Source organism: Microcaecilia unicolor, chromosome 11, assembly GCF_901765095.1.
Source record: "Microcaecilia unicolor chromosome 11, aMicUni1.1, whole genome shotgun sequence".
Lineage (NCBI taxonomy): Eukaryota > Metazoa > Chordata > Amphibia > Gymnophiona > Siphonopidae > Microcaecilia > Microcaecilia unicolor.
Genome location: NC_044041.1, coordinates 70,888,274 through 71,013,739, shown reverse-complemented (window position 1 = coordinate 71,013,739; position 125,466 = coordinate 70,888,274). Strand labels below are relative to the sequence as shown.

The following is a 125,466-nucleotide window of genomic DNA, read 5'->3' as shown; positions in this document are numbered from 1 at the left end:
GCTATTAAATGGACTTGGAAAAATTCCGCATTTTTAGGTATAACTTGTCTGGAATGTTTTTACGTTTGGGGAGCGTGCCAGGTGCCCTTGACCTGGATTGGCCACTGTCGGTGACAGGATGCTGGGCTAGATGGACCTTTGGTCTTTCCCAGTATGGCACTACTTATGTACTTCTTTGAAGGTTCCCGGGTATTTACAAAATGATGATTTCATAGCGCTCGATGTAGTTTAGCTCTGTCCATGAACAGATAATGCTGTCTGTATTGTAAGATCTTCTTCACCTTCCCTTCTGGTTTGCATAGCTCCCTGCTCTGTCTCCTTTGCTCATGTCACTATGGCAAAGAACACCATGACATTTCTGAGTACTGCCTGCTTGAGAAATATTTCCTTCTTGGCCAGAGGACGAGCCTGGGGCCCACCCGACGATGTAGTTGAAAACAGGGAGCCTCTGCCTTATCTCTGTCTTTTTGATGCAGTATCTTTATTTGATGTACCCGAGAGGTCCAGTGACCCTAATTCATGCAGAGTAATGAGTCTTCTTGAGGAACATTTTTAAAAATTCTGTTAAAGAGCAGTGAGGGAAAGAATAAATTCGGTCCAAACCGAGGCAGAAGGACTTTAAGTTAGGTCTCACTTTTTGCAAGCAGAGAAACCAGTGGACCAAACCCTAGCAGACCCGGTTCTGCCTTGGCAGCGCTATTGCACAGCAGCGGTTCTGAGGGGCGTCCTCATTGGTAGAGGTGAAAGAGCAGAGTCAGAGGGTGAAGCTGGTCTTCATGGCACAATAAAGGGAGGTGAGATTTGTGGGTACAGTCACTCCCTCTGAGCCTTGCCTTCCAAAGTTTTTCTTGGCATGAGGACATTGTGCTGCTGAGAACTTTCTCTACACTACAGTCTAAAAATCTCGCTCTTTTCAACGATCCCAAAATGAGCCCTAACTCAGCCATATGAACCGTTCCTCTGGTCCTAAAGGAAGGAATCAGCTATAGCCCGTAACTCGTTCTTTCTGCAGCTCTCAGGAGATGACCGCATACTCTGTACGCTTAAGAAAGATGTACAGAAACTCCCTGAAGCTACAGTGTAATTTTGTGCCCCTATAAAGAGGGTCGAATAATGTGCCAATGTAAGACTTATGCCAGCGGAAGCAAAAGGAAACACTTCAGTTTTTCACCTTTCAGTCTTGCTTGGACTGCTGAATGTTATTGTAAAGGAATATTTTTAACAATACATGATATGTTGTGGAACCACAGATTAGCCATGCTGGACTAGAGGCATGGGTGCCAGCTCCGTGTGTGATGAGGAGGCTTGAGCACCCCCCAGTATTGAGCAAATGTCATCATTTTGTCCAAGGAGTGGTAATTTATGATGGATTCAGCACCTCAATTATCCTACACCTATGAAGTAGCATAATGGTTAGACCAGTGGGCTGAGAACCAGGGAAGCCAGGGTTTAAATCCCATTCTGGCTTCTTGTGACCTTAGGCAAGACACTTAACCCTCTATTGCCTCAGGCAGAAGCTTAGATTGTAAACCCTCTGGGGACATGAAATTATCCAATGTAAGAGCCTTGAAACATAGGCAAGAACATTTCGAACTGATTGGAGTACCAAACCAAATAAATTACCCCTCCAGGGACACAGTGAAGGAGCTTGGCCAATATTGGGAGTGCTTAGCACTCAATGGCATCCACAGAGCTGGCTCCTGTGATTTGAACAACTGAGAAGTGCCTGATCTAAATCCAAATTCCTCCTTTACTAAGCTCCAGTGTCATATTATAAGCTGCCACAGGTGAGAATGGCACCTTAGCATGCCCCCCCCTATCTAATGGCACCTAAACACCCATCCCCCTTAAATGTCTAATGTCCCCTATCTAATGACACCTGAACATCCTCCACTTGTCTAACATCCCCTATCTAATGACACCTGAACACCCCCACTTAATTGTTTAATGTCCCCTATCTAATGGCACCTGAACACCCCTCCCCCTTAACTAATGCCCCTACCTGAGCACCCCTCAATTAACTGACTAATTTATTTTATTTATTTCTGTATACTTGCTATACCACCTTCACTAACTAGGAGACCAAGGCAATTTACAATTTGAAATTACAAACAATGATGTAAAAAAAGAACTAAAATAACTCGATAGAAAAGGAAAGAGGAAAGAGTATCATCCATACACAGGTGGAAAGGTAGGAGAGATACAAAAAGGGGAAGGAGAGGAAGTGGTTGGAAAAATGCTAAAAAGGGGGAGGGGGAGGGGCCACAGGAAAAGAAAGAGGGATGGCAGCGGGGGTTGCAACCCAGCAATTTAGGACCACATTCCCTTCTAAGCAGGGTTGAATATGATTGTGAGACAATTTTTAGATTGTTTAACATATAGTTCTGCAGGGAGAGCTAATGGTAAAGAATGCCAAAGAAATGGAGCAGGCAAAGAAAAAGTCTCAATGCCTAGTTGTTTACAAAATTGCCGGTTTTGGTCCTCACAAGACAAGTGACAGGAGAATATGGAATTGTAAGAGAAGATAAATATGCTGGAAGACTGGTCCGTAGAGCCTTAAATGCAAGCAACAATGCTTTGTAGATGATTCACTGTTCAACAGGGAGCCAGTGATGAGCTTGGAGCAGGGAGAAACATGATCAGAACGGTGGACATGACACAAGAGTTTTATGGCTGTGTTCTGAAGCGTTTGAAGCTTTCTTAATCACGAATGAGGACATCCAAGGAAAACAATATTACAGTAATTCAACCTAGAAACGAGTAGCGAGAGAATAAGGGAATGAAGGGTATTGTGGTCAAAGTACCATCTCACTGAACAGAGTTGTCTGAGAAGATAGAAGCCAGATTTACACACTGCAGAGAAAGTGAGTTGGGAGTCTAGTATAATAAATAATGAAAAGCATCAGCAGGATGGACAGTAGTCTCGAAGAGGGTCAGAGTAAGATTTGGACTCGGGAGTCATGTCCCGCCCTCCCGGGAACCAGCAGGCAACCGTTTTTTGTTTAATTAGAACTAATTTATGAGATAAGTCAGACTTGGAGAGGGGCAATATTGGAGAATAAGGATTTGTGGGAAAAATCAACAGTATGATAAAAATAGCAGGAAATACCAGAAGATTGAATGAGTGCAATGAGGGGACTCAAGAATATATTGAAAAGAAGAGGGGAGAGAATAGATCCTTGGGGGTCACCACAAACTAAGGGACGTGAAGAGGATGTTGCCGAGGAGGTATGCACTTTATATGAGTGACTGGTGAGAAATGAAGAGAACCATGCTAATACTGTACCCGATATCCCAAGAGGAGAACCATGCTAATATCGTACTCGATATCCCAAGAGTAGAACATGCTAATACTGTACCCAATATCCCAAGAGAAGAAAGCTGAGAGAGTAAGAGTGAGTGGTTAATGGTCTAATGAAACCACTAGCAAAATATTATGTCTATCCAAGTGGGAATAAATTTTACTTAACAGAACTGTCAAAACTGTTTCTGTACTGAAGTGGGTTCTAAATCCAGATTGCCTAGGGTGGAGAGCAAAAGATTTCTCCATAATATCAGACAGTTGGAAGAAAATAATTTTTTCAAGGAGCATCGATAGAAAGCACAGGTTTGATACCCAACAACAGTTGGCTGGAATAAATGGATCAGGGGAAGGGTTCTTTAGGATTGGGCGAACAACAATGGTTTTCGAGAGAAGAGGTACTTGGTCAGAAGAAAGGCTTGCATTAACAAGGAACAAAATTCTTGGGAGGAGGCCAAGTTCAGTGGTTTTTAGCCAAGTTGTAAGGAAAGAATCTAGGAGACAAAAGTAACCCTCATGGATGCAAGTGTTTTTGATAGTGAAGTCTGATTCTGGGGTTGGAAAGAGGACCAACTGGAGGAACTCAGAGTAGCAGAAGGATAAGATGCAGGGGAGAGAGTGGAAAGACAAGATTAGGGGCAGCAGGGAACTCCAGAGGAGACAATATCTGAGGAAATGGTTACTGGAAAATAGTCTAGCAATGATGAAATTTTGGTGGAGAAATAAAGCGAGAGGGTCTTTGCTGTGGGCCATGACAGTGGTGAACTAGAGTGATTGGGAGAGGGGGAAGTCAAGCTTCAGAAAATGGAATAGAGTGGCCTGGTAGGATCTGGAACCTTTTTGATTTGGTTTGCAAAGAAAAGTCCCTTGGCTTTCCTGAGATGATAGTTGTAGTCTCTTAGACGGGATTTGTAAGAAGCCAGAATAATGCTAGATTTAGATTTCAACCAAATTCTTTCAGCCTTTCATAGTTATTTGAGCAGCCGAAGACCACTGTGGTACCAGGGCTTTGACTGACAAGCAGACAATACAGTCAAGGTCCTTAAAGGTGCAATCGAGTCCAAGGCACTAGAAAGTGTAGAATGTAGTTGAGAGCTTTGCTCATCAAGTGCAAATCTGAGAAGTTGGCCGGGAACATGAAGAGAGATAGCAATAAGGTATTTGGGTCAATCTTAGCTAACTATAATCTAGACACTTGCAGAAAAGACTGACGGGAATAGGGGCTCTAACTGGGATGGTAAAATGGATCATAAAGTGATCAGACCACGGAACCTGGTCTGTTGTTAGGACTGTTGGGTCAAAGGAAGAGTCTGCAGAGGAAAGACCTAAGTCCAAGGTGTGCCCACCTTGATAAGTAGGGGAGCTAACCCATTGTGTAAGGCCGAGGTCAGCTAGAAAAGTAAAAAAGCTTCTCACGTGTGGTTGGTCAGGGGAGCTGACATGGAGATTGAAGTCTCCAAACATAAGAACATTAGGGAACCGCACAGGCTCATCCGCAATGGCCTGGAATCAAGAGTCCCACTGTGCCTGGGACAGGGAAGATGGACAATAGCAGACGAAGTAAATGGAGAGGGGGTAGAAACTCTAACAGTAATTCCGCATAGGGCTGATTGAAGCTCTAAGCTGGAAGAATAAAAGATCGCCAGGCCCCCGCCCCTCTTAGAGGGTTTAGTGAGAGAAAAGACCTCATAACCACTAGGAAGAGACTCATATAAGTAACTTTCTTCTCCACTTCTTACCCAAGTTTCAGTACAGCAAAGGATATCTAATTTAGAAGATACAATAAGGTCCCGAATCAAGCTGTTTTTTTTGAGCATAGTGATCTAAAATTTATTAGGCCAACAGAGATGGGAACGAAGGTTAGATGTAAAGACCGTACATTCAAGAGGAGATGGAGAGATGTACCTTAAGTATGATGTTGGTCACGGTCGGGGATATCCTTCAGGGTAGAGGAATCAAAAGCTCCAGGGAAAGGTCTGAGGGGTTACCGGACATCCTGTGACAACCCATCAGCAGACAAGAGAATATTAAAGGGAGACAAGAAAGTACCCGTAATTGAGGGGCCATAGTGTGATGCAGAGTCAGAGTTAGTAAAAGCTAATTCAATGGAAAAATGACTGGGGAACAAAACCACTACCAAAAGCCACGGGAGCCTTAAGTTTATATAAGTGGAGATAATTACAGTTCTGGGGAGTGGGTGCTTACCTCACATGATGATATGTGAGACTTGGAACACACAGCGGGTAATCGGAAAGAGTTTTGGGGGGGGGAGATAGAGAGTAAGAGTGCCATATAGGTAGTGTGCGGGGGGGGGGGGGCTAATTCCCCCTATCTAGTGGTACCTGAGCACCTCCCAATTAATTGTCTAATGTTCCCTATCGAAAAGCACCTGAGCACACCCACACACACACACACTTAACTGTCTAAAGTTCCCTATCTAATGGTACCTGATTCTCCCCACTTAACTGTCTAATACCTCCAATCTAATGGCACCAGCACCCTCCCCCCACTTAGCATGTCCCCTCTCAGACAGTCCATTTCCCTAAGCTACGGGCTATTCACAACCACAGAATTCTGCAGAGAAAAAAAAAAGAGGAAACCTCAAATAGAAAAATAGTTATTATACAACCCTTTTCACTGAAACAGGACCTGAGAGTATTTTACAAGTACAGTCACCTCTGCCGTGAAAGGTCTAGAAGGCGATTCATGATGATTTTCAACATTTTTAGATTTTTCTTGTCCATAGAGGCACAGGCAGCAGGAAACTCCGTGTTCAAATCTCACTGCTGCTCCTTGTGATCTTGAGCAAGTCACTTAACTCTTCATTAGCTTAGTACAAACTTGTATGGTAAGTTCTTCAGGAAGGGCACTGAAACTCCTTTTTGTTTGATGGGCCAAATAAACCATTCTCTGGCCATGTCCCCAATTTGGCCCCAGTGGCCCACCCGGTTCTGCTGTCTGTGCCTCTAGGGACAAGAAAATTTCAAAAATGTTGAAAATCATCATGAATCGCCTTCTAGACCTCTCACGGCAGAGGTGACTGTACTTGTAAAATACTCTCAGGTCCTGTTTCAGTGAAAAGGGTTGTATAATAACTATTTTTCTATTTGAGGTTTCCTCTTTTTTTTTTTCTGCAGAATTCTGTGGTTGTGAATCGCCTTAAGTTAGGGAAATGGGACTGTCTGAGAGGGGGCATGTTTTTCACTTAAATGAAGGGAACAGATGTCTTCTGCCTATGGCTTTACACTTTTTTGGTTTGAAATGTTCTGTACAGCACTGAAGCTTTTCTGCCTCTTGCATGCAGGAGAGATTTATTGCTGTCCTAATGATTTCCTTATGGAATGATCAGGTTACCAGCTCTGTTATGGAAGGATGTAAATGCCCTTTGTGACAGGCTCTGAAAGGGAGAACTGGTGTGGGAGGCAGAATTTCAAACATGTTTTCAGTCTCCCTGGCTCATTACAGAAGTGACTTAGCTGCCTTTAATTGAAACCAGTTATAGGGGGTTGGGGATAGAGCGGGTGGCATGGGGAAATATACAGCCTCTGTTCCATTATGCCTTTGGGGAAATGCAGGTCCTAGAATTCTCTTACAAGCTACCATAGTCAGGACAAAACTGGATAAACCTACAATTTTGTAGTCTGGTCTCATGGGTATTTAGCAGGGGGAATAAAGGGAAGACAGCCATACGTACCTGCCCCTAGTATCCTCAACCCACACTGGGGTAAATTCTATAAATGGTGCTGAAGAGCAGTGGACCAGCATAATGTTTTCCAAGCCGGCCCTGGAGTAGCCCCCTGCCAGTCAGGTTTTCAGGATATCCACAATGAATATGCATGAGGTTGATTTCCATACACTGCCTCCCATTGTATGTGAAACTCTTTCTTGCGTATTCATTGTGGATATCCTGAAAACCTGTCTGGTAAGGGGGTACTTCAAGACTGATTTGGGAAACAATGGACTAGCATACTTCACAGTTTTGCGTCTAACTTTAGGCGCGAGCCCTTCTGCCATGTGAAAGGCTGGGGTAAGTGCTCCTGCCTGGTGATAGCCCTTAGCATTCTGTAATATATGTGTGTAACTCTTAGGTAGGTCCCTGTCCCACAGCCAGAAAATGAGTGCACTGCTTCTAGAATAGCAATGAAGGTCATTATCACCAATTTATTTACACACATGACCTTGTGCTATAAATCGGGTGCCTAGGTGCGCTAAGTGTAAAGTTGGGTGCCCAAGTTTATAGAATTAGGAGGACTGTGTGCACCCCTCATCCTAATATTGCAGGGAGAAGTGGGAGAAACTGGCAGTTGGGTACATGATGACAGGGTAACACTGAGGATCCAGACAGCAGGGAAAGCCTCAAATGCTCCTGCTGGGAAAGATTCCCGGCTCTGTCAGTAGGTGGCGCTAGGAATGTGCTACATTCATCTTAACCCCCAGTCTGTGTCCAGTACAGCTACATCCAGGTTGTGTACACAGAAGTTACTTTAAACTGCTTTCATTTTGGGACAGCACCAAAGCTATTCTTTAAAACCACTGTTTAGTAGCTATTTAAGAATACTTTACAGGATGTATACACTTGGATTAGGAAGGGGTTCAGGATATGCTTTTAAATATCTGAGTACTGAGCATACTGGGATGTGAAACGCACACACCAAAGGCTTCATTTCATGTATAAGCCTCTTTTCTTCCTCCACGTCAATTCCTATTTTCAATAAATACAATCACCCTATCCCTGCCCTCTCCCTCCATAATTCATGAGATTACACTCTCTCTATTCCATTATTCCTGTCCCCTACCCAGAAAAAATAAGGCCACATTACCTCCAAGCCTAGGATCACTGGCATGGATTCCTCCCAAACACTCTTGAGTGCATGTGAGGGCAGGGAAGGAAGGGGGTTCCCTTATAGCTGTTCCCATATCTTCTGAGGTGGATTCTCCCTGCTCTAGGAGCGGCCTTCTCATTTGAACTTCTGCCACTGCCTAGAAAATGCTAGATCATCCCGTTTGCTGCACAGGAGCAGTGAAACACCTTTTGGTTGAGACTCTCTAATTGCTGAGGCTGTTGGGTCAAATTTTGGTTCCACTGCCTAGGTTGCTATCCCATTCTGTATGAGAACCTGAGGTATTTAATATTAGCAGGGACAGTTTCTCACGGAATGATGCTTAGAAAAAGAATGCCCCTGCTCCCTACCTTTCACTCGATCTGCCCACTTACAGCCCCCAGACAACCCGTTCTGCTTCTGGGTGAAAAGAAGTTTTAAAGATTGAGATTATGCTGAACATTGTCTGACAGGTGGCTTAAGAAAGAGTGAGATTCGTTTCTGATATGGCACGTGCAAAACTGGGAATTTGGAGCCATTACCCTCTGAAAGGAGAAGTTGTTATAGATTCAAATGGGAGGAAACCACCAACACCTCCAGCTGTACCATGAAAAGACCAACTTTGTCCTCTTTTCATGTCGTTGCCCTCAAAAAGACCAATCAATCTTTCTGGCAGCCAAAAATATACTAATTAGAAGTGATAGCCAATCTTACTCAGTCTCTGAGTCTGTCAGCTGTTAGTCAATCATACACAAACAGGCACTAAGACAGTCAGCTGTCAGTCAATCACATCCAATCACTGAGCCTGTCAACTCTGAACTAATCACCCCAATCACTGAGCCTGTTAACTTTCAGTGAAACACACCCAAGCAGTCATTGAACCAGTGAGGTGTCAATCACATACAAGCAGTCACTGAGGCTGTCAGTCAATTACACCCAGTCACCTTCAGCTTTCAGTTAATCACACCCAATCACTACTACTACTTAACATTTCTAAAGCGCTACTAGGGTTACGCAGCGCTGTACAATTTTAACATGGAAGGACAGTCCTTGCTCAAGGAGCTTACAATCTAAAAGACAGGTGTAAATCTAGAGACAAGTGTACAATCTAAAAGACAATCACTGAGTCTGTCAGCTGTCAATCAATCACACTGAGTCAGTTACTGAGACAGTCAGCTGTCAGTCGCATTCAAGCAGTCACTGAGCCAGTCAGCTGTCAGTCAATCAGACCAAGCAGTCATTGGCACAGTCAGCTGTCAGTCACACCCACTCAATTACTAAGACAATCATCTGTTAATCAATCACACTCAAACAAGCACTGAGTCACACAGATGCCTTTTTGACCACTCCTGGTTTTGATTTACAATCCAAAGCAGTATGGGATTTGTAGTGCATGGTCCTTCCCATTGAAATCAGTGCTACAAGTCCCATAATACACCAGGATGGGGTGATAAGAAATCCAGAACTATCCCCAAAGTCTCCAGCCTGGAACTTGCCATCTCGGGAGACAGCTAATTGTTAGTTACCCAAGCACTCTCTGAGTTTGTTGGCTCTCAGTCAGTCATGCCAGAGCTGTCATTGACACTTCCTGCCTGTTAACCAATCACAGGCCTGAGAGTCACTGATCTTTGGAGGGAGCCTAGATCTGCCTTTCCAGTACAGGGAATTGTCACTTTGGTATTTAAAGACACTTCAGGTTGCTTGTCTTTGAGTTGTGTTTCTTCGCCTTTTTGTTGCTTTTTTTTTTCTAAACTTTGTGATTTCCTTTTACATGTTCAGGCTTCCCCCTTCATGGGAACCAGCTCCAGTGCACAGATCCCTCATGTTTAGCTATTCCTCTCTATTACTTATCAATTGTGTAGCACTGGGCAAACACTTAGAAAGTCCCTTCTCCAGAGACCTTACAGGCTAGCTGGGAATTTCATGTAATCAGGGCTTTTTTTGAGGGGATACTGAGTACCAGCACCTTTTCCATTGTCTGCTAAAATTGACCCATGGACCCCAAGTTTTAATGAAAGAGCTTAGGCTCTACACACAAATTCTGCCTTGTCATAGATTCTGTGACTGGTTGCAGGGGGCCTGGCTATTGTGGGGTGGGTCCCTCAGTGATCACTCCAACCCTGAAAGGTGGCCTGGCATTTGAGTACCGGCATCTTTTTTCCTAGAAAAAATGCACTGCATGTAATAGAAATTCAAAACAGGAGAATTTGAGGAAAAGATGTAAAAGCAGCATCATAAAGGTGGGCTTTTAAATCGGATTTGAATGAGGCCAGAAAGAAGGGAGCATGACACACCACCAGTTAACTACTACTACTACTACTTATCATTTCTATAGCGCTACTGGACATACGCAGTGCTTTACACTTGAACATGGAGATACAGTCCCTGCTCGACAGAGCTTACAATCTAATTAGTTAAGGAGGCTCATCACTGACCTCTGATTTACAGCTGAGATTTGTTCAGGTTATTGGTTTACTACTTTTAGTGGCTGCAGACTGTGATGTCTGCTGGTCTCAGTACAACTCTTCCTTCACTACTCTTTCCTTATCATCAGAAGGCTTCAGTTTTCCAACCTCCTCCCTTTATTGAACCCCTCTGGGTTTTGGCTCCGCTCCATCCTTTAGGGAATTGGAAGCTGAGAAGGGCCTCAGGAGCCCAAAATAAGAAAAATAAACCAACATCGCCCCCTTATGGTTCACTGCAAAATGTGGCTCTTCTCCAGAATCATTTAAGGTAGAAGTTCTTAACCTTTTTGGTTGCTACACCCCTTTAACTATTCAATGAAACCCTTGTACCCCCTTCCTAAAACCATACGTCTACTAGTGACTACTGACAGCTACAAATGTCGCTGTTAGCTGCTAACATGTCACTAAAATTACAGTAGTACACAGCTGTTGCATAGCCAGACTTTCAAATTTTTTTTGGGGGGGGGGGGCTGAGCCCAAAGTGGGGAGGGGGCACAAAAAGTTGCCTTATCCCCTGCTCGCTGCGTGGGGGAAGGGGGTACGGAGTATAGTGTGTGGGTATAAATATCACCAGTTTCCAGGTAACCCCCAGAGCACCCTGGCAGTATCCAGATAACACCAGGGGTGGCCTACAGAGATTTTCTGTAGCATTAGCCAAATAATACTGCTAAAAATCTGGGCTTGGCCTCTGTCAGTGACACTTTTCTGGGTAGCTGCTGAATATTGGGCAAGTATTTTTAAACCACTTCAGCCAGGATTTTCAAAATACCCTCGCTGTTGCGGCAGAATATCGAGCTGAAACAGAACTTCAAAGGATACTGCAGCAACAGCTTCCAACCTATGATTAAACCATGATACCCAAACAACACAAGGAAAAGCTAGAAAGTCTCCGTGAATTCAAAACACAGGAACATTTATTAAATCACGAACCTATCACCCATAGTGGGGTTTCAGTCTGACGCCTTAGTCTAGCTTCTTAATGACTGTCCTTTGCATTACCCATATTTAACATTATTCATACCACCCTTTATGGAAGCTGCAAGAATATCCCCAGAACAGCTAGCGGTAGACAGACAAGAAAAAGAGTTTAGAATAGATGTGTCTAGCACCTAATGTCTTATGAAATGAAGAGATGCAGCCACCCATGCAAAATGATTAATTCTCAAAGTGAAAAGATAAGGAAGAAAACAGACCCCCAGGTTTTGCCTCAGTAGGATGTAGAGAGGTCCCAGTGCTTCCAAAATAATAAATGAGGGTATTTCCTCAGAAGCTCCTCATGACATCTTCCATCCAGCTGATGAATTCTGAGACTCGCGTGTAAACATCTGGAAAACGAGGATTAGCACATCTGAATGATGAGAAAGACACAACACCCACCGCACGATTCATGCAGACCAGGGGTGCCCCTGAGTCCCCCTACAAAGCAAAGGCAAGGGCCGTTAGCACAGAGGTAAGGAAAGAGAAGAGGATACCTGGAATGCTGATTTAAAAATTAAGACAGGGGCTGAGGAAAAGCTTCCCTTTCACTCACCGAGCAGAAGCCCCTTTTGACATTGTCCGGGCTGGTGGCACACACCATGTGCTGGCTGATGCTCCCTGTCCAAGAGCTGTTGCAGGATGCCCTGCTGACCACCTCTGTGTTGGTTTCCATAAGGGCCTTGGGATGTGTCTCAAAATCCGTGGTATCCCCCCAGCCAGCAATTATGCATTTCCTTCTAGGGGTGACATCCTCACCCTGCTTAGGGAGTGAGATTTTTCTGACAAAATCATTCACCAAGGCTGCCTTATTTAGCTTTGAAAATAAACCACAAACACAAAATGAAAAGTAAATTGAGATAATGGGCAGCCCTGTAAGCAAAAGTGTCCCAATCCCAGATGCCAGCAGGATGATCTTCCAGTCAGACTGCAGTTTTCCATCTTTCCACCAGAGGGGGCTCAATACAAAATACTTAGTGGTGTAGAACGGGTAAACATAAATTGATTTTTTACTCTTTCAAAAAGCACAAAGACTAGGAAACACTCAAGGAACTTACATGGTAATACTTTTAAAATGAACAGGAGGAAATATTTTTTTTTCACTCAATGAATAGTTTAAACTCTGGAACCTGTTGCCAGAGGATGTGGTATTAGCAGTTAGTGTATCTGGGTTTAAAAAAAGGTTTGGGCAAGTTCCTGGAGGAAAAGTCCATAGTCTGCTATTGAGATAGACACAGGGAAAGCCACTGCCTGTCCCTGAGACCAGTAGCATGGAATCTTGCTACTAGTTGGGATTCTGTCAGGTGCTTCTGACCTGAATTGGCCACTGCTAGAAGCAGGATACTGGGCTAGATGGACTATTGGTATGACTCAATATGGCTAGTCTTATGTTCTTATTACAGGTTCAGTCATTCATACAGCTACCTGTAGTGCTGTGCCATGCTATGCTAAATCTAATTACAATTTAAAAGGCAAATTAAACAGGCCGGTCAAAGTTTAACTTACAGAGGAGTGCTGTGTCCACTTAGAAAAGATAAGGGGCTTCCTGAAAGTTTGTACCTGATGTGGATCTCCAGCCCTACAGTATGTAATGAGGACTTACTTTGAGCAGATGTATGTCATTCTCCAGAGTCTCCATGTTGTAGTTTGGGTGGCTGATGGAAGCTTGAACAGTGAAATTCTGCTGAGAGGGTTCCTGGGCTGTTACTGAATGAGCACCGAGAACAACTTGCATAGACTCAGGTCTGCTGTGGTAAAGAAAAAGAAACTTCCTACAGTGAAAAAGATCCCAGCTCTAGGAAGGTGAGAACCAAGATGGCAGGAGGCTAAGAACAAGGGAAAATGGAGGACAAGGAAAAGGGGTGTCATTCCTCAGTCCACAGAAATGTCTTACAGAAATAAATTCTAGTTATGGAGTTTTTCCATAGGTAACTTACAGGTTGTCAAAGCAGTGGGCAGCTGACATAACCCATATTCTGTTCACCAGAGCACCACCACAGATGTTCTTGCCCTTAAACTGGATGGAAGCCATGTAGGGCCGCGAATGTGGTTTGGCTTCTCTTCCACCAATGATCCTGTCCCGCATTGTAGCTGCGACAGATACAAGCAGTTTCTTAAAGCTCAAAGTCAAGAACAGAGTCACAATTGGAATTATCTCACTCTTTACTTTTTACTTTACATGGAGGCGTATTTTCAAAGCACTTAGACTTACAAAGTTACATAGAGGGGCATTTTCAATATAATGTCGAAGTCAGACTTTGGACGTTTTGCATAAAATGTCCAAAATCCAAATAGGAAAGATGGTCATTTTGAACAAGATTCTTTGCTTTGTATGTTTTTGGGGGTTTTTTTTCTGGACCATTAAAAAAAAAAAGTTCAAATTAAAAATGTAGAACATCAAGCCATTGGGATGTGGGGGGGGGGGGGGGGGGCAAAATTTTTACTAGACTGGTCCCCCAGACATCCAAGGAGAGCAATGAGGCACCCTAGGGGACACTGCAGTGGATGTCAAATAAATGCTCCCAGGTACACATCTCACCATTGCTCCCTTATCTGCTGAGCCCCCCCCCCCCCAAAAAAAAAAACCCACTACCTCTAACTGTACACCACTACAATAGCCCTTATGGGTGAAGGGGGCACCTATATGTGGGTACAGTGGGTTTCTGGTGAGTTATGGAGGCCTCACAGTTTCTACCACAAGTGTAACAGGTAGGAGGAGGTATGGGCCTGGGTCCATCTATCTGCAGTGCACTGCACCCACCACTAGACTACTCCAGGGACCTGCATGCTGCTATAATAGACCTGAGTATAACATCTGAGGCTGGCATAGAGGCTGGTAAGTAATGTTTTTAATCACATTTTTGGGGGGGTGGGAGGGGGTCAGTGACCACTGGGGGAGTAAGGGGAGGTCATCCCTGATTCTCTCCAGTGGTCATTTAGGGCACCTTTTTTTTTTTACCTTATTCGTTATAAAAACAGGTCTAGCTCAAAATGTCTTGGTTTTAGTCCTGGACAGTTTTGTTTTGTTCCATTATGGCTGAAAAATATCCAAGTCTTAGGAATGCCCAAATCCCACCCATAACACACTCTGACACACCAGGGGCATAGCCAGACCTCACGGCGGGAGGGGGCCAGAGCCAGAAGTTGGGGGGGGCACATTTTGTTCTGCCGCTGCCGCCCCGCCACCTCACCACCTCCCTCTGCCTCACTGCCCCCCCCCCCCCGCCGCCTGCTCGCCGCTCTCACCCACCTCGCCGCTGCAATTTAATACCTTGGCTGGTGGGGGTCCCCAACCCCCGCCAGCTGAAGCCTTCATCCAGCGCTGGTCAAGGGTGAAGGCTTCAGCTGGCAGGGGTTGGGGACCCCCACCAGCAAAACCAAGGGCCCAGAAGAAATTGGGGGGGGCTCAGGCCCCCATGGCCCCAGGTAGCTAAGCCACTGCGACACACACCCCTTGAGATGTGGATGCACTGCAGACAAACAGCAAAGAAAAACATCTGAAAAATAGGTTTTGAAAATACCGAGTTGGATGTTTTTGTGAGAAAAACGTCCAAATGCTGCTTTATGCCCCTTTTAAGATGTTTTTCTCTTTCAAAAATGAGCCCCATAGTAACCTATGGAACTTTGTTAGTCTAAGGGCTTTGAAAATGAACCCCTTTATTTCTTATTAATCACACCCAAAGAGAGTTCAGAGTGATTTACAATAGAAATTAAGTGCATCCAAAGATTACACCATAACGAAGTAATACTAGAAGGAAAGCAGCTCATATCCTATGTTTTACCCAATACATACTTTTCAAACAAGTAAGCTTTCAAAAATTTGCAAAACATTTGATAGCAGGATATAGTCCTTATTTGAACTGGTAAATCATTCCACCATTTTGCTGATAAGTATGGCAGAGTAATTTCATGTAGTGTCTTATATCTAATTCCTCTTGTTGAAGGAACGATTAAATCCAGATAATTACCCGCTAGCCTCCTATTCCTATATTTGGGAAATAAAATCCAACAACTCAAATACTCAGACATTATTCCATGATAACTTAAAAATCCCTCTTGCCTCCACTGGAAGCCAGTGTAGTTCAACATACAAAGGGGTCACTCTTTCATATTCGGGGCCCTGTTTACTAAGGTGCGTTAGCATTTTTAACATGCCTACAATTAGCACACGTGTTAACCATGTAGGCACCTATAGGTATATTGTAGGCGTGTAAACGGTTAACGCATGTACATTTTTAACTCACGTTAAAGACACTAACGTGCCTATAACACAGCTTAGTAATCACGGCCTTTAGTTTTAGATAAACTTAATCTAGCCACTACATTTTGCACCATTTGTAGCTTTTTCCTTGCTAAAATGCTACAACCCATATATAAAACATTACAGTAATCTAACTGCGATTGAATCAGTATAAAACTCAGAACCAGCCCCAGCTCCAGCACCTGACGAACTGCTACACTGCTAATAATCTTATGTATAAGATTACTCACAGTGAGTGACATATAATTAAGAGTATTCAGTTATAATAGATATCTCATTGAGTAACAGATGTATAAGATTAGAGAAACAGAGCAGAGGACAACAAGATGCTTTCTATGTCCTTACTTTGTTGATTTTAATATTTGTTCAGTTTGCACAGTGACCGGTGAGTAGAGTCCATAAGCCACTGACAAGGGAAAGGGGATGGGATTTGATATACCACCTTTCTGTGGTTACAATCAATGCAGTTTACATACTATATACAGGTACTTATGTAGTTGTACCTGGGGCAATGGAGATTTAAATGAGTTGCTCAGAGTCACAAGGAGCTGCAGTGGGAATCAAACCTGGTTCCTCTAGTTCTTGGGGCATTGCACTAACCAATAGGCTACTCCTCAAAGCAGTATTGGGACCAACAATCAAAGATCTGCAGTTTCACACATTGCTTTATGGGGCAGGAGATTTTGTACAGCCCTGTGTCCCATGTAGTGGAAGTATACATACAGTGGTCCTCCAGGGCTCCAACACATGATGTCACAATCCCACCAGTATTTCTCACAAGAATCACATTAGAAATTACAAATCCTCCTTAGAACAAATCGAACGATTTCCAGCTGCTGAGCAAAATGGTGCACCTGGCAAGGACTGCTTTTGGTGCCTCCTGCCTCCTTATCTTTTGGGCTTGCATGTTCACTGATTCACAGACTAACTGAACAGAGCAGTGCTGTGACCCCTGCCCCTCTCTTCCCTGGGCAGTAGCCCTGTTTGCCCACCTTTCGCCATGGTCCTGAGACAGGTAATAATAATGTCTGAATAATAAGTCCCCTGGCTTCCCCAGCGGAGAAGAGAACAGAGCCATCATTTCTTTGCTTGCTTTTTCTTACCTGCCTGCAAGATGAAGAAGAGAATAAAGACTCCTATTTGAAGCAGGAATGGGCTTTGTCTGCCCATGCTAGACCACGAATCCTGCAGTGTCTGCCTCTGGATCTTTGTAGGGTCTGTGAGGTGCTCTCATGTGGCTGCTGTCTTTAAGTGACCAAGAGTGAACTTGTGGTATATAAGTTGCTCAGCTCTGGTTTTCCGTTGCAATCACTACGTGTGAGAGGTCTAAAGCCCTACTCTTTCTGCTTGTCTTCCTTTTGGTTTTGTGGGTTGTGAAATGCACTGTTATCCTTTCTTCCTTCCACTGCCCCCTGTGCACTGCTCAAAATAGCTTAGCAGGTGGTAGAATGCAGAAATGTGGAACCTACAATCCCATTGCAGTTGACAAGTTCCTGGGTTCAGCATTTCATTGGAAGTTGTTTGGGATGGGGTTGAATGCTGGGGAATTGGCCTGAATTTAACAATCATCTGGGATAAATCTCTGCATCACATTTCATGTGTGTATGAATGGGACACAATAATTCATCAAGGTGCAGAGGACTTTCTCTGCCTTTATTCTTAATAAGAACATTGTAAGCCCTCTGGGGACAGGGAAATACCCACTATACCTGTTACTCACCTTGAACTACCACAAGAAAGGTAGGAGCTAAATACATACTGGTCAATTTTCAGTGGTTTAACCAGGCAGAAAAACCTTCTGCCCAGTTAATTCGACTGTGTCTGCCTAATCGCTGACATCTACACTTAAGACAATAGCAGCACCAGCCACCCTTGCATGTCCTGTTAGTGCTGGGGTGGTCCATAGGCAGAACTTAGGCAGAGCCAATACTTAACCAGACTGCTAACCAGTTAAGTAAGTAGCTAAGGTCAGGACAGCTGAACTAACTAGACACAGGTCTGAATACTGGCCAGTGCCTGGTTAACGTCCAGGTAGCAGCCGAGGAGTTTCTGGTGATCCCTCCTTCCTACCCTCAACGACTGAAGGCCACAACTGAGACCTCCCCCATGAGACTACCGCTAGAGGTTGTGGTGGCCATTTTGTGACCAGAGTTGTGACAGAAAGGAACAAGTGGGTATTGCTCCTGCCTGTAGGACCTCCTAGACCACCAAGCATATGCAAGGTAGGCCTTGGTGGGGGCCTATGGGGGTCAGTGGGGCCTTGGTCAGGTCCTTCAAGTCATCGGGGTAGGAAGAATTGGAGGTGGTAAGGACATCTTCAACCTATGTGGGCCTTGGTCAATATGCAGCCAGGGCCGCATAAATGTCTTATGCAGGTCCTGGCTGAATATTGGCTGGGACCTGCATAAGCTCTGGCAGCCAGCACATTCTGAATTAGCCCTGAATATTCAATGTAAGCACCTTGACATGGCCTGGCATTGAGTATCTGGAGCTAATTCTGCCTGAGCTGATCGGCATTTGAAAAAAAAAATGCTGACCAGCGCAGGCCAGTAAATATTGACCAGTAAAACACTAAAAATCAGTAAATAACTAAATAAACCAGAAATATATATGGATGTTCTCAAGATTCTCTTCCTCTTATGAGCTAGACAGAGATGCCAGTCTAATGCAACCATGCAAAGCTCATTATCAACCTGAATATTTCTTTGTGGATTTTGTACAGCGCTGTGTAACCCTAGTAGCGCTCTAGAAATGTTAAGTACATAAGTAATGCCATACTGGGAAAAGACCAAGGGTCCATCGAGCCCAGCATCCTGTCCACGACAGTGGCCAATCCAGGCCAAGGGCACCTGGCAAGCTTCCCAAACGTACAAACATTCTATACATGTTATTCCTGGAATTTTGGAGTTTTCCAAGTCCGTTTAGTAGCGGTTTATGGACTTGTCCTTTAGGAAACCATCCAAACCCTTTTTAAACTCTGCTAAGCTAACTGCCTTCACCACTTTCTCCGGCAATGAATTCCAGAGTTTAATTACACGTTGGGTGAAGAAAAATTTTCTCTGATTTGTTTTAAATTTACTACACTGTAGTTTCATCGCATGCCCCCTAGTCCTAGTGTTTTTGGAAAGTGTGAACAGACGCTTCACATCCACCTGTTCCACTCCACTCATTATTTTATATACCTCTATCATGTCTCCCCTCAGCCGTCTCTTCTCCAAGCTGTATAGCCCTAGCCTCCTTAGCCTTTCTTCATAGGGAAGTCGTCCCATCCCCACTATCATTTTAGTCGCCCTTCGCTGCACCTTTTCCAATTCTACTATATCTTTCTTGAGATGCGGCGACCAGAATTGAACACAATACTCAAGGTGCGGTCGCACCATGGAGCGATACAACGGCATTATAACATCCTCACACCTGTTTTCCATACCTTTCCTGATAATACCCAACATTCTATTCGCTTTCTTAGCCGCAGCAGCACACTGAGCAGAAGGTTTCAGTGTGTTATCGACGACGACACCCAGATCCCTTTCTTGGTCCGTAACTCCTAACGTGGAACCTTGCATGACTTAGCTATAATTCGGGTTCTTTTTTCCCACATGCATCACCTTGCACTTGTAGTAGTAGTAGTAGTAGTAACCAGGGAAGCAGGTTTGAATTCCACATCACATACTGCCATGCTTCCAGACCTTGGGCAAGACACGTCACACTCAGACACTGGCTTAGATTGTAAGTTCTCTAGGGAAGGCATGTGCCAGTAATACCTGAATTCTAACTTGTCTTGTACCTGGATTTGGAAAGGCAACTAATTAAGTCTAAAATCCTTTCCTCATTCTCCAAAGAACAGAGGACAGGGAGAAGTGATAAAAGAAGTACAGACTATGACCTGAAACCATTTCTTACCCCTCTGGAACAAAGCAAGGTACAATCCCAAATGGAAAACATCAGACCAAAAGAAGCTTTCAAATTGATGCACATAACACATGACAGCTCGTTTTTCAAGTAAGAAACTCAGAAACTTAAAAACACAAAGAAAACAATTAATAAATCATTCCTGCTGCAGTCTGGCATTCTGAGGCTATGACTGTCTGGGAAATTTGTTCCGAAGTACAGGGCTGATGCAACAGAATAATCAACGCTGAGTTTATTATAGAATGCTGGCACTTACATTTACACCTGCCATAGACATCAGGTCCAAGTGGTTCTGCCTAAATGTTGGTGTAACATAGTACATAGTAAATGACGGCAGAAAAAGACCTGCACAGTCCATCCAGTCTGCCCCACAAGACAAACTCATATGTGCTACTTTTTGTGTATACCTTACCTTGATTTGTACCTGTCCTTTTCAGGGCACAGACCGTATAAGTCTGCCCAGCACTATCCCTGGCTCCTGCCACCGGCTCTGCCACCCAATCTCGGCTAAGCTCCTGAGGATCCATTCCTTCTGAACAGGATTCCTTTATGTTTATCCCACGCGTGTTTGAATTCTGTTACCATTTTCATTTCCACCACCTCCCGCGGGAGGGCATTCCAAGCATCCACTACTCTCTCCGTGAAAAAATACTTCCTGATATTTTTCTTGAGTCTGCCCCCCTTCAATCTCATTTCATGTCCTCTCGTTCTACCACTATCTAAGTGGAAATGCCCACTTAGATAGTATAGTATCATCTCGATTTTACGATAATCCGGCACATCCACCAGACCCCCCTCCCCCCTGGTGACATCAATGCATTACCATTAAGAAGTGCACAGGTTCTTTTCCTGTTTTCACACACTGCTGATTAGTGTTAATAAACAATACTGTATTTTAAATACAAAATACCCTATGCCTGTTCTTTATGCATGAAGTATGTTTTCCATGCATTTTTTAAAGGGTTTACCATTGTTTTCTGTATGATCCAACTTTTCACTTATCTGACAACAGCTTGGTCCCACTTATGTTGAATAATTCAGACTGTACTGTATTCTGTAATGGTAGGTATGCTTTCATTTATTTATTTGGATTTTGCTCACACCTTTTTCAGTAGTAGCTCAAGGTGAGTTACGTTCAGGTACTCTGGATATTTCTCTGTCCCAGGAGGGCTCACAATCTAGGTTTGTACCTGAGGCAATGGAGGGTTAAGTGATTTGCCCAAGATCACAAGGAGCAGCACTGGGATTTGAACTGGCCACCTCTGAATTGCAAGACCAGTGCTCTAACCACTAGGCCACTCCTCTTAGTTGTTATATAATTTGTACTTAGTGCATGAAACTTTGGCACCTAACTTTAGTGACCTTTCTTGAAATGATCCCATAATGACATTAGCATACTTTATCTGTTCCTAAGTTTGCATATGAGGCAACAAAATGAAGTGACTTGCCCTAAGTCACAAGGATATCAGTAGGATTTGAAGAGAGTTTCTCTGGCTCTCAGCCCACTGCTCTAACTGTTCTTCCCCTATTTTCATGGAGGGAGGCTGTTTGTTGTTTATGTATATATTAGGCATTGTGGAGGAGTGGCCTAGTGGTTGGAGCACTGGTCTTGCAGAGGTGGCCAGTTCAAATCCCACTGCTGCTCCTTGTGATCTTGGGCAAATCACTTAACCCTCCATTGCCTCAGGTACAAACCTAGATTGTGAGCCCTCCTGGGACAGAGAAATATCCAGAGTACCTGAATGTAACTCACCTTGAGCTACTACTGAAAAAGATGTGAGCAAAATCTAAATAAATAATAAAAATAATAATAATAAAATACCAGCTTGCATTATCTGTAATTAGATGGTGCCCTTGAACTACAAATCTCTGTAGTTCCCTGTAATAGGCTCTTTCAGAGCAGGTGTCCAGTTCCATGTGTAATCTGGACATCTTTCTATAGGCTTGCCTTGCTCTCTGTGCACACTGGGCAAGTTCCCTCTCCCCTTTCTCTCTCCATCAGGTCTTCAATAGAAATCAAACAAAATAAAACATGGAAAAGAAAATAAGATGATTCCATCAGGTCTGTAACAGCTAGTCTCAGCATATCGCCTCTGTGAATTGAAACTGCCTATGCATGTGATCCTTTCAAGTTACCGTGACTATCAAGATTTCATCAGGGTATAAGTATAAACAGCATTACTACTCAGCATGTGGCTGAAAATCTTCCAGCCTATTTTGCTTGAGAGAGAGAGCTGGTTAAGAACAGACTGTAAGTTACTTTCCATGATTTAATTACTGCAGTAAAGACAAATCCCTCCTTTCAGTACCCTTTTCCACCACCGTCAACTCTAGGCTCCGCCCTTTCTGCCTCGCCTCACCCCATGCTTGGAACAAACTCCCTGAGCCCATACGCCAGGCCCCCTCCCTACCCATCTTCAAATCATTGCTCAAAGCCCACCTCTTCAATGTCGCTTTCGGCACCTAATCACAACACCTCTACTCAGGAAATCTAGACTACCCCAACTTGACATTTCGTCCTTTAGATTGTAAGCTCTTCTGAGCAGGGACCGTCCTTAGTTATTAATTTGTACAGCACTGCGTAACCCTAGTAGCGCTCTAGAAATGTTAAGTAGTAGTAGTAGTAGTAAAGAAGATTATGGTTCAAGAGTTCTGAGTCATCTCATAGTGATGTTTTATACTCTGGTTTAAACTAAATTTCAAGCTTAATATAAGTAATACTTTACAAGGACAGAACAGTGAAATATTTTGGGTCTCAGTGAAATGTATCCTGAAGGAAACAGTAAAAACACTTGGAATTCTGCAGTGGGTTCAGTTTGATGGGGTCTCAGTGCATTTACTCAAAGCATCAAATGTGTGGTGACAGAGGAATGCTATTATCAGTTTAAGTGCAAGCAACACTTCAGGCAGAATACAAGCATTCTTATTTGTCTCAAGAAGTTACTCACTTGTGAAAGCCAATTAGGGTAAGAAATTGCAAATTGCTTTAAAATAGCAAGTGTGGTAGATCAGCGTGGTAAAGGAACTCCCTAATGCTCATAGCGTTGAGCATTAGGGACTTCTGAGGGAGGATTGAGCCTGGCACATGTGCTCAAGAGTTGTGCGTTAAGCTCAGCTCTTGAATGCAAGCTCAGAACGCCAGAGGGGAAGGAGGGAAGGAGGAGGCATCACAGACAAAAGTAAGTAGTTCCCCAGCGCTACATTTGTGCCAGATTTCAGCTGCTCTGGAGTCAGTTTACTGACATTTATTTATTTGTTACATTTGTATCCCACATTTTCCCACCTATTTGTAGGCTCAATGTGACATCAAAAATCTAGATAACAGTGAGCAACTATTGCAGGATGGACAATAAAAAGAGCCCTCCTGGCCTTGTCATCTCTCTTGCCTCCTCATCTCTCTTGCCTCCTCATCTCTCTTGCCTCCTCATCTCTCTTGCCTCTTCATCTCTCTTGCCTCCTCATCTCTCTTGCCTCTTCATCTCTCTTGCCTCCTCATCTCTCTTGCCTCCTCATCTCTCTTGCCTCTTCATCTCTCTTGCCTCCTCATCTCTCTTGCCTCCTCATCTCTCTTGCCTCCTCATCTCTCTTGCCTCTTCATCTCTCTTGCCTCCTCATCTCTCTTGCCTCTTCATCTTTCTTGCCTCTTCATGCAATGCAATAGAAGTTGGAAGGCAGCTTTCCCTGAGTGCCTCTCATGCTTTCCCTTGCAGTTTTTCTGCCAGAGTCTGCTGTGGGGATCTTTAGAAGGTCTATGCTTGATAAACTTGACTGCTCAACACCACCGCTTCTCTGCTTGAAATCCTAATGCCAGCTCCGAGCTGGCGTAAGCATGGGCGTAGTTTGACTGTTTCATTTGGGGGGGGGGGCAAAGGATGGGGTGAAGCATATTAGCATATTCATTTGCATATATATATATATATACCGTATTTTTCGGACTATAAGACGCACCGGACCATAAGACGCACCTAGGTTTTAGAGAAGGGAAATAGGAAAATTTTTTTTTTCCTTTTTCCCTCCTCTAAAACCTAGGTGCTCCGGTGCGTCTTGTACGAGTTTTGGATCGCCCTCCCCTACTTACGTGACGCGATGTTCCCTGGTGGTCTAGTGATGTCGGGGCAGGAAAGAGCCCCCTCTTTCCTGCCCAGCGCGCTGCTCTCCGTGCTCCTGACTGCTTCCTGACGGTCTCGGCGAGATTCAAAATGGCCGCCGAGATTCTTGGCGGCCATTTTGAATCTCGCCGAGACCGTCAGGAAGCAGTCAGGAGCACGGAGAGCAGCGCGCTGGGCAGGAAAGAGGGGGCTCTTTCCTGCCCCACTAGACCACCAGGGAACATCGCGTCACATAAGTAGGGGAGGGCGATCCAAAACTCGCTACCTTCGGACTATAAGACGCACCCCCCATTTTCCTCCCAAATTTTGGGGGAAAAAAGTGCGTCTTATAGTCCGAAAAATACGGTATATATATATGCAAATGAATATGCTAATATGGAGGAAGGAAGGAAGGAAGGAAGGAAGGGAAAAAGAGCTGGCTTTTGGGAATAACCATAATGAATATGTATGAGATATTATCAAGCCTCCCTTCCTTCTTTCCTCCTTAACCAGCACTCCCTCTAGTTTTGTCTATCCAGTCCTCCCATTTCCATCTATCTAACCTTCCGAGAGTCTTTCATGCTGCTCCACCTGAAATTCTGCCTCTTGGACCAAACAACCCGATTCATTTTATTTTCTAGTCCCTGCATTCAATCGCGTCTTGCTTATTTCATTTTAGACTGTTTAATAATCATGATACAATATCATCTATGATATGATTTACTGAGAATTACGGAGCCAGACTTCTGTGATAGGATGCCTGTGGGCTCACGTGCTACAACTTTCATAGTTTACTAGATCATGGATATGAAATATATGTAAACTAATCATGACTTGTTTTGACATGTTATCCACAAACTAGGCAAGTCTAAATAATAGAATTATCTTATTATGGCTTATATACAGCTCAGACCAAATTAAAGGCAGAAACCCAGAGCAAGTTGTAGGGTTATCAGTCTGATTTGGACCTCCTAAATCCTAATTGAATAAGGATATCAGTAGGTGTGAAGCTATGGCTCAGGCCCTTATGATAGATTTAACACGATGGTTTCTACTGGATCTCTCCGATGCTTATATAGTGGCAAGTTATTGTATTCCTTCGCTATCTAAAGGAAAAAACCTGGAGATCTGCACTCAGATATTTCTTATTTGGTGTTCTTCCCTTAACAAGCTGAACTCTTGTCACTTAAGTTTCCTACAACAGGACCAACCATCAGGGTCACGCCGCCTCACCTGCCTTGCAGGTTCCTGGGCATCTAATCTTGGTGGTTTTAGGGTAAAAGACAAAATCTCCCCTGCTCCATGTTTGCAAGAAATCCAATCTAAGTTCCTCCACACTCTTCCCGAGCTTTGAAGTTAGGGATGGAGAACACGCCGGCTTGTCCCGCGTATAAACTTGAGCTAATTTTCCCCTGTTTCCCTCTCGATAGCTAAGAAGTTGGACTTTAGGCAGATCTGTTTTGAGTGAACAGCAACGGCTGCACGGGGGAGTGGAAACAGAGATTTCACTTACCAAATGGCTTCGCCTTCTTCCACTAGTACCGGCGAGAAGAAGAACGGCGAACTTCGAACTGGCGGTAGTAAAAGCACCAAACAGGAAGCACCTCGACTCCATCCTTCGCTTCCCTGCCCTCAGCATTCTGCCTGCCCGAAAGGAAATGACATCAGAGGAAGGCGGGATGCTGAGAGGGCAGGGAAGCGAAGGACAGAGTCAAGCTGCCTGTTTGGTGCTTTTACTACTGGCGCCCCGCGACTTCCGGTAAGAAGATAATTTGGGGGGTGCGAGCCATGGGCATAAGGTTTCCCGCGATAAGGGACCCCTAGTTAGCTGTGCTGTTTTTTGAACATTGGGGGAGGGAATAGGGAACAACCTAATTTTAATGCTATTTACGTTATCCCTTGGTGTGCTCGATATTCCCCCAGGTAGGGGCCTCTGAGCATGGTGCACCGGCAAACGGGCACTAGCCTGGTGCTAATGGCCTCTAGTGCCTGCGTTTTCTTCTGAGCATGGGGGCCTGTGTGAATAACTGACATGTTGCTCCAGACATTTAGGAGCCAGTTTCTTGTGCATAGAGAGCTCAAAGCTGCATGCATAATTAGTTAAGCAGGTGTTGTGTACTAGCAAAAGAAGGAGCTACTGCACATCCACCATCTTTGCTCTAGCTACAAACAAAAGGACCCTTTTACAGAGCGGTGGTAAGCCCAACAGGGGCTTACCGCTTGCTCTTTTGGGACTACCGCTGGCCCAACGTGGCTGCTAGCGGTAGTCCCGCCTCGAGCATGCACCGTTTCCGGGGGAAAAAGAACCCCCCCCAGAAATGGCTTGAGCAGTGATAACCCAGCAGTAATCGGGCAGCGGTTAGCACGGGAGCCCTTCTCGCCACCTCAGTGGGTGGTTCTCGCCACCTCAGTGGGTGGTGGTTAGGGCTCCCCATCGCATGGCTGTGTGGTAAGAGTTCTCTTAGCACATGGTCATATGTGCCTGGGGTCTTTTTACCCGCTATGGTAAAAAGGGCCTTGGCGCATGGGAAAAACGGCCCCCGCTGCCAGCACAGGGCCCTTTTTCCCACAGTTTGGTAAAAGGACCCCTAAATAACATTTGAGCACAACCCCAAGGCACACTTACTGCCTGCAAAAGATATTTAAAAAAGAAAAAAGGAAGGAACATTTTTATTTTATTCCTGTCAGTGTAATTGTAAAAGTTATGGCCCAATCAAAAAGTCAGTTATGGCCCAATTAAAAAGTCAGTTAGGAAAGTGAGGTCATTGAACTGACTGAACAAAATATCCACGCTGAATCAGGGGGCACTGGACATGCAGCACAAGAGACAGATGCAGAATCCTGATATCTTTACAGAGCTGTTTTAAGATTGTCCTCTAGATCTTCCAGTCATAAGTACATAAGTACATAAGTAGTGCCATACTGGGAAAGACCAAAGGTCCATCTAGCCCAGCATCCTGTCACCGACAGTGGCCAATCCAGGTCAAGGGCACCTGGCACGCTCCCCAAACGTAAAAACATTCCAGACAAGTTATACCTAAAAATGCGGAATTTTTCCAAGTCCATTTAATAGCGGTCTATGGACTTGTCCTTTAGGAATCTATCTAACCCCTTTTTAAACTCCGTCAAGCTAACCGCCCGTACCACGTTCTCCGGCAACGAATTCCAGAGTCTAATTACACGTTGGGTGAAGAAAAAGTTTCTCCGATTTGTTTTAAATTTACCACACTGTAGCTTCAACTCATGCCCTCTAGTCCTAGTATTTTTGGATAGCGTGAACAGTCGCTTCACATCCACCCGATCCATTCCACTCATTATTTTATACACTTCTATCATATCTCCCCTCAGCCGTCTCTTCTCCAAGCTGAAAAGCCCTAGCCTTCTCAGCCTCTCTTCATAGGAAAGTCGTCCCATCCCCACTATCATTTTCGTCGCCCTTCGCTGTACCTTTTCCAATTCTACTATATCTTTTTTGAGATACGGAGACCAGTACTGAACACAATACTCCAGGTGCGGTCGCACCATGGAGCGATACAACGGCATTATAACATCCGCACACCTGGACTCCATACCCTTCCTAATAACACCCAACATTCTATTCGCTTTCCTAGCCGCAGCAGCACACTGAGCAGAAGGTTTCAGCGTATCATCGACGACGACACCCAGATCCCTTTCTTGATCCGTAACTCCTAACGCGGAACCTTGCAAGACGTAGCTATAATTCGGGTTCCTCTTACCCACATGCATCACTTTGCACTTGTCAACATTGAACTTCATCTGCCACTTGCACGCCCATTCTCCCAGTCTCGCAAGGTCCTCCTGTAATCGTTCACATTCCTCCTGCGACTTGACGACCCTGAATAATTTTGTGTCATCGGCGAATTTAATTACCTCACTAGTTATTCCCATCTCTAGGTCATTTATAAATACATTAAAAAGCAACGGACCCAGCACAGACCCCTGCGGGACCCCACTAACTACCCTCCTCCACTGAGAATACTGGCCACGCAATCCTACTCTCTGCTTCCTATCTTTCAACCAGTTCTTAATCCATAATAATACCCTACCTCCGATTCCATGACTCTGCAATTTCTTCAGGAGTCTTTCGTGCGGCACTTTGTCAAACGCCTTCTGAAAATCCAGATATACAATATCAACCGGCTCCCCATTGTCCACATGTTTGCTTACCCCCTCAAAAAAATGCATATACTGCTGTTTAAATAAGGACATCACAACAGTCAACAACAAAACAATAAATACATCAAGTAACAAATAAATTAAAGCCTAGCAATATTCTCAAACACTAAACAAAATAAAACCATTTCTAAAACATGTAAAATCATCTAAAAATAATATCAAAACCAATCAGTAGCCTTGGAAGCAATCAGCCTCATCCAAAAGTACAAAAAATAACCACAACTGTAGTCCTTTCATAACTCAAATAGGATGATTCTGGTTGAAGATGAATAGGTAAAGCGGTGCAGAGGAAATGTGTCTGAAATGCGAAAGAAGACCGCTGCATAGTTCCAGATGAATTGTAACCATGGAAGGTAAGGTCAGCAGATTATGCTGCAAGGAGCAAAGACTTCATATGGGATGTACCTGATCCGAGAAATTACAGTTTATGGTTCAATGGGACAAAGTCAACATGGATTTAGCCAAGGTAAGTCTTGCCTCACCAATCTGTTACACTTTTTTAAAGGTATGAATAAACATGTAAACAAAGGTGAGTCGGTTGATAGAGTATTTCTAGATTCTTAGAAAGCTTTTGACAAAGTCTTGAGAGATTTCTGAGGAGATTAGGCCATGGAATAGAAGGTAATGTTCTGTTGTGGATTGGGAACTGGTTGAAAGATAGAAAACACAGAGTAGGGTTTAACAGCTAGTTCTCTAAATTGAAGAAGGTGAATAGTGGAGTACCATAGGAATCTGTTCTGGGAGTGGTGTATTTTTAAACATATTTCTAAATGATCTGAAAATGGGAACAACAATTGAGGTGACCAGATGTGCAGATGGCACAAAATTATTCAAAGTTGTTGCATGCAGACTGTGAGAAATTACAGGAGGACCTTCCGAGACTAAAAGACTGGGCATCCAAATGATAGATAACATTTATTGTGGGCAAGTGCAAACCAATACATGTAGATAAGATCATCTAAATTATAGCTACATGATGCTAGACTTCACCGCCCAGGAAAAGGATCTAGACATAATTGTGCACCATTAGTTAAAATCTTTTTCTCAATGTGCTGTGGTGGCCAAACATGCAAACAAAATGTTAGGAATGCATTTAGCAGTTGCAAAGGGGAAGAGGAGACCAGAACAAATGATAATAAGAACTTTACACAATAAAAGTGAACAATCTAAAAATTGTTGGAAGGCTATGAACAAAAATGCTCACGGTCTTGGCAATAAAATACTGGAGCTGTTTACTAAAGCTTAGTAGGGTCCATAGGAATAAAATGGGCCTTGCTGCAGATAACTCGTGCTAAGCTTTAGTAAATAGGGGGGGGGGGGCTGATTTGGAAGCCCTAATGGTGGATATGGAGACATGGTTCAATGAATCTCATGAATGGAATATTAGCCTCAATGGAGGAGTAGCCTAGTGATTAGAGCACCAGATTAACAATAAGGGAAGCCTGATTCAAATCCCACTGCTGCTCTTTGTGATATTGGTTAAATCACTTAACCTTCCAGTGCCTCAGGTACAAATTTAGATTTGAAGCCTTTTAGGGGCTGGGAAAATACCTAGTGTACGTAAATGTAACTCACCGTGAGTTGTTACTGCTGTGAGCTAATAATAAATGAACAATACCCAGCTATAATCTATTCAGGAGGAATGGAGAGGGAGAGGGAGAGGGAGAGGGGTAGTTTGCAACATCACAAACAAAACTAAAGTGCCTGAAATACAGAGGGTGCGGGGAAAAGAGGAAGCCCAGTGGATTGTATTGGAAAGATGAGACGTCCCTTTTATTTACATTGACGTAGTCTATGTAAATGGAAGAACTGAACATAAATCTGATCAATGATATTGCAAAGGTGGGAATGAAAGGAGATGTGAAGACACTGGGTGACTTTAATCTACAAAATATGGATTGGAGTATCAAATCTGGAAAGAGGTAAAAAAAAATAGTGGGTATCCTAAAAGGGTCTTTGCTTGGACAAAAGGTGGTGGAGCAAATCAGGGATTTAGTACTCAGGAATGGAGAAAGTTTGTCTAATGTCCAGGTGGGTGCTCACCTGGGTGGTAGTGGTCACTGGTTTGATACAAAAGCTAAGGTGGAGTCCAGTCACACAAGACTTAAAGTTCTGGATTTCAAAAATGCTGACCAGTAAAATGGGGAAGTACCTGAATGAGTTGCTGGCAGGGTGGGAGGAAATAAGGGAAGTGAAAAACCAGTGTGGTAAACTGACAGGGGCTATAGAAGGGTTACTGAGCTCTGTGTAAGGAGAGAAAAAGGAAACCGTTATGGCTCAGAAGTACATAAGTGTTGCCATACTGGGACAGACCGAAGGTCCATCAAGCCCAGTATCCTGTTTCCAGCAGTGGCCAATCCAGGTCACAAGTACCTGGCAAGATCCCAAATAGTACAATCAGTGGCGTTCCTAGAGGGGCTGACACCCGGGGCGGATCGCCGATGCGCAGCACCCCCCACGGTGTAGTGTGACCCCCCCCAGCAAAAGGACACCCCCCACCCCAGCAAAAGAACCCCCCCTGGGTGCACACCGCTGGGGGGGGGGGTGCTGCACGCCGGTCAGCGTCGTTCATTTCCATGCTCCCTCTGCCCCGGAACAGGTTACTTCCTGTTCCGGGGCAGAGGGAGCATGGAAACGAACGACGCTGACTGGTGCGGGCACCCCCCAGCGGCGTGCACCCGGGGCAGACCGCCCCCATTGCCCCCCCTTGATACGCCACTGAGTACAATACATTTTATGCTGCTTATTCTAGAAATAAGCAGTGAATTTTTCCAAGTCCATTTTAATAATGGCTTATGTACTTTTCTTTTTAGGAAGCTATCCAAACCTTTTTGAAACCCCGCTAAGCTCACTGCTTATACCACATTCTTTGGCAACGAATTCCAGAGGTTAATTACACATTGAGTGAAGAAATATTTTCTCTGATTCTTTTTAAATTTACTGCTTTGTAGCTTCATTGCATGCCCCCTAGACCTAGTATTTTTGGAAAGAGTAAACAAACGATTTATGTCTACCCATTCCACTCCACTCATCATTTTATAGACCTTTGTCATATCTCCCCTCAGCCATCTTTTCTCCAAGCTGAACAGCCCTAGCAGTTTCAGCCTTACTTAATAGGGAAGTCGTCCCATCCTCTTTTTCATTTTTCTCACCCTTCTCTGTACCTTTTCTAATTCCACTATATCTTTTTTGACATATGGTGACCAGAATTTCACACAGTATTCAAGGTGTGGTCACCAATGAAGTGGCTGAAAAAAAAATCAAGGCAAAAAAGACAGAGTTCACACAAATATAGATCACAAATTAAGGAATACAATTGAGATCACCACATAAAAGTTGAAGGAGTCAAAGAAAGAAATCAGGATGGCAAAAGCATGGACAGAAGCAAAAATGGCTACATATATGAAGAGAGATGACATGATATTTTTTCAGGTATGTTGGGGAAAGCAGAAAGGCCAAAGGTGGCACTGCAAGATTTAAAGGTGCTGAAGGCCAATATGTGGAAAGTGATGAGAGAAAAGCAGAAATATTTAATGAATATGTCTGCTTGATGTTTATGGAAGAAAACCCCAGAGAAGATCCACGAGACTTGATGAATTACATCCTAGGATACTGAGGGAGCTCAGAGAGGTATTGGTGGGTCCAATAAAGGATGTGTCTAATAGACTTTGGAATGGGGGATGTTCTGCAGGACTGGAGAAAGACTGATGTGGTCTTTATTCACAAAAGCAGTAACAGAGATGAGGTGGTGGGAAAGGTAATTGAGATGATGCTGAAGAAAAGGATAGTCAACTTTCTCTGAGTTACAAGATTCAAGGCAACTTGGTTTTACCAAAGGCAAATCATGTCAAATGAATCTGATTGATTTTTTTGACTGAGTGAACAGGGAACTGGATCAAGGACATATGCTGGATGTGATCTATTTAGATTTCAGCAAAGCCTTTGCTACTGTTCCTCATAGGAGGCTCATAAATAACCTGAGCAGCTTAAGGATGGGATATGAGATAGTAAACTGCATCGGAAATTGGTTAACTGATAGGCAACAGAGGAAGGTGGTAAATTAAATCTGCCAGGAAGAAAGGTGAGTAGTGGAGTCCTCAAGGATCTGTCCTGGGGCCAATTCTATTCAATATTTTTGTGATGGATATTGCCAAAGGGTTAAAAGGAAAATGTGACAAAACAATGGGTTTGTAAGCCTGTAAACTGTACTATTTCTTGAAGTGTATTTCTCTAGTTTGGCCAGCAGGTAGTGCATGTTTTATGTTTAAAGCTGTTACAGATAAATGACTGTTCCTTCTTTAGTTTAATACAAAGAGGAAGTAGCCTGCAAGGATGTGGTCAGCTACTTTTAAAAAATGTTGTTCTGGGCTCTGATTGGCCCAAGAGCTCAAATTCAGTCTGGAAATACTGGATTTTTCTCCAGTCTCAGTTTGGAAGTAGAGAGAGAAAGACCTCTTTACTGAGACCCTGTGAGCAGTTATATTCTGTATCCTGTGAGCAGCTATATTTCTTGTATTTCCCAGGCACTATCCAGGTAGTGATAAAATGTTTAGATAGTTTTATAATTGACAGTGGCGTAGCTAGGGTAGTTGACACCCGGGGCCGGTCATTTTTTAACACCCCCCCCCCCCCCAAATCCAGTACTAGGCATACCAAGAATACAAAACACTCAGGACCTATAGAGCAATTCTACCATACCATAAGCAGTCATTTCTACGAGTCACACAAGGAAAAGGAAAGCATCTTAAACACTACAGTGAGCACTAGAACATCAATTCACCTATTGTAAAACGAAACCAGACAGAATAGTACAGATCGTCGATCCTGCACAGTCAATGCCAATTGAAAGCCATGTCTTTTTCACAAACACAGATACACCCTAATCCACTATAGAATAAGTAATCATAAACTTTCTATTTAGACAAAAATTAAACTGAACCCCCGATGCCAGACTCTGCATACAATGCAACACCACAGAAACAGAAAATGTCCCATAGTACTGTGCAAAATATAAAGACAACAGATGTAAATTTGAAAAATCTAACAAATACCAATCACCACTTTACAAATTAACAAATAGAAATAAAACAAATACAGAAAATAAAATAATACCATTTTATTGGACTAATACATTTAGCTTCCAGAGGCCAAAATCTCCTTCTTCAGGTCAATACAGTATAGTGCTGTTACAGTATCCTATCCTGAACTGAGGAAGGGGGTTTTGTTCTCTGAAAGTTAAGTCAAAATGTATTAAAATTAGTCCAATAAAAAGATTACCTTATTTACATGTTCTATTTATAAACATTAACATAGCTACAATACTATATCCTAAAGCAAAATAATAAAAATATATATTTACAGTTTGTTGTCTCTGGTTTCTGCTTTCCTCATCTTCTTTTCACTGTCTTCCTTCCATCCAGCATCTGTCTTCGCCCTCTCTAATGTCCGTTCCATCCACTGTCTGCTCTCTCTCTCCCATCCACATCTGCCCTCTATTTCTGCCCCTTCCATCCACCATCTGCCCCAGTCTGCCATCTCTCTCCCAATTCCATCAACATCTGCCCTCTCTCTCTCCCTCCCTTCCATCCATCCACATCTGCACTCTCTCTGCCCCTTCCATCCACCATTTGCCCCAGTCTGCCCTCTTTCTCTCTCCCCCTTCCACCCACCATCTGCCCTTTCTCTCTGCCCCTTCAATCTGTCTGCCCTCCCTCTCCCATCCATCTAGGGTCTGCCCTCCCTCACGCTCCCCCTTCCATCCAGGGTCTGTCCCCACCCTCCCCAATCCCCTTCTCCCCTCTGGGCACCCCTCTGGGCTCCCCCACCCTCCCCAATCCCCTTTGGGCACCCATCCGGGCTCCCCCACCTTCCCCAATCCCCTTCAGGCACCCATCTGGGCTCCCCCACCTTCCCCAATCCCCTTCTCCCCTCTGGCCACCCAGCTGGGTTCCCCCACCCTCCCAATCCCCTTTGGGCACCCATCTGGGCTCCCCCACCTTCCCCAATCCCCTTCTCCCCTCTGGGCACCCATCTGGGCTCCCCCACCTTCCCCAATCCCCTTCGGGCACCCATCTGGGCTCCCCCACCCTCCCCAATCCCCTTCGGGCACCCATCTGGGCTCCCTCACCCTCCCCAATCCCCTTCTCCCCTCTGGGCACCATCTGGGCTCCCCCACCCTCCCCAATCCCCTTCTTCCCTCTGGGCACCCATCTGGGCTCCCTCCCCCACCCTCCCCAATCCCCTTCTCCCCTTTGAGCACCCCTCTGAGTCCCCCCTCTCACCCGACCTGACAAACCTACCAGCTCCGTTCTCCTGCTCCCACCCTGTCCTGCCTTAAAACATTTTTTTTTGAAGCGCCGGAGTGGCAGGCAGCGCCTCACATCTGCCCTGCTAGTAAAAAGCTCCTGGATGTCGTCATCGGGCCTTCCCACATTGAGTCCCGCCCTCCTCTGAGGTAATTTCCTATTACCGCGAGGGCGGGCGGGACTCAATGTGGGAAGGCCCGACGATGACGTCCAGGAGCTTTTTACTAGCAGGGCAGACGCGAGGCGCTGCCTGCCATTCCGGCGCTTCGAAAAATTTTTTTAAGGCAGGACAGGGTGGGAGCAGCGGGAGCGGAGCACCCCTCCACCCGCTGACACCCGGGGCGGATCGCCCCCACCTTGCTATGCCACTGATAATTGATCCTTTTTAAGTTACCTGTTATTTACCTGTTATTTTCCATTTGTTTTTATAGTTCACTGTTCAATATTTTTTATGACAATAAACCTTTTTTTAGTTTATTGATTCTGTTCATCTGGACTGATTAGGAATCCTGGTGGTTTGTGTGTTGGGTCTGTGAGTGCATCATAGGAACTGTGGGACCACTAGGAGTGTGACCTCGGTAACCTAGAAATCACCGGGGATAACTTGAGAGCGGGAGACTTGCCCAGAGACAGTTGGGACCCAGTCAGTGGGAGGAGGGTGCTAGTGTAGCTGAGCTTAGCTGGGGGTAGACCCTCTGCTAGGTGTTTTGTGACATAAAAGTATACCTTTTGTAGATAATACAAAGATTTATAACAAAATAGATACCTTGGAGGTAATGAAAACTATGAGAAGTGAGCTGTAAAAATTAGAAGCATGGGCGAATGAGAGCAGTTAAGCTTTAATGTGAAGAAATGTAGAGTGTTGCATTTGGGGTGCAGAAATCCAAAGGAGCTGTATGCAGTAGGAGGTGAGAAGCTGGTGTGTGCAGACCAGGAAAGAGACTTTGGGGTGGTGGTAGTGTCTGATGATCTCAAGGTGGTGAAACAATGTGATAAGGTGGTGGATAAGGCCAGAAGGATGCTGGGAAGCATAGAGAGGGACATAACCAATAGAAAAGAGGTGTTAATGTCCCTGTACAAGTAATTAGTACACTGCACTTGGAGTACTCTGTTCAGTTTTCAAGGTGGTATCTTGCTAAAGAAATAAAAAGACTCAAAGCTTTTTAAACAAAAACAACCAAAATGATATTCAGGACTTGAATATGTATACCCTAGAGGAGAGAGAAAGGTAGGGGAGATATGATACAGATGTTTAAATACCTGAAAGATATAAATGAACAAACAAACCTTTTCTATAAACGGAGAGACTATAGAACTAGAGGACATGAGATGAAGTTGCAAGGAGGGAACCTTAAATGCAACATCTGGAAATACTTTCTTATGGAGAGGCTGGTGGATACCTGGAATGCTCTTCCACAGGAGGTGGTAGGGATGAAAACAATGATATAATTCAAAGAGGCGTGGGATTAACAGAGATTCCCTTCCCTATATGGAAAGAGGATGGAATACATATAAAGTGTTTTCACCCAAAGTAAAACATAACTGACTCTCTCTCTCTCTCTCTGTCTCACACACACACACACACAACACACAAAGAGAAAGAACATAAAGGGAAGTACAACCTTAATAATAAAGAGGGAGGATAACCTGCACAGAACGCCAGGTTCAACCCTGGCCACCTTTCTGGGCAGACTGGAATAATGCTGGTCCCTATCTGCATTACAATGTTTTTACTATATCAGGAAAGGAATAGAGAATAAAACAAAAGTATCTTAAAATGCCTCTGTATTGCTGCATGGTGGGACTGCACTTTAAGTATAGTGCACCATGCTGGTCACCTCAATTCCAAAAAGGTACAGTTGAATTAAAAAAAAGATACAGAGAAGGTCAGCCTAAATGATAAAGGGGATGGAACAACCCTCTATGAGGAAAGGTTAAAGTGATTAGAGATCTTCAGCTTAGAGCAGAGACGTTTCTAAAATCCAGAATGGAGTGGAATGGGTAAATGTGAATCAATTGTTTGCTCTTTCAAAAAATACAAAGACTAGGGGACACACCCTGAAGTTACATAGCAGCACATGTAAAGCAAATAGGAGAATCAATTTACACAGACATCATATTAAACATCACAATGCCAACCAGGATGTCACTTCTGTGGGACAGCACTTTACAAAACCAGAACACTACATCAATGATTTTATGGTGAGAATGCTTAAAGGAAATTTTTAAAAAATCCAAGAAAGTAAGACCTTTGAAGTCAAAATGATGAAATCTTTTGACACCCAACAGACAGGACTTAACAATGAACTGGGTTTTCTATCCTACTATAAACCATAATATTATACTGCTTTGTCATCCTCTTATCACTCAGCCATCTCTCCCTATCTCTCAACCATCCAGCTCTCCCTGTTTCTCACCTAACCCACCCCACCCTCTTCCTGTGAGACTGTCATTGAAATGCTTTTGTGTTTCACTTATATATTCTGATATTTTGCAACATTTGCTCATTTCTGATCTGAAGAAGGTGTTTAAAGTTAGTCCAATAAAAAGGGTATTACCTTTGCTATGTTTTGATTTGTTTCTATTACCTTTAAAAGTGGACTAACATGGCTACCACACCACTTTAAGCAAACAGGAGAAAAGATCTGGAGCTCGTTGCCAGAGGATGTGATAAAAGCAGTTAATGTAGCTATGTTTTTTTAAAAGGTTTGGACAAATTCCTGGAGGTAAAGTCCATAAACCATTATCAAGGCAGATCTGAGGAAAGTCACTGCTTATTTCTGGGAGCAAGCAGCATTAAATCTTGCTACCTTATGGGAATCTGTCTGGCACTTGTGACCTGGATTGGCTATTGTTAAAAATAGGATATTGTCCAAATGGACCTTTGTTCTGACTCAGTATGGAAATTCTTTTGCACAAAATAGTTCACTTCTCTGCTTGCTGTGGCTGTTGGTAATGTTTCCTCAGCACTTCTAATCTCTGGCAGTCTTTAAAGCAAGATCCTTAGGCACCGCTAAGCATTTTATTTCTTTAAACATGTATATTCTCCATATTCACAGTCCTAAGTAGAAATTTCAGACAGATGGAACTAGGAGACAGTGAAGCTGAAATGATGGGCAGGTGTGGTGGAGACTGGAAAGGCAGGGCTGCATGATGGGCAGGTAGAGTCAAGAGGCAGTGTTGAAGCTGGTTTGTCTAGCTCATGGCATTAGACAGCACTAGGAAGTTTTCATTGACATGCAGTGTCCAACAGGTGACAGGGGCTGTAGTGATGTACAGCACTTGGTTCTGGGATGATCCAGAAGACATGGGTACAATCAGCAGCAGTGTCTAGCAAGTGCTGACATTTCAAAATGAACCATGGCCATCAGGTGGCACACTGATGTAGTACTTGGGCTGCAGTGAAAGGCAATTTCTGGTGGGTGTTTCTGTGTAACTTTGAGTATTGCAGAGACAGACGGTGGATGGAAAGTTACAGTGCTGGAGTATATTGGAGAACATTCTTTAGTAGCTGGTTGTGCTAGACAGTTCAATGATGGAAACTGCCCAGCAGGTGGCAGCCCTGTAGTGCAGTGCAAAAGGAAGCAGAACAGACAGTTTACAATCTAAGAACGGTAGGTGGCAATGCTGTGGTACAGTGACAGTGGCCAGCAAGTGATAATGCTATAATGCAGTAGTGGTACTGTAGCTGGTAGGCAGGTGTGGCAGTGTAGTGGCAGCCAGTGTCTGAAAGGTGATAATGCTATGATGGTCAGGGCTTGGCAGGTGGTAGCACTGTAATACAGTTAACAAATAGCAATGCTTATGTGCAGTGTGGAGTCAGTGGCAGATGGTAGATGGCAGTGTTGTAGTGCAATTATGGTCAGAGAGTAGCGCAGGTAGCAGTGCTGCAGTGCTGCAGTGCAGAGACTATCAAGTGGTAGCACTTTAGTGCAGTGGCAGTTAGCTGCCATTAGACAGCATTGCTTGGGTGGAGCAGCAATTGGTCAGGGGCTGGAGGGAATGCTTCAGTGCAGAAGCAGTGTGGTAGTAGTAGTCAGTAGCTGCCGATTAGGAATGCAGCAGCAGTCTGTGGTCAGCAGGTGGCAGTGCTGCAATGCAATAGTTGTCAGAGAGACTAGCAGGTGATATAGCATTATTTATTTACACATTTTTTTTATTCCGACTAGCCTAACCAATTTTGTGATGCAGTGGTATTCACTAGCCATCAGATGGTAGTGCAGTGGAGGTCAGAGGCTGGCAGTCGTAATGCCGAAGCCTGGTGATAGCGGCTGTCAGGTGGCACAGTTTAGGTGCAGTGGCGGTCAGTGGCCGGCAGGTGGTAGCGCTGCGGTGCGGTGGCGGTCAGTGGCCGGCAGGTGGCTCCTGGAGGCTCCGCAGCGCTGGGTCGCCGCTGGCTGCAGGAGAACAGCTGGGGGATGCTGAGTGGCAGCAGCCGTCCGTTTTCGTCTCGTTTTCCGTTGCCCACCGTCGCCGGACCCCGCTGCAGCGTTCAGGGCAGCTCCGGCGTTTCTGATCCTGCTGCTGACGCCGCCGTCCCGGCCTGAGAGCAGAGCTGCAGGAATGGAGTAAGTCCGGGGCGGCGGCCGCTGGGACCGGGGCTGCGCTTCTGATTGTGGGTGTGACTCTGACTCTAGCTGTGACTGTGTTGGGAGTAGGACTGGGGGCACTCATTCCCCAAGGATAAGTCGTTTTTCTTGTCCGCCGGTTGTGTCTCTGTTTCTGATTAGTTAAGCTGTTCCTTGGCTATAACAGAATTTGGATGGGAAGGTGGGGGACACTCCCCAGAGATGTGTTCGGTTTGCTGTTCTCTACCTCTGAGTGCGCTTGGGATTAGCTCACGTTCTTGGCTTGGTTGGGATTTGCCATCCTGGGACTGGAATAGGGGGCCACTCCCTGGGGATGGGTGGGTTTGGCCCTCTACTCCAGATAGCGTCAACAAGCAGAAAACAGTCACTCTCCGGGGCTGGAGCATAGTAAAACTGTAAACCAGGTCAGATAAAGAGCTTATGGCCCAACCAGTTTGCCCAGAAGCGATTGGACACTTTGGGTAGATGGGTTTCACATGGGAATTTGTACACAAAACACCCAGGCCTCCTGCCCCAACCTGTTCAAAGTAGTTAGAAGTGTAACTATTGCTTTATACAGGTTACCCCTCTGGTTTTAGGGCTGTAACCATCGCCCTATTCAGGCAACCCCCTCATCTCATAGATTCACTGGTTTTAGGGCTGTAACTGTGGCTCAATTCAAGCCATCCTTCAGCTGATGCTGTCTCATAGATTTACATGTTAGGGTTGTACCTGTAGCGCCATTCAGGCCTCCCCTCACCTAACATTGCCTCATAGATTCACTGGTTTTAGGGCTGTAACTGTCGCTCTGTTTAGGCCACCCCTCACCTTGATTCTGTCTCATAGATTCACTGGTTTTAGAGTAGTAACTATCGCTCCATTCAGGCCACTCTTCAACTTGATGCTATCTCATAGATTCACTAGTGTTAGGGTTGTACCCGTAGCTCCATTCAGGCCTCCCCTCACCTAACTGCTTCATAGAGTCACTGGTTTTAGGGCTGTAACCAATGCTCCATTCAGGCCACGCCTCACATTGATGCTGTCTCATAGATTCACTGGGTCTAGGGCTGTAACCAATGCTCCATTCAGGCCACTCCTCACCTTGATGCTGTCTCATAGATTCACTGGGTTTAGGGCTGTAACCAATGCTCCATTCAGGCCACTCCTCACCTTGATGCTGTCTCATAGATTCACTAGTGTTAGGGTTGTACCCGTAGCTCCATTCAGGCCTCCCCTCACCTAACTGCTTCATAGAGTCACTGGTTTTAGGGCTGTAACCAATGCTCCATTCAGGCCACTCCTCACCTTGATGCTGTCTCATAGATTCACTAGTGTTAGGGTTGTACCCGTAGCTCCATTCAGGCCTCCCCTCACCTAACTGCTTCATAGAGTCACTGGTTTTAGGGTTGTAACCGTTGCTCCATTCAGGCCACTCCTCACCTTGATGCTGTCTCATAGATTCACTAGTGTTAGGGTTGTACCCGTAGCGCCATTCAGGCCTCCCCTCACCTAACTGCTTCATAGAGTCACTGGTTTTAGGGCTGTAACCAATGCTCCATTCAGGCCACTCCTCACCTTGATGCTGTCTCATAGATTCACTAGTGTTAGGGTTGTACCCGTAGCTCCATTCAGGCCTCCCCTCACCTAACTGCTTCATAGAGTCACTGGTTTTAGGGTTGTAACCGTTGCTCCATTCAGGCCACTCCTCACCTTGATGCTGTCTCATAGATTCACTAGTGTTAGGGTTGTACCCGTAGCGCCATTCAGGCCTCCCCTCACCTAACTGCTTCATAGAGTCACTGGTTTTAGGGCTGTAACCAATGCTCCATTCAGGCCACGCCTCACATTGATGCTGTCTCATAGATTCACTGGGTTTAGGGTTGTAATTGTTTCTCCATTAAGGCCACCCCTTACCTGATGTTTTCTCATAGATTCACTGGGTTTAGGGTTGTAATTGTTGCTCCATTAAGGCCACCCCTTAGCTGATGCTGTCTCATAGATTCACTGGGTTTAGGGTTGTAATTGTTGCTCCAATAAGGCCACCCCTTACCTGATGTTTTCTCATAGATTCAGTGGGTTTAGGGTTGTAACCGTTGCTCCATTAAGGCCACCCCTTACCTGATGTTTTCTCATAGGTTCACTAGTTTTAGGGTTGTAACCGTTGCTCCATTAAGGCCACCCCTTACCTGATGTTTTCTCATAGGTTCACTAGTTTTAGGGTTGTAACCGTTGCTCCATTAAGGCCACCCCTTACCTGATGCTGTCTCATAGATTCAGTGGGTTTAGGGTTGTAACCAATGCTCCATTCAGGCCATGCCTCACATTGATGCTGTCTCATAGATTCACTAGGTTTAGGGTTGTAACCGTTGCTCCATTAAGGCCACCCCTTACCTGATGTTTTCTCATAGATTCAGTGGGTTTAGGGTTGTAACTGTTGCTCCATTTAGGCCACCCCTTACCTGATGTTTTCTCATAGGTTCACTAGTTTTAGGGTTGTAACTGTTGCTCCATTCAGGCCACCTCTTACCTGATGCTGTCTCATAGATTCACTGGTTTTAGGGCAGTATCCGTTGATCCATTCAGGTTACCACAGAGTTTCATTTCCATTCTCTTGCCTCTAGGGATTCTTGGTGTTTATACCACACTTTTCTTGAATTCTGCTATAACACAAGAGATACACATGACCCCTGAGGCAGGCCTTTGAGCCACCGAAACATGGCCATGTCAGGTCGATTTTATGCTGTTCATATTAAAGACTTCGTGACATTTTTCTTGAGTCTACCTCACTCCTTTTGTTCATCACTGTTTTCATCTCAGCCTCCTTCTCCGAGAGGATATGTCCAGGCATCCACCGCTCCTTTTGTGAAAACATATTTCCAGATGATGTTCCTGAGTTAACCCCTTGGAACCTCACATTGTGATGTTGTAACTCTAGAAAATGGTTTGCTTCAGCTATTTAAATGTCTGTATCATATCCCCCCCCCCCCCCCCACACACACCCATATGTGTATCTCCTTTAGATCCCTCAGTCTCATCTCCTATGCTTCTTCTGCAGACTCTGACCCAGTTTGGTTGCCTTGCTCTGGACTGCTTCCAACCTCTCAATTCTTCTTGAGATAAGACCTCCAGAACTGAATGTGGTATTCTAATGACCGGTACAGAGGCGGAATCACTTCCTTTTTTTTAACTGTCTCACCTCTCCCTGTCTTCCCAAGATTTCTTTCTTGGTCAGTGCACATTTAGTCCCTCATTCCTCAACATGTGCCTTTCCTTTGGATTTCTGATCGGCCTGTGGTTATATGAGGGGTTTTTGCAGTTGTAAATGATTGTAAAATAGCAACCACTGTGTTTACTGTAATATGCCTTGATTAGGTCCTAGTTTATAAAGAAAGAATATGACTGCATTTTGTATTGAATTTTAGTTGTTAATTATTGGCCCTAACTAAGGTGTCCTTAGATCACTTCTATTTCTGTCTAGTCACTCAGGTGTGTCCACTCTGTTGCAGATTTTAGTATCATCCACAAAGAGACTAACTTTTTTTTCCCCAAGCACTCCACAATATTTCTCACAAAGGTATTGAACAGAGTTGGCCTAAGGGCTGATCCCCGAGAGCTCCACTAATCATCATTCTCTGCTCAATGTGAATTCCATTTACCAGCACCTTCTCTCCTCTGTCCCTCAACCAGTTTCTAGTCAGTCCATTACCTTGAGACCTTCCTCCAGGCTGGTCTGTTTATTCATGAACCTTCTGGGTGGGACAGTTTCAAAAGCTTTGCTGAAATCCAAGTAAATCACATCCAGTGTGGGCTATTTTATGTATTTTTTTGGTCATCCAGTCAAAAACGTGACTCAGATTAATTTTGACATGCGGCCTGAGATCCTGCAACCCAATAGATTATAGACAGTTCACCATCCTTCTGTTTCAGTGGAACTCTTGTGTAAATGGAATGACACCATTTGCAGAAAATGTTTGTGTGACAACCAGGGCTTTTTTTTTGAGGGGGTACTTGGGGATACTGAGTACCGGCACCTTTTCCATTGTCTGTAAAATTGACCCATGGACCCCAAGTTTTTATTAAAGAGCTCAGGCTTTACACACCAATTCTGCCTTGTCATAGATTCTGTTACTGGTTGCAGGGGACCTGGCTATTGTGGGGTGGGTTCCTCAGTGATTGCCCCACTCCTGGAGAGTGGCCTAGCATTTGAGTACCGGCACCTTTTTTGCTAGAAAAGATGCACTGGTGACAACTGAAAGTGGAGAAGCCATGGGGCCAGATGGGATGTACTCTAGGATCCTAAGGGAGTCAGAGGGTCTTTGACGATCAGAGAAGAGCAGATGTAGGCCCTCTCCATAAAACGGGTAACGGAGAGGAAATTGGAACCCACAGGCTGAGTTGTCCAATCTCCTCAAGAAAATCTAGTGGGCTGCAGGGTGAATGGGGTTTCCTCTCCTTCAACTGTGTCTCTTTCAAGCAGAGAGACATTCACGGCCCAAGGATGGATCTGTTTGGCTGTCCTTTGTCTGCTCTGGGCTGACTGCTCCAAAGTATTTCCTCATTGAGCCATTGGTTTTCAGGTTGTATTTATTGCTCTGTTCAATTTCTCTTCTCCCAACCCCCTCACCCCCAACCCCACTGCCTTGCTGTTTAGTGTTTTAACTACTGCTAGGTAGCCCAGTGCGTTATTACCTTTCCAGTTTGCTTTCCTTTGCCTGTGACTAGTTTTTGTGTTGTTCAAATAGGAGGACATTCACTCCCCATTAATGGGTTAGGCTTCCTGTCCTCTTGCTGATAATGTGTTTAGAACAGCGAAAACTCACAGCAAAGGATAGTAGAACCCACTAGAGAGGGGGTGATAACTGCACCCACTAGTAACAAAAATTTACAACATCTCCAGTATCTGGGTTGGTGACTCTTAAGCACCAGTGGTACAGACAAAGGCAACGAAAATGATTAATGGGATAAAATGACTTCCTTATGAAAAGGCTAAATGTTAGGGGGTTTCAGCCTGGAGAAGAGAGCTGAGAAGGGAAAAATTAATAAGAGGGGTGGAATGAGTAAATATGGATTGGTTGTTTACCTTTTCAACAGTAATAAGACTAGGGACATGCCCTGAACCTTGGAAGTAGCCTATTTAAATATAATTAGAGGAAGCATGTTTTTCACCCAACATGATACTAAGGCATGGGATTTGTTGATGAAAGATGTGGTCAAAATAGTTTAGACAATTTGCTGGAGGAGTTATTAGCCAGGTGGACTTTGAGTCCTGCTGGGGACTTGTGACCTGGATTGGCCATTGTTGCAGACAGGATGCTGGGCTTGATGGGCCTTTCGTCTGACCCAGTATGACACATCTTGTATAAACAGAATGGTATCACATAATAGACAAGACAAGGAGGTATCATGCAAAAGTGAAAGTCTTCAAAAAGCCTGATTTTTGTAAAATGGGAAGGTACCTTAACGGCTGGGAGGAAGTTGATGAAGCTGGAGCTGTAGAAAAAGCAATACATATTTATTAAAAAAAAAACCAAGGTAAATAAAAGGAAGAAAGGGAGGTGTTACACTATGGAAGACACATGAGTGACTTCTTGAGACTGAAGGAAAGCAGGAGTTGGCGTTAAGGGCAGGAACTGGGGAATTACAGGCTCATTCATCCTGCCTTTGTGATGGAGATTTATGGGAGACTCTGCTGGGGGAAAGAGTAACATATCTATGGTTTAGGGGGTTTCAGGATCCAAAGCAACATGGATTTCATAAGAGGCAGGTTGGGTCAAACACATCTGATCAGTTTCTTTGGGTGACCAGAGAGTTACTTCATGGGTTGGATGTGACGTACTTGGATTTCAGTAAAGCTTTTCATAGTGTCCTGCATAGGGTGGTCTGAAATAAACGGACCTTGGGTTCATTGGCAAGGGGGGTGGACCCTGAGGCCATGAACTGGATTAGAAAGTGGCTGAGGGAGAGATGACCATGTGTGTTGGTAAATGGAAGTCATGCTAAGGAGAGAAAGGTGTTTAGTGGAGACCCTTAAGGATCTGCCCTGGGGCTGGTTCTGGTTGTTTGTGAGCAATATTATGGAGTGTTAGAAGGAAGCATGTATCTTTCTGCCAATGACACTAAAATCCATCCTAAGAGGGTTGGGTGGTCAATTGCTTGACAGCCGAAGGTTCAGTGCAAAAAAGTAAAAAATCTTGCAAATGGGGTGTAGGGAATCCAAGGCAGATATGTAGGATAAGGTGGGGAGGGCAAGGCTAATGTGCATTGAGTGAAAGAGAGACCTCAAGATAATGAAACTATGTGATAAGGCAATGGTAGGAGCCAGAAGGATGCTAACGTGAATAGGAAGAGCTGTAAGCAGTAGGATGTCATTCTACAGGGTGTTGGTGAGAGCTCACCTATAATACTGTGTTCAGTTCTTTAGATTGTATCTCAGAATGGATAATAGAAGCCACCTAAAAAAAGCCTACCAGAATGATGCGGGGTCTGTTTTAAAAGTAATGTGCAAACTCTAGAAAAGGGTATTTGAAGGGTTATGATTGGGACATTTCAATACCTAAACAGTGTTAATAATACTCAAGAGAAACACTGTTCAATGGATGGACAGTAAGCTGTAGAGTTATGGGTCACAATATGAAACTCAGGGGATGTGAGACGTTTTCAGTCTCCTCAGGATACTTAAATAACACTTTTTAATATAACAGATTTGTTTTGGTACAAACAAGGCAGCAGCTTCGCTTTTTAATGCTGATAACAATGGGACCTGAGCAATGAACAACAAGAAATATTTAGAAGGAATATAACAAAATCCGGACATCCATCCAAATTCCAAGAAAGGAGCCCATAGTATAATTAAACCACCTTACCCCGCTAAACCTGCAGGGGCAAGGGTCAAGCCTAGACCTCCAGGCCTGAGCTGGCAAGCATAAGCCTAACATTGACCATCCGGTCAATGGTAAGGACCTCCTTTGAAGGTGTTCTTAGCTCGGGTATCCCCCCTCCAAGCTGCGATGTTTAACCCAATCCAACAGCATGCCAGGGTGGGCGGGGTGGATTACAGGATGAGTCCGTGGTTCAGGAAGGAAGCCTGCGCCCTGGATGGTGTGCCCCTTTTAAGGCCTCTCCTCCATCTCTCCCATCTGCTTGGGGGAAGTCGCCAGATTGGTCAAGTTTTCCTGTTGAGCAGCAGTTTTTCAAAACTTTGCCCCCGATTGGAGAGTCCAAGCCTTTGTGGGCCGGCCTCCCCTACAATCAGGTCCCTTCCTGATAGCCTTCCCATCTCGGCCTGGGGGAGCAAGACTTCACCCAAAGGCTGCCAAGTTTGTCCAGGCCAACATTGGATGAAGCTCACCCCCTCCTCCCTGTTAAGGACAGGCTCGGGACGAGCTCTTCACCCTTAGAAACGAAGGGAATAAACTCAGGAACAGCACAGGACACATAATTTCATAGAAGAGCTGGTGGACGTATGGAATGCCCTTAGAGTGAGTGGTAGAGACTAAAGCAATAACAGACTTCAAGACAGCATAGGGCCCTTAGTTGCCAGTGATACTGCAAGCCAAGGGGTAGCTAGGTTGGAGGAGATATTAAAAGCATTTTGGATTGGAACCAAAAGGAGGTGCTTGGAATGAGAGAGGATTAATTGATACAAAGTTTAATGTAGGTGAGAGAACTGTACTCGTTCTGCATCTCATTCTGAACCATCTCAGAGGCAACAACTTGACAGACCTCAAGAGGGTTGAGCTTTTGATAAGAACTGAAAAGACATGGATGACAGCTGGATGTCACCAAATTAAGACTGTCCGCCATTCAACTATCATCTCATGGAGAATCAAATTAGGAGAAAATTGCTAAATTGGAAGCCATCTAAGCTTGTACAGGGAGAAGAGCATGGGATATATATAGTCTGGTAGGCTGTAATGCCAGAAGTCTGGCAGGCTGCTAGTAGAGTAAAAATGGTAAATCTTAAGAGGAGACACAGGTGTTCTTGTATCCAAGTCTGTCAGGTAGGTTACACAGAAGGACCTAAGAGAAAGGCAGCTATTTAAATGAGGTTGTGATAGTAAAATTCATTGTTAACTGGGTCTGTCTGGCAGGCTTCTAGTACCTTAAAGCAGGGAAGTTACTGGACAATTAGAACCCCCTCCTCCCGCCATTCTATAAAGGACGCTACAGGATGAGAGTCCTTTATAGAATAGCGCCTAGAGGGGATTCACGCACCCAACTTTGGGCACAAGGACTTCCACCAACTGAAACCTGGTATAAATCCTGGCTCGCAAGTCGGGTGCGGATCCTCGGAATTCTGTAACCCTGTGTGCATCTTTTGTGAATGCTTCTCCCATGGCCACTTCTCCTTTTGGTTTGCACACCAGAATATTTAGGCACATATCTTTATAAAATTGCACGCAAATCCAAATTAATGGCAATTAATGTCAATAGTTGCTTGTTAACAGTCAGTTTAAATCAAGACTGAGAAAATATTTCTTCACGCAACATATAATTAAACTCTGGAATTCATTTCTGGAGAATGTGGTAAAAGCAGTTAGCATAGTAGGGTTTAAAAAAGGTTTAGCTACTTTCCTAAATGAAAAGACCATAAGCCATTATTAAGGTGGACTTCGGAAAATCCACTTCTTATTTCTAGGATAAGCAGCATAAAATCTGTTTTACTGTGATTCTTCCAGGTGCTTGTGACCTGGATTGATCACTGTTGGAAACAGGATGCTGGGCTTGATGGACCTTCAGTCTGTCCCAGTGTGGCAATGTTTATGTTCTTATTGATTGTTAACAGCTCATCTAATTATTTGCGCACAGATCTCAGGATCGCATGCAAATTTAATTTGGGTGCTATATATGGATTCAGGGGGTTAGTGCCAATGCTGCTTCTGACGTGTCCCTCTGTGGGTGGGATACGGAGCTGCTTTTCTCAACGTGTCCCTCTGTGGGTGGGATACGGAGCTGCTTTTCTCAACGTGTCCCTCTGTGGATGGATGTGGAGCTGCTCCTCCAGACATGTCCCTCTATGGGCAGAATACAAATACGAAACTATATCTGCAAATGACCAACCAGTGGGGTTCTGTCTGCAGCTGCTCAGGTTTGTTGGGTTTGGAATTTTTATCTCTCATCCATTAATCCATTCAGCACTTGATCATATAACCTTAGAGCTAGTTCCACACAGGAGAGTAGCTGAGCTAGTTCCACACAGGGGAGTAGCTACAGGGGGGGTCATGGGGGCCTGGGCCCCCACAAATTATGTCCGGGCCCCTGGTTTGGCTGTATGGGGTCCCCAAACCTCGCCAGCCGAAGCCTTCTTCAGTGCCGACTCCAGCGCAGCCGCGTTCCTGTCTTCTTGCTCCTCCTGTCCTGTGCACGCTGACGCTCCTTTATGTGAAACTGAGGAGCGTCAGCGTGCACAGGACAAGAAGAGCAAAAAGAGCAGGGCAGGAACACGGCTGCGCCAGAGATGGCGCTGAAGGAAGGCTTCAGCTTGCAGGGGTTGGGGATCCCCGCCAGCAAAGGTATTTGTGAGGCGAGGAGGGGTGTGAGAAGGCGTGAGGCGGTGGCGGCAGGGGGGAGGTGAAGCGAGGCGTGGCAGTGGGGGGGGGGGGGTACCACTCAAAGTGTGCACCAAACCTCGGGCTCTGGCCCCCTCCCACCGTAAGGTCTGGCTACGCCCCTGGTTCCACATAATGTAATGTATCTGCATGAGCACAACTCTGGCCGTGTCCTTGTGGAAAGTTGAAGGTGCATAATTCTGGGTGCAGGTGAATATAGAAGTCTGTATTGGAAGCTGAGCTCTTTGGTGGATACAGCTTGAGAGCCACTCTCAGAATATTTGTGACTCAGCTCTGAGATTCTGTGGGTGTCTCTCATCAGAGTCCCTGCTGATTTGTTCTCCATGTACTCTGGGTTCAGTTCCTTAGTAACATAGTAACTGAGGTAGATCATGACCTGCCCAGTCTGCCCAGCAAGGTGTTCGGTGTCACTGCCCCTCTCTGCAGGTTACACTCCTGTCTCCCCACCCCCCCCTCACCCTTCCTAGCAAAAACTCATTTTACTGCTGGTTTGAGCTGGTGCATTTAATGCTCGGTTTCCATCCTGCCCTTTCAGATCCTGTGTTTATCCCACTCCTTTTCGAATTCCAGCATTGTTTTTCTTCTCCACTGCTACTCCTGGGAGGGCATTCCAAGAATCCTGCATGCTTTCTGTGAAAAAGCATTTCCTGACCTTGCTTTTGACTGTGCCTCCCTGCAGTTTCATGTCATGCCCCCTCATTTAAGGCTTCCCCTCCTCTTTGAAAAGGTCTATGTGCCCTCCTGTATTTAAAGCATTGGTATCATATTCCCCTGTTCCTCTCGCTCTAGGGTATATTCTTGCTTAAGTACCCACAGATAGCCAGTCTGAAGTGTAGGAAAGCCACTCGGCTCCAGCTGGCCCATATTTTTGCTGGGACACACTACAAATGTATAGTTCCCTCCCACACCGTAGCTGCTGTCTCATACAATGGTCAGTAATGTAGTGGCTGCACTAAGTGGCATCCCTGAGGCCTCATCTGAAAATATTGTGCTGGTGATCTAGAAGTTAGATACCAGAGCTTCACAGGCTCCTGGTGCCAGCTGCTGACAGCCCAAAGTAGTTCTTCAGTTGAACCTAAAGGGGGGTGTGGGGGGGGGGGTTGGAGAATGGGCTGAAAGTACTGTATGAAGGTACTGTATGGTGCGGAAGAGCTGGTTGTGCATGAGCTCACAACTCCTGCAGTTCCCTTCTCTCCCAGTAGGAGTCACTGTAGGGAATGGTGCAGCAGTGCTGATTGTTTGTGAGCTCCTGCAATTCCAGCCTTTCCCAGCAGAAGCCATTGCAGGGAATGGTACAGGAGTGCTGGGTGTCTGTGAACTCACAGCGCCTGCAGTTTTAGTCTCTCCCAGTAGGAGTCACTGCAGGGAGTGGTACAGGAGTCCTGGGTGTAGGGAGGTTCCCAACTCCTGTAGTCTCAATATCTTCCAGCAGGAGGCTCTGTAGGGAACGGGGCAGGAATTGATGTGGGGATCCTTTTAGATGAGAAATATAGAATGCCTGAATGGATATGAAAAGAAGTAAATCTCACCCATACTTCCATATAAAAACAAACAATAAAAAAGGTTTGAGGTGCTGCTTAGGGAGTGTGGTGGGTTTGAGAATAGAAACAGGAGTAGGTTCACAGGTCTGGAATCTCTCTCTAACCCTTTCCTCCTGATCTGTTTAGCAGTGTGGGGAGGGAAGGGTGGGACTGACTGGAAACAGGAGACTTGATCATCTTATATTCTGCTTGAGCTGGGTTTTTTCTTTTTTTTTGTTTAACATAGTAACATAGTAAATGACGGCAGATAAAGACCTGAACGGTCCATCCAGTCTGCCTAACAAGATAAACTCATTTTACATGGTATGTAATACTTTATATGTATATCCGAGTTTTGATTTGGCCCTGCCTTTCTCAGGGCACAGACTGTAGAAGTCCGCCCTGTACCGGTTTTATTCTCCAAATACCGGCGTCGCCACCCAATGTCCGCTAAGATTCCATAGATCCATTCTTTCTAAACAGGATTCCTTTGTGTTTATCCCATGCATGTTTGAATTCCATTACCGTTTTCATCTCCACCACCTCCCGCGGGAAGGCGTTCCACGTATCTACCACCCTCTCCGTGAAAAAAATACTTCCTGACATTACTCCTGAGTCTGCCCCCCTGCAACCTCAATTCATGTCCTCTAGTTCTGCCACCTTCCTGTCTCCAGAAAAGGTTCATATGCAGATTAATACCTTTCAAATATTTGAACATCTGTATCATGGCATCCCTGTTTCTCCTTTCCTCCAAGGTATACATGTTCAGGTTGGCAAGTCTCTCGTACGGTTTGCAACGCAAATCCCATACCATTTTCATAGCTTTTCTTTGCACCGCTTCCAGTCTTTTTACATCTTTAGCCAGATACGGCCTCCAAAACTGAACACAATACTCCAAGTGGGGCCTCACCAATGACTTGTAGAGGGGCATCATCACCTCCTTTCTTCTGCTGGTTAGACCCCTCTCTATGCAGCCTAGCATCCTTCTAGTTACAGCCGTCGCCTTGTCACATTGTTTCTTCACCTTCATATCGTCTGACACCAACACCCCAAGGTCTCTCTCCTGAGTTGAGCTTGCTAATCTCTCCCCTCCTATTCGGTATCTCTCTTTTGGGTTTCTACATCCTAAATGCATCACTCTGCACTTCTTGACATTAAATTTTAACTTTGAATGATGTAGAAATCAGCTGCTTGATTACAGGCACTATTCACTGAGCACTATCATATCACATTTTTATAAATGAAGTAAATGTTATTAATTTACAGGGTAGATACATTGATAGGTTTCTACATCATTCAAAGTTATTTAAACCATTTGAGAAACCGGACTATTTTACATCCCTAGATAGTAACAGAATTAAATTTTAACTGCCAGACCCTCGGCCATTCTTCTAACTTTCGGAGATCCCTTCTCATCGTTTCTTCTCCCTCCAGGGTATCCACTCTATTGGCTATCTTCGTGTCTTCCGCAAAAAGGCAAACCTTTCCTTCCAACCCTTCAGCAATATCTCTCACAAATATATTAAACAAAATGGGCCCCAGCACCAACCCCTGAGGAACCCCACTGTTTGTCCAAGCGGATTCCATTTACCACCACCCTCTGCCACCTATCGGTCAACCAGTTTTCTATCCAGTTCACCACTTTCGGTCCTAAGTTCAGCCCTTTCACCTTATTCACGAGTCTTCTGTGGGGGACTGTATCAAAGGCTTTGCTGAAATCCAAGTAGATTACATCTAGCACATGGCCTTCATCCTTTTCTTTTGTCACCCAGTCAAAGAAGTCAATGAGATTCGCTTGACAGGATTTTCCTTTGGTAAAGTCATGTTGCCTCTGGTCCTGTAACCCGTTGTCTTCTAGAAAGTTAACTATCCCTTTCTTTCAGCAGCAACTCCATTATTTTTCCTACCACCGACGTGAGACTTACTGGTCTGTAGTTTCCCACTTCTTCTCTGTCTCCACTTTTGTGAAGAGGGATCACATCCGCTCATCTCCAATCTCGCGGAACTTCTTCCGTCTTTAAAGATCTATTAAATAAATCTTTAAGAGGTCCCACCAGGACCTCCCTGAGCTCCCTCAGTATTCTGGGATGTATCCCATCCGGCCCCATAGCTTTGTCCACCTTCAGATTCTCCAGCTGTTTATAAACTTTTTCTTCCGTATATGGTGCAGTATCCACTCCATTCCCAAATATTCCTTCAGCAGCCAACCGCGGTCCTTCACCAGGATTTTCCTCCGCGAACACCGAAGAGAAGTAATTGTTTAGACATTTGCTTTATCCTCCTCACTTTCCACATAACCATTCTCATTATCTTTCAGTCTCGCAATTCCATTAATATCTTTTCTCCTTCCTCCAATATATCTGAAAAAGGTTTTGTCACCTCTGTTTACATCTTTAGCCATTTTATCTTCTGCTCGCGCTTTCGCTGGCCGTATTTCCCTCTTCACTTCTTTGAGTTTAATCCGATAATCTTTTCCGTGAGCCTCTCGTTGCGTTCTTTTGTATTTCTTGAACAAAGCCTCTTTTGCTCTTATTTTTTCATCTACTTGGTTAGAAAACCATATAGGCTTCCTGTTTCTCTTGGCGTTGTTTACTTTCCTCACATAAAGATCAGTCGCCATATTTATAGCAGCCTTCAGCTTTGACCGCTGATGTTCCACTTCTCCTACGCCTTCCCACTTCAACAGCTCCTTTTTCAGGTATTCCCCCATTTTATCAAAATCAGTACGTCTGAAATCCAGTACTTTTAGTTCTGTGCATCCACACTGCGCCTTCGCCCTTATATCAAACCATAAGGTGTGATGATCACTATTACATAGGTGGGCACCCACCCAGATATTAGAAACACTCCGTCCATTCATGAGCACTAGATCCAGCATTGACCCTTCCCTCGTGGGTTCCATCACCATTTGTCTGAGCAAGGCACTTTGACAGGGGTCCACAATCTCCCTATTTCTTTCCGATTCCGCAGACGGGATGTTCCAATCCACATCAGACAAGTTGAAATCTCTCAACAGTAGCACCTCCCCTTTCATACTAATCTTTTGAATATCCTCTATCAGATCCTTGTCTAGCTTCTCTATTTGTGCCGGAGGTCTGTAGATAACCCCCCGTGTAGATACAGGTTCCATCTTCTCTTTCCAGGACAATCCATAAAGCTTCTTCCTTTCCCCAGGTGCCCCGCATTTCAGCCGCTATCATCAATATAAGTAATATTCTAATGTAAATCTGCCAGTTCCTTCTTTCATCAACTATTCATGGGATCCGTTTTCTGCACTCATGGGCTTCTCCTCTCTGTTGTCTTCCTTCCATCATCCATCTCACCTCATCCCTCACTGGTTTTAGTCTGCAGGGATTCAGGACTGAGAGCCAGATGCACTAACTCCACGGAAAGAGCCCTTCCCTTACCGATCCCTTAGCGAATCGGTAAAAAACGGGCTTGCATGAAGGAAATCGCATGCAAATGAGCTGCTCGCTGTTAGCTCATTTGCACACGATTTCCTTCCTAAGGAGGGGAAGCCAGCTGAGCACGCGCAGAGCAGCCAGGTGTTATGCTGGCTGCTCTGCGCATGCCAAAGACGGCTTCATACACGTAGACAAGCTGCGTGTATAATAGCCGTCAATAAATTGCCGGGCATTTTGTGCAGCAGAGGGAGAGAGCGGGAAAGAGAATCGGGGATCGGGACGTGCGAGGACGCCCAAATCAAAACTATTTGTACGTCGCTTTCGATTATGCCCCTCCAGGTCTCTCTCAGCCAATCACAGCGTGTTTAGCTGACACCAGTGACAGCTAAATGCGCTGTGATTGGCTAAGAGAGACCCGGAGGAGCATAATCGAAAGGGACGTCCAAATAGTTTTGATTTGGACGTCCTCGCACATCCCAATCCCCAATTCTCTCCGGTGGTGGTCATTTCGGGCACCTTAGTCGTAAGAAAAACACGTCCAAGAGAAGGACGTCCATCACAAAATCTGAAGAAAAAAACGTCCAAGTGCTCGTCAGGGACGTCCTTTTTTTTGAGTGAAGGACGTCCAAGTGTTAGGCGCTTGAAAGGATGTCCCTGACGAGCACTTGGACGTTTGTTTTCTTCCGATTTTTGCGATGGGTGTCCTCCTCTGCATGGGTCCCAGTCACAGCAGCCCCAATGAGAGGTGCAGACCTCCCTTTAGGTTTTTCACGGTGCATGGGGTCGGAAAACGGCTGTGCATCTGCCTTGCATGTTCATTATAATACTAAATAGCTCATTATAATAACTTTTAGATTGTTTGCATTCCGTTTTTGTTAGCTGCTACCGTGACAGGAAAGTGGCTCGGAGAACCCTTTTGTGCATGTCTTGTTTTACTACTTGCTCCCTAGACTGGCTAGAATTGGTTTAAAAACCAGGTTGCTGGCTGGTTAAGTTAGTGCATCTGGCCCTGACTTAGGAGTCCCTGTTTTGATTAAAGTCCCCTGAGAACAGGCCTAGACATCCCTAGAAACATTCCCACTGTCCTCTGTTCTGCCCCAGACTGTCAGACAGAGAATATCTTCACTCAGATAAGAGGCACTCTGCTTCCTGCTCAGGTTATGGTGTTACTGAAGCAGGTCGCTTCTGAGTGGTAATATTGGTAAGCTGAGGGTGATTCTGGGAATATTCTTACTTCTGCAATAGTCAATTAGAAACTGACTTTCTGAAGTACTTTGGCATGGCACAGAAGATGCATTAAAAAGCACTGCTGCCCATCCTCATTTCTAATGGCTGGTACATGCCTATCCTGACACATGCCCAGTCTATGAGTTGCACGCAGTGGTTTCCAGATGCTAGCTTTTTTTTTTAATTATTATTTTTTTAAACGGAGAAGTGTTGCGTTGTTTCCTGTGAGAAGAAATTACAAATAGAAATTATTAAATACATAAATACATAAGCACTGCCACGCTGGGAAAAGACCAAAGGGCATCAAGCCCAGCATTCTGTCTCCGACAGCGGTCAATCCAGGCCCCAAGAACCTGGCAAAAACCCAAAATTTAATAATGATCAATGGACTTTTCCTTCAGGAATCTGTCCAGACCCCCTTTAAACTCAGCAAGGCCAGCTGCCGTCACTACCTTCTCTGGAAATGAGTTCTAGAGTCTAACCACGCGCTAAGTAAAGAAAAACTTTCTCCGATTTGTTTTAAACCTACCACATTCTAATTTCATCTTGTGTCCCCTAGTTCTATTATTGTTAGAAAGCGTAAACAAACGCTTCACATCTGTCCGCTCTACCTCACTCATTATTTTGTAGACCTCTATCATATCACCCCTCAGCCGCATTTTCTCCAGGCTAAAGAGTCCTAGCCTTCTTAACCTCTCCTCATAAGGTAGTCGTCCCATCTCTTTTATCATTTTCGTCGCCCTTCTCTGCACCTTCTCCAATTCCTTTATATCAGATTGTGAGGAGAACCTTGTGAGACTGGGGGACTGTGTGTCTGAGTGACAGATGAAATTTCGTGTGAACAGGTACAGAAAGTACCTTGTTGGTCTCTCTATACTGATCTAACCACAGGTGTCCTAATGTATCATAGCTACATCTGTCGTGCGTTGTGACTTGAGTTCTAATCCCTCAATCAGTTGATTCTGTGACCACAGTGAGTCACTCAGCTTCCCAAAGCTTTTAATTTAGTGCCTTGTACTGCATGGCAGTGTTTCCCAAGTCCAGTCCTGGAGTACCCATTGCCAGTCAGTTTTTCAGGATCTCCACAATGAATATGTATGAACTTGGTTTGCATACACTACCTCCATTATATGCAAATCTCTTTCATGCATATTCATTATTGATATCCTAAAAACCTGACTGGCAAGGGGTACTCCAGAACTGGACTTGGGAAATACTGCTGCATGGTATGTTGATGGATAACTAAAATCACAATGACACTCTTTAGACAATAAGAGAACGGAGTAACTTGAAGGCTTAGGTATAATTTCAGCAAAGGAGGCTCCAGGGACGTCCAAACAAAAGTAAAAAAGTAGAGAGAAAACTGAGGAACAGTGGAAAAGCAAAATATCAGTAGTGAACTATAAACCAGTTTCATAATCGCTGAGAAGAGAAGGCAGACTTGGGACAAGGACATTGAAAACCAGGGTCAAATACAGCAGTAATAGAAAAGAGGAATCTAAATACGTGAACAGTGTAAATAGAATGGTAGGGGTCGATATTCTCCCGGTGGCGCTCAGCGTTATGCTGATCACTGCCAACACTAAACCCATAAATTCAATGCCAAGCCATGTCTGGGATCGCTCCAGCAATGAGTTTCCGGGTTTCTGGAGCCAGTGAATCATAGCTGGTTAAGTGCTATAAAGATAGGACTGACTGTGCGGTTGTCTTGGTTGGTTAAGTGCTGATTCCATCCACAGAACGCCCCCCAAAATAGCAGGTTTGACATACGTGCTAACATTAAGCAGTTAAGTGGCGCAGAATATGACCAGTTAACCCTGAACAAACGATTTAACTAGCGCGGAGCCGTTTCTGGTTGGTTAAATCACTTTTGAATATTGACCTGGTATTTAAAAATAAATGGACAGCTTAATTTTACAAATAATTCAGCAGGTGCATGTGTAATAAAATCTCAAATACACATCCCTGAAGGAAGAAGCGCTTATCGGTCCCATTACCGCTTTCTGCAAATGTTAATGGTAGTGAAATTATCCAAGGAGCCTGCATTCTATGAAAACTGGTGATAAACCAGCTGGAAAAACAGAGGAAACACAACATCAGTGGCAGATACAAACCGTACCCTGCCAGGGCTGAAAACCCGATTGTAGCTCAATATTCCTTAAATACAAATAACTGGTGTTTGTGAAGAACAGCAAAGAGCTTCTAATAGTGATATGATGGGCTTTATTAATTAGATATATTCTGACACGAGCCGCATAGAGGCTTTTAAGATGCAAACATTCCTGCAAAAATAATTTAATCGACAGTATTGAGCATAGAAACGCAAACAACTTTATTAAAACCACTGGACACAGGCAAGCAAAGCAAATAAAATTCCTTTTTCTAAAACGCCCATTTTACTCTATGGTGCAACTGCAAAACGTTTCTGAACACAGAAACAGTTGTTAGTTGAGGGTTCAACTTAACCAGCTCTGCCCTATGACCCTTGCTGATGTCACCCAAAAGATGATGTCCAGGGTTGTTGTCAAGTATTTGGGTTTGGGGGCCTGTGAGCATTAGTAGTGTGTAGTGAGGGCTCTTAATTATTCAGAAGAAGGTTAGCACCAGGGGTTGTCTAGCAATCTGCGCCCCTGCGTGCTCCCTCTGACCCCGGCATGCCTTCAGGGGTGCACTCTCTACCTCTGCGCTTTGATCTGTGGAGGCAAATGCTCTTGAGATCATGCAGCCCGTATAGCAGGGTTTATCTTATGTGTCCTGGTAATCCCACAACCAAGGAGATGAGCTCTTAGCATGCCGGTGATAAATTAGCCTACATTGAAGCCCCAAGATGTGCAAACCTATCTCATGTATATTCATTATGGATATGTTATCGACTTGACAGGCCTGGGAAGCGACCCTTAACCAGTTCTGGGCATTTTATATGCATGCTGATAGCTTCAAAGATTTGGCCATGCGAACCCTCTAAAGGCTATATAGATTGCTTGGTGCCATCAGAGGCTCCCAGGGCTCTTGCAGATTTGGGGTGGGGGGAAGGTTGTATGCATGGATCCTTGAATGGGAAGGACTGGGGATACTGTATATTCCCCAGAATAAAATAATAATAACAAAAACAAATTATTTCACAAGGATTGCTGATCGATGTTCATTCCATTCTGACTTAGGATTCCAGTCCTGGTTTTCTGACCTCTGTTCCTTAAACAACTGAGGGATTTGAGGCAAAAACAGTTTTTGCAGGTGCAAATGATATACAGTAGAACACCCATTATCCGGACCTCGGCAGGGAGGTGGGCTGGATAATCATAAATCCAAATGATTGGACAAACCTACCTATCTACCTACCTTAAAAAGAGTACACATTAAGACCATTGTATGTTGAACATTAATTTTTATTTTCAACAATAAGTGAGAAAAAAACAACTGCAGTACTGTAACTATTTATACTACATACACAACTATACATTTCTATTTAAAAAAGGAAGTAATTCTTAATTACTTCAGTGCCGATTTTCATTTCTCTGCTGCAAGATCAGAGGAGTTGGGTCGCACTGCTTTCTTCCTGCTTTTCCAAACAAGCCATTGACATATTTAAACATTCAAAGACTTCTGAATGTGTTGGTCCCACATCAGCATTAATCTGGTGATCCTCATCAGTTTCTGATTCTTCGTGTTCCTTGTCCTGTACTGATTCCGCAATTTCATCTGTTATGATCTGATATCCTGGATCATTAGCATCGCTGCATATCTATTCGCTGACATTCTCAGCATCGCAATCAGAGCAACCAGGAACTTGTAGAACATCGTTAGCAATGTTTTTTTTTTTTTAAGGAAATCATCATCATCTTCTCCTCCCTGTCTTTCTGATTTGTTTAGAATAACGTTTGATGCATTTTTCAGGGTTTGGTTTTGAACTTGATTCCAAGCATCAGCAACGTTGGATCGTGCCACATTCATGTTCAGTATCAGCCAGCAGAAGTTTTGGTAACAATTGTTTCCTGTAAAGTCTTTTCAATTAAACGATAACTCCTTGATCCATTGGCCACATTACAGATGTCACATTTGGTGGCAAAAAAAGTACTTTGAATTTACCTTCCTCTCGCTCTAGGCTTTCAGCTGTGGGATGTGACGGCACATTGTCCAACAATAAAATGACATTTCCACCTTTTCCTGTACAAAGCTGAAACCTTTTCACCTCCGGTATGAAGTAAGTGTCATACCAGTCCAGGAAAAACTTACAACTCATCCAGGCTTTTTTTTTTTTGGCTTCTGTATAACAGTGATAGGTTATGTATGTTTCTGAATGCACGAGGATTTTTAGATATACCAATCAGCAATAGCTCCAATTTATGACTACTTGTTGCGTTTCCAGCCACCAACAGTGTGACACGTTCTTTGGATGACTTGAAACCAGGAGTAGATTGCTCCTTGCAACTAACCAGAGATTTACTGAGAAGCAAGTTCCAATTCAGACCCGTTTCATCTGTATTATAAATACAAATGAGGTCATAGTTCTTGATAAGTGCTGGCTTTGAATTCAGACTCCCCTTGGAGTTGCTGTTCGAAAACATAGCCTTTTCACCTAATAGCAGCCCAGAAATTGGATGGCCCAATGATCTTTTCAGCAAAAAATCAGAGATACAGAACTTTATCTACCTGTTCAACCTGTTCAATAGGTGACCTTTTCATGGTTTTTCTGGAACAACTCCCTTCCTCTTTTTCAAGAACTGAGACGTAGTTTACAATAGCATCACTTTGTCTTGTTATGTCGGATATTGTTAGTGTTCCAACACCATATTCTTCTGCCAAATCTTTCCCTGACACTCCCTTTCTCAACTTCTCCACCATGTCAATTTAGTTTTTTAGTGATAAAAAGTGCCTTTTTCGCTTTGACGCCATTTTAAACACAGCACTGTGCTGTTGAAATCTTTCCACGTGGGAGTCAGGAGGAAAAGGAAAAGGTAGAGCTTTGCTCTGCTGCATCCCTGCTCTCGTTGATGTCATTTCCTGAGGGGCAAGAGCAGGTCAAGAGTATGAATTGCTGGGAAGGTACTATAGAACGTGGTAGATTTAGAGAGTGGGAGGATACTGGGCCACCGGCGGAGGAAATGGAGACAGGAAGTTGACGTGCTGCTGCTTGGTGAGCCTTTTCCTACCCAATTCCCCCTTTACTATGCTGTGGTGCGCCAGTCCAGATAATCGGCATTTGGATAATCGACGTCCTACTGTACTTAGTGCAGGAGAAGTAACAGACTTAAAGATCTAAATATGTATACTCTGAAGCAAGGTTGGAGAGGGAGATATACTATGGAGGTATTTAAATCTCTCCATCATAACTGCACAGGAAGTGGGAGGGGGCAGACTTGGCTATCTCAATATGTGTATTTTGGAAGAAAGGTGGGAGAGGGGAGATACAATTGAGACATTTAGATACTTCTGTGGCATAAATGTACAGGAGGTGAGTCTTTCAGCTGAAAGGAAGCTCTGGAATGAGGGGGCGTAGAATGAAGGCAAAAGGGAATAGACTGGAGTAATGTAAGGAAATATTTCTTTATGAAAGTCTAGTGGATTCATGGAATGGCCTCCTTGTGGAGGTGGTGGAGACGATGACTGTATTTGAATTCAACAAAGCATGGGACAAGCACAGAGGAGAGGAAGGGATAGTAGAGATTAGTGTTTGGTGTGGATGGTTAGACAGGATAGGCTGTGTGGTCTTTATCTGCTGTTATTTTCTCTGTTTCCATTCACAGAGTGTGAGGGAAATAGAGGGATTGTAGAGCTGAGCATTTGGTGCAGATGGGCAAATTGGATAAGCCATATGATCTTTATCTGCCGCCTTTTTTATGCTTCTGTGTGTTTGGTAGGAAGTGAGCATGTATCTGAGATCTGGCCTCCAGGTGACAGAATGGTCTCTCTCACTTGGGGGGCCGATGCTCAAAATCCTGGCGCTGTACTGAACAGCGCTGGAAGAATAGCACCGCCAAACAACTTCCTAATGCTCCATTGCTAGTGACATGCAAATATAGGTGTGCTGTTAGCGTTGAGCATTAGGAAGTTGTTTGGAAGTTAAGGGGGAGGATGGTGTCTGGGGCATGCGCACAAGACCTGCGTGGTAAGCAAGCTCTTGTGCTCATGCCTAGTCCGGGGAGCAGAAATGTCGGAGTGGGGAGAAGTGAAGGAGGAGGAAGAGCTGCGGGTTGCAGTTTGCCACCCTGCCCCACTGCCACAGGGGCGGAACAGAAAGTCTCCTCCAGCTTGGCTAATGCCCACCCCGAGAAGAGAGGGAGCCAGAACTGATCCTCCGCCATCTTTAGCACCAATTAGCTGGAATTTCCCACTCGCTGGCTGAGATCCGCCCTCCTGGGAGCAGACACACGTACACCGAAATCCTCCAAACCTGGATCCAGCTCTTCAACCATCTGCCCTTTCAGACAGGGTGATAATCTCAGGAAGTTTGACCTTTTGAAATGTGGGAAGAAAGTTGCGGCATCTTTCATCCTACTCCCCTAGCACACTCTCCTTCCCTGCCCTCTTCTCCTCACGAGTAGAGAGTGACATGGTTACCGTTACCACGGATATACCACAGTAAACCACAGTAAGTTCGTGGTAAGGGATACACCCTGACTAGAATCACTGCGGATGCGGGAACAAAGCTATTTACCGCCCTGTGGGATCATAAAAAGCCTTGTTCCTGCGGTAACCAATCCTTTCCTCCATTCCCGTCCTCCTTCCCGTGGGCATCACTTATATTTTCCTGCAGCCGGCAGCGATTCACAGTCACAGGATAGCTCCATGTTCTTCCTCCTGCAGTGTCCCGCCCTCTCTACTGCAACTTCCTGTTTGGCGTCATGGAGTCGGCCTGTGACTGTGAATCGCTTCAGGAAAATGTAAGTTTTTGGGCTTCCTGTTGTTTTTGTGTTTCCTCAAAGTATACAGAGGAGGGCTGGGGTGTCCTGCAAAAGAGAGGAGAAAAATAATATTCACCTTAGCTGTTCACATTCACAAACAAACAAGTTCCATGGGTGGCCTACCATGCCTTACTGTGCAACTATTATAGTACTATTCTACCGGGTCCTTCTGCTTGATGCATGGGATAGTTAATGCACCAGAGCCACTTACTGTGGTTTACTGCGGTATATCCGTGGTAACGGTAGCCATGTCACTCTCTACTCGTGAGGAGAAGAGGGCAGGGAAGGAGAGTGTGCTAGGGGAGTAGGATGAAAGATGCCGCAACTTTCTTCCCACATTTCAAAAGGTCAAACTTCCTGAGATTATCACCCTGTCTGAAAGGGCAGATGGTTGAAGAGCTGGATCCAGGTTTGGAGGATTTCGGTGTACGTGTGTACGGGGACAGAGCTTGCAGAGATGGGGACAGACTTTGTCTCCATGTCATTCTCTGCTTGTTGAGTCCTCTTTTCAAAAACCCTAACGCCAGCTCCGAGTTGGAGTTTGGTTTTCTGTAGTAAGGGCACCCTGCTTCAGGGTGCTGTTCTCTGAGCATTGCAGAGAATAGACAATGATCTCTTAATCTCATTTAAATGCTATTTGCGCTGATCTGGGGTGAGCTCATTATTCCCCGTGATAGGGGGCTCTGAGCATTGTGCATCAGAAAACGCAGGCGCTGGTCTGGTGCTAACGGCCTAGACAGGGGTGGGGGCAGTAACAGACCCCAGATAGGATTGCCCTTTTACCTGGTGATTCGATCATTAGGAATGTAGATAGCTAAGTGGTTGGTGGGCATGACAATTACTTAGTAACATGTCTTCATTTTTGGACGGTAGCAGATATGTTTCACCTAGATAAGATTTTAGAGACTGCTCAGCAGGCATTGGCTTTTGTGGTGCAATGGTAACAGTGATGTAGGAAAGTTGCAAAGGAGATTCTGGAAGCTAAATATAGGCTTTCAGGTATGAAAGATAAATTCTCCGAAAATGCTTCTAGTGCCACACACATGAGCTCAGAGACAGGCGAACCTCTGGAGTCTCAGTCCCTGCATGACACAGTGGTGTAGGGAAGGGCTTTACATTCATTAGAATTGTGGTTACTTTTGAGGGAAAGGGAGCCTGTTCCATGGCATAGATTCTCCCTTAACTTGAAGGAAACCCATTTGCTGGTGCTAACAATTGAAAAGGAGGTAGATTTATAATGGGGGGGAAAGCGACAGTCACTCATGAGTGCATGCATGATTCATGGAAAGATACTATTAATGGAGGGAATTAGCATATCCTGATAAGAGAAAGAGCTGAGGTATTTCAGATCCCTTCCCCTCAGATCCTCATCACCAACCTATCTCAGACAGTCTTGTCTCCCCGTTTTACTATATTAGCTGTTTTTTTCTTCATAACGGATCTTTCCAGCTTCTCTTGTTTTTTCCTCTGCCTCGCTCATAACGTACAAGAGGTCCCATGAAGAGGAAGACAGATGGATTCATAACATCTTGCTATGGAAACAAGGAACAGAGATCCATTAGGATCTGCTGGGTACTCCCAAGTGATCTGGAGTGACCACTGTGAGAGACAAGATGCAGGGCTCGATGGACCTGCATTCAGACCCAGCTTGGCACATCTCGTCACACAGCCATGGAAGTTAGCCTGTGATAGTAACTGAGCACTGGAGGGTATAAACTGAACTGTTTGTTTCTGCTTTCTCTGTGTGAAGGAGCCTAAGGATGTGTGGGACAATCTCAGCTCATCCCTTCTGCTCATCTCTTGCATCTCTGATGCCTGGTAAATCTCTGTTGCTATGGAGATGTTACCACGGCACCCGCCTCCCAGTGGTGTAAGCTATGAATCACAAATAAGCTTCCAGCAGGAAAGGGAGAGGCTGCTAGAGCCCTGGATACCGAGCCAGCCAGCCGGTGGTGGAGGTGGCAGGGAGGAAGGAGGAGCCTGATGCTGAAGGAAAATGCCCTGAGGACCACCAGGAGAAGGCTGAGGAATGGTCTGGGAGTGTAACAAGCTGTAAGAGGTCATGTAAACATAACTGTGGCATGTCCTCTGTGGCTCCCCTCTCCAGCTGAACCCCAGGAGCCCCTTCTAGCCCTTTAGTAAGCAAAGTAATCCTGCAGATAATGCTCATGAAGCTTTTGTTTGGAAAAGATCCCACCCTGGACCTGGAGGATAGATTTAATGAAATAGCAAAAACAGTTCCAGGGAACACTTCACGCTTCCAGCAAAAAAAATAAAAAAATTTAAAAAATCCTATCTATCCCTCTATTCTGTAATGTCAGTCTGGGTCATGCCTCTGTGTGGTGAGGTCACTGATGAAACCAATATAGGACAGAAGAGCTTTTGGCACAACTCGATTCTGAGCAGCCCAGAAAAGCCCATGGAAAAATGTGTACACTGAAGGGAGTTTCATTAAGCACCATACTGTCTCCCTCCCTCCACTTGCTAAAGCAGGGTGCCAAAAGGGCTGTAGCTTTCCCGCCCAGAGGAGCAGAGGTTACAAGCCCCCCTCCCTCCCCCATAGCTCTACACTTGACAGGCTTTCCAATTCTGCTTTCTGGCTTGCTGTTGCTCCAGTATGTTGAAATCGCTCACACCCATGATCTCAATCGCACCAGGGTGAAAAAAACAAGTGGAAAAGGAAGGGAGATGGCAGTCTGTCCCTCATATATCTCTGGGCTCTGTACTGTGCCAGGAAAAAGGGAGAGGAGGTAGGGTGGTAGTGTGCGATGCATGTGACTAGGGGAGCAGGTTGTGGGCTTGTTTTAGCCTGTAGCTAGTGAATGGTTCCAAGCATTAGTGACCTGTGCCTTGAAGGCAGTGCCTGGCGTAGCTATTTCTGCCCTTAATATAAGGGCACTGACTTAGATACCAGTGAGAATGAGAGTGGATCATGCACAGAGAGATTCTGACCCAGTACTACCTGACTTCCTACCAGGGCAAGGACCCAGATATGTTAAAGTATCATCTCTCCTTCCCCCACCCCTTCTACACCCTCCTCCCTTCCCTACCTGGATAGAACTGAGTCAGAGGAAGAAAGCTGTGTTGATGTCACCAGCAAATTAATGAAGCTCCAGCCCTTAAGGACCCCATTTCTAAAGTGCAGAGAGGGGGGTATGGTGACAGGCTAGCACTTCTTATCAAAGGTCTCCAGTAATGGGGTGGGGGGGTGGGGAGATCCTCACCACTGACCCCTGGCCTTCAGAGTGAATCTGTTATTACCACACTATTGTTTTTTTTTTTTTTATTGAACCCCTTTGAAGCCAGATCAAGTCCATTTTGAATTGAACTGTAAAGGGTTTTCCTTGGGCTTGGAAGCTTCTGTTTGCTTTGGTTTGGTTGCATGGAGAATGCAGATTTTAGCAGCTGAAGCACTGGAGTCTTTACATGCACACACATGTAACAGCCTGTGTGTGCTGGGGGGGGGGGGGAAGGGTGCCATCAGTCTAAGGGCCTGATGTTCAAATGCCGGCGTTACAGCCGAATAGAGCTGGACTAGCACCGGTGCTAATCTGAGCAGAATGCTCAGAGGGGCTCTAGCGCAGGAAACACAGTTGCGGCTATCTCTAGTACGCATGCTGTTTTTAAATGCAGTCAAACGGATGTAAACGAGGTCATTTGCTATTGCCTTCCAGTGCTCAGAGAACAGAGCACAAGCAAACCCTGCTCTTACCACTGGAAAAATAACGCCAGCTTGGAGCTGATGTTGGGGGTTTTGAAGAGAGGATTTCTTATGATTCTCTGTTTAAAATCTGCCAGTTTTGATTTGTTTTGGAAGCATAAGGAAGCCCATGCGTGCCTGTAAGCGCCGGTACTGAAAAACAAATGCATGCGAGTCCGAGCAAACCTGAAAGTGAAAGCGTACATTGGCGCCTGCACTTAAATGTAAGCCTTCTAAGTGAAACACAAATTTGAAAAGCTTATATGTAAAGGCGCAGAAGGGCGGTGCCGATGTGTTTCGCTTTCAGGTTTGCCTGGTGCATGCACACAAGAGCTGTGCTTACAACGAAACTTGCCTGTGCGTGTGCCAAGTATATTCCTCCCCTTGCTTTCGCTTTTACAGCACACATATAATTTGAATGCCGTTAGCTTTGAGCATTGGAAAGCTATGTTTCTGTCCCATTCCCAGGTATGGGGCTGGAGCTTTGAGCATCAGGACCTAAGAGAGGAGTTCCAGCCAGTGAGAAGCCTGGGATCCCAGGGAGGGTCTGTTGATGCCGCAGAGGAGTTCGGTAAATCAAGCTATGAGGTCATCTGCATGATATGAGCAGCACCTGCCACCAAGAGAGACCCTCTTATGCTGAGCAGTGTAACCTGACTAAGCAGCTTTTCCACTCCGATCACCATAAGAGGGTTTCACACATAGAATAGCAGAAGTAGCAACTGAAAGGGCTCAGTAGTGGTGCTCCCCATCATCATAGAGAGGGACTGGGTTCCATTCCTCGCTCAGGTCTTCCTCTCCTGAGGTCAGCCAGAGCTGGAGATGCTGCAGAGGTTGTATGTAAGGCCCTGAGGGGAGAGGAGAAGGGAGTAGAGACATCACACAGTGCATCACCTAGTGACCAGAAATGGGACTCATGATCTTATGGTTTTGGAAGGAGCCCTGGAGTGTGGCTCTCAGCTGAGGATGTTGGGAGGGGATATAAAATATGCCGCCACCACCACCACCACCCCCCCTCCTTCAGGGAGCAGGATCCCAGCCCTGGTTCTGCCTGAATTGAAAGCTCACAGGAGGAGGAGGAGGAGGAAACCACCAGGTCAAAAGTAAAGAGAAGAGGAGAAGGGGGCTGGCTGTGTTTCTTTATAGTTTGTACAACTCTGTGCCTGTGGGAAATAAATACGAACAGTTTTACCAAACGCAGGAAAGCATGCATAGCAGTGACATGACATGGTGTGCTATTGGGGGAGGGGGGGAAATTGAGAGAGACATGTTCATCCACTAGTGTCACATTAGACAGCTGCAGGCTTTCACCAAAGGCCAGGACATGCTGTTGTTTTATTGCCAAGCTGTGGCAGTTCTCAGTTGTGCTGTGTACTGATGCAGTGCACTCCCCACCCTGGCCCCTGGGACCTCTCACTTATTCTGCAGGAAGTAGACTGCTGAGAAAGCTCACAGGAAAAAAAAGAGACGCTGTGCTATTCTGCCTCTTAGAATGATCTGTCAGTAATCCCAAAAGGTGAAATCTCTGCACACCGAATAATTCCTATTCTGGGAAATATTCACTCTGACCTTTCACCCTGGCAGAGTGGCTCCACCCTACACACTGACCAATCTCTGCTCTGGGAAATAGTCATTCTGACCTCTCGCTCCAGCAGGTGGGTGGAAAGGAAACGAGTCTATGATTTGCAGAGCTCCAACAGGTGTGGCATAACATCAGATCATCAAAATGAAGACAAGCAAGCATGTATAAGCTAAAAACAAGTTTATTGTTGCAAACTATGAGAGAATTGAAAAACAGTTCTTTTCAATGCTCTCACCCTAGCAGACAGGCTCCACCCTACACACTGACCAGGCCCTACTCGTAAGAAATAGTCACTCTCTGACCTCTGATTTCAGCAGACATGCTCTACCCTATACACTGACCAGTCTGTACTCTAAGAAATAGTCACACTCATTTGAAGGCTCTCTCTCACTCATGAGCGTGCCACACTCAGTTGAAGGTACATAAGTATTGCCATACTGGGACAGACCAAAAGGTCCATCAAGCCCAGCATCCTGTTTCCAACAGTGCCAATCCAGGTCCAAATACCTGGCAAGATCCCCAAAAGTACAAAACATTTATGCTGCTTATCCCAAAAATAAGCAGTGGAGTTTCCCCAAGTCTATTTTAATAATGGTCTATGGACTTTTCCTTTAGGAAGCCATCCAAACCTTGTTTTAAACCCCGCTAAGCTAACCTCCTTTACCACATTCTCTGGCAATTAATTCCAGAGTTTAATTACACGTTGAGTGAAGGAAAATGTTCTCCGATTTGTTTTAAATTTACTACTTTGTTGCTTCATCAAATGCACCCTAGTCCTAGTATTTTTGGAAAGAGTAAACAGATGCTTCACGTCTACCCGTTCCACTACACTCATTATTTTATAGACCTCTTATCATATCTCCCCTCAGCCATCTTTTCTCCAAGTTGAAGAGCTCTAACCGCTTTTGTCCCGTTTGTGGCCGTGCCACCCTTCAGACTTACCCTGTTTCTGGGAGTCAGTGTCTGTGCTGGCTTCTGCTTGCCTCTGTGTCTGTGGTTGTCTTAGGTTCTCTCTGGCTCTGTGTGCTGATTGCCCTACTGAACCTCACCTGTGTGGGCTATGCCTCTTCCAAGATGGCTGCCGCCTCTTCGTCTCTGCCAGTATCCAAGATGGCTCCCGCTGTTACTTTCTATGGGATGCCTGCTCTGAGTGTCAAGCCTCTGTTTGGTTGCAAGGTGATTGCTGCACCTGTGGCTCTGGTGTTGATGGGCTTTATTAGTGACCTGAAGACTAGAGCCTTTGCCTTTGTATCTAACCTCTACTCACCTCATCTAATCTCATGCAAAGGTCCTGGAGTATAGAGTGCTGTACCCGGTGTCAGTGTTTGCTCTGTGTGAGTGTTCTATGTTTGTTTGACTAGCTAGCTTAGGCACCGTGTAGCTTATAGCCTGTGTATAGCTTTGCTAGTGTTCTATGTTTGTTTGACTAGCTAGCTTAGGCACCGTGTAGCTTATAGCCTGTGTATAGCTTTGCTAGTGTTCTATGTTTGTTTGACTAGCTAGCTTAGGCACCGTGTAGCTTATAGCCTGTGTATAGCTTTGCTAGTGTTCTATGTTTGTTTGACTAGCTAGCTTAGGCACCGTGTAGCTTATAGCCTGTGTATAGCTTTGCTAGTGTTTTATGTTTGTTTGACTAGATAGCTTAGGCACCGTCTGGCTTGTTGCCTGTGCCTAGCTCTTCTAGTTCTCTGTGTTTGTTTCCAAGGTATGACTAGTTAGCTAAGGCACCGTCTGGCTTGTTGCCTGTGCATAGCTCTACTAGTTCTCTATGTTTGTTTCCAAGGTAGGACTAGTTAGCTTAGGCACCGTCTGGCTGGTTGCCTGTGCTTAGCTCCACTAGTTCTCTATGTTTGTTTCCAAGGTTTGACTAGTTAGCTTAGGCACCGTCTGGCTTGTTGCCTGTGCATAGCTCTGCTAGTTCCCCGTGATTGTTCCCCATGCCAGCTAGCTGTCCGGTTAGCTATTTCCAAGACTATGTTTGTTCCTCGTGTCAGCTAGCCGTCCTGCTAAGCTATTTCCAAGACCATGTTTGTTCCTCGTGTCAGCTAGCCGTCCTGCTAAGCCCTTTCCAAGTCTGTGTTTGTTTCTAGTGTTAGACTAGCCGCCTTGCTAGCCACTATTCCAAGATTGTGTTTGTTCCTAGAGTGAGCCTAGCCGCCCTTGCTAGCCACGATTCCAAGACTGTGTTTGTTCTTAGTGTAGACTAGCCAGCTTAGGCCCCGCTGGCTTGTAGCCTGTGTCAAGCCTTGCTAGTCTTCTGCGTTTGGGTCCAGGGCATGACTTGTTAGCTGGGGCACAGCTTAGCTGTTAGCTGGTGTATAGCCTTCCAAGTCTCCTGAGTTTGCTCTGTGTATGTTCCTGTGTATGACTGGGTTGCCCGGGTACAGGGTCCCTATGAGCCTGGGTCCAGCTTACTAGTCATTGTGTTGATTCCTGCTGACTGCCAGAACCCGGATAGTTCCTGCTTGGCTGCCTTGCCTTCGCCTAGGTGCCCGGGGGCACCCCTGGATCTTCATTCCTGCTGCTCCTGTAAGTCCTACCGGCTGCCAGAACCTGAAGGCCCAACCCGAGGGGGTAGGCAGTCAAGTGTAGGTGAAGACTAGGTCCAGGGGGTTCCAGTTCTGTGTGTTCCGCTCCAGTGTGTGTTCCAGCCCAGCGGGTTTCACTCTTGTATGTTCCAGTCCAGTGGGGCCACTCCAGCGTGTCCAGGCCAGTGGGCCCCACTCCAGTGCGCACCCGTCCGGTGCGTTCCAGTTCCGAGGGTTCCGGTGTACAACTCCAGTCCGGAGTTCCGGTCCAGTCTTTTCTCTTTTCTACCTGGAAGGTGATTTTGCCTTAAGGACTCACAAACCCCGCGCTCCCGGGGAAGAAGCCTGAAGGTATGCCAAGGTCCTCGAGAGCGCGGCGAGCGCGTGAGGCGCGACAGCTTTAGCCTTTCCTCATAGGGAAGTCGTCCCATCCCCTTTATCATTTTCGTCGCCCTTCTCTGTACCTTTTCTAATTCCACTATATCCTATTTCAGATGCGGTGACCAGGTGCTCTCTCACACTCTGAGGCCGTTCTCTCACTCATTAGGAGTGTGCTGCTGTCAGTTGAAAGTACTCTCACTCTCTTGAGGCCCTTCTCAGGAGAGTGTCACATTCAGTTGAAGGCTCTCTCTCTCTCTCTCTCTTACATACTCTGAACCCCTTTGAGCTCCTCCTTAGTGACACTCTTGATGAGTGAGAGACCTCAGGTGTGGTTGAGATGCTGATTTCACTGTACCCCATCCCAGCCTCAGTAGGCAATTCTTGGGCAACCTTTCCTGCCTAGATGGGAATGTTTTGTCCCTCCAAAGGTCCCTTTTGCCCTTCTTGTGTGTGTCTGTGTCATATGTATATTAGTGTGCTTACATGCCATGCTGTCTGTTAAGATGTTTTAATGTGTCTTGTGTTGAAATTGTAAGAAACACACTGTGCCATAGTGTGTGCTTTTATTTGAAGATGTTTACCGAATCTGTTCGTCACTAGACAATTACAACAGTAAATTATACACTGTATACTTCCTGGGGTGAATTTCTTCAAAAAGGTGGTTAATAAATCATAAATAGCATGCATTTATATGTGTCCTATATGAGAAACTGTTATCTCAGATCTGGCTCTGTTCTTCAGCTGACCAGACACCAGCTCTCAGCACAATCTGATATCTTGCTGCAGTACAGATAAATGGATGTTAACTTAACAGGACCCTCCCACCCCCACTCTACATGTAGATATGCACGTACACACACATACATATTCTCTCTGTCTCCCCCTCCCCACCTTTCCTCTGTGTGCTCTGGGACTAGCCAGCCCTGAAGGCATTCATCAGCCAGAGTCATGCATGCACAAGGCCGTTCATGTGATGTGTTCTGGGAGAAGTCCAAGGGAGGCACCAGGGGAGTTTAAGAGGCAGCTTTTGGTGCATAAAATCAGAAATCAATCTCAGAGTTTGTAGGCTGCCTAATCCCAGTATCTGGTTCAAAGCAGCTGACGGTAATAAAAGCAATTGTAAGATCCAAATACAACAATCCAAAAATATTCTATACAAAGAAATGATTTTAAATACTTTTGAAAACTTTTGTTACCTGACAATTTTGTGTATGTAAAAGTTACCTGGATAAAATCAGGAGCTGAAAATTGCCCCCCCCCCCCATATGTGAGTATAACATGTTGTCAGCAGACGGCCCATGATGTAACATAGTAAATGACGGCAGATAAAGACCTGTACGGTCCATCCAGTCTGCCCAACAAGATAAACTCATTTTACATGGTATGTGATACTTTATATGTATACTCGAGTTTGATTTGTCCTTGCCTTTCTCAGGGCACAGACCATAGAAGTCTGCCCAGCACTGTTCTTGTACTACACAGACTCCAAATCATGTGCAAAGTTTGCAGGTTTACATGTGTCCACAACACTACCAGCCCCACATTTTGCAAGGGAACAGGCTGCGGGTCCATATTGTTATGGTGAGGTCCCATTTCTCACCTGATGGCAGGATACAACAGATTGTGCTGCTGTTTCTACCTGGATTATACAGAGGTGTTCCTGTGCTCTTTCTCTCTCTCTCTCTTTCATGGGGAGCCTTTGCTTTTCTCTCTGAGTTTTGGGAAATGTGGATCTCTGATATCTTTCTGTTTTGCACGGTGCAGGAGGAAATGTTTCTCTTTCTCCATTGTTGCACTTCAGGCAAAGTCTGGCTTCTGGGGGTTTCCGGTTCAGTTTGTGTCTGCCTGAGGTGAGAGATTCTGCTATCCTTTCTGGGTTGGGATCTGTAGCAGCCTGGTGATGGCATTCTGCTTAAGCCTTCTCTCATGGGGTAATTTAGTTTTGGACATACTTCTCTCTTAAGCCAGGCTATGTTGGGTATGATCTACGCTAATGCTTGATTTAATGCTTGCATGGTGTAAAACAGTGCTTCCTACACAGTCAGTCACATTGCTTTGATGACTCTGCTATTTCCTGTCATTTGTTGGTGGTCTCTTCTTGCAAACCTCTTGACTTAAATGAAGGGTTTGTAGCATAACCAGCTGTACATTAGCTACTTTTTATCTTCAGGGGGCCACTGAACTGCAGTTAGTCCTCTGGAAACTTGGCATTACTTTTTGTGCACTGTCTCCTGCGCCAGGTTCTCCAGGGCCTATAGCTGCACCAGGGACGTTTTCTTCACCTGAATCACCTCTGTACTTTCACTACCACCAATATTAGCCTTGGGGAGGGGGCTTTCAATCCTGGGCCACGTGTGAGCACTTGCTCCCTCATTCTCTAATCTTGCACACAAATTTGTGGACTTTGGACGTGTGTGGGGTGTACACACAAGATAATAACTTTTGGGGTGTTATCGGGGAAGTCTGACAGTATAAATTACCACAGAACTGGCCTTTGCCAAGTACCCACTAAAGACAGTGTCAGATGAAAATGTTCCCTCTTATCCCAAGATCCAAGTTCCAGCACCCAGATAATAAACAGAACTAAGTCCACACCAAGAGTGCCCTTTTATTTACAGTAGCAGCAGAACAGCATGGAAATGCAAGTGTCATGAAACAGCAGTGACTTTATCATGAGAACAGCACAAAGTGAACTCACATCCCCCTAAGGCTCTTAATGCAGCCTGTTTCTATAAAGCCATTACACTACACAAAAGGTACATAGCAAAATATGCAACCTTAGATGATGCAGATGTTCAGGAGATGTCAGAATGTTCTTCAGTCAGGTCAGCCGAGGCACATTCAGGCTGCATTTCAGATGGAATCCCGCAGCAACCAACTTGATCTTAATTATAGTGAAAAAAAAGATGTTTGGCTCACATATTGTGGCTTTAAGGGCCACAATTTTGTTACGCTACGAAGAGCACTTTATCCACAAGGTCAGTGCTTCAGGTAAACAAGACATGCCAAGTCCAGAACAATAGGTCTGGAACTTCCCAAGGCTGCTTCAGAGAACCAAAACATTACATCACGTTCAGAATGGAGCCCTTCTGAGCAGAGAGTTCACTATTCATAGCCACAACATCTTGTTGCACTCTGCTTCTCAAGCCGTTACGTTGGCTCAGTTACCAAGGGAATTTCCAGCAGTCCTTGGAGATTTAATACTGCAAGGCCCTAAGCAACAAGCCTCTGCAAGAAAAGATGAAATTGGCCAAAGTCTGTAATTCAAAGTTAAGGTTTAAAAGCTGAACAATACCATGTACTACTGCACATACTACTTCCTTGTAGGGCTGTTTTGTCCCCAAATGTGCACTGGTGCATGTAGGTTATAGAATGGTGGCAAAATTAATTGCTTAATTAGGTGTGAATTGGTGCTAACAACCAATAATTGGCAATAATTGCAGTTAATTGGAACTAATTTGCAGTTATGCACGTAACCACACTTAGGCGCTATTCTATAGTGCATAAGTGCGAGAGGGGCATGGGATGGGTGGGGGCGTTCCAAGCAATTATGTGCTAAGCTTTCAAAATATTATCAGTTACTTGCATAACTGCAGCATTCAGGCACGAGCATTTAGGCCTGCTGTAGAGCTAGAGTAAGTGCTCATGGCTAATGTTACGCACGTAAATGCGCTTTTATGCTAGTATTCTATAGTATAGCGGTTACACAGGTAATTGCCATTATTGAAATTACACTTAGCACACACACTTTAAGGTGCCTGACTTTAGGCGACTTGTAGAGAATTACCAGTGCATTTTTTTCTAGCGAAAAAGGTGTCCGTACTCAAATGCCAGGTCACCCTTCAGGCATGAGGTGATCACTGAGGGACCCACCCCACAATAGCCAGGCCTCCCTGCAACCAGTCACAGAATCTATGACAAGGCTACTACTACTACTACTATTTAGCATTTCTATAGTGCTACAAGGCATACGCAGCGCTGCACAAACATAGAAGAAAGACAGTCCCTGCTCAAAGAGCTTACAATCTAATAGACAAAAAATAAATAAAGTAAGCAAATCAAATCAATTAATGTGGACGGGAAGGAAGAGAGGAGGGTAGGTGGAGTTGAGTGGTTACAAGTGGTTACGAGTCAAAAGCAATGTTGAAGAGGTGGGCTTTCAGTCTAGATTTAAAGGTGGCCAAGGATGGGGCAAGATGTAGGGGCTCAGGAAGTTTATTCCAGGCGTAGGGTGCAGCGAGACAGAAGGCGCGAAGTCTGGAGTTGGCAGTAGTGGAGAAGGGAACAGATAAGAAGGATTTATCCATGGAGCGGAGTGCACGGGAAGGGGTGTAGGGAAGGACGAGTGTGGAGAGATACTGGGGAGCAGCAGAGTGAGTACATTTATAGGTTAGTAGAAGAAGTTTGAACAGGATGCGAAAACGGATAGGGAGCCAGTGAAGGGTCTTGAGGAGAGGGGTAGTATGAGTAAAGCGACCCTGGCGGAAGATGAGACGGGCAGCAGAGTTTTGAACCAACTGGAGAGGGGAGAGGTGACTAAGTGGGAGGCCAGCAAAAAGCAGATTGCAGTAGTCTAAACGAGAGGTGACAAGGGTGTGGATGAGGGTTTTGGTAGAGTGCTCGGAAAGAAAGGGGCGGATTTTACGGATGTTGTAAAGAAAGAAACGACAGGTCTTGGCAATCTGCTGGATATGAGCAGAGAAGGAGAGAGAAGAGTCAAAGATGACCCCAAGGTTTCGAGCTGAGGAGACAGGGAGAATGAGAGAGCCATCAACAGAAATAGAAAACGGGGGGAGCGGGGAGGTGGGTTTGAGGGGGGAATTGGTGTGTAGAGCCTGAGCACTTTCATTAAAACTTGGGGACCATAAGTCAGTTTTAGCAGACAATGGAAAAGGTGCCAGTACTCAGTACCCCCAAGTACCCCCTCAAAAAAAGCCCTTACTCCCTTGGTGGATGCAAAGGACATAACATGTCGTGCAATGCACAGACTTTTCCATTCCCGGAAGAGGTGTTCTGGAGATGTACTACATAAATACATTGTATTTTTAAAGATGTGACATAGATGTTCTCCTGAAATTCAGCCCTCGGAAGCAGCAGGAGAGGAGACAGGGTTACTTAGCATCTGCATAACAGTTCAGGTAGTTTGTTTTTGAAAAACCAGCTAAAGCTGTGCAGGTACTAATTACCAGCCGTAGATTTCTGCAGGGTGATTTAGTGATAGCTGCCCCATACTGGAAGGTTTTGGTGCTGCCTGGCTGTGCTTTGTTTCTCAGCATCTTTCTCTCTGCCCTGTAGGATATCTGAGGCCACGGTCCAGCAGGAGAGGCTCCAGGCCATCGCAGTAAGTCATTTCACTTTCTCCTTCTTATGGGCACTGTAAATATGAGGCAGGGAGGGAATGGTTAGAGCCTGGACTAGTTCATGACATCTTTCTCTCTTTATGACCCCTTTTATTCCCTTGTCTCTCTGTAAAGCTATCAAAACCCAAACAGTGAAGAATGACTTTTCAAGGAGGAAAAAAGATCTCATACAACTGTGGCAATTAATTAGCGATTCTTCTGCACACAGTGCAAAAAGTAATCATAGATCAAAAACCCCCTAAAAATATTTTTTTGTTGGTTTTTTTATCTTGCACTATAAAATCTTTCCATCTCATATAATATCATTAAGGCACATCATACACACTGCCCCGCAGTCGTTTATACACAGTGCTATTCAAAACGCACTTGACATTGAAAATAAAAGACTTATCTTTGTGGCGCTGTGCAGTTCATGTGAAGCGTGGTTACTCCCCAGCTGGCTGATTTAACATTGTGCGATCCCAACGGTCCTGGTTCGCATTCGCTTCTTCAGGAAACCACACCGATGACTATTTTGGTTTCTGGCTCACTGGACAAGTCCATAGTCTGCTATTGAGACAGACATGGGAAGCAACTGCTTGCCCTGGGATTTGTAGTATGGAATGCTGATACTCTTTGAGATTCTGAATGGAATCGTGTTACTCTTTAGGATTCCAGAATCATGATATCCAGCGAGCCAGAAACCAAAATGGTCATCGGTGTGGTTTCCTGAAGAAGCGAATGCGAACCAGGACCGTTGGGATCGCACAATGTTAAATCAGCCAGCTGGGGAGTAACCATGCTTCACATGAACTGCACAGCGCCACAAAGATAAGTCTTTTACTTTCAATGTCAAATGCGTTTTGAATAGCACTGTGTATAAACGACTGAGGGGCAGTGCGTATGATGTGCCTTAATGATATTATATGAGATGGAAAGATTTTATAGTGCAAGATAAAAAAAACAACAAAAAATATTTAGGGGGGTTTTTGATCTATGATTACTTTTTGCACTGTGTGCAGAAGAATCGCTAATTAATTGCCACAGTTGTATGAGATCTTTTTTCCTCCTTGAAAAGTCATTCTTCACTGTTTGGGTTTTGATGAGTATCTGCAATTGATTTCAGTGAAGTTGATCTGTGTTGTGGTTCTCTGTGAACCTAACCATCTCTCTCTCTCTCTCTCTCACTCACTCACTTTACAAATCTTCTAACACCAGCTTCCCCGCCCTTCTCCATTGTCTAAGTCTTCTTTAAGTCAGTAAGGGTCACACTTTTCACTCCAAAGCCAGACTGTTAAGATTTGAGCTAGGGAGGATCTCCACAGCTAGGCCACGTCAGACCTTGTCATCTTCCTCTGTGATTCTTACAAGACCAACGCTAAATTTAACATGCAGATCCCCATCATGTCTTATTTACTAAGTTTTCTAATCCACACAGTTACCCAAACTAGCGAAGCCATTGTCCAAAATATCAAGCCTCCCTTACGCTCACAGAAGTTTGGTCACTTTGGGCAGATTACCTCATTGAAGGCCAGTGTAGCTATACCATTGCTGAGAGGTTTGTTACCTTCTGCAGTTTAACTCTTCACTACCTCAATGGCCTGTGGTGCCATTAGGTTGGTCAGTGGTTCCCAAAGCTATTCTGGAAGACCTAACAGTCAGTTGGGTTTTCAGAATATTCACACTGAATATTCATGAGAAAGATTTGCATGCACATTTATCTCATGTATATTTATTGTGGGTATCCTGAAAAAATGGATTGGCTGGGAGTCTCCAGGACAAGTTTGGAAATCCCTGCACTAAGTCATGCTTCCACTGTCTCTTCACATTTTAGAAGTAAAGATCCCATGTTGTTATTCCATAACTATCACTCTCCGTCCCTTTAAATCTGTTTGCTTTCCTTTTCTTGTCTCCCTTGGCCTGTCTCTCTAAATCAGTCTGTCTCTTGCACTCTTTGCAGATTCATCTACTTGTCTCTCTACCTCTTTCAGGGTCTCTGTCTATAAATCTGTCCATCTGTCTTTCTCACCTCTTTATCTTTCTATCAGGTACTGTGATATCCATCTGTTCTCCTTGGGTGTATGACCAAAACAGCCAACCTCAGAGTAGCAATATCTGTGGTCTGGTATAATCTTGCTACAAAGAACCAGTCTCATCTCCTCCAAGCAGTTAGAGTCAGCCTAGCTGCATCTGCAGTGGGAGATGTTGAGGTGGTGTGGGGAAGTTCTCCTCCTGCTCTTGTGGAGACATTCAGCAGTTGTATCATTGCTTTCACCAGGAGCGGACTGACAGTGGTCGGGGTCCCCAGGCAGTAAAATTCATCGGCCACTGCCTGCTGCCCACCACTGCACTGCAACCCCCCCCTCTCGCACACTACAGCCCCTCACCCACTACCACAGTTACTGTCCCCCTCCCACACACTACAGACCTCTGAGCCAGTGGGCTCTCCCCAGTCCTACCTTGAAGGGCCCTGGTGGTCTAGTGGCTTCAGAGGGCAGGAAAGAACCCCACTTTTTCCTGCCCGCTATCGCTACTGTGTCTGGCACCACTGTGTTTTCAAAATGGCTGCCGAGACTTCCCGATGTAGTCTTGTAGGTCTCAGCAGTTTCAGCAGCTATTTTTAAAACATGGCAGCAGCACCAGGCAGAGTAGCGGCAGCGAGCAAGAAAGAGTGGGATTCTTTTCTGCCCCTACAGAGGCCACTAGAGGGCCCTTCAAGGTAGGACCGGGGAGGGGCAGTAATGTGCGGCAGCGGGCAACTAGGCAGAGCCTCTGGGTCTCCTAGAGCCTCTGGGCCCTCGGGCACTGCCCAGTTGCCTGAATAGTCAGTCCGCCCCTGGCCTTTGCTGTTTGATGTCTCGTGGTTGGGTTTTGTAGCCCACTGCTTAGAACAAAGAGCCTTGAAACCTAGAGACCCAGGTTCCCATGCTACTTCTGCCACCAACAATCTGTCACTCTTCAGCAAACCATTGAACCCCATCACACTCAAGCTTAAATTTAGATTGTTTGGGAGAAGGCCTTGTCATCTTGCAATTTCCACAGAATACTTCTAAATGTATTGGGTGTATGATGTTATGAATACAGCATGTAAGAAAATATTTTCCTACCGGGAATATACAGAATCCATGGACAAATGAATGTCTGAGCTAAGAGTTAAGAGTTACAATGAACCCTGAAAAGATACTGAAACTGGGGGAAAGCCCCTGAAAGGTTCAGACGTTGAAATTCTGAAGAGTTCTGATGAAGTCTGTGTTATGGGAGCCAGGTTCCAGCACATCTTTCTCCCTGACTAAAGACAAGTGCATGTCTTGTTCCTGTGACCCTGCTGTGAAGACAACAGCAGCAGCAGCAGCAGAAAGAGCAGAGATGCAGGAGGTGGAAACACAGGCAGTGGTGTTCCTTCTGGCCCTGATTACTGGAGGCCTCAAACAGGAATGGAAAGCAAGCCAACATCCCAAAGAGGAACACATCCACCCCTCTCTCCTTTCCCCTGAGAAAACTCTATTGTTCGGTCTTCCCTTCACCTGAGGTCCAAAGCTTAAGAAAGCCAAACCGAGACTGGTGTGCATTATGCTGGGAGGGCAAGGGGCTCATTGGGTCTAGAGACCACTGTGATTTGGCCACAAGCTCTGACAGGTTAAAGTGTATGTCTTATGTTTTCACATTCTGCTTCCAGAGTGAGCTTTGTACTTAGTCAGTGTCCATGGTGTGTAATTTCAGGAGAAAAGGAAACGCCAGGCAGAAGTGGAGAATAAGAAGCGTCAGCTGGAAGATGACAGGCGGAACCTGCAACACCTAAAGGTGACGAATGCCCTAGGGTATGAAGCACATAGGCTATCTCATCTGATGGGACAGGAAAGTAAGGGGGACAGGATACCCAGGTTTCATTCCCACAACTGCCACCAACACACTTTCAACTCATCAGTAGCATCCAGATTTCCGGACAAAAAAATTACTGTCATTCCCTCAACATTATTTATTAGGACAGTAAGAATAAATTCAAACATGAGCAATAAACAATTACAGCAGGTAAAAATATTCAAATAACAATACAAAGTATGGTATAGTATACTACTTGCAATGTCATTACAGTGACATTAACAACTGAAGGCCCTCATGCCACCCTTAAATTTCATGACTCCAAATCCTCTGCTGCTCTCATCATTCCCAACTCCTAATCCTCTGCTGCTCTAGGCATTCACAATTGCAACCTTCTGCTGCTGTCCACAATCCCATCTCCCAAATCCTCTGTTGCCCCTATAATTTGCCTAGATCCCAATACTGCAGTGTAGGCATGGACACGTCAGGTAACTGCACTGGTGCATCTCTGCTCTTCTCATCTCCACCCCCATGGAGACTGAGCCTTGTGAGCAGAGCAGACAGCTTTAGTAGGCAGGATCTGTAGTTAAGTGCTTCTTCTGAAAGGTTTTTGTGGTGGACTAAAAGTAGCTTGGGGGAGGGAGAGACAATCTATTCCTTATCGGAATTTTGCTGACATTAATTGCTGAGCTCTGCCCCTGACTGTGTTGGTCCTCTTGGCTTCTTCACTCTCCCAGGTCAATACTGCCATTTCAGAATTCCTTGAGAACTGGGTCATCCCACCAACCTGGTTACAGCAAAAGCATGCAGCTCCCTAATGGGGTCATCTTGCTATGAGATGACACAGGTTGCTTGCAGAGCCAGGGGTCTTGTTACTACAGTAAGAGTGTGGCTCTTCGAGTTTGGTCCTAGAGTTCAACCACTTCTGAAACTGGCAGGTTCCATAAGACTTCAAATTAAATGGATCCTAGATGTCCCTTCTATCGTCTATGTAATTTTAATGGTATTCAGTGTATTTTTCCAATTTTTTGCCTCAGCGGTGTTCATAACCAACTCTTATTTTATGTTGGACAGCATGATATACCTAAGCTAATCGCCATACATACTAGTTAGGTTCCATAAGAGCCAGAAGTCGAAATGCAGGTTCTGACGTATCCTGACCTGTCTGGCAGGCTGCAAGAAATCACTAGAAGTCCAGGCTGAAATGCAGGTGCTGACGTATCCTGACCTGTCTGGCAGATGGCAAGTTCTGTACTCACTAGAAGACTCAGTTGAAATGCAAGTGCTGCCGTATCCCGACCTGTTTGGCAGGCAGTGCACGTGACCCTAGGAGGCTAAATGTGGGCAACAGTGTTGTGGTTACATGGAACGGGAGGGCTGAGGTGGGGGGAACAGGTTTTAAAAATCTGCAGGAGGTCAGTTTTGAATAGTTGGGCAGCATCTGCACGTGTAAATAACACATGGTGTACATGTAAATACCGATTTTTGCAGTGCTGCTGCTTAGGCATGTAGATGCTGGAAGAAGCATAGATTTTAATTGGCCATGGGTTGGGCAGTTCAAAACACTAGCCCCCCTAATTCTGTAATCTTAGGGGTTGATATTAAATGTGTTTTAACGGTCCAGAAACAGTTCCTGGCCAGTTAATTTGCACGTTTGGGACTAACCGCAAATTTTCAGTGGTACTTAACCGGTTAGCACTGAAGTCAAAACAGTCTATTTTTGGGGTGTTTCAGGGGTGGAGATATTCAGCTCTTAGCCTGCCAGGTTAACTGCATAAATAGAAGTGTATAAAAGTCCGTCCCATCTCTCTGTGGTTCATCATAGCTGGTTAAGTGCCGAATAATGCACTTAACCAGCCATGTGTTAGCCAGCTCCACAAACCCAGAAACTCAAAGCTGGTGCCCTGATATAGCCTGGCATTGAATTTTTGGGTTTAGTGCCGGCAGCAGTAGTCAGCAAAATGCTAATCATCACGGCTGAATAGTGCGCACTTAGCGCCTATGTTACGTTCCATTTGTGCACTAAAAGGTAATAGAACACTAGCAACTCATGTGTACGAATATAACATTCATGCGCATCAGTGGTGTAGCTATGGGGGAGCCACGAGGGCCTGCCCCCCCCCCCCCAAATTGGCTCTGGGGAACCTGGTTTGGCTGGCGGAGGTCCCCAACCCCCGCCAGCTGAAGTGTTTGTCCAGCGCTGGTCTCTGGCGCTCTGCCACATTGCCTGCCCTGCTCTTCCCTTCACATTGCGTGCACGCTCATTTTAGTGGAAACGAGCATGCACGCGATGTGAGGAGAAGAGCGGGGCAGGCAATGCAGCGGAGACCACCTCTGGACAAATGCTTGTTAAGTGCCATTTAACCAGCCAGGAGCTGGTCCTGTCCAGTTAAATAGTTTTAAATACACTAAAGCATAACATTTACGCGGTTACCTTTATGCCTGTCTTTTACATGGCATAAGTGAAAGCACTTAAACGTCAGCTGCAAATGCTGACTTAAGCTGTATTTTATAATGGAATCTGTGCACTCAGATTCTATAATAAAATTCATACTCTGCACCCTGCAAGGACTGTTTGGGGGACATTTATAGAACTGCCCCTATAAGGGCATTCCTAGAAAGGTAATTTTTTTTTCTAACAAAGGTATATTTTCTTGTTGCCTTTTCTCATTAGAGTGCTTTTATCTCTGTGTAAGGAATTTGTATGTTTTTTCTCATTTATTGGTATGTAATTGTTTGAAATTCATATATACCTTTCACATGTCTGGCATGCACAAGCAATGCAGGTGGGGAGAGGGCAGAGAGCTGGGCCCCAGCATATCTAAAACCAGCCCTGCTGTAAGTTATACGCATCCCCTGCCACATGTCGGCACCCACACATACACCAGCTCTATGGCTGGCATGAGTGCAAGCATCTACATATTAGGCATATTGACAGTGGGTTACGCTCAGTGGTGTGCTGGAGCAGGCTCTCACGGGCTCTTGACAGCCGTTTGTTAAGTTTTTAAGAATTTTGGGAGCTGGTTGTTAAAGTAGCCCCCTCCCTCCCCCATGGCTACTTTTAACAACTGGCTCCCAAAATGTGGGCTCGGGCCTCCTCCTGAATTCTCTTTTACTTTGCTGGTGGGGATGCTGAGCCTGCCAGCCAAGTAGATAAACTTCTGCTGCTCTCTGCTCCTTGTTTCCAGCTCTGAGCAGCAGGCTAGGACTTCTCGCGCATGTGAGAGAAGTTCCAACGTGCTGCTCAGAGCCAGAAACAAGCAGTGGGGAGTGGTGGCAATCCAGTTATTGGCTGGTGTGGCTCGGCATCCTTGCCAGCAAAGATGCCTAGCGTGCCTGCACAAGGGGAGGGGGAGAGAGAGGCATGCATTGCCCCTGCCAGTCCCCCCCCCTGGCCCTCCCTCCCCCCGCCAAATTGCAGGGCTGGCTACACCCGGAGAGAGAGCCCATTGTTAAAAACTTTACCTGCATACCCCTGGTTAAGCAAGTATTTTATACGGTGTCTAGGTGTGTAGGCCAGGGGTGTAGCCAGACACACAATTTTGGGTGGGCCTGGGCCCAAGATGGGTGGGCAGAACTCCGCCTTGTCCCACAAGTGATATGGTCTCGTCCTCTCTCGCCTGCATGCCAGATGGTCTCTCAAACATTCCCCCCCCCCCCTCTCCGCATACCTTTTAAATAGTAGATTTTTATTGGCAGTGAGCAGCCACTAGTACACACTGCTCATGTTGGCCCCACAGCATGTATCAGTTGCTCATCGCTGCAGGTGAAGATCTACTATTTACAAGGTATGCAGTTGTTGAGAGTTTTCGGCTGGTGGGGCTTGGGATCCCTGCCAGCTACATCATAGGTGTGCTGCTACTGAGTGGGCCTGAGCTCAAAGTGGCTATGCCACTGGTGTAGGTCCCTACCACCCACCCTCAGGGCACCTGACTGGAGGATCCCTGTTGTAGAATTGCCCCTTGCATTGCCAATGGCCCATTTTCCAAAGGCTATACACATTTTGCCTGCAGGAGGCAGGGGCTAAGTCCCGCCATTGGTGCTCAGCCCGGATTTTCTGTGTCCGGCCGTTTCTGGTGATCAGCTTTGAATATCTGTTTTCTTTTGGCCAGTTTTAACTTAACCGGTTAAGTTCATAGCAGCCAAAGATAGGACTGCTATTTAGGCGGTCTGATTTGGCCTCAGCTGGCAATCCACTGAATATTCGCAGCTAGCCAATTATATCACGTGATATAATTGCCAGTTAGCCACTATGCGCTAAGTGATAATATTCAGTGGAGATAACGGGCTACCTTGCACTGAATATTAGCACTTAGCCGGTTAAGTGCTACTTAACCAGCCAGGAGCTGTTCCTGTCTGATTAAATAATGCGGTTAGGGCCCAGTACTTAGCCGGCAGCACTCGGTGTTTTGCAGACCGCTGCCAGAATCGTGCCTGGAAATTCAGTGCCAGGCCATGACCGGGCACCAGTGCGGAAGTGGCTAAAGCATAAGCTGTTAAGTGAGATATTCAGCACTTAACCGGCTCTGGGGCACCGCATAACGACAGGACTGTCTTTTATGCGGTTAACCTGGCCGGCTAAGTGCTGACCCAAAAATAGTTGGTTTTGACATAGTAACTGGACAGTGACAGGAACTGGTTAAGTGCCACCGAAAAGAACCGGTTAGCTCCAAACAGGCAATTTAACTGGCCTGGAGATGTTTCTGGCCAGTTAAATCGCTTTGAATATTGACCCGATAGAGCTTTGAAAATTTCCCCGTCTGCATTTATATCTGCTCCAAGGCACACGTGTCAGCCACCTGCTCATTTGTCTCCACCAGTGATTGCGGGGATACTTGTACTTACTTAATGGGGCACCATCATCTAAAAATCAAACATATAAATTGCGAGTGACTGTACTCACCCGCAAATGCGCAGTAGAGACTTTCCCTCTCTGTCCCGCCCCCGCGTCAATACGTGATGATGGGGGCGGGACAAAGAGGGAAACTGCACGAAGGGGAGGGAGGGAACCGCCGAGGTCGCTACCGCTCCCCCCCCCCCCAACCGGAGTCACCGCCGCCGCCGCCCTCCCTCCCTCCACCCAGCCCGGGCCCTCTTTTCGCAATTCAACTTACAGCGCCGAAAACGCAGCAGGCAGATCAGCTGAGCTGCCATTGGCCTTCCTTCCCTGCCTCTGTCCCGCCCTCGCCGACGTTACATCACACGAGGGCGGGACACAGGCAGAGAAGGAAGGCCACAGCTCAGCTGATCTGCCTGCTGTGGTTTCGGCGCTGTAAGTTGAATCGTGAAGAGAGGGCCCAGGCTGGCGACTCCAGGGGGGAGGGAACGGTAGCGGTGACCTTGGGGGGGGGGGGGAGGGAGGGGCAGCGGCGACCTGGCGAGGAGGGTAGCTGGAAATCTCGCCCGTTTTAACTGGCATAACGGCTAGTAAATAAATAAAAGCTGCCACAGGGCATGTCGGAAAACATGAGTATTTGTCAGTGTGCTTATGTGTATTTTACAAAAGGCTTCACTATCAGCAGACATTTGTAAAATCTAATAAATAGAAATAAATCAAGACAGAAAATAAAATAAGATGACGACACCTTTTTTATTGGACTAACTTAATACATCTTTTGATTAACTTTCAAAGGTAACCTTCAGATTGGAAAAGAAGAAGGATTACCTTCAAAAGCTAATCAAAAAATGTATCATCTTATTTTCTTTTCTGTGTTTTGATTTATTTCTATTTATTACTTTAAAACTGGACTAACACGGCTATCGCACCACTTTACTTAAAATCTAATACAATTCGTGTATTTATAAACATGATAACACGGAACAGAATAGGTTGTACAGTGCAAAAAATAACAGAAGAACAAAATCCAGTAAACTAAACAACCAAAATCAGCCTGGTACAAACACAGAAATAAAATAACTAAGCCTAATAAAGGAAGAATCATCCTAAAAATGTGTTAACTTTGCTGCAAAAACATCATATAATCTAAGTTCTGTGGGCAAGTTATTTCCAAATGAAGCAGCTTGGTAAATGAAAATAGTGTCATTACTATTTTGTAACATAAGGACTTTATAATAGGGAAGTGAAAAAATAAATTACCCCTAAGTCAACTAGTTCTGGGTGCAGAATAACAAATTTGTAAGATACATAGGCCCCAAACCTTCAAAACCAGGCACACCAGCTTAAATCGAATTCATTCCTGTATTGGTGAGAAGGTTTTCAGCTTAAAATTCACCTAAATGTAGGCCTGTAATTCATGCATCTGGACCAGGGGTTCTCAACCCAGTCTTCGGGACACACCTAGCCAGTCATGTTTTCAAGATACCCACAATGAATATGTATGAGATAGAAACAGAGAAACATGATGGCAGAAAAGGTCCAGTCTACCCATCCTCAGTAACCACTGTCTCCTCCTTTCCCTAAGAGACCACACCTGCCTGTCCCACACTTGCTTTAAATTCAGTCCTTGTCTCTACCATCTCCACCAGGAGGCTATTCCATGCATCCACTACCCTTTCCGTGAAAAAGTATTTCCTTAGATTATTCCTGAGCCTATAATCTGTTAACTTCATCCTGTGCTTTCATACTAGAGATTTCCTTCATGTGAAAAAGGCTCATCTCCTGTACATTAATGCCATGGAGATATTTAAATGTTGCTATTGTATCCCCTCTCTCCTGGCTTTCTTCCAGAGTATACATGTTGGGTCTATGTCTGTCCCCATACGCTTTATGACAGAAACCACAGACCAATTTTGTGGTCGCCCTCTGTACCGACTCCATCCTGTTTATATCTTTTCATGGGTGTGGTCTCAAGAATTGCACACTATATTCTAAATGAGACTTATACAAGGGCACTATCACCTCTTTTTTTCCTGCTGGCCACTCCTCTCCTTATGTACTTAAGCGTCCTTCTGGCTTTGACCGTCGCCTTTTCTACTTGTGTGGCTGCCTTAAGATCATGAGATACAGTCACCCCCAAGTCCCGCTGTTCTTTCATATACAGAAGTACTTCACCCTTTAGACTGTATTGTTCCCTTGGATTTTTGTAACCCAAGTGCATGACCCTGCATTTTTTAGCATTAAATCTTGGCTGCCAATTTCTGGACCATCCCCCATGCTATCCACATCCTCCGGGGTGTCCACCCTATACAGAGTTTGGTGTAATCCGCAAAGATATAAACCTTACTGGACAGTCCAACTGCAATATCACTCACAAAGATGTTAAAAAGAGCCAGCCTAAGGACTGATCCCTGCGGTACACTACTGATAACATCCTTTTCCTTGGAGCAAACTCCATTTATCACTACCTTTTGTCACCTTCCATTTAACCAGTTTTTAACCTCTACTGAGGGCAGTCAGTTTATTTTTTAGTTGCCTGTGTGGAACTGTGTTAAAGGCTTTGCTAAAATCCAAGTACACCACATCTAGTTCCCCTCCCATATCCAACTGTTTGATCACCCAGTCAAAGAAATTAATCAGATTTGTCTGATAAGACCTTCTTCTAGTGAAGCCTTGCTGCCTCAGGTCCTGCAGCCCATTCAGTTCTAGAAACCTCACAATCCTATGCTTTAGAAGCATTTCCATTAGTTTACTCACCACTGAGGTCAGACTAACAGGCTTGTAATTCCCAACCTCCTCCTTCCGCTCTTGTGCAGAAGGACCACATCTGCCCTTCTCCAGTCCTCCGGAATCACTCCAAACTCTAAAGAAGCATTGAAGAGGTCAAACAACGGAGCCGTCAGAACTTCTCCGAGTTCCTTGAGTACCCTTGGATGTATCCCATCAGGCCCCATCGCCTTGTTTATTTTTAGGTTAGCTAGCTCCTCATGAACAAAGTCTTCTGAGAATTGGTCCTGGTTTTCCATACCTCCATCCATATTGGCATTCATTTGCTGTGGTCCTACCCCCAGCTTTTCTTCCGTAAACCCAGAGGAGAAATAATTGTTAAGCAGTTCAGCTTTATCCTTATCAGCTTCTGCATATCTTCCCCTTCACCCTTAAACCTCACAATGCTATTTTGGCACTTCCTCCTATCACATATCTAAAGAAAAATCTGTTGCCCCCCAATGTTATAGTATTTGGCTATCTTTTCTTCCATTTGCCTTCCTGAAAGCTTTTCCGGCTTCTCTTAGCTTTTCTAGATATTTTTGCCTGTCTTCCTCTTTCTGAATCATCTTGCAGTTTATAAATTAGATTTGCAGGGAGGTAGAGAGGAATGGGTTAAGAACCCCTGCTCTAGATTTGGAGGCTTATATTAGGTGCCTAGTACTGAAAATTAGCGTAAAATGTTTGTTCCCTGCCCTACGTTTGCTCTCTACTTGCCCACATTTTAGGTGCTCAGCCCTATCCAATTTTGAAAGAGCCTGAGACATGATAAAACTCTTGCCATAACCAATAACCATTTCTATTGTCCTTCCCACAGAATCTGAAGCTCTGCACCACTACCAGCAGATCTATGTGGCTCTAAGACCACAGTCCATTCCCCTCTAGCAGGAGGGAAGTGTATACAATAAAGTAACTGTTGTGTCTCTGCTTACTTAGTCCAAGGCCCTGCGGGAGCGCTGGCTACTGGAAGGAGCTCCCTCGTCCACCTCACAGGAGGATGAAGCTATGAAACATCAGATGCAGGAGGATGAGCTGAAGACCAAGGAGTTGGAGGAATCCATTCAAAGGTAAGGGGGGGGGGGGGGGGAAAGGGGCCTTACAGAGATCAAAATTGAGAGATCTGAAGGAGGCTATATACTGTAGCACAGCACACATTTAAGGGAGAATAGGTTTGAATTTGTGTGACTGTCAGAGGTCCTTCCATTCATATTAGATGCCTTACAGGGAGAGGTTTCGGGGGGAGGGGAACCATTAAGGATGGGAAGGGCTTATTCCAGCTGATTTTCAAAGCTACATATCTAAATAGCAGTGGCTGTTTTCCAGATAAGTAACGCTGGCCGAGACCACCTTATCCCATAACTTCCTAATTTCTTCAGGTACTTTGTCAAATGCCTTTTGAAAATCCAGATACACAATATCGACCGACTCACCTTTATCCACATGCTTATTCGCCCCTTCAAAGAAATTTAGTAGATTGGTGAGGCAAGATTTCCCTTGACTAAATCCATGTTGGCTTGTCTCATTAATCCTTGCTTTTGTATATGCTCTGTAATTTTGTTCTTAATAATAGTCTCTACCATTTTGCCTAGCACTGATGTCAGGCTCACCGGCCTATAATTTCCTGGATCACCTCTGGAACCTTTTTAAAAATTGGCATTACATTGGCCACCCTCCAATCTTCTGATACCATGCTTGATTTGAAAGATTCATTAGGATTTATTAGGATTTATTTACCGTCTTTTTGAAGGAATTCATTCAAGGCAGTGTACAGCAAGAATAATACAATAGACAATTACAGCAGTAAAAATATTCAAATAACAATACAAGGTATGGCATAGCATGCTACAAAATTCTGGAAATGGTCATAAATTACATATTACGATAGCTCAGCAAGTTGATTTTTTAGTTCTGTCAGTACTCTGGGATGTATACCATCCGGTCCAGGTGATTTGCTACTCTTCAATTTGTCAAACTACCCCATTACATCTTCCATGTTTATAAAGATTTGTTTCAGTTTCTCTGACTCATCAGCATTGAATACCATTTCTAGCACTGGTATCTCTCCCACATCTTCCTCAGTGAAGATTGAAGCAAAGAATTCATTTAACCTCTCCGCGATGCCTTGTCTTCCCTGATTGCCCCTTTTATCCCTCGGTCATCTAGTGGTCCAACTAATTCTTTTGCCAGCTTCTTGCTTCTAATATACCTAAAAAAGTTATTGTTCTGTATTTTTGCTTCCAACACAATCTTCTTTTCAAAGTCTCTCTTTGCCTTCCTTATCAGCATTTTGCATTTTTCTTGCCATTCCTTATGCTGTTTCCTATTACTTTCAGTCAGATTGTGTCTGGTCTGGGCTTCCAGGATGGTATTTTTGAACATCATCCATGCCTGATGTAAATTTTTGACCTTTGCAGCAGCTCCTTTAAGCTTGTTTTTTTTTTTTTTTAACTGTTCTTCTCATTTTATCATAGTCTCCTTTCTGAACGTTAAATTCTAATGTATTGGATTTCCTGTGTGTACTTACTCCAGAGCTGATATCAAATCTGATCATATTGTGATATCAAGTGTCCCCATCACCATTACCTCCTGCACCAGATCATGCGCTCCACTAAGGACTAGGTCTAGAAAGTTTCCCCGTCTTGTTGGTTCCTGAACCAGCTACTCCATAAAACAGTCATTGATTTGATCAAGGAATTTTACCTCCCTAACATGCACTGATGTTACATTTACCCAGTTTATCAGGATAATTGAAATCACCCATTATTATTGTGTTGCCCAGTTTGTTAGCCTCCCTAATTTCTCTTAACATTTCTACATCAGTCTGTTCATCCTGGCCAGGTGGACGGTAATACACTCCTATCGTTATCCTTTCCCTATTACACATGGAATTTCTATCCATAAGAATTCTAAGATGTGTTTCATGTCCTGCAGAATTTTTAGTCTATTCAATTTCACGTATTATTTATCAATAGAAATCAAACAAAATAAAATATGGAAAAGAAAATAAGATGATACCTTTTTTATTGGACATAACTTAATACATTTCTTGATTAGCTTTCGAAGGTTGCCCTTCTTCCTCAGATCGGAAATAAGCAAATGTGCTAGCTGACAGTGTATATAAGTGAAAACATTCAAGCATTACTATGACAGTCTGACAGGGTGGGAGGATGGGGGTGGGTAGGAGGTATGCATGGGGACATCAAAGCATATCATTGATATTCTAACAGGATGGGTGTGGATAGGTGAGGGGTGGGGTGATCAACAGAGACATACAGCTTTATGGTTTATAATGGGCTAGGAACCCCAGATCCTTGTTAAGTCCTTTCTGTTGGGTGTTAAAATATTCAATCATTCTGACTTCAAAGGTCTTAAGTTCTTGTATGGTTTTAAAGTTACCTTTCAGGATTCTCACTGTGAAGTCACTGGTACAGTGTCCTGGTCCTGTAAAATGCTGACCAACAGGTGTGGGAACCCTACTGGCACCAGTATTGTTCATGTGATGTCTATGTAAATTGAATCTTGTCTTAAGCATCTGGCCTGTTTCTCCAATATAGCATCCTTCGTTACATTTTTTACACTGAATGATATATACCACATTGGAAGATGAGCAAGTGAAAGATCCCTTTATGTTGAATATCTTTCCTTTGTGGATGACTTTGGGGTCCTGTGAAATATTTTGGCATAGTTTGCAACTGGATAAATTACAGGGAAGTGTGCCCTTCTGTTCCTTTTTAGTCTGTGATGGAAGTTTACTTCTGATTAGCTTGTGTTTTAAGTTGGGTGGCTGTCGGAAGGCCAGTAGTGGTGGGGATGGGAATATCTCTTTCAGTAATTCATCCTCCTGGAGTATAGGTTGTAGATCTCTTATGATTTTCCTCAGTTTTTCCAGCTCTGGATTGTATGTCACTACAAGGGGGATTCTGTCTGTGGATTTTTTCTCCTTGTACTGTAGCAGATTCTCCCTGGGTGTTTTGAGGGAGGAGGCAATATTCTTGGAGATTATTTTGGGGTTGTAGCCTTTCTGTTTGAAGGATGCAGTCAGGCTTTTAAGGTGTCTGTCTCTGTCCCCTGGGTCAGAGCAGATACGATGGTATCTTGTGGCTTGGCTGTAAATGATGGATCTTTTTATATGTGAAGGATGGACACTGGAGTTGTGGAGGTAGCTGCATCTGTCTGTGGGTTTCTTGTATATAGATGTTTGTGTACAGCCATCACTGATTGAGACCGTGGTGTCCAAAAAATTGACTTTTTCTGGGGAGTAGTCAATTTTGAATCTGATTGTAGGATGGTATGTATTGAAGGCAGAATAAAATTGTTTGAGTTTCTTCACCCTCCGTCCAAATCATAAAAATGTCATCGAAGTACCGGTAGTATTTTAGAGGTTTGGTCTTTTTATGGCTGAGCTGGAAGACATTTCTGAATACACACCTCACTCGTCGTCCCGATTTCCAGATCATTATAAATGTGTTCAATAGCACTGTTCCCAGTGCAGATCCCTGCGACACTCCACTATTCACCCTCCTCCATTGAGAAAAATGGCCATTTAATCCTACCCTCTGTTTTATGTCCAGTAACCAATTCCTTATCCACAACAGAACATTTTCTCCTATGCCATGACTCTTTAATTTTTCAGGAGTCTCTCATGAGGAACTTTATCAAAAGCTTGCTGAAAATCTAGATATCCACATGTTTGTTCATGCCTTCAAAGAAATGAATCGAATCACCAACTATAACAGCAGTCCTAACACTTTCTTCCTGGGCAGAAGCTCCTGGAGACGCATGCTTGGTGCAAGAGGATATTGCATCCCCTGGTGGGGCTGGTCCTGGCTACAGATTACTTCCAACTTCTTCAGGGTGATGCTCTCCTTTTAGGAGACCTCCCTCCTCCAAGGCAGCACAGGGGCTGCCAAACTGGAGGTGGAACTTCTCTACAGTGTCCCTGTAGTCCTCCTTTATGTACCCCTCTGTCTCCCTCAGCTCCCCCAAGTCTACTATTCTAGCCTCAAGAGAACGGATTTGTTCTCTGAGAGCTAGGAGCTCTTTGCTTTGAGCACACACATATAACCTCTCACCAACTGGGAGATAATCATACATGTGACACTCAGTGCAAAAGACTGGATAGCACCCCTTTCTCTGCTGGACTACTGTCTGCATCTTAGTATTAGAGAATTGTGTAACTATAACTTCGTAAGGTACTAGGGATATTAGATGAGTATAAAGAGCTTTAAGATTATATGGTAGAACATGTAAATTTTGTACTATTTGCTTCTCAGAAACTAATTAAATGTAATTAAAACTCTAATGAAAACTCTCTCCTCTTGTTATCCGAACTAGAATAATTGAGTATAAATGAAGAGATGTGCTAGGGGTGGGTGGGAGTGGTGTGTAAGCAGGCCAGGCTGGCAATTGTTGAGCTCAGTCAGCCGGGAACTGTGCTCTCAGGGAAAAGGAAACTGTCCTGGCACTCTGAATGGATCCCACTAGTCCCTGTGTTGCCCTCCTCCTATCATTTCTCATGTCCCTGGAATCTGCAAGACCGACCTCTCCCACATATTCTGTACTGGGATGGGAGGTAGAGCAAGGGTAACACAACAGAAGAGCAGAAAAGAAATGCATCCTGCTAGGACAGAGTCCCTGGCCGCACCCAGTGTGGGATAGGGAGAAGGGGGAGGGTGAGCCACAAAGCAAATCTTTAAAAGCTGATGGTTAACACTCCCCTCCTTCCCTGCAGCCATGAATGGGGACAAGAGACTTTTAAGAGGATCTAGATGAATCAAATTTTGTGTCTCTGTACAGGGATCTGTAGAACATCCTCATGAGCAGTGGCGTAGGAAGGCGGAGGGGGGGGGGGGGCGGTTCGCCCCGGGTGCATGCCGCTGGGGGGGGGTCATCTCCGTTGGTTTCTTGCTCCATCTGCCCTGGAACAGGTTACTTCCTGTTCTGGGACAGAGAGAGCAAGGAACCAATGGAGCCGATGCAGCTCCCAGCGACGTGAACTCGGGGGCGAATCGGCCCTGCCGCCCGCCCCTTGCTTCTAAAGTAAGAAAGAAAGAAAGAAAGAACACGCTCGGGGGGGGGGGGGGGGGGGGCGTGCCGGAGGGGGGCGCCGTGCTGCACCAGGGGGGGGGGTGCGCAGCAGCAACCCGCCCCGGGTGTCAGCCGCCCTCGCTACGGCACTACTCATGAGTGCTGAGTTTTTCCTTATCCTTGTATTGGGTCCCACATTGCACTGGGACAATGAACGGGAGTTAGTTGGGGACATGTCCCCATCAATCTTGGATCTGAAGATCAGGCAGGAGAGTTCCTTAATAACACTATTCCTTTACTGTTCCGCTTACAGGGACTTTGCACCTCTTTGAGGAATGAGAATCATGACTGGGATAGTTCACTGAATATGGGCAGCTCTGTACTCTGGGTTTGGGTGGAAATATCTGTAAGACCACCCTCAAATTGTACAACACACCCAGCCCCATGTAAGGCTCAAAGCAAGGCCCTAAATAAGTATATCCTAAGAGTGAGGAGGGGTGATAGCTATGACAGACTTTCACACATATGAAAGGTCTAAATAATGCAAAATAAGCATTTTCCAGGAAGGGGAATTTATAAATCAAGAGTTCGTGGTCTGAGACTGGAGGCAAGCAGGCTAAGGGGTAAACACAAGGAAATATTTCTTTAAAGGGAGTGTGTGGGGGCACAAAAAAAGGGAGTGTGTGGGGGCACAAAAAAAACCCCAAAACTAGAATTTGACATCCCATCATAAGCAAGGAGGATCCCTTAGCTATAGGGGGGTGGGGAGTGAGGGATAAAGCCTGGGATAAGCACAGAGGATCCTTAGCTGTGGGGGGAGTGAGCGTACTGAGAATCGGGTTTCAAATCGCTCTTTTCGCTCCTTGTTATCTTGGGTGAGCCACTTCACCCGCCATTGCCTTGGTTTCAAATTTAGTGCTAGATTTGCACCATCCCCTTTCCCTTTCCATAAAGAAGCCTCTTTTCATACAATTGAACCTACAGTAAATTGGCTTGTAATAGAGCCATTTTGTAGGCCAAGCCAGGAAGATATTGTAATCGTCCCAGAGTTTGGGTTTGGGATGGTGAGTATGAGTGGTTAGATTCAAATCTTTTTAGAGTATGTATTGCAGCAGGAGGGATTAACACACGGGTGAGAGGGACCTAAAGGACAGATCTGCCACCACGTGTGTCAGAGTCTGTGTCCATTTTTAATTCATTCACATACACCTTCCTTAAAGATAACAATATAGTAATATAATTAGTGTAGTGCAGTGGGTTGTGAGCCGGGTTCAGTTCCCACTGTGACTTCTTTGTGACTCTGGGCAAGTCACTTAACCCTCCATTGCCCCACTTTCAAAACTTAGATTGTGCGTACACTAGGGACAAAGAAAGTACCTGGATGCAATATGTAAACTGCTCTGATTGTACGAAAGTGGTATATCAGCAATCTAATAAACAAACATATATAATATACTGGTCAGTATTCTGCGTGCGGTGGTCAGCATTTAAGTGCTGATGCCATTGGCTAAATTAGACTCGGATGCTCAATGCCAGACCATATCCAGGCACGTGCTGTCAGTCCGATTTCCCCCCATTCCCCTTGTTACATTCCCTCGATTTCTTCGTTTCCCCTCCCCATTCCAATCCTCCCACCCCCCTTTACTTGATCCTTCTGATCCCCTTATCATACCCACCCCCAGTCTGATCCCCCGACTCCATTCCCAAACCCCAGTACCCCAGTCACTGCTGAGACTTACACAGAGTTGATCCCTGATGTCTAGTGGGTTTTCGTAAGAGCAGCCCCATCTTTGCCCACACTCTCCGCAATGGGCTTCCAAAATGGCAGCAATGACCACTAGTGGCAGATTTGTGGTACTACCACTAGGAGTCAGCCTTCCTTATAAAAGAATTGGATGGGGGGGAGGGAGGAGGGGTGCAGATCAGATCAGTGAAAGGACAACTTTTTTGTGGTCCTGGATTGCTGATCTGATCTGCACCCCTCTTCCCCCCATCTCCCCCCCCCCCTCATCTCCCACTTGGCTCCCCCACCCCCCTCCAATTATTTTATAAGGAAGGCTGACTCCTAGTGGTAGTACCAGCTATGGGGGCACCAGCAAGGAATTTGACCCGTGTCCACGTAAGTACCAGCTTCTTCATGACTCTACTACTACTATTAAACATTTCTATAGCGCTACTAGACTTACTCTGACCCCAGACTGCCCCGGCATTGCCCAGATTTGGACTGTGCGGTCTGAGCTGATATTCAGTGGCACTGCCTTGTTATGTACTGTTGAATAGCAGCCAGCCCGCTCGGTGTGAATTAAGTGGGCAGGAGCCTCTCTTGCCCACTTAAACCATGCTGAATATCGATGCCATAGTAAATGATGGCAGAGAAAAACCTGTATGATCCATCCAGTTGTACCTGCCACTCCATGCGGTTTAAACTCTTCTATGCCCTGTTTAAAGTGCTAAGGTTATTTGAGTTTTGCTTTGAGTCCATCCATTTTCTATATTGGGATTCTCCGTGTTTTTCCCATGCGTTTTTTGAATCTGGTACTATTTTCATTCCCACCATCTTCCACAGAAGAGCATTCCTGGCATCCCCCACCTCCATAAAAAAGTGTTTCCTGACCTTACTCCTAACTTGACTCCCCTGCAACCTCTAGTTCTACCTCTTTCCTGTCTCTGAGAGAGATGTGTTTGTATATTACACTGAGCCTGCAAATGGGTGGGAAAATGTGGGATACAAGTGCAGCAAATAAATAAATAAATAAATATTATCATCTCCTCTGTCCTTCCTTTCCTCTAGGCTATTCAGTCTTCACGTCTCTTCTTATATGTGTCTTGATGCAAACTCTATACCATTTTTGTCCCCTTCCTCTGAACTGTTTCAAGTCTTTTTATGTCCTTAGTGAGATAAGGTTTCCAAAATTGAACATGATATCCAGCCTTACCAACGATTTGTATAGAGGCATTAAACCTCTTTTCTTCTTCTGGTTGTGCCTCTCTTAATGTCGCCTAGCATCCTTCTGGCTTTGGCCACCACCTTGTCAGACTGTTTCACCATCTTGAGATCCTCAGACACTATCGCCTCAGGATCCATCTCCTGGTCTGCTGCATATCAGCCTCTCACCTTCTATCCCGTACAGCCCCTTTGGATTTCTACAACCCAAGAGCATCACTCTGCACTTCTTTGCATTAAATTTTAGCTGCCAAACATTAGACCGTTCTTTTAATTTTTGTAGATTACTTCTCATGTTGTCCACTCACTCTGGGATGTCTACTCTGTTACTAATCTTCACGTCGTCTGCAAAAAAGGCAAACTTTTCCTTCTAACTCTTTGGCAATGTCACTCACAGATATGTTGAATAAAATCAGCCCCAGCACCGATCCTTGAGGTACTCCACTACTCGCCTTTCTGTCCTCAGAGTGCATCCATTTACTACAATTGTCTGTAACCCGTCAGTCAACCAGTTTCTAACCTAGTTCACCACTTTGGGTCCTAACTTCGACCCACTCATTTTATTCATGAGTCATCTCTAAGGAGTTCTATCAAAGGCTTTTCTGAAAGTAGACCACATCTAGCATGTATCAGATTCATTTGGCACAATTTTCCTTTTCTATAACCTGCCTTGGATCTTGCAACCCATTGGATTCCAGAAAGGTCACTATGCTTTCCTTCAGCAGCATCTTCCTTATTTTTCCAGTTACTGAAGTCAGGCTTACCAGTCTGTAGTTTCCCACTTCTTTCTTTATCCCCATTTTTGTGAACAGGGACCATATCTCAATTTCTCCACTCCCTCAGAACCTTTCCCGTCTCCATAGATTTATTAAACAAATCTTTGATGACCTGCCAGGATTTCTCTGAGTTCCCTCAGTATCCTGGGATGCATCTCATCCGGCCCCTTGGCTTTGTCCGCTTTCAGTTTCTCAAGTTGTTCATAAATGCTTTCTTCCATGAAGGGTGCAATAGCTACTCCATTCCCATATTTAACTTTGTCATCCGATTGACGTCCTTCTTCAGGTTTGTCTTCATTGACACAGAACAGAAGTATTTGTTTAGCATGTCTGCTTTTTCCTTATCGCTCGCCGCATAACAGTTCTCAGCATCTTTCCCCAACATACTTGAAAAAGCCTAGTCTCTTTACATCTGTAACCATTGTTTTCAATCATCTGTGCTTTTCCCAGCCATAGTTCTCTCTTTGCTTCTTTGAGTTTATCTTGTGTCCTTCTGTATTTCATGAATGCCGTCTCTTTTGCCTTTATTTTTTCAGCCACTTGTTTGGAGAGCCTATTCAGTTTCCTTTTCCTCTTGCTTATTTTTCTTTCTTAAAGATCTGTTGCTGTTTTTATACCACTGTCTTTCCATTTCTCATATGACCTCCCATCTCATCAGCTCTTTCTTCCCCTGTTTTACAGAAGTCAGCATGTTTGAGGTCCAGGACTTTGAGTTCTTTGTGTCTGTTGTGAGCCATTAAGAAATTCCATAGGAAATGCACTTCAGTTTGCACAAGTTTGAAATAGTGTATATAACAGTTCAAGCAGATATGCCGTGCAAGGCACAAATGTAAAAGTAGCACAAACATCTTGCTGTCTGCAGGTCTCTGGCGTTGACCTTCAATGTGGCCTGAAGCCTGGAACTGAAAAATGTTCCATATCAGTGTGTGGTGTATATGCTGGGTTTAAAATCTCTTTCTGGAGGGGGAGGGGAAGAAGTGGCAGAGATAAGAAAGAAGTGTCTCAAGAGGCACCAGTTAGTGCAGGAAATACAGAGGAGGAGGGAGAGAGCTGCAGACAGTCCCCAGGGGAAGCAGAGGGCCTGTACTGCTCACATTCTCACCCTGGAACAGTATGTCTGTCTGTTGCACTTGCATCTGTTCTAGAATGAATGTCCTGGTTTTGAGGGAAATGGTTGGCAGTCTGACGGTGGTGTGTCCTTGAGCACACGTGAAAGGCACATGCCTCTGAATTTAGCAAATCCCTGAAGGATGCAGCCACAGGCAAGTCATGTCCAGACCTCGTTAATTAATTACCTGAGTGGATTTTTTTTTACCAGGTACATAAGCACATGATCCATTGATCAACTTCTTGTGGTGACCAGGCCAGTGCTTTACCCTCTGCCTTTAATTTATTATGGCCAGACAAACTCAAGAGAGGCTAGTCCATACCTGGTGGCTCTGTTTCTTTGCCAGTGCAGTGCATTCAGATAGGAATTTGAAAAATAGATCTCAGAATGACATGGAGGGAAGTTGTCATTACAGTCTCCAGCCCATACCAATTGGAATGGCCAGTTGCAAAGCTACAGTAGCCATGAAGGGACAAACCACCACGTCTGCCTTTTGAGTCAGCAAGCAAAACCCAAGTTAGGCAGTCACCGCCCCTCTTCTTTCTCAAGACAGACTCTCAAGCTTTGAACTCCCCAGCGCTGTCACAACACTAAGAGTAACCAGGAGGACCTGGTGGGGATTTCATGGGAAATTCTGTTTTCTTTCAGGTTGGAGAAAGAACTGGAAATGTTGGTAAACGGAGACTCGGCTGCATCCACCAAAGAAAATCTGGCAGAGGCAGCGGTCAAGGAAGAGAAGAGAGAGGACATGATGGCAGTAGCGAATGGCGTGCAGAAGGTCCAGACGGTATGTCTCTTTCCAGCCTCTTGCATGCTCATGCACTATCCTAGGCACGTGGAACAGTGCTGCTCTTTGCTCACTTATGGCCTAGCCCTTGCTTGTATTCTTAACCAGCCACAGGAAATTCCCTGATCCAAAGGAGCCTTCCTTGTTATATGAAATACTTGAGTTTTAGAAGGATGTGCAATACAACAGCAAGATAAACTTAAAAAAAAAATAGAAACATGAAGAGAAGGGAATAAGTTAGCCCAACGGAGTGAGAAAGTAATGTAAGAGAATGAAGTAAAATTTCAGACACTCACAGTATGATTCCCAGAAAGAGTTAAGAAAAATGAGGCAGACACCAAATAAGGAAAGAATATTACAGCTTCTGTATCCAGAGAGAAAAATCTTTATGTATTTAAGTATCAGGAAAACAGATCAGACCATTTAACTTAAGAACAGCCACACTGGGCCAGACCAATTTTCCATCTAGTCCAGTATCCTGCTTCCAACAGTGGCCAATCCAGGTCACAAGTACCTGGCAGAAACCCAAATAGTAGCAACATTCCATGCTACCAATCCCAAGGCAAGCAGTGGCTTCCCCCATATCCATCTCAATAACAGACTGTGGACTTTTCCTCCAGGAACTTGTCCAAACCTTTTTTAAACCCAGATACGCTAACCGCAGATACTACATCCTCTAGTAACGAGTTCCAGAGCTTAACTGTGCGTTGAGTGAAAAAATATTTCCTCCTGTTTGTTTTAAAAGTAGTACCATGTAACTTAAGTGTCCCCTTGTCTTTGTACTTTTTGAAAGAGTAAAAAATCAGTTCACTGTTACCCATCCTACACTACTCAGGATTTTGTAGACATTTATCATATACCCCCTCAACCATCTCTTTCCCAAGCTGAAGAGTCCTAACCTCTTAAGTCTTTCCTTATATGGGAGGAGTTCCATCCTTTAGTCATTTTGGTCACCCTTCTTTGAACCTTTTCTAATTCTGCTATATATTTTTAAAGATATAGCGACCTGAATTGTGCACAATACTCAAGGTGTGGTTGCACCATAGAGTGATTCTTGGTCTTATTTTCTATCCCTTTCCTAATAATTCTTAGCATCATTCTGTTTGCTTTTTTGGCCGCCACCACACACTGGGCAGAAGATTTCAGCGTATTGTCCACAAAGACACCTAGATCTTTTTCATGGGTGCTGACTCCTAGGGTGGAACCTAGAATCAAATAACTATCATTTGGATTGTTCAAATTTCACGTTTTTCTTAGTTTGATATACTTCCAAAGGGTAGGTACCATTATGGCAGGTGACAACATCAATAAATAGGAGAGCCATACTAGAAAATGAACTACACTATATATAGAAAAGTATAAAAAAAAAAAAGAAAGAAACCCCAGCCCAAAGCAACTTTTTGATGACTTTGTTACTAAGGGACAAGCTAAGATGGGCATGAGAGCCTTCCTCCAGAGAGCGGTTCTGATGGGGAAAAAAGTCATTTTGCAGCATTGACTTGGCACAGAAGATCCTCCACTAGATCAGTGGCGCTCTGCGATGATATATATGTGTTCTCTGGAACGCAGAGACATACAAGACCTTGCTTCACAAAAAGGAGACCTTTTTTTGCCAAACATGGGCCCCTTTTTGGGACACTTTAACTCCGGTGGCTCGGAGCAGGCTACTCAATTCCTGAAGACGGTGGGAGGGGAGGGAGGGGGTGGGGGGAGGGGAATAGGGGAGGATGGGCAGAGGGAAGGGGGAAAAGTTGAAAAAGTATAAGACATTACACATTGTTGTGGTGTACATATTCAGAGAATTTGGAACTAGATTGTCTATACATTAATTTTTGTGAGGAAATAATATTAGAAATTGTGTTCTGTGCGGCTTGCATGCCACAAACCTGTCTTTAATAAACAAGATATAAAAAAAAAAAGGAAACACTAATAGAGGAAGGAGGGTAAGAGTGGAAAACCACTATGTAGACAATAGTAAAGAGAAAGGAACAGAAAATCCAACTGGCTTAGTATCTCAACCACAGATCTCCACAGAATGAGGCCTATGTAGAAAAAAGCGGGGGAAGCCTGAAGATCAGGTAGTGAGCCCATATATTTGTCTAAAAAAAAAATATAAGTTTTAAAGACCACTGTAAACTCTGAATAGGAGCACAATCGTTGGAAATCAGTGGGGAGGCTGTTCCAAAGATCAGGGCTGGCAATACTGCTTTCTGGAGAGTGGTTAGAGTTACCACTTGCAAGGCAGGTACAGTGAGGAGGTGCAGATCTGAGGGGCGAAGTACCTGGGTGGGAAAGTAGAATAACAGATACTGAGACATTCATTGATGGCGGTTGACCAGAAGTGAGGGTTTTGTGAATTAAGATCAGAATTTTGTATTGAATGAGTGTGTGCGCAGGATGCCAATGTTCTTGTATTAGGAGAGGAGAGATATGGTTGTATTTTGGGCCGCCAAATAATTCTCTGTAATTCTCTCAGCCACAAACCGTTAAATAATCTATTGCAATAGTTAGTTGTATAATTACTTCTACTACTCGGCTCTAACTTGCAGATGAGAAAGCTCTACAATACTAGAACAACAAGTATAACATTTCCCTACATAGATATTCAGTCTTGTTAATGGAGGAAAAGACTTCAGATGCTCAGCCCTTGATTGTGTAGTTTCCATTGTAGAAGCCGGGCGAACTTCCTCATAAGTCTTAAAAACCTCCTGATACTATGTTAACGTTAATAAATTTTTTCCTTTTTTTCATCAATATTAAACACCATAATTTTTTCTTTTTTAGGAACTTAGTAACGTGAGGATACTTACCTTGATTAGGTTTATTTTGGTTTGCTCTAAAGAGCGTCTCCACTTCACTTATTGCTTTCTCAAGAGTCAAACCGCCATCCTTCTTTATAACTTATCCTCCTACTCTTCCCCGACTCTTCTACTCAGAAAAGTAAGAGGACAAGTTATAAAGAAGGATGGCGGTTTGACTCTTGAGAAAGCAATAAGTGAAGTGGAGACGCTCTTTAGAGCAAACCAAAATAAACCTAATCAAGGTAAGTATCCTCACGTTACTAAGTTCCTAAAAAAGAAAAAATTATGGTGTTTAATATTGATGAAAAAAAGGAAAAAAATTATTAACGTTAACATAGTATCAGGAGGTTTTTAAGACTTATGAGGAAGTTCGCCCGGCTTCTACATTGGAAACTACACAATCAAGAGCCGAGCTTCTGAAGTCTTTTCCTCCTTTAACAAGGTTGAGTAAATATGTAGGGGAATGTTTTATAGTGTTGAATAGTTAATGTTGGTAAGAACTAAGGCATGGGTCAGAATATGAAGGGCAGAAGCCTCCAGGAATGGTGGAGAGACCTTATTTGACAAATTCTATCTCCTTAATCCAGAAACCTTCAGAACGACGATATTCAAATAAGCATACAACAAATTCAGTCAACTTATTCAGCCTGACACAGTGAAGGAATAGCACCGGGACTACCAAGTCCCTACCAATATCTGTCGTTCAGCATGCATTGGCGTTTCTGGTATACTGAGCGACAGACATTTGTAGGGACTTGGTAGTCCCGGCGCTATTCCTTCACTATAATCTACATTTATATGATCTAGATATACAGCTACTGAAGACACCATGTTGGCAAAACACAGCACTGTGCTGGGCTGAATAGAATAAGCTGATTGAATTTGTGATATGCTTATTTGAATATCATCGTTCTGGATTAAAGAGATGGAAGATAAGACACTTTAATGTGGTTTATTCAAGAACATTTGGAAAGGACTTTATATAGATGTTTGAGGGGTATGGGTTTGGACATCTTTTACATTTTTAATACAGATCCTCTGGAGGGGATGTTTGAAAGTATGGGGAGATTATAATAAAGTTTGTAGTATCTGAACTGCTGTTTATAAATTTTACATTCTGTGTGAGTTCTCTATTGTATAGTTTATACATTTTATTAAACGGAGAGAGCTATTGGTATTTAATTCCTAATTTTCTGTTTTGACCTTGATTTACGTGTCAGAATGGTGTCCTCTATAACAGTACCTAGGCATACCTAAGCTATTATAGAATAAAGGGGATAGGACGATGTACCTATGACAAAAGACTAAAATGGCTAGTGCTCTTGAGCCTGGAGAAGAGACAATTGAGGGGAAATATGATAGAGGTCTATTGTGACTGACTAGATATGGATGGGCTTGAGTTAAATTTTAAGGGGCTTCAACATTAGCTTCAGAACTTTTAGTACAAGGAGAGTGCTGGGCAGATTTCTACGGTCTGTGCCCTGAGAATGGCAAGGACAAATCAAATTCGGGTATACATATAAAGTATCACATACCGTGTAAAATGAGTTTATCTTGTTGGGCAGACTGGATGGACTGTACAGGTCTTTATCTGCTGTCATTTACTATGTTTTGTCTATAAAATACTGCGTGGAGTGGAAAGGGTAGAGGTGAATTGTTTGTTTACTTTTTCCAAAAATACTAGGACTAGGGGGCACACAATGAAGCTACTAAGTAGTAAATGTGAAACAAACTGGAGAAAATACTTCTTCACTCAATGTGTAATTAAACTCTGGAATTTGTTGCCAGAGAATATGGTAAAAGCAGTTAGCTTAGCAGAGGTTAAAAAAGGTTTGGCTAATTTCCTACAAGAAAAGTCCATAAGCCATTATTAAGATGGATTTAGCAAAATCCACTGTTTATTTCTAGGATAAGCAGTATAAAGTCTGTTTTACTGTTCTGGGATCTTGCCAGGCACTTGTGACCTGGATTGGCCACTGTTGGAAACAGGATACTGGACTTGACAGACCTTCGATTTGTCCCAGTATGGCAATGCTTATGTTCTTATGCAGATTTTACATGCCAAAATTTAGGTGCAGCCACTTCAGGTCTACGGCTGGGGTAAGTTGATGTACCAAAGCGCATTGTATGATGCGTGCAACTAATTGTATTTTATAACTGTGCATGTCACTGGGAGATATGCCCATACTTTGCCCATATGACATCCCCTTGCCGTTACACACTGTAGCACTAGGTGCTACCTTATAGAAAAGCACCCAGAGCCTGTTTACTCGTTGCTGCCCATTATTGGTGCCTACATTGCATGTTAAGTGCCCATTCATCTAGGTGCCAATGTATAGAATTAACCTTTCTAGGGCTAATTTTTATTAGCTCCAAACTCATAGAAAGGGAAAGTATGTGAGTCATTTCTCCTGGAAACATCCTACAGCATTTCTGTCTGCAGAATTCAGAGTGGCACTTTATGTAGGCAGAAGATGGCTGGTGAAAGACGGCACCTTGTTTCCCTAGCCCACCCATGGGAACAGCTTGGAATGAGTCAGGTTCCCACGTGAACAGCCCTGAAAATGGACCTAGAAATATACTTTTAAAATGAATAGGAGGAAGTATTTTTTCAGTCAATAAATAGTTAAGCTCTGGCACTCATTGCCGGAGGAGTTAGCGTATCTGGGTTTAAAAAAAGGTTTGGATAAGTTCCTGGAGGAAAAGTCCATAGTCTGTTATTGAGATGGGCATGGGGGAAGCCGCCGCTTGCCCTGGAATTGGTAGCAAGGAATGTTGCTACTATTTGGGTTTTTGCCAGGAACTCGTGAGCTGGATTGGCCACTGCTGGAAGCAGGATACTGGATTAGATGGACCATCAGTCTGCCTGTCCAGTTATTCTTATATTCTTATTCTTTTCTTCCCATCAGGTTCTTGACATAACTGAGACATGAATTGGCCTGTTCAGTTTCCTGCAGTGTTTGTGTTGATTTAGCTCAGACTTCTGATGTACAGTTATCCTTAGAACAGGGCAGGAGCCTCTTCAACGTCTGTCATGTTTGATACAGGTGTCTCATAAATACGTCCACTCTAGGGCATGTTATAGCATAGAAATGTTCATGTTGTGGAATGCACTGGCGTTCTCCAGTTTTCTGTCCAGTGGTTCACAGAAACATGAAAAAATCAGATATAGTCTGTCCACTCCTCCCATGCTCACAAACCTCTAATTTCTACCACCCCTTCCTCTGCATAACACATCTCTGTGCTTGCCGCATGTTTTCTTGAATTCAGGCAACATCATCACCTCCACCAGGAAGACTTTTCCATGCATCCACCGTCCTTTTTGTAAAGAAGCCGTTTCTTAGATTACTCCTGTCTATTCTTCTTTACTTTCATCCTATGCTCCCTTGTTCTAAAGCTTCCATTCAACTGAAAGAGACCTGCCTCCTGTGCATATGCCATGAAGGTATTTAAATGTCTCGATCATATCTCCTCTCTCCCAGCATTCTTCCAAAGTATACATGTTGAGATCTTTAAGTGTCTCTCCACACGCTTTACGACAAGAACCGCTGACCATTTTAGTAGCCACCTTCTGGACTGACTCCATCCTGTTTATATTTTTTTGATGGTGCGTTCTCCAGAATTATACACAGACTTATAGAGAGGTTTATCACCTTCTTTTCTGCTGGCCATTCCTCTCCCTATGAACCCAAACATCCATTTGGCTTTTGCCGTTGCCTTTTCTACCAAATAGGAAGGTCATCAGATATGATCACTCTCTTTAGTGAACAGAAATACTTCACCCCCTATAGTGTACTTCTCTTCATGTTTTTTTTAGCCCAAATGCATGACCCTGCATTTTTTTTAGCATGAAATCTTAGCTTCCTGATTCCAGACCACTCCTCAAGCTTCGCTAAATCTCTCCTCATATTAGCCAGTCCTTTCAGAGTATCTACTTTGTCGCAGATATTGGTAACATTTCCAAAATCAGATTTTCCATAATCAAGGCAGAATTAATCTTTTCAATTGCCTTCACTTGGGCTTCAAGCTTCTAGAGGGTTCTAGTATCCAGAATGAGCCCCACTGAGACAGCAGCTTCCAGCTTCAGTATAACATGACATTTCTTGCAGAATAATGTTGCGTCCGTCCTCTTGGCTAGAAGCCTCTGGCCTGACAGATATCACTCCAGACCCAGAGGTGCAGGGTCCTGTTCTGGAGTTCTCACCGCATTGAATCCTAGCAGGTTTCCCCTGCTTCCCTGGGTGGACCTTCACTCCTTCTGTAGTGAATGATAACACCGCTGGAGCGGTAATCCACATTCAGGTTGTGGTGATGGCATCAGCAGTCTAGGGCTCAGTGAGGTACTCTCTGAGAGAGGAAACACCAGTCAGCCACAATATCACAAAAAGGTCCATTGGACGGGGGAGGGGGGGAACAGGTTGAGTTGAGAGTTGTTGTCCTGGGATTGATGGGCTCAAAGTTTACCCTTTCTTTTCCCCATAAACACAGTGGAGATGGACAAGATCTGTGGCTTGTTTACAATTTAGATCTCCCTTCACTGAATCCTTGAAGGTTTTACAGAGAACATTTTTAGCGCATCAACCAGCCACTAATAGTGCTCCTGACAGATGTCCCTCTTAGGATCAAACTGAGTCTCTGCTGGTCCTAGCCATGGCCACCCTGGAGCGGACAGGTGTGACTTTCTGCTACAGATCTGCACTTGTATGCAGGACTTCAGCGCCACCTGGTGGATGAGAGCTCACAGTCCTGACTGAAGCTGTTCCAGCCTTACTGTTTTGAAATAAGGGCACCTTCATGGACCCACTGAGGTCATCTGCTGCCTGTGAGTGGTAGATCAGAGGATCAAATGCAGACCCTATCCCTGAGACAAGTGTGAGAAGGGCCTGGAGGGAGATTCAGTAACTGACACATCATGATAGCAGAGATGCCACAGTTACAGGAATTTGATGCTTTTTTCTTAGACTGGACACTTTAACCTGTATTTTCTCTTTTTACAGACTCCTCTGGCCACAGCTGAAGGTATGTCCTTACAGACAGGTTTTTCATGATCATGGGATGGGGTACTTCATGACTGGGGATGTTTCCGGACAACTGGGTATGGGGTTGGGAGTGAGGGAGGTTATTGCCTGTTGAAGAATAAGAAACAAAGTAAGACTAAATGGTCAGTTTCTCCCATTTGAGGTCTTATTTGCTGGGCTGCTGTGAGGGGTACTAAGCTGTAATTTTCTGTTTTCTTTTGTACAGGAAGGAAAACCTCCAAGAGTCCTGTGAAGATGATTGAGGGATCAGAGATGCTGCGAGCAGGTAGCCCTTCCCTTGTACTGCCAGCACCGCCGTGGGGAGTGGGAGCTGTTGACCCCTCCTGCTCTGCAAGGCTGCCTGGCAGTGGGAAGTGAAAATCCCAGCAAAACATTTTGGTGCTTCTGATTCCCAGGGCCTCAGAAATGGTGCAACCTAAGAACAAGGAAGAGGCAGCTGCTTGAGACTCCCCAGCCCCTGGTGCAGTGGCCTGAGAATCAGGGGAACTGGGTTTGATTCCCACTGCAGCTCCCTGTGACTTAACCCTCCCTTGCCTCGGGTACAAAATAAGTATCTGTATATAATATGTAAACCACTTTGATTGTAACCACATAAAGGTGGTATATCAAATCCCATCCCCTTTCTTTTGTCCTGCAGTGTCCTGTGACTCTTTTCAAGACAGTCTATTTCTTTTCACCAGATCCACAAACAGGCAGTGTTTGATTTCCATCCCCTTTCTCTCCTTTCCCCCCACACCCCCAAATCAAGCTCCGGGGTGCCTGAGTGTGGTTCAGAATATTTTACTATTCAGCCGAATAAGAATAATGAAAAATATTATTTGGCCGAACATGAATAATGGGCATTGAGCTTTCACATAAAAAATAATTAAAGAAGCAAAATGACATCAGAGATCGTGTTTATTTCAGTAGGATTTAGCACAGTAGATTATTCGTATTCAGGTTTAAATCACTATTCGACAGATACGAATAATGTATTTGGTGCCAAATCGAATACAAATATTCGGTAGAGCTCGAGTTTAGAATCCTGCCTAATGTCAGAGCCACATTGGCTGCCAATTTGCTAGGTACAAGGACCAGGAGGCAGTAAGGGTTGTTGGGGAGAAGGGGGAGGGGAATTCACTAGTAGTCTTATTTCCTTAGGAGTCAATATTCAGCCGGGGCAGTCAGCTACTGAGACTGAAATAAGTTCAGATATTCAGCCTCATTATCCAGATAGTGGCCAGTGTTGAGTATCCAGATTCTGTGGCAATAACAGCGACATTCAGGACCAGTATCCAGACAGCTAACAGGCTGAAGTTAACACAGCTTTTATGCTGTCCCAACCATATCTGAATAGTTATGCAGACTGAATATTGCAGCTAGCAGGATAACTCTGGCCACTGCCCCAGTGCTATCTGGGTAGATCCAGGATGGTCTGCAGTGATTTCAGATGCTGCTGAAGATCACTGGCCCCGGGTAGCAAGGAAAGAGGATGGGATTTGATATACCGCCTTTCTGTGGTTACAATCAAAACAGTTTACATATTATATACAGGTACTTATTTTGTACCTGGGGCAATGGGGGATTAAGTGATGCCCAGTCACAAGGACCTGCAGTGGGAATCAAACCCTGTTTCTCTGATTCTCAGGCTGCCCCTCCACGCCAGGTGCTTTTAAATATCAGTTTTAAAAACCTGGAAACCCATTGCCAGTTCAGCATTAATTAGCAGGTAGGGCTGTCCTCACCAGCCAGTTGGTTTGTGCATAAAGAAGGTAGAGAGGTTCCTGATGAGAGCCAAACTCAAGCATAGTGCCAAATATCCATTCTTCAAAGGAGCTGAGTCTGTGGCTCGCTTGGGCAGAGGACTCAAGATACAGGCTCTGAAAGGAAGTCTTTACCTGAAATGTAAGGGAATTGATGTAGAACACTTTCTGACTCTCTCTTGAAGGGGTAAAGGACACTGGCCAAAAGACATTAGGTACCATTTATGGAGTTTCACACCACGTTGTGCCCTGTGCCAGCCACACAGTAACAGAAGTTTAATGTCAGGAAAAACTATATGTGGAGTCAGAAAAGGTGCAGGAAAATGAATTCCTTTATGTGTGGTAAGAAAGGCTAAACAGTTTAGGGTCCTTCACCTTGGAGAAAATATGACTGAAAGGGGATGTGACAGAAAACCTAAGTGGGCTGGAACAGTTAAATAAGGAACAGCTATGTAACCCTTTAAACAACACCTAAATAAGAGGGGACTCCAGAAATTAACTGGCTGATTGTAAACAAATCATAGAACATTTTTCTTTTCCACAGCACATAGTTAAGCTATGGAATCTGTTCCCAGAGGATGTGGCCAAGGTGATTAACACAGCAGGATTCAAAAGGAAGTTTGGCAGGTTCCTGAAGGAAAAGTCAATGAAAAATTATTAGCAAGGTAGACTTAAGAGAGCCCTTACTCATCCCTGGAAATGAGCTATGGGAAATAGATAAACCATGTTGGATCTGCTGGGCTTGATAGACCTGATCCTGTTGCCAAGGAATAAGCTTGTCTCCTTATCCATCCCCCTCTCTAACACGGTCTCCTTGCTGTTCCCTAGGAGTGGTGGCATGGTTGTATCCAGGCTTCACTATGTGTCTTTCAGAAAACTGTGCAGTGCCCCTGCTATTGGTCTTTGATTGGACACGGAAACATTGTAGTCATTCAATTTATCTTGATCTGTGCTATTGTTACATTGTAGCAGTTTCAGCCAGGCAGGAGTTCTGATAGTCTCACTGAATCTGGATACCAAAAACTACTACTACTACTACTACTTGACATTTCTAAAGCGCTACTAGGGTTACGCAGCGCTGTACAATTTAACATAGAAGGACAGTCCCTGCTCAAGGAGCTTACAATCTAAAGGACAAATGTACAGTCAGTCAAATTGGGGCAGTCTAGATTTCCTGAAAGGTTAGGTGCCGAAAGCAACATTGAAGAGGTGGACTTTGAGCAAGGATTTGAAGATGGGTAGGGAGGGGGGCTTGGCGTAAGGGCTCAGGAAGTTTATTCCAAGCATAGGGTGAGGCGAGGCAGAATGAGCGGAGCCTGGAGTTGGCGGTGGTGGAGAAGGGTACTGAGAGGAGGGATTTGTCCTGTGAGCGGAGGTTATGGGCGGGAACGTAAGGGGAAATGAGGGTAGAGAGGTAATGAGGGCTGCAGACTGAGTGCATTTGTAGGTAAGAAGGAGAAGCTTGAACTGTATGCGGTATCTGATCGGAAGCCAGTGAAGTGACCTGAGGAGAGGGGTGATATGAGTATATCGGTTCAGGCGGAATATAAGACTTGCAGCAGAGTTCTGAACAGATTGAAGGGGGGATAGATGGCTAAGTGGGAGGCCAGTAAGGAGTAGGTTGCAGTAGTCAAGGCGAGAGGTAATGAAAGCGTGGACGAGAGTACGGGTGGTATGCTCAGAGAGGAAAGGGCGAATTTTGCTGATATTAAAGAGAAAGAAGCGACAGGTCTTGGCTATCTGCTGGATATGCGCAGAGAAGGAGAGGGAGGAGACGAAGATGACTCCGAGGTTGCGGGCAGATGAAACGGGGAGGATGAGGGTGCCATCAACTGAGATAGAGAGTGGAGGAAAAGGAGAAGTGGGTTTTGGTGGAAAGATGATAAGCTCGGTCTTGGACATGTTCAGTTTCAGGTGGCGGTTGGACATCCATGCAGCAATGTCGGATAAGCAGGCCGATACCTTGGCCTGGGTCTCCGCGGTGATGTCTGGTGTGGAGAGATATAGCTGGGTGTCATCAGCATAAATATGATACTGGAAACCATGAGATGAGATCAGTGAGCCCAGGGAAGAGGTGTAAATTGAAAAAAGAAGGGGTCCAAGGACAGATCCCTGGGGAACTCCAACAGAGAGCGGGATGGGGGTGGAGGAAGATCCATGAGAGTGTACTCTGAAGGTGTGGTGGGAGAGATAGGAGGAGAACCAGGAGAGGACAGAACCCTGGAACCCAAATGAGGACAGTGTGGCAAGAAGTAAATCATGATTGATAGTATCAAAAGCAGCGGATAGATCGAGGAGGATGAGGATGGAGTAGTGGCCTCTGGATTTGGCAAGGAACAGGTCATTACAGACTTTAGAGAGTACCGTTTCTGTCGAGTGTAGAGGGCAAAAACCGGATTGAAGCGGATCGAGGATGGCATGAGAGGAGAGAAAATCAAGGCAGCGGCTGTGAACAGCACGCACAAGTATTTTGGAGAGGAAGGGTAGGAGGGAGATGGGGCGGTAGTTGGAGGGACTGGTAGGGTCAAGTGATGTTTTTTTGAGGAGAGGTGTGACTATGGCACTAGTGTACTATGGTATCCTCACCTAATGTAAGCGTGAGGCTCCAAATGTGTTCTCCCAGTCCAGGGATTCCTTGGGATCTAACCTGGCCACCCTCACACTACAACAACTAATGTGTATGGCCATTTTAAACTGACCAGATGACTCCCTATCACAGGCGCCGCTCCTGCTTGGATTCTCATTGCATTGGTAGACGTGTGGCTTCCTTCTTTTCTTGAGTAGAGGAGTGTGGTAGCCGTGTTAGTCCACTCTTAAGGTTATCAATAGAAATAAAACATGGAAAAGAAAATAAGATGATACCTTTTTTATTGGACATAACTTAATACATTTCTTGATTAGCTTTCGAAGGTTGCCCTTCTTCGTCAGATCGGAAATAAGCAAATGTGCTAGCTGACAGTGTATATCATCATGCTTTTCTTGAGGAATGAGATACGGAGCCATCTTGTAAATTAAGGGCTAGATGCACTAAACTTAACGAGCCAGCAACGTGGGTTTTAAACTGGTTCTAGCCAGTTTAACGCGCAAGTAGTAAACCGGGACATGCACAAAAGGGCATTGTCCTGTCACGGTAGCAGCTAACGAAAACGGAATGCAGATGAGCAAATTAGTATTATAATGTGTATGCGATGCGATGCGATGTACTACCGTTTTCCGATCCCCTTACCGTGAAAAACCTAACTGGAGGTCTGCACCTCTCGGGGCTGCTGTGAGGGAATCAGAAGGAAAAAAACGTACAAACCTTACAGCTGTCTTTTTTTGGGCTATTTTCCCGCTCAAACCTCCCCAGAAAATTCTTGCAGAGCTCAACAACACCTATAGCGAGCTCCAAAAACGTCTGAGAAGGACTACAATCTGGAAAAAAAATGTCCAAGTGCTCGTCAGGGACATCCTTCTAAAGTGCCTAACATGGATGTCCTTCACTCACAAAAACAAAAAAGGACGTCCCTGATGAGCACTTGGACGTTTGCAGCTTTCTCCAAGTGAAGGGCTACTAATTATTTTAATCATTGCTTTAAAATTTGAATGAATGAGCTTAGATTTGTCCCCCTTCCTGCGAGGGCTAATGGACGATTGTGAGCCCCCCCCCCCCCACACACACGGCCTCTCAGCCAATCATAGCGCGTTTAGCTGACACGCCAAGAGAGACCTGGAGGAGGGGCATAATTAAAAGGGACGTCTAAATAGTCCTCGCACATCCCGATTCTCTCCGGCGGTGGTCGTAAGAAAAACGCGTCCAAGAAGGACGCCTATGAAAAAATCTGCAGGAAAAAAAAAAGTCCCGTCAGGGACGACCCTTTTTTTTTTTTTTAATGTGAAGCCATCTTTGGCATGCGCAGAGCAGCCAGTATAACGATTGGCTTCCAAGGAAATTGTGTGCAAATGAGCTAACAGCGAGCAGCTCATTTGCATGCGATTTCCTTCATGCATGCCCTTTCCTTACCGATTTGCTAAGGGATCGGTAAGGAAAGGGCTCTTTACATAGGGTTAGTGCATCTAGCCCCAAGTCGTTGGTTTTTATTTTGACTGTTGTGGGTCTCTGATGAGATGTAGAGGAAGATTTCCTGTCCTCTGTGGAAGGACACATGGTCCACATGTAGGAAAAGTGTAGAGGCCTGGGGGATAGAAAGGCTCAGGGAGGAAACATCTTGGGAACTGAATACAGCCACAGGCTCTGCCAAGCTGACTTCTCCTTTATTCCAATGTGCTTCTACACCTGAGCACCTCACTCCCCTGGGCTGCTTGTCCCTCCCTGACACCCCTCGCCATCCTTCCCACCCATGCTTGCTGCTTGCTCTTGCTTTGAGCACTCAAGGCTGAAGAACTGCATGGGGTGAAAGGGCCCCCCCCCCCCCCCCCGAGCTTGGTGTTTAATGATCCCTGTGCTCTTTGTATCCCAGCCATGTACTCAGTGGAAATCACAGTGGAGAAGGATAAAGTCACAGGGGAGACCAAGGTCCTGTCCAGCACCACCCTACTCCCCCAGGACCTCTCCTTGCAAGGGGTCAAGGTGTACGAGGATGAGCTGAAAGGTAGGGGCTGAGGCCAAGATCCAGGGGCCGGAACATCTCCTTAAACTCTTTGCCAAGAGATATTCTGCAGGGACAGCGATTAAGGGCCCCACACAGTGCTGGGACTTCACATCCAGGAGAAGCAGCAAGATTCCAGACTGTTAAGGAAGGAAGTTTGGCTCGGTCTGCCAGCAAAAAGGCATATGGGTGTCATTGAGTGACTATGAATTTTCATGTGTCAGTGCGTGCATTTGTACACACGTGTGAGTGAACATGTCTGTGCATGTGAGTATGTGTATGTACATGTGCGCATTTGTGTGTGATTGAGTCTGTTTTTTGTGTGTGAGTGCATACCTGAATTTATGTACTTGTGTGTGATTGAACATGTCTGTGTTTGTATTATGCACCTGAGTGTGATTGAGCATGTCTGTGTGTTCTTGTGCCTTTGTATGTGACCATACATGAATCTTTTCTACTTGTGTGAGAGAACATGTCTGTGCATGTGTGTGTGTATGAGTATGTCTATACATGTGTGCTTGTGATTGAGCATGTCTGTTGTGTGTGGGGGTGCGTACATGAAAGTATGTTCTTGTGTGTGAGTGAACATGTCTGTGTATGTATATACATGTGTGCTTATATGTGATTGATTATGTGTGTGTGTGTACATTAATTTATAAACTTGTATGTGTGAGAGCATGTCTGAGTATGAAATACCCAGTGTATCAGAATGTAACTCACCATCAGCTACTACTGTACTTGTGTGTGAGTAATAGAAGGTGACTGAAACCAAATCAGCATCTGAAGTTTGCATTTCAGTTTCAACCAAAAATGGCACTCTCCCCCCCCCCCCCCCCACCTGCACAGAGAGTGGGTATTCCCAGGCCAGCCACAGCCGCTGCTGCCCCCCCCAGGAGAGGGCAGGTCCTCCAAGACTGGCTAGCCACCCACCCCACCCTGACCACAAACCCTCTGCTCTCTCATCACCCAAAGGCTCTCTAAAACCTTACCTTTAAATGCCCTGGTGGTCCAGTGGCCTCCTCCAGGCAACAGCGATTGCCAGTCGCTCTTGCCTCTACCGGTTCCTCAGCCAAATTGGCCACCAGGACTTCCGCGTTAGCCTCGTGAGACTGCCTTGGGATATCAACTCTGGGATATACAACTCTGGGATCTACATGCACCCAACACGCAACCAACACACAAAAAAGGACATACATTGGACATCATAACACACAAATTGGACCCGGACTCAGTTATCACACTCACCAACACAAGATGGACACCTACATTATGGTCAGATCACCATAAAGCAAATGTCTCCCTCTATTGGCAAAAAACACACATGAACATAATCAATAACCACCAGCGAACTACATACACCACGAGAGGAAAAATAGACCCCACAACATTTTGGCAAGAGATCTACCAGAACGAATGGTCAACCACTGCTGACACCATCCAATTCCTACAAGAATGGGACGATCTATGTACAACAACATTAGACAAAATCGCCCCGATCCAAACCAGAACATCACACAGAAAAAAATCAAACCCATGGTTCACCGAAGAGCTGAAAAAGCTTAAAACACAAGTCAGAAAATTAGAACGTGCATGGAATAAAAAAAGAGATGAACAAACACTAAATGCCTGGAAACTACTTCGGAGGAAATACAAATATACCATAAAACAGACTAAGAGACTACACTACAAGACAATAATAGGACCAAACTACAAAGACACACATAAACTCTTCCACCTTGTGAACAAACTGTTAGACACCACACCAGTTACAAACAACAGCAAAGATATACCAGACGTTGACAGCCTTGCGAAATACTTCAAGGAGAAAATTATACAGTTACGACTTAAAATACCTTCCAGCCAAATCGAATACGCCTCACTCCTAGACTGTCTAGACCCAGAAGACGGCATATACCCAGCAGACAGAACCTGGACCGAATTCGAATTATTATCAGAAGACCTCATCTCCGATACACTTAAAAGATATGCTAAATCCAATTGCAAACTAGACATATGCCCAAACAACCTCATGAAATCAGCTCCTCAACAATTCATATCAGACCTAACGAACCACATAAACTTCATGCTACAAAATGGACTTTTCCCAAAAGAAAAAGGAAAAATTTTACTCACCCCAATACCCAAAGACACAAAGAAAAGCGCAAGAGAAATAACTAACTACAGACCAGTAGCATCCATACCACTAACAACCAAAATAACCGAAGGAATTGTAACTAAACAACTCACCAACTATCTAAATAAACACTCAATACTACATGATGCCCAATCAGGATTCCGATCTAATCATAGTACAGAAACAGTATTAATTACCCTCATGACCAAATTTAAACAAATGATTGCAACCGGCAACAACATACTCCTCCTACAATTTGACATGTCAAGTGCCTTTGACATGGTTGACCACGGAATCCTACTACACACATTTGATTATTTTGGCATTGGAGGAAACGTCCTAAACTGGTTCAAAGGGTTCCTAACCATGCGTTCATACCAAGTCACATCAAAGTCAGCCACGTCTGCCGCATGGACGCCTGAATGTGGAGTACCACAAGGATCACCTCTCTCACCAACCATCTTCAACCTAATGATGATCCCCTTGGCAAAACTCCTATCAAACCATAACCTTAACCCATATATATACGCCGATGATGTAACAATATACATCCCTTTCAAACAAGACATCAAAGAAATCTCTAATGAAATCAACCAAAGTCTACACATCATGAACACCTGGGCAGACGCATTCCATCTGAAATTAAATGCTGAAAAAACACAGTGCCTGATACTTACTTCCCAATACAACACGAAGGAATTCACCACTATAAATACACCAAAACTAAACCTTCCAATCTCAGAAACACTAAAAATCCTTGGAGTTACCATCGACCGCCACCTAACACTCGAAACCCATGCAAACAACACAACAAAAAAAAATGTTCTACTGCATGTGGAAACTGAAAAGAATAAGACCATTCTTCCCAAGATCCGTCTTCCGCAGCCTAGTACAATCCCTCGTACTCAGCCATCTGGATTACTGCAACTCACTGTACGCAGGCTGCAAAGAGCAAATACTGAGGAAACTTCAAACAGCCCAGAACACAGCAGCCAGACTCATATTCGGAAAACCAAAATATGAAAGTGCTAAACCATTACGAGAAAAGCTACACTGGCTCCCACTCAAGGAACGCATTGCGTTTAAAGTATGCACACTAGTCCACAAAATTATTCACGGAGAAGCCCCAGCCTACATGTCTGAGTTAATCGACTTACCGCCCAGAAACGCTAAAAAATCATCCAGGACTTTTCTCAACCTCCACTTCCCTAACTGCAAGGGCCTGAAATACAAAGCGCTGCACGCGTCAACCTTTTCTTACATGAGCACACAGGACTGGAACGCGCTGCCACGTGGCCTGAAAACGATCTGCGAACAAACCAACTTCCGCAAATTATTGAAAACACATCTCTTTGAGAAAACTTACGGAAAGAACCAAAACACATAGATCCACACTCAATGTTCAGTCATACATCAACACATCCACTATGAATTTCCTATCCTGAAACCTCACCACACATATACCTCTACTCACAAAAATGTATACCATTTGTTTTCTGTCATGATATATTGCCCCTTGGCTCCTCGTTGTTTCCTTCCAATGTCTCAACGTTCTTTTCCATCGATATATTCCTTAACGTTACTTTGATTTTGTCTCGTATAACTCGTCACAATGTAATCCATAACCGAATTGTAACAAAATGTATTTCCATCATTCATAATGTATTGTAAGCCACACTGAGCCCGCAAAAAGGTGGGAAAATGTGGGATACAAATGCAATAAATAATAATAATCCCAGTGGCCATTTTGAGATTGGAACCAGTATAAGTGTGAGCAATTCCTGCTTATGCTGGTTCCAGTCTCAAAATGGCCGTCAGGACCTCCCGCAGCAGTCTCAGCAACTATTTTGGCTGAGGAACCAGGTGGGGCAAGATCAACCTGGGGATCACTCTTCCTTGGAAGAGGCAACTAGACCACCAGGGCATTTATAGGTAGGGCTGGGGAGGGCTTTGACTGGTCTAGGGTCCTGAAGTGGTGGGGAGGGGGAGAATTTCAGTTTTATCTGAAAATGCACTGCCATTTTCAGTCAAAACCTGAACCCAGATTTCGGGCTGGAATTTGGTTGGCCTCTAGTGAATAAGCATGTCTGTGTATGTATGTTCATGAACATATTCATGTATTTATAGATTTTTTGTTTCTGCAGTGGTTCATGAGGTCCGTGGGGATGACGGTATCCATCACAGTGATGTCCATCTTCTCAGCTCAACTGAAGTAGACGACCTCATTCATAAAGCTGATGAGGTGAGCGATGTTGAGAAGGGAGATGATGTTGGTAAAGGAGACATGAAGGACTCCAAGGATAACACACCCTCTAGCCGGAAAGCAACACCAAGGAAAGAGATCACTGGAGTGCAAGCCAAACCAGCAGAGAGCCCCAAAATTCTGAACAACCAGGAAGGAGCAGAGCCCAGTAAGGAGCAACCAGTCACCATGATCTTTATGGGCTACCAAAATGTGGAGGATGAAAATGAAACCAAAAAGGTCCTAGGTCTAGAGGGCACCATCAAAGCAGAGCTGGTGGTGATTGAAGATGCAGATAAAGCTGTGAGTGCAGACAACATGGGCAAGGAGCATGCCCCACCCAATGGGAGCACTGTCGAGCCAGCAGTCCTACCACAGAAGGAAGACAATCAGGTTGGGGGGGAGAAGCCAGAGGCCAATGACAGGGATGCCAAGGGCGGGGAGCAAGATCTGGATATGAAGAAACATCGCTGTAAGTGCTGCACAGTGATGTGAGAGAGTTAACAACTCCCCAACTCCCCTGTACAGTCGGACCCACTTCTCCTAACAAGACCTTTGCCCAATCCACAAACTTCAAATACACACCCAAAACACTCTTTTTTAAAGACTGGGGATGCCACGTCTGTAAAGTGTTTAATATTCAGCATTATGGCTTGCACTGCAGGAGATGGTGGGCTGGTCACCTCAGATTCCTGCAGGAGACAGTGGGGCTGGTCACCCAGTTCCCTTCTCTGCTCACTGATCCTTGTTGCATGTGTATGTTTATGACTTTTTGTTCTCTGCGCCTTTCAGTGCTGGTGGGACCATCTTTCTCCAGTTCTTTCAGTTCAGTTCCTTGGAGAAATGTCAGAAGACCTTTCATTTGTCAGGGCTGAAAGAAAAGACAACATTCTGAATCACAATGAAAAGTGGGCAGAGACCTTTGACAGCAAGCAATGGGGATCACATTCTGTGGAGGGGGTGGGTGGGGAGCAAGGGAAAATGGACTCTGTGATTTAAGCTGCACCCCAATCACTGCCCTACGAAACAGAGCGTAGAGTTCTCCTGCACATGGACAGAGCATGGCCCAGTTCCCCACCTTGCTCCCAAGCACCAGTGGAACGCGTTGGGTAGAACCTGGGCTTCAGCATCAAACATTTGTTTTTCTTTTCTCAAGATCACACTCGCTGCTGTTCTTCTCTTTCCTCTCAAGATCACATGCACTGCTACTCTACCACCAGCCCTGTGCAAGTCGGTGAAGCTACTGTGTGTTAGGGAGGGCTGCCTCTTGGGTTTCAAGGAAACAGAGTCCATCCCACTGTGTAATGAGGATCCCCTAGTTCTCCTATCCTCTGGGTGTCCTTGAACTTCCTTGCAATGGCTCATGAAGAGGGCTTTGTCTTCGGTCTGACCTCTCCTCATCAGCTCTGGGGACAAGTTCTTCAGAAGGCTATTGTGACTTGTCTGAGTTGGAGTCATGGGGCCATCCATGTGTGTCAGAGTAGTGATTTATCTCAAAGAGCAAGGGTGCAGAGTTCAGCCAGCAGCTAAAGGGGAATTCCATCCGAGTCCTCTGAGTGCAACTAGCTGCAGTTCTTTCACCAGTAAGCAGAGAAGTCAGTATGGACAATCCCTGTGTTACAACCAGTGATACCCAACTTCTCCCAGTACAAGACTAGGAGCAAAACGCTGCCCAGACCCTGCCTGGATGGGATATGTACACACAGCCACCTCTGGCTTGCAATACTCCTGTGACAATTTTTGGGACACTCTGGCTATGATCTTTAGAGGTTACTTCTGAAGGTTTTTTGCTTACCTCCATGTTGTGCAGACTAGGGGTTAGTGAAAACCTGCAGCCCAGCTTGCCTCAGTGAGCTGCACTGCAGTTCCCAGGCTGCTCTTACTGCTGGCTTCTATCTGTAAGCTCAAAACCTGACACAGTCTGAAAGCGGTATCCAGATCATATGTTTTATACACTGTCATATGCTCTCCCAGCATAGTGATATACATATTACACTGATAGAAAATCCACTCCAGGAGCAAAGAATGAAAACATTTCTCTAGTATTTGGTGTACCTTCCAGTACTGGGATTAGTGGTGAGAGGAATGAGTGAGACTCCATCTTGGCCTGTGAGGTCAGTGAGGGGAGGAATGAGTGAGATTTCATCATGGTCCGTGAGGTCAGTAGGGGAGCAATGAATGAGGCTCCATCGTGGTCTGTGAGGTCAGTGTTGGGAGGAATGAGCGAGACTCCATTGCAGTATGGGGGGAATGAGTGAGACTCCATTGTGGGGTGTGAGGTCAGTGAAGGGAGGAATGAATGAGACTCCATCATGGGCTGTGAGGTCAGTGCCAGGAGGAATGCGTGAAACTCCCCATGAGTTCAGTGAGCCAAGAGTTTTGTAGTGTTTAAGTGAATATAGTTTGGTATGAAATTAGGAGTATTTGGTTTCAGCTATTCTTTGCCATGAATCAGAGGTAAATTACAGAAAACCAGGGCCAGTCCCTAAGATAAGAGTGTGAGAAATACAGGTTTTCTTTGGGTTTACCAAAATGAGAGCTGTTTCAGTGCCACACTTTGTTCTGAGAGCACCAGCTATGCCAGACTCCAGATGTTGTGCAGAGGTATGTAGAAAGAGCAGAAAGGGCGGTGAATACTGGGCTTAATCGTGCTGGGCCACACTTATCCAAACTTCACAGGATCTAAGCCACTATATGATTTATGACCACCTGGCCCTCCTCCCTCTAATCCAAAATGGGCAGGACTAAGCTTGTTGGTTCCTTCCCTCCATAGCTCCCACATAGTCCCCCCCCCCCCCCCCCCCCCCCCCGTTGGTGTTGTGAATCTTTCCAGGGCAGCAGATACATCCTTGCTTCTCAGGCTACCCTGGAAGTCAGGTGCAGCTGTGATGGAGTGACTGCAGTTTTTCAGAGCAAAGGGCTATAATGTCTCACTGTGTGACCCACTGCACAGAGATAAAGGATGGCACCTCTGGGGTTATGGCATGGGAAGACTGTGTGCCCTGTCCTGGAGACCCCTTTCCCCAGCCGTCTGCTGTATGTAAAATGGATTCGTTTGCATATCTCACTTCTCCTCTTCCTTACTCTCCTATGCTGTTTAATTGTGACAAGGCATTTGAAGTTAGGATCATTGTAATATACCTGAATATGCAAATAAACTGTGTATTAATCAGTGTACAGTGGCCTCCTGCCTTTGCTTTATACCTCATACAACTTCATGTAAAGATGTTAGCCAATCAAATTGTGATATTAGATAGCCCTACCTCCTCCCTGGACACCAGTGGCATAGCTATGTGGGACCACGGGGGGCCTGGGCCTCCCCAAATTTCCTCTGGGCCCCTGGTTTTTCTGGCGGGTGTCCTCAACCCCCGTCAGCTGAAGCCTTGTCCAGCGCCGGTCTCCAGCGCCACCGAGTTGCCTGCCCTGCTCTTCCCCCCTCACGTCCTGCACGCTCCTTTTAGTGAAATTGAGGGTGGAAGAGAGAGCAGGGCAGGCAACGCTGAGGCGCAGAAGACTTCAGCTGTCAGGGGTTGGGGACCCCCGCCAGCCAAGGTATTTGCTGCAGCTTGCAGTTAGCAATTGGGGGAGCGGCAAGGTGGCAGGAGGAGCAGCGGGGGCGGTGGTGGGGCAGATCAAAATGTGCCCCCCAACCTTAGGCTCTGGCCCCCTCCCACCGTGAGGTCTGGCTACGCCTCTGGACACAGGGAAGGAACTTGCTCAATATTGGGGGTGCTCAGCACCCACAGAGCTGGTTACTGTGGTCCCTCCCCTACCTCATATTCTCTGTACAGTGTGCTCACAGCTGCACTGCATTAAAAACTGCCCCCACAGTATAAAAATGAATACCATGTACTGTTTATTAAAATCTCTTCAACTCTGGTTGGTAGATGTCAATATATAACAGAAGTAGCAGACACAGTGAGTGCGGACATAGATGCCAGCTGAGTGGGTGCTGAGCACCCCCAATATTGAGCAAGCTCCTTCACTCTATTCAGGGAGGGGTAATATGTGTTGTATTTAGCACCCTCAGTCATTTTGAAAAGTTGCACCTATGAGTGGGGGAGGGCAGTCCATCATAACCCTGGGGATGGGGGAGGGGGCAGCTTATTTATGCTAACTCTGCTCTCCTATGCTTGCCCCACCCCCTGTTTTGCTTTTCTTATGTAAACTGGTTTTGGAGCAAAGTTTTAATTGCTGCTTCACCAGTTAGGTCCAAAGAGAATCCACGTACGTGGAGAAACTCAAACAGAAAGGGAAGTGCGGGTGAAAACCAGGCTATCCAAAGACAGGACCACTGAAGTTGTGAAACTGAAGCAAAGTTTATTTGAAAAACAAACTGACTCGACACAATGTTGTGTTTCAACCAGATGGCCCACATCAGGAGTCTTAAAAACTTGGTTCAACAATGATAGTCCAGAAGTAATAACATTAAATTGCAATGGTCTTCAAAAAGACCTTTGTTGTGAGGTATAGCTGGATCGTGAATTGTACTCAGCTGGCCCTGGCCCCCCTGCCGCCGGGTACCTTTGTTGGCCAGGGTCCCCAGCCCCTACCAGCTGAAGTCCTCCGGTGCAGCTGCGTTGCTGATCTGCAAGGCTTCTGTTTCTGTGAGTCTGACGTCAGACTCACAGAAACAGAATCCTTGCAGATCAGCAACGCAGCCGCGCCAGAGGAGAGGACCGGCTGGCGGGGGTTGGGGACCCCCGTCAGCAAAGGTACCCGACGGCGGCGGGGGGGGGGGGGGCAAAAATGGTGGTGGGGGGGGGTCTGTGACACCAGGGGGGCTAAAATGTGCCCCCTCACCTTGGGCTCTGGACCCCCCTCCTGCCGAAGTCTGGGTACGCTCCTGGTTTAAATACAGTATGATATCATTTAGCCCAATATTTATGTATTGTTTCTAGGAGGAGTTGATAAATAGTTTTTGGCAATCCAGTTTAGGATGGGCTGCTGGAAAGGGCTTCAACAGCAACCTCAGTTGCCAGAACTGAGGATAGTGCAGGGCAGACGTTTAGTCTGGGTCCCACAGATGACAAAAGATGGATTTGGATAGGCCGGAGTTTAATCATAAATTGATAATGACTGTTGGGCAGGCTGGATGGACTGTTCAGGTCTTTGTTTGCCGTCACTTACTATGTTACTATGAGATGGTTAATTAAACTGAGAATGTCACAGAAATGTACTAATCATACTAACACTTTCTGATATATTTGTGACGAATTCTATGTGAAGGTGCAAAGAAGAACCATGACTCTGCTGGTGAAAAATGCCAATGAACTGGATGTAAAACTGGCGATAAAGACAAAATCTGAGCTCCTCATAGTTGTTGCGTATCATGTACAGTTAATCTAAGAGCTTGGATCACAGGTTCACAGCCAGCCATGCCATTTAGTGTCCCACAGATATGGAGAAAGCAATAAGACCATGTTTCAGACTGTTATTTCTACATAAGTACATAAGCATCGCCATGCTGGGACAGACCAAGGGTCCATCGAGCCCAGCACCCTGTCACCGACAGCGGCCAAAAGAACAAGCAATTTGTCCCGCCCATCCTAGAAATACTGTATTCCCTTGTCCATTCAATAACCTTCTATGGCTTTTTCCTCCAGGAAGCCGTCCAACCCTTTTTTGAAGTCCGCTAAGTTAACCGCCTTAACCACCTTTTCCGGCAGCGAACTCCAGAGTTTAACTACTCGTTGAGTGAAGAAACATTTCCTCCGATTCGTTTTAAATTTACCACACTGCAGCTTCATCGCATGCCCCCCTTGTCCTGGTATTTTTGGAAAGCGTAAATAGACGCTGCACATCGACCCGTTCCATTCCACTCATTATCTTATAGACCTCTATCATATCTCCCCTCAGCCGCCTTTTCTCCAGGCTGAAGAGCCCCAGCCTCTTCAGCCTATCCTGATAGAGAAGCCGTCCCATCCCCTGTATCACCTTTGTCGCCCTTCTCTGCCCCCACAGTATAAAAATGAATACTGTGTACTGTTTATTAAAATCTCTTGAACTCTGGTTCAAATGTTTTCGGTTTTTCTTCTAAAAACAAAAAGTCAATTTCATATCCTAATCTGCTGTCGGCTTTCAGATCAGTACCACGTGGCAACAGTCTTCCTGTGCCGAAGCCACCAGACAAAGTATACCTTAGACACTGATGATGGCAAAGCAACAGATGAAACATTGGACTTTGGCAGCAAGAATGATCTAGTTTTTTAGTCATCACAATCAAACAAACCTCATCTAATGACTCAATCTGAATTAATTGACTCGGACAGTGGAGTACATATTTCAGCCAAACCCTGTGTGCCAGAAATAACATAAACAAACCTTTTCCAGAGCTGGGAAGGTGTTAGAAGTAGAGGGCATGAATTGGAGTTGAAAGGGGGCCAATTCAGCAATAATGTTAGAAAGTATTTTTTCACACAGAGAGTGGTAGAGAGCAGGAATGCCCTCCCACGGGACGTGATAGAGATGAACACTGTAATGGAATTCAAAAACGTGTGGGAAAAACACAAAGGAATCCTGTTTAGAAGGATCGGATCCAAAGAAGCTTAGGTAGGAAAGCCTGTGCCCTGATCGAGGCTGGATAAATTTGGATGGGCTGCAGTGGAGCTTTTCAGGGGCTTTGACAACAACTTCAGAAATTTTAGAACAAGGCCGGTGCTGGTCTATGCCCTAAAACAGGCAAGGATAAATCAAGATCAAGTTGATGTATCGCTTCATACCATATGCAATCAGTTTGTCTTGTTGGGCAGACTGGATGGACTGTGCTGGTCTTTATCTGCCGCCATCTACTATGTTACTATAATATTTATTCTTATAGCCTGCAATACCTCACGGTTCAATGCGGGTTACAAAAGAAAAAGAGAGTGAACAATTCAGGAAATGCACCAATAAAAAATCAATTCTTATTAAAACTCTCAAACAAATATGTCATTAACAAATGATTACAATGAATGTAACTTGAAGCTTGCGTTATTAAAAGAGAAATATCTTTTCCTAATTTAGCAGCTTGAGGAACCCCACTCACGTTACTCCAACTACCCGACAAATTGTTGGACAATTTAACAAATTTCCTATTTAAAAGAAAGCCATGAAACCAAGATCTAAAAGACTCCAAAATTCCTACAGCATCCAGAATCTGCAGGAGAACTTCAGAATACTTTTACAATTTAACCTATCTAACGCTTTCAATATGAAAGTAGTACTTTCTTCCTTTCACTAAGCCACAATCGTATTAAATTGAACACTGTGCCCTCTACCATTTCTGTACTAAAATTTGAACAGAATCCAGATTGAAAAGAGTAAAGGACACAGTGCTGTTCTAAAAATTGAGCTTATTGATCGGCTACTATGCCTTCCATCAATCTTGTAGATAGTGGTATCGAAACAATAGGCCTATTATTTGATACCAATGTAGGTGCATCTTTACTGATCTTCAATATTGGAGTAATTATTTTCCCTGCGATTATCCGGAATAGGTAGAATAAAAATATCAATAATGTATAAACAATTCTACTTCATACACAATAAGTTTGAGGGCACTCTGACAGGCATACCATAAAAAAGTGGAGAAAAAAAGACTTCAGAACCTTCGGTTCCACCTCGTTTTTAAAGGACACGCCTTAGATATAATGAGGGAACCGTTTATAATCATATGTCTTCACACAAAAAAAAACTCCACATAATCTTTCAAAGGAGCACTGTCATGTGCCACCACAAACCTTGTAGGAGACTTAATTCACTTATCCAAGCTTGGAAATAGTACTTAGCTTAATATGCTGATGTCTTCGCCATTCGATCCAGACCTCAATGCTGTATGTTCTCAAAAGTTCCTCAAATCCCGACAGGGAAGCCCTGTTTCGCTATCTTCTAGCTGCTTCAGGGGAATATTTTCTTTCTTTCTCCTCCAAGCATTTTTAATTTTCATCCGTCTCCAAGACGCCCTGGAACAGAAAATGGCTGACCCAATTCTGCAGGGAATTTACCTATTGTAAGACAATGATTATCCAATTATAAAGTTGTTGTTTGAAGTTTATTGAAGCACATTGCATTGCTATTGAGGGACAATTATCTAAACAACAATGTTTTTTTTAACATACTTTTTTTTTATAAAATGAGTCTAACAATTTCCCCTCTAAAGGTAGAAATTATGTCCAAATTCTATCCACTGGAATCTCGTCATAACTCACAGGTAGAAAATCATCTACAGTCAAATTTGATGGTCCATGTAGGGATTGTTTACACACTAAAAATTTTGTATATAAACAAAGTGCCAGTTCAGCCGATGGACTATCCTTTTGTAAATGACCTGAACAATGACTTGTATCTGTAAGATTGTGTACCAGTCTAAATAAAACTTGTATATCAGTAACATCTTCCCCAATTAATTTAGAATAATACTCTTTTCTCTTATTTCTTAATGCACTTTTATAAACTCGTAGAGCTGATCTCTACTCAATATGCATAGCATCTGATCTATTCTTACGCCAAGCTCTCTTTATTCGGGGACATTGTCTTTTTAGCTCTAATAATTCTCTTTCAGACCATTTATCTGAGATGAGTGTTTGCTTCAATCAATTGCATATTGCTGCTATGTTATCCAAAATGTCAGAGCTTACCCTCTGCCAATAATCCCCAAAATGTGTGGAATTAGTAGAAGGTTCTTGTTGATCATAGTTAGACAAAAAAAACCCATTATCTATATTTCCCTTGGTAGCATAGATTTGTTGTTTTCAGGAGATAGGGTTTTTTCCTCCAATTAATAGCAAAGTTATATAAGAAATGATCTGACCAGAGGGATTCCATTCATGCCCC

The 125,466-nt window shown here is 44.8% G+C and overlaps 2 protein-coding genes across 4 annotated transcripts; one reads left to right on the top strand and one right to left on the bottom strand.

Annotated features, from left to right (window-relative positions):
- Nucleotides 1-11,467: 11,467 nt before the first annotated feature.
- On the bottom strand, nt 11,468-17,172 carry PRSS57 (serine protease 57). Of its 2 annotated transcripts, none has more exons than XM_030218578.1 (5): nt 16,926-17,172; nt 13,499-13,652; nt 13,165-13,309; nt 12,118-12,378; nt 11,468-12,002 (listed from the first exon to the last, which is right to left on the bottom strand). In XM_030218578.1, the coding sequence occupies exons 1-5, from the start codon at nt 16,990-16,992 to the stop codon at nt 11,850-11,852; spliced, it is 780 nt and encodes a 259-aa protein (XP_030074438.1). In that variant the 5' UTR covers nt 16,993-17,172; the 3' UTR covers nt 11,468-11,849. The 2 variants fall into 2 exon arrangements, with proteins under 2 accessions (XP_030074438.1, XP_030074439.1); XM_030218579.1 differs by having other exon boundaries at nt 13,165-13,306.
- A 21,497-nt stretch (nt 17,173-38,669) lies between these two features.
- PALM (paralemmin) lies at nt 38,670-117,539 on the top strand. Of its 2 annotated transcripts, XM_030217720.1 has the most exons (9): nt 38,670-38,889; nt 74,998-75,043; nt 78,762-78,842; nt 87,400-87,530; nt 97,967-98,105; nt 105,904-105,925; nt 106,151-106,210; nt 112,148-112,279; nt 116,555-117,539. In XM_030217720.1, the coding sequence occupies exons 1-9, from the start codon at nt 38,885-38,887 to the stop codon at nt 117,145-117,147; spliced, it is 1,209 nt and encodes a 402-aa protein (XP_030073580.1). In that variant the 5' UTR covers nt 38,670-38,884; the 3' UTR covers nt 117,148-117,539. The 2 variants fall into 2 exon arrangements, with proteins under 2 accessions (XP_030073580.1, XP_030073581.1); XM_030217721.1 differs by lacking the exon at nt 112,148-112,279 and having other exon boundaries at nt 38,671-38,889.
- The last annotated feature ends 7,927 nt before the right edge of the window (nt 117,540-125,466 follow it).

Coding starts and splice junctions, on each gene's coding strand:
- PALM (XM_030217720.1), top strand. Junction 87,531..97,966: donor TTGGAGGAATCCATTCAAAG/GTAAGGGGGGGG, acceptor GTTTTCTTTCAG/GTTGGAGAAAGAACTGGAAA. Junction 105,926..106,150: donor TCCTCTGGCCACAGCTGAAG/GTATGTCCTTAC, acceptor TCTTTTGTACAG/GAAGGAAAACCTCCAAGAGT.
- PRSS57 (XM_030218578.1), bottom strand. CDS start 16,992: ATGGGCAGACAAAGCCCATTCCTGCTTCAAATAGGAGTCTTTATTCTC. Junction 13,310..13,498: donor GCCCACTGCTTTGACAACCT/GTAAGTTACCTA, acceptor TCTTTACCACAG/CAGACCTGAGTCTATGCAAG. Junction 12,003..12,117: donor TCAAAAGGGGCTTCTGCTCG/GTGAGTGAAAGG, acceptor TTTGCTTTGTAG/GGGGACTCAGGGGCACCCCT.